Here is a 130,529-nt window from a genome sequence, read left to right as displayed (position 1 = left end):
CTGGCCCCTTCAAATCTGCCATCCTTAATCCCTCTTTGATAAACTCTTGAACACCACTCCCATCCTCGAAACAGCTATCCATTCCCAACATCCATTTTATGTAGAATCCCTAGAGTGTAGATAAAAGCCAGTCTGCTCACTAAGTCTGCACCAGCCGTCCAGACTAAGAGCCCCATCTTTATCCCCACGTTCCTACATTTACCATGACTAATGCAGCGAACCTGCACATCTTTGGGCACAGGAAGAATCTGCAACCGCCTTTTGGTCATTCAAGGCTGAAGTTGAACCTGGCTCCCAGGTGCTATGAGTCACAGTCATTCGGCATGGAAACAGACCCTTTGGTCCAAGCAGTCCGTGCCAACCATAATTCCAAACTAAACCAGTCCCACCTGCCTGCACTTGGCCTATATTCAAACATTTCTTATTCATGTGCTTTTAAATGTTGTAACTGTACCCACTTCCAATGGAAGTTAACTCCCCAGACAAGCTACTGTGTTTAAAAAAAAACACATTTCTTTTTTAAAAACTTGCTCCTCTTACCTTAAAAATATGCCCTCTCGTCTTGAAATCTCCCACCCATTCAACTTATCTATACCCTTCATGATTTTGTAAACCTCTATAAAGTCACCTCTCACCCTCCTGCACTCCAGCGAAAAAGTCCCAACCTATCCAGCATCTCCATATAACTCAAACCCTCCACTTCTGGCAACATCCTGGTAAATCTCTTCTGAACCCTCTCTATCTTAATAATATCCTTCCTGCAACAAGGTGATCAGAACTGGATACCGTACTCCGGAAGAGGCCTCACCAGTGTCCTGCAAAACTTTGCATAATGTCCTAACTCTTATACTCAAAAAGGTCTGAGCGACGAAAGCAAGCGTGCTAAATGCCTTAGCTTCCCATATGTGATGCAAACCTCAAAAGAATTATGTACCTTAGCCCCTAGGTTCTACAACACTACAGTAGTACTAATCGCTAACACTTCTTAAATATCTGTCCATTTTCCCAGAACTCAATATCTGAACCTCTCCAATTGTACAACTGAAGTAAACTCTTTTCATCCTTGAACTGGCTGCTGCCTTGGGCAAGTATAACCATGCCACTCCGCATCAATAATTCTCTGCTGTCACCCAGTTGGGTGTGGCTGCTCTCAGAGTCATGGAGGACTGCAGCACAGAAAAAGACCCTTCAGGAGCCAAAAAGCCAACTAACTACTTTAATCCCATTTTTCAGCAATGGAGCCATAAACTTGGCATCGCAAATGTACATCTAAATACTACTTCAATGTTATGAGGGTTCCTGCCTCTGCCAACCTTACAGGTGCAGATTCCCATCACCCTCTGGGTGAACAACCTCCTCACATACTCCCAAATCTCCCGCTCCTTATCGAAATCTATGCCCTGGCCACTGATTCCTCCATTAAGAGGAAATGTTTCTTCACTTATACATTTCAATTACATGCACTCTTTAGATCTCCTCTGCTGGTGAAGGGTTTCAGCCTAAGACGTTGACTTGCCTGCTCCTCTGATACTGTCTGACATGCTGTGCTTTTCCAGTCTCACACCTACAGACTCCTCTGTTCATCGTGTATTCTTTTAACTTGCTTTGATGCCCAAGTGCATTACCTCACATTTCTGGGTAAAATTCAATTTGCCACGCACCAGACTATCTGTATCTTCCTGTAATCTAAGGCTATCCTCCTCACTGGTTAGGTTCCCAACACTTTTCCTATCACCCACACACTTACTGATCAACCTTATTACGTTCAAGTCTAAATTGTCTATATAAACCTCAAACAACAAGTTTCCCAAGGCTGATCTCTGTGGAACTCCATTGGGCACAAGCTTCCAGTCACAAAAACACTCCTCCCTTTCTGCTCAGAGATCGTAGGATCTGCCAATGCTGGAGTCTGAGATAACAAGGTGTGGAGCTGGAGGAAAACAGCTGGCCAGGCAGCAAAGAAGCAGGAAAGCTGATGTTTCGGGTCTGCACTGTTCTTCAGCTTTCTACTTCTGCTTTCTGCCACTCTAGGAATTCTGGATCCAATCTGCTGCATCTCCTTGGATTCATAGCCTAAGACATTTGCTATCAGCCTTCCTTGGGAGACATTATCAAATCCATTATCCTCATCTACACACCTGGTTACATCTTTGAAAACTTCAATCAATTTGACCAGATGGGACGACTTCTAAGTAAAACTTGTCTTGATTAATCCCTGCCTCATCAGTGCAGATTCATTCTGAGAGACAGAACTGCTTCCAATAGACTTCCCATGGCTGAGATTAGATTGACTAGGCTATGATTTCCTGGTTCATCTGTCAGCACACCTATTCCCAGCAAGGAACTGAAAATTAATAGCAATGCCCCCATTATTGCATCCCCCTTTCCTCACTTAACACCTGGGATACATTTCATCCAGCCCCGGACATGTAACTAAGCCTGCCAGACTACTCAAAGTCCCTTCTGTCTATGCTAACCTCTAAATAGATCACACTCCTCTCTGACTTCTATACACACATCTTTCCCCTCACTTGTGAATACTGACACAATGTATTAATTTAGAACCCAATCTATGACCTCTGTGCACAAATTACCACTATGGTCCTTAATGGACCACCGTCTTTTCCTAGTTATCTTTTTATCCAGTACTTGTAAAATAGGTTAGAATTTTCCTTTATTTTACTCTTTCATGTCTGTTTTTGTTCTTCTGGTTTCCACTTGCACATTCTGGACTCCTGCAGGGCCTCTGTTTTGAGCCCTCTGTGTTTGCCATAAGTCTTCATTTTCTCTTTGTCCAATCCTGTATATCTTTTGAAATCCAAGGTTCACAGGACGTGTTGGTCCTAACTTGATTTTGTTTGCTCCCTCTTGGTTCAATTCTTCTCTGTCTAATTGTAGCTGGAGTCTCACCACCGAAGTCTTTACAGCTCCTGCTCATGTTTGCAAAGAACCCAGCCTTGAGCTACTTTTATGCCTCAAGAAGTTTGTCGCTGGGGAATGAAAACAAAGTCTTCAGTCTTCCCAATGTTTAATTGCAGGAAATTTCTGCTCATCCACCACTGGATATCAGGGAAACAAACTGATCATTGAGCAACAGTTGAGAGGTTGTGGTGGCGAGATGGAGCTGGGGTCTACCTGTGTACGTGAGACGACTGTTTTCATTTGACACTGCTGACAAGAAATAAGAGGCCAAATCTGGATCTCTTGGGCACCAGACAAAACTGTCGGAGCGAGGGAGAGAGACATTGCCGGTGAGATTTCGGCTCTGATTGGTCACACAAAAACGGAACCAAGAGAGAGCAGCCTCTGACCCAGCTGTCGCCCGTGGGGAGGCGTTGCATCAGAGTAGTGTGGTCATCCTTATACAAGGAAGACTGCAGTCAGGTTGACGGAGACAAATAGCATTTACCTCAGTCACAGTTAGACAGGCTGCCATTTATGATTTTATATGAGGAACAGCTCTCTCCAATGACCAAAAGTCGGAGTGGAAGGGTTCACGTATGGCATTCCAAGAAAGCTGCTCATGTACAATGTAGAAAAAGAGTGGTTGGAAACAGGGACACTATTTTGCAAGGACCGTGGGGTCGAGGGTTTGATTTTGAGGAAAATAAAGTGACGACAGGCTTGAAAGACAGGGAAACAGGGCCCGAAGAGGAGACGCACATATGGAACGAGCTGCCAGAGTAAGTGGTGGAGGCAGGCGCAATTACAACATTTAAAAGACATTTGGATGGGTATATGAATAGTAAGACCTTAGAGGAATAAGGCCTAAATGGGACAAATGCTGGCAAATGGGACTAGGTCAGATTAGGATGTCTGGTCATCACAGACCGAAAGGTCGGTTTCCACATTGTATGACTCAATATGTGTCAACAATGTGAGCAAATATGGAGATGTTGGGTGATCAGTCTTTGTTAAGAAAAGGATCAGTGGAGGGTCTCATGGAAAAATGACAATAGGAAAAGAGATTTGGGGATACGGCAGAGAACATAAAGCAAAATGCAGGTTCAGGACTCTTCAGAGGCAGTTTGGACTAGTGGAAAAACAGAAGCAGCTAATCGGTTTAGTGACAAAGGAAATTCTTGAACGAGCCAAATGTATTGGGCTGCAGATGTTGTGTCACCCTGTGAGGTGACATCACAGTGCGCCTCTGGTGAAGCATTGGTGTTAATGATATGCCTCAGTTTGCTGAGGCATTCGGTATTACCTCTGGTTCTTCAGTGGCTTGTATTCCGGGTTCAGTTCAATGTGGCAGTTGACAGAGTTCCTTTAGATTCCTCAGTAGCTGTTGCAGGGTGGCTGTTGGTTTGTGGGCTACCCTGACAGCTTGGGGTCTGAGTAGTCTTGCGGTCATCTCTGACATGTCCCTGATGTGCCTGGCCGTGTTGTATCTTCTTGTTATGGTCTGTAGTGGAGGTAACGGTGGATTGCACTTTTTGGGTATTCATTCCTTTTAAAAACTCCGTAGAGGTACTCTTGTTCTGCTTTGCACAATTCCAGGTTGCTAGAGTGTTGTGGCTCATTTGAATAATGTCCTGGTGCAGGTCCATTTATGAATGTTGGGATGGCTGCTGGTGTAATTAAGTATTGGTCCATACGTGTGGCTCTCTGTATAGCTAGTCTGGAGTTCCCGGTTGTTCTCATGTTCCACCATTACATCCAGGAAGGGTAGTCAGTTGTTGTTCTTGGCTTCTTTTGTGAGTTTTATTCTGGTGAGGATGTCGTTTTGTGTGTCACTGGGTTTCTTCTAGTCTTGTGCATTTGATAATCACGAAGGTGTCGTCTACATAGCAGAGCCAGAGTTGGGGTTGGATGGTGGGGAGCGCTGTCCGTTCTACCTTTGCACTACCGCTTCTGCCATCAGTCCTGATATTGGGGATCCCAGAGTGCCATTGATTTGTTAAAATACATGGCTGTTGAAGGTGAAGTGGGTTGTAAGGCACAGATCCAGCTGTTTCAGGGTGCTATCCTTGTTGATGCAGTCGATGTCATGAGGTGCCCCATTCATCCAGCAGTGTGGCAATTGTCTCTTCGGCTGGTCAATGTTTATGGAATTAAGTAGTGCTGTTACGGCAAAGGATATCATTATCTCATCCACTTCTACTCTGTGTCCTTGACGATGTTGACGAATTCTTGGGAGGAGGGGATGGAGTGGGTAGACAGACCACAAACAGGTCACAACACAGCCACAAAGCTACTCAGACCCCTAGCTATCAGGGTAGCCCACAAACCAACAACCACTGACAAGTGTAAAGGATCCCATTCCCACAACCATTAAAACTAATTTATTATACTAAAACACCAGGCAAGGACAGTGAGAAACATTACATAGGCCAAAACTGCAGAAAACTGGCAATAAGGATACACGAACACCAAATAGCCAGCAAGAGGCACATATCAATTCTCACTGGTCTCAACACACATGGACAAAGAAGGACACAAATTTGACTGGGACATCCAGGGAATTCCTCGAGGCCTGGCATTCCAATCAGAACACCATCAATAAACACACTGAACCGGATCCGATATACAAACCACTGAGAAACAGAACCAGAAGTAATGCCAACCACCCAAGCAAAGCGAGGCATCAAAACAACAAGCAGGACAGAACATCTACACCTTCACCAGAGGCACACTGCCGATGTTACCTAGCAGGGTGACGAAACATCTGCAATCAAACACACTGGCTTGGCCAACAAGTCTGCAACCTCATCCACAACCCAAGCTACACACCTTCTTTAGAGCGCCTTGAACATTTTGTTGGAGGTGAGGATGGGGAAAGACAGAAAAGGAGGAGAAAGAACCAACTCATTATTGATTAGACTTGTTAACAGTCAACACCCCACAATCTTAACACAGTTGATTCATTTCATTTTTATCTGGAATATTAATACTTATAACTGAGCTGGTTTATGAACATCAGCAGAAACAGACGCTGATGAACAAGGTTCAATCCTTTATTAACTGCAAAAGTCAGCCATTAACTGTGACTTTGCTGGTGTCTCAGCAGGTTGGATGAATGAGTGAAATTCTTCCCACACTCAGTGCAAATGAATGACCTTTTCCTGGTGTGAACTCACCGGTGTTTCGTCAGGCTAGTTGATTGTCTGAATCTAGTCCCACAGACAGAACATCTGAATGGTCTCTCATTGGTGTGAATGTGTCAATGGGACATCAGTTCCCAGGTCCTTTTAAAGCCCTTATCACAGTCTGAACATCTGAAAAGCCTCCGCTCATTGTGAACCTGCTGGTGTAGTCGTGGGTGAGATGACTGAATAAATCCCTTCCTACGTTCAGAGCAGGCAAATGTGAGCACCTCCCATCATGAGCTCTTTGGTGCACAGTGAGGTTGGACAAGCGCTTGAGGCAAGCCCCACAGTAATAGCAGCCGAACGGGTTCTCGTCAGTGTGAACACATTAATGGGACTTCATTTGCAAAGCACTTTTACAACACTTCCCACAATCTGGACATTTGAAAGGTTGATCGTCAGTGTGAACTCGGTGTCTCAGCAGGTTGGAGGAATCAATAAATCTCTTCCCACACTCAGAGCAAGTGTTCGGTCTTTCGTTGTTATGAACTTGCTGGTGCTTAGTCAGGCTGGACGATTGTCTGAAGCCAATCCCACAGCGGGAGCACCTGAACGGTCTCTCGTCAGTGTGAACACGTTGATGGCTCATCAATTCCCAGGTACTTTTAAAGCCCTTACCACAGTCTGGACATCGAAAAGGCCTCTCCCCACTGTGAACCCGCTGGTGTTGCAGGAGATGAGATGACCGAATGAATTCCTTCCCGCACTCGGAGCAGGTGAACGGCCTTTCCGCTGTGTGAACCCGCTGGTGCACGGTGAGATTGGATGAGTGCTTGAACCGGAGTCCCACAGTGAGAGCATTTGAATGGTCTCTCATCTGTGTGCACACATTGATGGGACATCACTTCCAGAGAACTTTTACAACACTTGCCACAATCCGGACATTTGAAAGGTTTCTCGTTAGTATGAGCTCGCCTGTGTCTCTGCAGGTTGGAGGAATTAACGAATTCCTTCCCACACTCTGAGCAATTGTACGGTCTTTCCCCACTGTGAACTCGCTGGTGCTTAGTAAGGCTAGACGATTGCCCGAATCCAGTCCCGCAGACAGGACACTTGAACGGTCTCTCACCAGTGTGAACACGTTGATGGGACATCAGTTTCCAAGTGCTTTTGCAGCCCTTACCACAGTCTGGACATTTAAAAGGCCTCTCCCCAGAGTGGACCTGCTGGTGTTGCCGCAGGTGAGACGACCGTGCGAACCCCTTCCCACACTCCGAGCAAATGAATGGCATCTCCCCGGTGTGAACCCGCTGGTGTACAATGAGGTTGGATGAGTGTTTGAACCCAGCCCCACAGTCAGAACATCGAAAAGGTCTCTCGTCAGTGTGGACGAGTTTATGGGAAATCAATTCCCCGGAACTTTTATAACACTTCCCACAATCTGGACATTTAAAAGGATTCTTGTCAGTGTGAACTCATCAGTGTGCATGCAACTCATTGGAGACGGCGAACCCTCTGCCACATTCAGAACAGTTGAATGGCTTCTCTCCAGTGTGAATGCGTTGATGTCTTTCCAACTGAGATGGGTAATTGAATTCCTTAGCACAATCTCCACATTTCCATGGTTTCACCCCATTCTGACTGCACTTATGCTTTGGCAAGCCAGATGATCGGCTGAATCCTCGCCTGCACACGGAGCCTGTGTACAGTTTCTCTTCACCGTGTGTGGTGCTATTTCTGTCCATGTTCACTATCCGATGGTATTGATCCCCATGTGATGTTGGTTTCAGCTTCCCAACTGCAATCCGTCCTTTCAAACACACACATACAAATTAAAGTTAAAACAGAACAAAAATTGAGTGAGAAGGAACCCACAGATCGTGAAGATTGAATAAGTTGTGGCACCAGCACTAGGAATAAATAATCACAAAAGCTGTCTGATTTGTATAGAAACCAGAGTGGTTTGCTGCTGTCCTTCAGTCTGCCCACCCAGTCTGGATCTAAATAACAAGCTACATGGTATGGGAGGAGGCAGAGAGAGAGAGAGAGAAAGAAAGAAAAGTGATCAAACTGAAAAAAGTGGTGAGGCCTGGGATGAATGGCAATGATTTAATGTAACAACAATTTATCCAGAACTTTGACAGATTTTCCCTAACTCTCAGCCACCTGGAATGACAGGGTAGCAAATATCTGTAAACACCAATCAGCTACAGGCTCCCCTATTGGTCACACACTGTTCTGACTTATCTGGCATTGAATAACGGATGAACAAAATCTCCTTTCAATTAAATGTTGGGAAAAATCAAGTAATTGTCTTCAGAACGTGACATAAACTGCACTCCCTCACCATTGGCTCCATGCATAACTGTGACGAAATATTTCACCCCTAGGCAAATTGCATCATCACCACCTATTTCCACCTCAGTAATGAGAACAGAAAATGCTAGAAATGCAAGTTAGGAAAACAAAGAGTGTAAATAAAGCATAGAACAGTACAGCAGAGGGGTGGGCCCATCAGCCCACAATGTTTTACAAAACATGGCACCGAATTAAATTAATCCCTTCCACCTGCCCTTAGTCCATATCTCTCCATTCCTTGCATATTTGTGAGCTTATCTAAAATTCCCCAAACACCCCTACTGAGTCTGCCTCCACCACCACCTCTGACCATTCTAAATACTCTGTAAAATCAACTTGTCCCTTGCATTTCCTTTGAATGCACCCCCTTCACCTTAAATGCATGCAGGATTTAGACATTTCAAATACTTAGATCGTGATTACATTTCATTAGAACTAAGGAAATAAAGAAATGATACAGGGTTTCTGCCAGTGGAAGAGGGAAGGCCTGCAATATGATGGAACCACCTCAGTGACATCTCATCACCTTTGCCTCAGGTGTTGTTGAGGCACTCAGCGACCACTGGACAGGAAAATTCTGAACCCTTCCTATCTGATCTCCTAATAAACTTCTAGATATTTAGATCATCCAAAGCTCAGCTGCGAATGTCTTTGTTCATGCCATGTTCCTTTTACTATCACCAGTTTGCTCCCTGATCTACAAAAGCTCTGGTTCATTGAGTCAGAGATATCGCAGCATAGAAAAAAAGCCCCTTCCTCAAGTCTGCACCAGTCAAAACAACCAGCTAACTATTCTAATTTTATTTTTGAGCATTTGAGCAATAGCCTTGAGTACCATGGCAATTGCACATTCAAACACTGAGTTTCAAATTCCCACCACACACTGGTTAAAAAAAAGTTCCTCACATCCCTCTAAACCAGCTGCCTTAAATTTAATCAGTGCATTTGATCATTGATCTCTCCACCAAGGGCAAGAGTTTCTCCTGTCTATCTATAGTCCTTGTTTAATACGTCTCAATCATGTTCCAGAGATCGTAGGAAATACAGATGCTGGAGAATCTAAGATAACAAGGTGGAGAGCTGGATGAACACAGCAGACGGTCTAGGCCCGAAACGTCAGCTTTCCTGCTTGGCGTGCTGTGTTCATCCAGCTCCACACCTTGTTATCTCAATCGTGTTACAACTCGGTAAACTCTGCTCCAGAGAAAACAAACAATCCCAATTAAACAAAACATAACGTCCTTATCTTCCAATCTCTCCATTGTCATGCCTTATCTGTATTTTGAAATCGTTTCTCCCAGAGAGAACAGACAACCAGTTTACTTCCCCATTCATTGACCGATGATAGATATGTCCTGATCAAGCCTATCACTCTTTCAGATCTTAATGTGATGTGTCTTTGGATTTTTTTTCTGGAAAACCTTCTTATTTAACAGCCCATTAAAAATGCTTACACTATAATCCCTGACTAACAGTCCAGGTTAGAAATTCGGAGCAGACAGTTCCCTTGGTTTGACTTTGCTGCGTGTAAATCCTCCGACACACGCGCTCTGCCCTCTACAAAGATGGCGACCGTGCACACATCCCGCAGAATATTACCCCAAAAAAGATGGTGGCACATGCCAGGCCGGCCGCCGTTTGCCTCTTTGGTACCAATGCTGAACCAGGAGTTTCTAATGCAGGCTGGTGGCCTACGTCTGGCACTTATGAAACCTTCCAGTCCACAGTGATTCCATATCTCTCCCGTTTTCTGCTATTTCTTCCTAATTACCGTCTCCTTCACTTCCCACACTCCACCAGGCTTCGATCGCAGTGGCACTGCGTCTGCGTAGGAATGTAGCCCGGATGTTTGATCACGCGCCGCCCCACCAGTACAACACCCGCAATCGTTCTGATTGGTTAGAGGCCATACCCCGCCCCATCCCCTGCTATTGGCTTGGAGCTGCCGTCAATCAGCGTTCCCCGCCCCATTGTGAGCTGAAGCATGCGCAGTGTTCTGGGTTTTTTTTGCTGCTTATCATCGAGGAATGAAGGTGTAAGTTAATGCTGAGGTCGGGAAGATATGTGTCCCAACCGTTTTCCTCCAATAGTTCTGAGCTCCTAGACACGGAATACAAGCTCCGGCAGGTTTCAGTTTCCAGTCTGAAAAAGACTGTGGTCATTGTAGTCTGAGGCTTTAAAATTTTTGGGAGAATCGAGAATATCACGCAATGTAAAGCAATAAGAACGTGCATTTATATGGATCATTTCACCTAGATAGACGATAGGAAAGGGTCAGAATTGGAGCAGGGCAGGGAGTTCAGAGGGTCACGGCCTCGAGGACCTTTCACAGAATTAGTGGCTGTTTCCATGGAGCTTCAAGTACAACTCTGAAAATAGGACGATGCAGGTCATGAGCACAGCCATGCAAGTGATGCATTAAACAGGATAACATTTACAGTTCTTCGTGGATTTACAACATGTAACTTATCTCCACCAAGCTGGTCCACAACAGTGGGAGCAACGATGTGAAGTGGGTCTATGATGGAGATGATGGAAAAAAGGAGACAGGGAAGTGGGACTTCAGCTCAAACAACTCTTCTCACCTTTTTAGCTCTCAACATCTAGATAGTACCCAACATGCCACATTGTCCTTCATTTACTGATTCTGCCCATGCACAGGTACAGAAGGAACAGTCTTTATCTGGATCCTCAGACAGAGTGGAGACTAAAAGCATCTAAGCAGTGAGACCAGGGATCTGAGCAGCTTGTCTCTATCTCCGTTAAACCACACAGGATGTATATTAGAAGGTCTGGCTAAAATCTGTAATTCGCAATGGTAAGCATGTGAGGATTTTGCTAAATATTATGTTTCGTTTTTAAAAGTATACATAAAATGGAATACTTCCACCTCTTGTACATGTTCATTTCACAAGGATTAGCTCACCATTTGACTGATTTACATGGAGCACCATTACCATTTGCCCATCATCTCTCATTTTAATCACTCCATCTTTCATGCCTTCAGTTGCTGCAACTGTTCACAATATTAGCTAATAACTTGGAGGAAGGAAGCAAATATACTATTGTCATAATTGCAGACAGCAAATAAAAAAGTGGAAAGGCAAGGTGCAAAAGAGATACAAACATTAATGACAGATATTGATTAAGTCAAAAAATCATAAAATCCCTACAGTACGGATAGATGCCATTCAGCCCATCAAGTCTGTTTTGATTCTCTGAAGAGCATCCCACCCAGACCCACCCCCACCTCCCCACCCTATTCCCGTGACCTCGCTATTACAATGGATAATCCACCTAACCTGCACATCCCTGAACATGATGGGGCAGTTTAGTACGGCCACTCCACCTAACCTACACATCTTTGGACTGTGAGAGCAAACTGGAACATCCAGAAGAATCCAACGCCATGGGGAGGACATGCAAATGCCACACAGTCAGTCACCCAAGACTGCGATCAATCCCGGGTCGCTGGGGCTGTGAGGCAGCAGTGCTAACCACTGATCCACTGTGCTGCCCTAAATCTTTGCAAATTTTCTGATGCAAAGTTTGTCGTGTAACCTAATCACGGTGGACATAAGAGTTTTGCAACTGACAGGAGACAGGTGGAATCTAAAATTTACACAATGTACATTTTGTTCAACATGAATTTGTAATTATGAACACAGGAATTATATTTGTCTATCCAATGGAGATTAAAGCTCTGGCAGCCAAGTAGAACACAAAATCTAGAATCCCAGGAACTGGGTAAGCATGAGTGGATAAAGTTCTGAGCACTATTATTAAGAAACGATGAATAACTTCATTGGCAAGTGTACATTCGTTCCAGAATTGACATTTTGATTTGATATAGTATAAACATATTTACTCAACATTCAACAACTTTATTAATGACCTATATTATGTCTACCAGGAAGGGATATCAAGATAGATCTTTGCTTTTTTAAAATGTGTCTAATCAATACAACTGCTGTTTCAAACACTGCTTTGCGGCCCACGTCATATAAATTGCACAGGTCCTTCAATGCAAGGCTCTGGGTATTACTTACTGCATTCTATATGCACAATTATTGACCAGACTTCTAAATCAAGTCCCTCATGTTGCACTGTCTGCAACAGAGAGCTGTGATATTTAAAGCCATCCCATGTTGCCATAATCTCCTTTGACATAATGACATTTTTCAGTTATCTCTTGTCATACCTGATTCCATTTCTGATTCAGTAGGCAAAAAGTTGGCAAATGGTATATAATGTGGGAAAACATGAAGTTGTTAACTTTGGAAGGGAGAACAAAAGAACAGAATATTATTTAAATGGAGAAAAGCTGCAACACAAAGAGACCTGGGGTACTTGTGCATAAAGCACAGAAAGTTAGCCGGGTGTGGTGGGGTTAGAGGGCAGTGTGGAGCGAACAAGGGAGTCACGGAGAGAGTGGTCTCTCCGGAAAGCAGACAGGGGTGGTGATGGAAAAAGGTCTTGGGTGGTGGGGTCGGATTGTAGATGGCGGAAGTGTCGGAGGATGATGCGTTGTAGGCGGAAGTGTCGGAGGATGATGCGTTGCACCTTCCCCTGCAACCGCAGGAAATGCTACACTTGCCCCCACACCTCCTCCCTCACCCCTATCCCAGGCCCCAAGATGACATTCCACATTAAGCAGAGGTTCACCTGCACATCTGCCAATGTGTTATACTGCATCCACTGTACCCGGTGTGGCTTCCTCTACATTGGGGAAACCAAGCGGAGGCTTGGAGACCGCTTTGCAGAACACCTCCGCTCAGTTCGCAACAAACTACTGCACCGCCCAGTCGCAAACCATTTCCACTCCCCCTCCCATTCTTTAGATGACATGTCCATCATGGGCCTCCTGCAGTGCCACAATGATGCCACCTGAAGGTTGCAGGAACAGCAACTCATATTCCGCCTGGGAACCCTGCAGCCTAATGGTATCAATGTGGACTTCACCAGTTTCAAAATCTCCCCTTCCCCAACTGCATCCCTAAACCAGCCCAGTTCGTCCCCTCCACCCACTGCATCCCAAAACCAGCCCAGCCTGTCTCTGCCTCCCTAACCTGTTCTTCCTCTCACCCATCCCTTCCTCCAACCCCAAGCCGCACCCCCATCTACCTACTAACCTCATCCCACCTCCTTGACCTGTCCGCCTTTCCTGGACTGACCTATCCCCTCCCTACCTCTCCACCTATCTTCTTTTCTCTCCATCTTCGGTCCACCTCCCCCTCTCTCCGTATTTATTCCAGAACCCTCACCCCATCCCCCTCTCTGATGAAGGGTCTAGGCCCGAAACGTCAGCTTTTGTGCTCCTGAGATGCTGCTTGGCCTGCTGTTTTCATCCAGCCTCACATTTTATTATCTTGGATTCTCCTGCATCTGCAGTTCCTATTATCTCAGGAATTTCTTCTCTGAGGGTTTGGAGTTCCTTGCCACAGTGAGGTATGGAGGCAGGGTCCTTGCACATGTTTAAAGTTGTGATAGATAAGATTTTTGAATAGCAGGGAAATCAAGGGTTCCACGGAAAAGACAAGAAAGTGGATGTAAAGAATGTCAGATAACCATGAGCCTGTTAAATGGTGCAGCAGGCTCAAGGGTCAGAACAGACTACTCTCTTTTGTACTTCTTATGGTCTTATAATTTTCTGCAGTTTTTCTAGTTCAGTGAGATGATTACTGAGTGAGTGAGTGAATGAGTCTCAATGTTAACTCAGATGGATACAGTTTGTATCATAGCGCAGATCTGACTACACAAAGTTGTTTAAGGCTTTGTGAAGAGCTGTTTTGTTGCAGTGGCAGGTACAGAAACCTGAATTTATATCTGGAGTTCTTGGAAAGATCAGGACTTTGGAGACGAAAAAGTGCTTGGAGATGCGACAGCAGTTTACAAAGATCGTGGGATCAAGGGTTGATCTATGTTGGAGTGTGTGATGATGACAGATTTGAAGGAGAAAGAGAGAGAAAACAGTTTAGGTGGAATCAGGTCATTGAGCAGAAGGTTGGTCCTGTCGACAAATTACCTCAGAGGGCATGAGGTGCAATGGGAGAGAACTAACTGAAGATGTGAGTTCAGGTCTTGGGCAAGGAAGAATTTTACAGCTGGTTTGTGCCAGTGAAAGGAAGGAAAGCAGCAGATTGTCTTAATCTCATTGACAATGGAAGCTCCATGAGTTCCTCACACTTGTTGTTGGATGTAAGTATGTAGGAAGTCCTTCAAAACAAACTGACGATCATTAGAGCTATTAAGATGATTCACCACATTGTGGGTTTAATGCAAAGCTAATTTTTACAAACTAAATTAGAACATTAACCACTGTACCTGGTTGGATTTAATTAACATCAGCAGAAACAGATTCCAAATGAACAAAGTGCAACAGGAAAATATAATCATTGTATTTACTTGTGAACTCGCTGATGTTTCCAAAGGTTAGATGATTGAGTAAATCCCTTCCCACACCGGGAGCAGGTAAATGGTCTCTCCCCAGTGTGAATTCGCTGGTGTTTAGTGAGTTGAGATGATTGCCTGAACCCAGTCCCACAGTGGGAACACCTGAATGGTCTCTCGTCAGTGTGAACACGTTGATGGGACATCAGTTCCCGGGAACTTTTATAACACTTCTCACAATCTGAGCATTTAAAAGGTCTCTCATCAGTGTGAACTAACTGGTGTCTCAGCAGGGTGGATGACTGAGTGAACCCCTTCCCACACTTGGAGCAGCTGAATGGCCTCTCTCCCGTGTGAATTGGCTGGTGCCTCAACAGGTCAGATGAATGGGTGAATCGTTTCCCACACTGCGAGCAGATGAATGGCTTCTCCCCAGTGTGAACACGTCGGTGTTGTAGGAGGTCACCAGTACTTTTAAAGCTTTTGTCACAGCAAGAACACTGAAATGGCCTGTTATCAGAGTGAACAAATTGATGTGAATTGAGGCTAGTTAAACAAGTGAAACCCTTCCCACACTCAGAACAGATGAATGGTCTCTCTCCAGTGTGAACTCGCTGGTGCTCAGTCAGCCTGGATGACTGAGTGAATCCTTTTCCACAGTAAGTGCAGCAGAAGGGCCTTTTTACTGTGTGAAATCGCTGATGAGCTAGTAAACCTCCTGCATTTTTAAAGCTCTTGTCACAATCAGAACATTTAAAGGGTCGTGTTTCAGTGTGAACCACTTGATGTGCAATGAGGTGAAATTCATTCTTGAATCTCTTTCCACATACAGAACAAGGGAATGGTCTCTCCCCAGTGTGACTCCGTCGATGAATTTCGAGCTTGGATGGGAATCTGAATCTCTTTCCACATTCCAAACATTTCCATGGTGCACATTTGCTTGTCTCTCTCCAGTTTGGATGAACCGTTGATGCTTCATCCATGCAGAAAGGAGTCTTATGGTTTCTCTCAGCTGTGAGCAGTGTGACACCTTTTTGTTCCACAGTCAGTGCACTGGAACACACACCTGCGTGTCTCAGTACTTTTTCAGCCGCACCAATATTTGAAATATTCTTCCAGATCCTTCCACAGTTCATTCACTGCAACACTCTTATTTGTGTGTCCGTGTCTCAGTGCTTTTGCAGCCACACCTGTGGACAGTTCAGACAAGTATTTCTCCATCCACATTCAAAGACTGTTGATGTTCAGGTCCTGATGAATCAAGCTCTTAACCTGATGTTTCCAGAGTTTCCTGTTTCCAAATCATTTCCAGCTAATCCCTGAAAAAGGGCGTGCAAGCGTCATATTCAACTCATGAAAGACTTTCAGAACAGACAAGTCTTGTTTTCACTCGAATACAAAATAAGCAACAGACATATTTCTAACTAAACCAGAATGTCATTCCCGGTGTCTCTGAGACACTCTGCTGACCACTTGCAACAAATGTCAATCATTCTGCTGAGGTCCACTTACTCCCACCACGGGACAAACGTGTGCAAAGACAAGACATGGAGATCCGCAGTCTGTTATTGCAGTAAAGTGGACTCAGCCATAATCTTATTGATAAACCAGGTAGACTCGATGAGCTCATTGGCCTAATCCAGCTCTTATTTCCTACGTTCAGCCACCGTGAACCCCTCACCCTCATCAGCCTTGATCATCTGAGCCCTACAAATTGCTCTTTGAACCAAAAGTCGATCCAAGAGAGCATCCTCCATCTTCCTCCCCTTCCACATTGCAGCGAGCTGCCAAAATGTACCTGAAAATGAACTGCACCTCTTTCAGTTACTACTCCTGGGGCTGCAGCCTTTCCCACTGCGTGCCGAACGGCCATGGGCCTCTGTGTTGCAGTACATCCGCTGCAGGCTCGGCATGCCGAAACTGCTGGAAAACCTAGCTCCCTGGGAAGTTCCAACCCCCAGGCACCATGGGCCCACCCCGTTAAACATCACTGTCAGGCAACGCGCATGCCGGACTGTGGCCTGGTCTCGAGGGAAAAAAACCCCGGGGCTGCAAACAGGAGACCCGACAGTTCCTGATCAAAAAGACTGAGGCCTTCCCTAGGCGTCTAGAAACCCTTCCTTTTCCCCAAACTACAGCTCCAAGTCTCTGTCTCCGCCGCCACGTCCTCACCGGCTGCATTTCGTCCCAAGGAGCGTCATTCCCCATAGCCCACCGATATTACGCATGCTCCGCGCCTGCGCTGTTGCTCGCCTGTGGTGGAGACAGGGGACTTTCACAACCCCAGGGGATGTTGGGTACGGCCTACCGTTCTACACTCTAAGGTTCTGTACAGCCACCTACAGATTCACACTGAGAGTGGAAGAGAGTCATCCTCGCCTGCCAGGGACAGCCATGATGATGAAACACCCCAAAAGATGAAAATGCTTTTGTCGTTGACGTCTGAAATGTAGGTGGTAGTCCGGGATTGGGGGGATTGGCAATCGGTAACATTGGGAACAAACGTTTACTGAGTCAAGCCCATTGGTGGGGACAATCTACGCGTGAAGCCAAAGGATACATGCAGAGTATTAAAAATAAGTACTTCACATCTGTCTTTACTCAGGAGGAGGAGGATATGATTACAGAATTTGAGAAGATAGAGTATGTAGTTCTTCAGCATATTGATATAAGAAGTGCAGAGCTACTGGAGGTTTTCATAGAGTCATCATAGATTCCATACAGCGTGGAAGCAGGCCATTCCACCTACTGACCCCCCAAAGAGCATACCACCCCCAACCAATTCCTGTAAACATGAATTTGCCAGTTAGCCTGCACATCCCTGGACTTGATGGGAAATTGAGCATGGCCAATCTTGCACATCTTTGGAGGAGAGTGGAGCACCCGGAGGAAAACCATGCAAAGAAGGGAAGAGTGTGTAAACTCCACACAGACAGGTGCCAGAGGATAGAAGTGAACCCGAATCCCTAGTACTGTGATGAGGCAGTACTGAGCCACCGTGCCACCCCTTGGTTTTGGTGAATGTAAAAGTGTACAAATCCCAGGCACTGTTGGAATCAAGGTAAGAAATTTTTGTGGCCATGGCCTTAAGTTTTAAATTGTACCTGGCCACAGGGTAGGTACCAGAGCACTGGAGGACAGCTAATATTTTCAACTTTACAAGAAGTGTGGTAGAGATAGCCCAGTGAGCCCAACATCAGAGAATAGTGAAGGAGAAAATTAATCTCCATTTAGAAAATCAAGGTTTGATCATGGAAGATCAGCTTGGCTTTGTCAGAAAGATGTTGTGTCCAATAATTTGATGGAATTTTCAGAGAACGTGAAATATTTGGTTGAAGGTAGAGCAGTTGATACAGTTTATGTGGATTTCAGTAAGCCCCTTGACAAGGTCTCACATGGGAAACTGAGAAAGAAAGGAAAAGGTCACTGGTTCCATAGTAACTGGTAGGTTGGATCCAAAATTGGCTCAGTGATGGGAGACAGTATAGTAGCAGAAGGCTGGTTGAGTGGAGTCTGGTGCACAATGGTGTACTGCAGGGGACAGTGCTGGGTCACTTATTGTTCGATGTTTGATATGATGTAGATGAGAATGTGGATTACACAAAGTTCGGTGGTTTGACAGTGAGGACGAATATGTTTGGTTACAGAGGATATAAATGGATTGGTCATTTTGTCAGATCAGTGGCAGATGGAATTCAACCCTATGAAGTGATCTACTTTGGAACAAGGAACCAGATAAGGAATACTCAATGAATGGCAAGACACCAGAAAGCTCAGATGAACGGAAGGCTGTTGGGGTGCTTGTTCACAGATCCCTGAAGATATAAGAACAGGTTAATAAGGTTGTTAAGAATGCATATGGAATGTTTGCCTTATTCAGTCATAGCATAGATTATAAGAGAAGGGAGGTCATGTTGAAGGTATATGGAACTTTGGTTAGTCACATCTGGACTACCAGATGCTATTCTTATCACCACATTATAGAAGAACGTGATTGCACTGGAGGGGTTGCAAAGGAGATTCACCAGGACAAGTGCTGGGATAGACATTTCAGCTATGAAGAGAGGCTGGACGAGCTCGATCAGCAGAGAAAGTTGAGGGAGGATCTGACAGAGGTGTACCAAAGTGATGTGGGGCATAGACAGGGTGAATACAATAAAGCTGAATGGAGCCTTAGTCAAATAATCAAAAACCGGGGCCATAACTTTAATGCCAAAGGCATGAGGTTTATAGGGGTTTGAGGAAAAGCATTCTCACCCAGAGGGTGGACAGGGTCTAGCATAGACTGCCTGGGAGAGTAAATGAAGCATGAAACATCACAACCTTAGATACAATTAAGTATTACAATTGAATAAAGGTAATTACAAAGACATGAGGGAGGAGCTGGCCAGAGTTGACTAAAGGGGAGGCTATGAGGGAAGACAATGGAGCAGCAATGGCAAGAGCTTCTGGGGGTATCTCAAGAGGCACAGCGGAAATTCACCCAAGGAAGAAGGGGCATACTAAGGGGAGGATGAGGCAACCATGGCTGACAAGGGAAATCTGGAGCAGCATAATAGAAAAAGAAAAAGCATGTAATGTGGTGAAGATTAGTGTGAATCTAGAGCGTTGAAAAGCCTTCAAAACCAGCAGAAGATAACTGAAAAAGCAAAAAAGGGTGAGGAGATGAAATATGACAGTAAGCTACCTAGTAATGTAAAAGAAGATTGCAAGAGGTTTTTTTTAAGGCCAGAGCTAGAAGATAAGAGAGAAGCAAGAGTGGATCTCTGGAAAATGAGGCTAGAGAAGTAGGAACAGGGAACAAAGAAATGGCAGAGGAACTGAATAGGTCTCTTGTATCAGTTTTCACTGTGGAAGAACATCAGCAGCATACCAGAACTTCACAAGAGTCGGGGGCAGAGGTGAATGTAGTGGCCATCACTAACGAGATTGTGCTGGGGAAGATGAGGTGAATACTTCATCCAAACCAGATGGATTACAGCCCGCAGTTCTGAAGGAGATAGCTGAGGAGATTGCAGAGGCATTGGTGGTGACCTTTCAAGAATCACTGGAGTCAGGACGGGTTCCAGAGGACTCAAAAATGGCTAATATAACATCCCTGTTTAAGGGAGAGGCAGAAGACAAGAAACTATAGGCTGGTTGACCTGACCTCAGTCATTGCTAAGATTTGATAGTCCATGATGAATGTCGAGATAGCAGAGCGCTTTGAATTGTATCGTAAAGTCAGGATCAGTCAGCACCATTTCATCAAGGGGATTTCATGTCTGATGTATCTGTTATGTTTCTTTTAGGAGAGAATTTGCAAGTTAGACAAAAGAGAGCAAATAGACGAGATCTATTTTGATTTCCAGAAGACCTTTGACAAGGGGCCATGCTAGAGAATTCTAAATAAAATGAGAACCCATCATGTTATGGACAAGGTACTGGCATGGATTGAGGATTGGCTGACTAACAGAATAGAGTCATGGAATAAACAAGTCCTTTGGCTCAAACTGGTCCATGCTGACCAGGGTGCCCACTCAACTAGTTCCAATTGCCTCATTTGGTCCACATCTCTCTAAACCCTTCTCATCCATGCACCTATCCAAATGTTTTTTATATGTTGCAATTGTACCTGCCTCAACTACTTTCTCTGGCAGCCCATTCCATAAATGCACCACTCTCTGTGTGAAGAAGTTGCTCCTCGCGTCCTTCTTAAATCTATCCCATCTCATCTTAAACCTATGCAATCTAGTTTTCAATTCCCCATCCCCTGGGAAAAAGACTATAAGCATTCATCCTATCTGTGCCCCTCATGATTTTATATAACTCAATAAGTCATCTCTCATTTTCCTGTGTTCCAAGGAATAAAGTCCATAAACTGGCCAAGCTCTTCCTGTAACTCAGGCCTCCTGGCAACCTCCTCATTAATCTTCTTTGCACACTTTCCAGTTTAACTATTCTTCCCTATAACAGAATTACCCAAAAATGTACACAATACTCCAAATGCAGCCTCACCATTGACTTATGCAACTGAAACATAATGTCCCAGCTCCTATACTCAATGCCCGGACCAATGAAGGCCAGGATGCTAAATGCCTTCTTCACCCTCCCCACTTGTGATGCCACTTTTGATGAACTATGTCCTCCTAGGTCCCACTGTTCCACAACACTCCTCAAGACCTTACCATTTACTTGGTTTGACTTTCCAAAATGCAACACCTCACACTTATCGGTATTAAATTGCACTTGCCAATCCTCAGCCCACTTCCCCAACTATTCAAGATGCCTCTGTAATTTTTGATAACCTTTACTATCACTAATACTTCCTGATGTTGTATCATCTGCAAACTTACTAATCACGCCTTGTACATTCACATCGAGATCATTTATGTAAATAATAAAGGTCTCAGCGCTGACATTTGTGGCACATACTAGTCTCACACCTCCAATCTGAGAAACAACCTTCAACTATTACCTTCTGCTTCCTACCACCGAGCCAATTTTGAATCCAATTAGCTGGTTAGAGAAGGTGGAGACAAGGGATAAATCAGTCTTTTTCAGGATAGTAGCCTGGTGTTCTGCAGGGGTCAATGTTGGAACCATAATTGTTCACGTTATAGATTAATAATCTAGATAAAGAAACTGATGGTATCATTGCTAAATTTGCAGATGAGGCAAAGAAAGGTGCAGAGACACGTAGCGTTGGGAAGTATGAGGTTATGCACTTTGGTGGGAAGAATAGAGGTGTGAGCAGTTTTCTAAATGGGGAAATCTGAAGCACAAACGGACTTGGAAGTCCTAATTCAAGGTTCTCTTAATGTTAACATGCAGGTTCTGTTGACAGTTATGAAAACAAATGCAAAGTTAGCATTCATTTCAGGGAGGCTAGAATACCAGAACAAGAATCCTCTGCTGAGGCTGTATAAGGCTTTGGTCAGACTGCATTTGGAATATTGTGAACAGTTTTGGGCCATATCTAAGGGAGGAAGTGCTGGCATTGGAGGAGTCCAAGGGAGACTTGTAAGAATGATCCCAAGGATGAAGTGCTTGTCATTTGAGGAGTGGTTGAGGAGGCTGAGACCTTGATGGAGTGTTGAAGGATGAGGGGGGAACCTCATTGAAACTTCCAAAATACTGTGAGGCCTGGAAAGGGTGGACGTGGAGAAGATGTTTCTACTAGTAAGAGAGACTAGAGCCAAGGGCAGAGGCTCCGGGTGAAGGGACGATCCATCAGAACCAAGATGAGGAGGAATTTCTTCAGCCAGAGCATGTTTAGTCTGTGGACATCATTGTCACAGAAGGCTGTGGAAGCCAACTCATTGAGTGTCTCTAAGGCAGAGATAGATAGCTGCTTAAAACCCAAAAGAACTGGATGCTGTAAATCAAAGTTGCTGGAAAGTTCAGTGGGTCCGGCAGCTTCTGTGAAGGAGAAAACAGCCACATCAGGAAGAAGCATCAAGAAGAAGAAACATCAAGAAGTTAGTTTCTTGATTAGTCAGGAGATCAAAGGTCATGGGGATGAGGCAGGAGAATGAGGTAGAGAAAAATATCAGCTATGATTGAAAGGTGGAGTAGGCCTAATGGGCCGAAGAACCTAATTCTGCTCTTACATTTTATGGTCTTCTAGTTGAGTACGTAAAATGTCATAATATTCAATGCTACGGACTTGGTGTTGAAAAATGGGAATAGTGTAGATGGTAGTACTTTTCTGTCAGTACAGCCTCGATGAGCTGAAGGGCCTCTTCTGTACAGTATGGTTCCATGAAACCCAAGTGCACAGACCATCCATTCCGCATCAGAAAAAAAAGGCAGTGGGTCTTCAGATAATTGTGAGCACACGAAGGAAAGACATTCAACCCACTGTGTCCACATTGGCCCTCCTGAGGTGCAATTCATACACTGGCACAACCCTAGCATTTCCCCCTCCCTCCAAACAGACTTGCACCTACAACTTGTTTGCTGCTGTAATCAGACTCCTTTTTCTTTGCGAAGTGTTATTTTCAAAAGTTCACAATGCATGCGTACATCTCGTCAGTTGTATTATCAATTAATATTTTGGAGAACATCTTCATTGTATGATGTTCAAGGTTCTGTTGGTATAGAATTACCAAATAACTCATTCAGCACCTAGGAGTTCACTTCCATTATCAAACAGCTTATTGAAATTACACCAAGTGGGAAAAGACCCTCTGAGAATGAAGAGAGTTCTTCATGGAACAAAGGCAAGAGATACATTTTTTAAATTTGATTCAGCCTGCCTTCAGCAATTATAGACCAATCATAATATAAATTACATGTGCTTCCAATCAAGCTGATCATATGACTGCTCGGCTAGAGATGGACAGGCTTGAGGTCAACCCATTACCTTCCATGGTCTCAGGATGGTTCCCAGACTTTCCCATCTCCCTTTCTTGGGCTTTTCACAATGGACACTGTATTCAAGCACATCTTTCCCGACATTTGTCAGCTGCACTGTGTTAACTGCCAATACATTGCATCCTTGCTTTTCACTTAAGGACTTTTAAATTCTGTTATACAGTTTACTAACCACATTACAGGACATACAAAAGGATATTAATTCTTACTAATTGTTATAAAATTTGCAGTATCACTTCCAATAAAGTTATGTAGTTACACCAAATGTTACAATTCTATAGCTAACAAGTTGTGAGCAGTTTCTTCCTCACCATGTTTAACAGACTTTCCTATGTTTATCCTTGGGTGTCCTACAATTTGTTCATTCAACCCATATTCCAGTGATTGGCAGTTTCTGTACCTGTGATTCAATTCTCCATGCAAAGGTCTGGGGGGCCACTTTTACTGCCTGAGACTGGGTCGCTCACATAATTCTTGTTTAAATCTTTCTCTCTAAAGCTTTGATTTAGTTTTTGTGAATCTGTAACTAGATCTATAACTAGTTCAGAAACTATATCTGTGATTATTTGAAGGACCTGAACTAAACATCTATTATTGTATCGGATTGATTGAATGATTAAAGATAGATTCACTAATTAAATGTATTGTGAAGTGTTCTTATCTGTATCTTATGCATAAACAACTATAGGGGCATATCCTGTTTCACTTCAGTTATTGTTGGTCTAACTTGTGCAGGTTATATTAAGCAAATATTTTCCCAAGCTCTCCAACTACTGTCACCCATATTCTGCTGTTTTAGCCACGTGTAGCCATCGGCTATTTTGGGCTGCTCGGTCAAGGGAAACCCTAGCAATTCCATATAAATGCAGTTCACTGTTGTTACCATCTCATGTCTTGTTTGATTTTCCTAACAGGTACAATATATGCACAAATTCCTATTACCTACATAAAAAAGTCCTTTGTATTTATGAAAACAAAGTGTGGAGCTGGATGAACACAGCAGGCCAAGCAGCATCTCAGGAGCACAAAAGCTGACGTTTTGGGCCTAGACTGATGAAGGGTCCTCACTTTGTTATCTTGGATTCTCCAGCATCTGCAGTTCCCATTATCTCCTTTGTATTTATATACACCAAAGTTGATGGTGTAGTGGACAGCAGAGAAGGTTACCTCAGAGCACAATGGGACCTTGAACAGATGGGCCAATGGGCCAGGGAGTGGCAGATGGAGATTAATTTAGATAAGTGCAAGGTGCTGCATTTTGATAAGGCAAATCAGGACAGGACATACATTTAATAGTAAGGTCCTGGGGCATGTTGCCAAACAAAGAGATCTCGGGGAGCCAGTTCACAGTTTCTTGAAAGCAGAGTTGCAAGTAGACAGGGCGGTGCAGGAGGCATTTAGCACACTTGCCTTTATTGGTCAGTGCAATGAGCTTTGGAGTTGGGGGGTCATGTTGCAACTGTACAGGGCATTGGTCAGGCCATTTTTGGAATACTTGCAATTCTGATCTCCCTGCAATAGGAAGAATGTAGTGAAACTTGAAAGGATTTAGAAAAGATTTACATGGATACTGCTAGAGTTGGAGGGTTTGTGCTACAGGAAGAGGCTGAATAGGCTAGTGCTATTTTCCCTGGAGCGTCAGAAGCTGAGGGGTGACCTTATTGAAAGGCTTTTCCCCAGGGTAGGGAGTCCAAAACTGGAGGGCTTAAATTTAGGGTGAGAGGGGCAAGATTTAAAAGGGTCCTAAACAGCAACATTTTCATACAGAGGGTGGTGCAATGAGATGCCAGAGGAGCTGGTGGATGTTAGTACAATTACAACATTTAAAAGCCATCTGGATGGATATATGAATGGTTTAAAGGGATATTAGCCAAATGCTGGCAAATGGGACTGGAGAATTTAGGATATCTGGTTAGCATGGATGAGCTGGACTGAAGGGTCTGTTTCTGTGCTGTACATCTCAAGACTAAATATTTTGATCCTCACACTGCAATGATTACTGTCACTTTTAGTCTGGAATCCCTTTGTTTCAAGGATAGATCCCAGTTGAACCACAGTTGCTGATTTGATGGCACATTTCCAGCATTCACCATTGTTCTTCCAACTCTAAACCCAACTGTAAAAAATGTCATTTTTCTTGGAGCTTTGAAACATGGAACTGACATGAACACATCTCTCACATAAAAAACAAACACCAAAACAGCATAGGAACAGGACCAGCTTCACAATCTCCCCTTCCCCCACCGCATCCCAAAACCAGTCCAGTTCGTCCCCTCCCCGCACTGCACCACACAACCAGCCCAGCTCTTCCCCTCCACCCACTGCATCCCAAAACCGGTCCAACCTGTCTCTGCCTCCCTAACCTGTTCTTCCTCTCACCCATCCCTTCCTCCCACCCCAAGCCGCACCCCCATCTACCTACTAACCTCATCCCACCTCCTTGACCTGTCCGTCTTCCCTGGACTGACCTATCCCCTCCCTCCCTCCCCACCTATACTCTCTCCACCTATCTTCTTTACTCTCCATCTTCGGTCCGCCTCCCCCTCTCTCCCTATTTATTCCAGTTCCCTCCCCCCATCCCCCTCTCTGATGAAGGGTCTAGGCCCGAAACGTCAGCTTTTGTGCTCCTGAGATGCTGCTGGGCCTGCTGTGTTCATCCAGCCTCACATTTTATTATCTAGGAACAGGACCCCTGGCCATCCAAGCCTGCGCTGATGCATTTTGCCCTTCGATACTAAAACTGTCTTCACTTACAGGATCCGTATTCCTCTATTCGCTTCCTATTCGTGTATTTGTCGAATGCTGTTATTGTGTCTGCTACCGTCACCTCCTCTGGAAATGCATTCCAGGTACTCGCCACCCTTTGCGTGAAAATAATGCCTCGCACATCTCTTTTAAACTTCCCCCTCACAGCTTGAACCTGTGTCCCCTAGAAATTGACCCTTACCCCAGGAAAAAGCCTCATACTTTCCACTCTATCCATGCCATTCACAATCTCATAAACTTCTTTCAGGTGCCCACCCTCCCCCCCCCCACAACTTCCTGCATTCCAGTGAAAACACATCGAGTCTATCCAACCTTTCTTCATGGCTAAAATCCTCCATACCAGGCAACATCCTGGTAAACCTTTTCGGTGCCCTCTCCAAAGCACCCACACCCTTCTGGTAGTGTGGTGACCAGACTGTATGCAATATTCCAAGTGTGGCCGAAATAAAGTTCTATAAAGGTGCTGCATAACTTATCCTTCTTTATACTCAATGCCCCTCCCAATGAAGCCAAGTATGCCTTGGATCTGTTTTACAACCTTATCAATTCACACTGCCACCTTCATTGACCTGTTGTCCTGCACTCCCAGATCCCTCTGCATATCAATACTCCAAAGCATTCTGACATTCACCACATAATTTCCACATGTATTTGACCCTTCAAAATGCATCATCTCACAGACTGCGGGATTCACTTACCATAGCCACATGTGGAGAATTGTGTCCAGTTCTGGTCGCCTCATTACAGGAAAGATGTGGAAGCATTGGAAAAGGTGCAGAGGAGATTTACCAGGATATTGCCTGGAATGGAGGGAAGGTCTTACAAAGAAAGGGTGAGAGAGCTAGAGCTTTTCTCTTTAGAATGACGAAGGATGAGAGGTGACTTAATAGAGGTGTACAAAATGATCAGAGGTGTAGATAGAGTGGACAGCCAGAGACGTTCTCCTAGGGTGGAAGTAGCTATTATGAGGGGGCATAGTTTTAAAGTGAGTGGAGGTAGATATAAGGGAGACATCAGAGGTAGGTTCTTTACTCAGAGAGCGGTCAGGGCATGGAATGCATTGCCGGAGAGAGAAGTGGAGTCGGCCTCATTAGGGGAATTTAAGCGGCTATAACATAGGCATACGGATGATAGTATAAGGTGGGGGTGGAGGTTAGATAGAATTTAGGATTAGGGTACAAGTACAGCACAACATAGTGGGCCGAAGGGCCTGTACTGTGCTGCACTGTTTTATGTTCTATGTTCCAGTCTTGGAACTTAAAAAAGAACAGCACCAACATCAAAAGCTAACTCCTACAGTAATTCAGTAACAGTTGGTTCCTCAGCAGGACAGAAGACTGAGTGAATATCGACCAAAACTTGGAACGGGTGAATGGCCTCTCTCCAGTGCATCTGCACAAATTAATACAGAGCTGGGATGGGTAACTGAAGCCTTTTGCATAATTCACACATTTCCACAGTCTTTCAAAGGTGCACCTCCCCTTGTGTCTATACAGGTTGGATGATCAGTTGAATTCTCATCCACGCAGGAAAAGCACGTGCAAAGTTTCTCAATATCATGATTGGTGTGACCTTCGTTCAGTCTGTGCAACTTTATAAACTTCTTCCCTGTCAGTTCACTGGAACATTCTCATTCAGTTCATGCAACTGGTTTAAGTTCTTTCTGCTGTCAGTTCACTGAGCACTCTCACCCGTGTGTGTCTTCGCGCTTTCCCAGTCACATTGATGTTTGGAATTTTTCCCTCAGACAAAATAGAGAAATGTTTCTCCTTCCATATTCAGAAGTTGGTGACCCTCGGATCCTGGTGAAAGGAATGCCTCTGTCAGATCTTGACATGATGTTTGGTTTGAGTTTCCTGATATTAACTCTCCACTTCTAATGACCTGGGAATGGAGATTACAAAATGCATCGGTATCTGCAAAGCAGAGAAATTAAAAGTAGACAATTTCAGTTTCTTTGCTGTTTCCTCCCAATCTCACATACTCAGCCAGCATGGGATCAATTGCTGCAGGTTTTGTTCCGCATTTCAATATCTTCTTGGGTGTCCTTAAAGCCCTGTACCCCGGCCACTGGTGATGCAGTGCTGCCTCACAGTGCCAGGGATCAGGGTTCCATTCCAGCCTCTGCGTGGAGTTTGCACATTCTCCCCATGTCAGTTTGGGTTTCCACCGAATGCTCCGGTTTCCTCCCACAGTCCAAAGCTGTGCAGGTTAAGTGGATTGGCATTGCTTAAGTTGCACCACAGTGTCAGTCATGGGAAATGTGCAGTTACTGAGATTGGATGGGTGGAATGCTCTTCAGAGGGTTGGTGCAGACTCGCTGGGCCGAACGGTCTTCATCCGCACTGCAGGGATTCTATGATTCTGTCACTTACTGGCCACGCTCCTCTGAAGAGAACTCACTTTGGGCCCAAATTCCGCACGTAACAAAAACAGAAAGTATGCAGAAACTCAGCAGGTATTGTGCATCCGTGCAGAGAAAAACACAGTTAACGTATTCAGTGCAGTGATCCTTCCAAAAACTGCAAGAATCCAACCGTGCCCTCCACACTACATGTTCTCCAGCTCACAATAGGAATGGGCCATTGACAGCAGCTAAGGACCATAAGGAAGAGGAGCGGGAGCGATAGCTGGTCTTTCATTCATTGGGGTGGGGGGGTGGAGGGGATGCTGAATAACCCACAAAGAAACCAGAAGTTGCTGGAAAAGCTCAGCAGGTCTGGCAGCATCTGTCAGAAGAAATCAGAGTTAATGTTTTGGGTCCGGCGACTCTTCCTCAAAACTGAAGATAGCTCGGTAAATGTGGGTTCTTATGTGGAAGACAGGGTAGAGTAGGAGGTAAGGAGTGAACAATAGGTGGGGATAGAGCCCAAAGAGAAAAAACAGTCGGAAGGGCAAAGGAGTGGATAATGATCTGGCTAGGAGGGTGAATAGCTGTTAATGGAGACTCTCAGTGGCTAACAATAGGTTGCATGTAATAGCAGACTATGTGATAGCAAGACCAGGTGTATGTTTGGGGGCAGTGCTAGAACATAGGAGAGTCCAAGCTCTAAGGTTATTGAAATAGATATTAAGTGCAGAAGGATGCAGGGTCCCCAGGCTGAAAATGAGGTGTTGCTGTTCCAGTTTAGGCCGAACTTCACTGGAGCATTGTAGCGAGCCTCGGTCGGAGATTTTTAGCCAGGGAACAGGGTGGTGTGTTAAAGTGGCAGGTGACTGGAAGTTCAAGGTCTCTTTTACGGGCAGAATGTGGGTGTGCTACAAAGCGGTCACCCAGTCTACGCTTCATTCCCCAGTGTAGGGGAGAACACACTGTGAACAGCAAATGCAGTAGAGTAGGTTGTGTGAGATGCGGGTAAAGCACTTCTTCACCTGAAAGGTATGTTTGGGCCCTTGGATACTGAGGAGGGAGGAGGTAAATTGGCAAGTGTTACGTCTTCAAAGATTGCAGGGGAAGGTGCTGTTGAGGGGGGAGTGGTGTTGGGAGTGAAGGAAGAGGAGATTGGGGTATCTTGGAGGGAACAGACCCTGCACAAGGCAGAGTAGGGAGGGGAAGGAATATGTGTCTGGTGGCATTGTGCTGGAGTTGCCGGAAATATTGACTAAATGATTTTCTGCGTGTGGATACTGGTGGGATGGTAGGTAAGGATGAAGGGAATTGCTGAATTATCCAGCCTGGTTGTAGAGTGGGGGGGGTGGGGTGCGGTGGCTGATCCTCCAGCCACTGGGAGTCAGTTCAGGTGGGGAATGGATGACTGAGCAGCCGAGACTGGTGTGTCAACCAGTAGGGGGTGGGGCTGGAGGTTTGAGTCACAATGACTGGTCCTCCAACCAATTCTTCTTCAATGTCTTGGGGATTCCCACCACTAACACCGTTTGTGGCACAGAGAGAGCCCTACACTTTGGGTGAAAAATCTTTTCCTAAATCCCATGCTAAAGTTTTGGCTCCTTACCTTAAAACTGTGCCCACTGGTTACTGAATCCTAGACATTCCTTCCTTTCTACCCTATCTCTGTAACTCATAACTATGTATACTTCAGGTTCCACTTTTGCCTTCTCTGCACTAAGGAAAACAACATAGAATCCTTACAGTGCAGGAAGAAGCCAGTCAGCCCATCAACTTTTAGAAATGGATCCCACCCAGACCTAACCACCCCTCACCCCACCCTGTACCTATCACCCCACATTTAGCCTAGCCAATCCACCTAATCCCACTCGTACATCTTTGGACTGTGGGAGGAAACCAGAGCAACTGGCGAAAACTCACGCAAGCACAGGGAGAATGTGCAAACTCCACACAGACAGGTACTCAAGACTGGAGTTGAACCCGACCTCCTGGTGCTGTGAGGCAGCAGCATTAATCACTGTTGTACCATACCAACACTTAGCAATGAAGGCCAAAGTTCCATTATCTTTCTTTTCTTTGAAGCACCATGCATTAAAATTCACTGTTTTTGGTCTCAAGGAACAAACAGTGGAGCAAACAACACATGGGGGAAGTTGTCCCACCCAAGGCTGGAATTGGAGTCAGATCCTTGGCATTGTGAGGCAGCAGTGCCAGCCACTGTGCCACCCTTGGTCTCTAGACATGACCCTATCTAGTTTCTCTTGAAAGCTGAACGACACTAACCCAAGCAACATCTTGGTAAATAGCTTCATCATTTCTTTCCTCCAGTACAATAACACCATCCCTATCCCAGAACTCCACACCACTCCAGCTGTGGCCTAATGTACTGAAAACACAGTGCTATTATAACCTCTTTGCGTTTGTTCTCAAGATCTCAACTAATAAAGGCAACTATCCCAAAAAGCCTTCATCTTTAACAAATTATGGAATTGGACACAACGGTACCTGTAATGCTCAGTATTTTCTGTAGTCCTACCATTCAATATTTACTCCTTCACTCCACCCAAAATGCAACATCTCGCATTATTTTAGGATTAAATTCCATTTGCCGCTCTTCAGCCCAGCATGACCAGCCTGTGAATACTGTCTTGTAGTCTAAGGCTATTTCTCATGCCACTGTTTTTTTGTGTCATCTGCAACTCCTACATTCATGTCTAGATCATTAATCTACAAAACAAACAGCAAAGGATCTAGCTCCGAAGCCTATGCTATATCACTGGATACAGGGTGTCAGTCACAAAAATAATCCTTGGACCATCACCCTCTGCTTCCTACCACTAAGCCAAATCTGGCTGCAAATTGCCCTCGATCCCATTGGCTCTCAGCTTGTTAACCAGCCCACCATGTGTGACTCTGTCAAGAGCTTTATTGAAGTCTATGTAGATGACATCAACTCACCTCATTTACACAACAAGTCATCTCCTTGAAAAATAAATTAATCTTTTTTTATCCCTCAATATTTTTCCCATAGATTTCCTATTCCAGATGTTAGAAGTACTGGCCATTAGCTTCCTGTTTATCCCTATTACCCTTCTTATATAATGCTAGCACATTAGCTGTGCTATAGTCTTCTGGCACCCTTTCTGTGGCCAGTGACAGTTTCAAAATTAATGTTAGACCTCTGCAATCTCCTCCCTTCTCTCCCACAGCAGCCCAGGATACATCTCATCTGAGTCATAGTCATTGAGTTGTACAGCATGGAAACAGACCCTTCAGTCCAACTTGTCCGTGCTGACCAGATATCCTAAATAAATCTAGTCCCATTTGCCAGCATTTAGCCTATATCCCTCTAAGCCTTTATTATTCATATACCTATTCAGCTGCCTTTTAAATGTTATAATTGTATTAAAGTCCACCAGTTCCTCTGGCAGCTCGTTCCATACATGCACCATCCTGTGTGTGAAAAAGTTGCTCCTTAGGTCCCTTTTAAATGTTTCTGTTGCACCTAAAACCTATGCATTCTCATTTTAGACTCCCCCGTCCTGGGGAAAAGACTGTGGCTTATTCCCCAATCCATGGCCCTCAGGATTTTGTCAGCCTCTGACACTCCAGTCTATTTAGCCGCTGCCTATAGTTCAAGCCCTCAAACCCTGACAACATCTTCATAAATCTTTTCTGATCCCTTTCAAGTTTAACAACATACTTCCTACAGCAGGGAGACAGAATTAAATGCAGTATTACAAAAACAATCCTTCACCCTACTCATTCATGCAGTCTTCAGCTCTCTGAAACAGCTAATTCTCCTTCTCGGTGCTAATTTTTCAAGCATAAGAGTCAGCTTACTTGATTTCTATCCCTATATCGTCCTCCTTTCCAGTGAATACAGATGCAAAGCGCTCACTTAAACTTTACTTGTGCTGTACCTGAATGGAGAATGCTTCAAGTTAGCACTGTGGTTCAGTCTACCTCACACCCAGCAGTGAAATCCAGTACAGCAATGAAAACAACATTGAATCCAGAGATTAAGGAAACCATTAGCCATTGTCAAGGATACCGTTCTGAGCATCCTGAACATGTTATGTACTGTCTGCTCAATATTTCAACCTGGGTCTTCTGGTGATGATTTCAACTTGATAGTCTAATCTTCCTGACTCACCCACTACTGGAAATAGATTTTTCATCACAAAATGCTCAACTCCCCCTACAGATCTTCAATGAAACTTAAGGAAAAGAGCTACAATTTCTCTCCTACTAACTAGAATCTATCTTCCCTGGGAACCGCTCAGCGAATCTGTGCTGTACCTCCCCTATAGCCTTGACATCCTTTACAGTGTGAGATCCCTCAAATCCTGACCCAATACAATGTAACCAATGATTAACAGGTTTAGATGACCTCTGTCCATTCATAGTCTGCACCCAAGCTTGAATTACATTATCTGTGTAACAAATTTATCAACATTCCCTCCCGCTGTTAAAGGTTTCTGTTTCTGAATTTCTTGTTTGCAGATGGTAACATGCCTGAGAGAGAGGTTAACTGTATATTATGGGAAAGGGAACTTTAGTCAGAGTCTGAAATACAAACAGGGACTTCCCTGCTGACAGGGCGCCATGGCAACACCAATAAAATATTCCATTAGATCAGCAGAAAATACAGTGTTTGTCTATTATTAACTGCAATATAAACTTAAAACACAGTAAGTGGGAGAATAGAATAGATTATAGCATGATACTTGTCGCTGCATTTGTGAATTTGTCAGAAATAACAACTAACAGAAGGCAAGGGAGTTCAATGCTTATGAGATCACAGATTCCCTACAGTGTGGAAGCCGGCTATTCAGTCCATCAAGTCCACACCAACCCTTTGAAGAGCATCCCATCCAAACCCAAACCCCGCCTACCCTATCCCTATAACCCTGCATTCCCATGGCCAATCCACCTAACTTGCACATCTTTGGACTGTGGAAGGAAACCAGAGCACCTCATGCAGACACAGGGAGAATGTGCAAATTCCACACAGACAGGCATAGAGTCAAAGAGATTTACAGCACGGAAACAGACCCTTCAGTCCAACTTGTCCATGCCAACCAGGCATCCTAAATAATTTGAGTCCCATTTGCCAGCATTTGGCCCCTGTCCCTGAAAAGCCTTCCTATTTACATACTCATCCATACCCATATAATATAAATTTTATAATTATGGGGAGCAATGGCCTAGTGGTATTATCACTGGACTGTTAATCCAAAGACCCAGAAACATTCTGGGGACCTGACTTGAATCTCGCCATGGTAGATGGTGGAATTAGAATTCAATAAAGTAAGGGTCGAATGATGACCATGAACCCATTGTCGATTGTTGGAAAAACCCATCTGGTTCACTCATGTCATTTAGGAAGGGAACTGCTGTCCGTACCTGGTCTGGCCCACATGTGACTACAGGCCCACAGCAATGTGATTTACTCTGAACAATTAGGGATGGGCGATAAAAGCCGCCCGGTCAGTGATGCCCTCATCATGTGAATGGAAAATAAAATTGTATCAGCCTGCACTACTTCCTCTGGCAGCTCATTCCATACACGCACTGCATTCTGCATGCAAACATTGCCCCTTATATCCCTTTTAATCTTTCCCCTCTCACCTTAAATCCATGCCCTCCAGTTTTGGACTCCCCCACTCTGGGAAAAGATCTTGTCTTTTTACCCTATCCATTCCCCTCATGATTTTATGAACCCCTATAAGGTCACCCCTAAGCCTCCAGTGCTGTTTCTGGAGCGAGTCTCCTCGAAGACCTGAAAATCTTGCACAGACCTTGCAGAAGCCCTGAAGCCATACTTGAGATCCCCCCCATCTGAACAGGAGATGACTTCTTATTTAAGTCATTTCTTCTTATTCCTATTGTACCTGAAAACAATGCCGGATTGTGGCAACAAAAACATTTCGCTGTATCTTCAAGATATATGTTACAATAAATAAATCATTCATTCATTCATCCATGTTCATTGGGGTCTGTTTCTGCAGCATTCTATTAATATCCAGAATAAGATTGGAGTAGATCAGCTTTGTGTTAATAAAACCCAAAAGAACAGCGGATGCTGTAAATCAGGAACAAAAACAGAAGTTGCTGGAAAAGCTCAGCAGGACTGCCAGCATCTATGAAGGTCAAAATAGAGTTGACATTTCGGGTCAGGTGGACCTTCCTCAGAACCGTGCTAGTACTGTGTGTGTGTGTGTGTGTGTGCGTGTGTGTGTGTCTGTGTGTGTGTGTGTGTGTGTGTGTGTCTGTGTGTGTAGAGTCTTTTAATATCGCTGGCATAAATTAATTTCTTTTGAACAGTTCCACTGACACACCTCCCATCTTCTCCATCCACACCTCCAAAAACATGTACAAGGAGCTCATGGGCCATCTTCGTCACAAACGTTGAGACAACTTGACCGGCTGCCTCTACCACTTCTCTCCCTTCCATCCATCCACTAAGCCAGTCTGTCCATAAATCTCCCCGCTATTGTAAACCTAAACTGGGATCTTTCTCCACATTCTCTCCATTGAGTTCTCAGGCCGTCAGTGTTCGCTTTCTCCACAAAACCTTTCCCTCTTCCCCTGGACCTATCATAACTAAACTGCTGAACACCCAACTTCTCCATATTGCTGCTTGTAGGGGGAAATATTGGGTATGGCATGGGTTAAGCCCAAGTCAATTTATTTGAGAAACAGTTAAGCAAGTATATTTGAAAGAATTGTGGGACTTAGCTTAAGATTTTTACGTATATAATTCATTTGTTCTATTTCAAGAAAGGTTTGCAGATGTGGCAGAGAACATACAGTAAGGCCAAAAGATAAAGGGGCAGAAATTAGGCCATTCGGCCCATTGAGTCTGCACTGCCATTCAATCATGGCTGATAAGTTTCTCAACCCCATTCTCCCACTTTCTCCCCGTAACCCTTGATCCCCTTGATAATCAGGAACCTATCTATCTCTGTCTTGAATGTACTCAATGACCTGCCCTACATAGCCTTCGGTGGCAATGAATTCCATAGATTTACCACTCTCTGGCTGGAGAAGTCTCTCCTTACCTCTGTTCTATAAGATCTTCCCTTTACTCTAAGGCCATGCCCTCAGGTCCATTCTCCCCTACCAATGGAAACATCTCATTGTCTACTCTGTCCAGGTTGTGCAGTCTTCTAGAAGTTTCAATTAGATCCCCCTGAACCTTCTAAACTCCATTGAGTATAGACCCACGGTCCTCAAATGTTCCTCACATGCTAAGCCTTTCATTAATGAGATCCTTCTTGTGAACCTCCTCTGGATCTACTCCAGGGCGAGTACATCCTTCTTGAATATGGGGCCTAAAATTGCTCACAATACTCTAAATGTGGTCTGACCAGTGCTTTATAAAGCCTCACAAGTACATCCCTGCTTTTAGTCTGGTCCTCTCAAAATAAATGCGAACATTGTATTTGCCTTTCTGCTGACTGACTCAACCTGCAAGTTTACCTTGAGAGAATCCTGGACTAGAACTCCCAATCCCCTTTGCACTTCAGATTTTTGAATTTTCTCCCCACGTAGAAAATAGTCTATCCCTCTATTCTTCCTATCAAAGTGCATCACCTCACACTTCTCCATGTTGTGTTCCATCTGCCACATCTTTGCCTATTCTAACCTGTCTAAACCCTTCTAGAGCCTCCTGCCTCCTCATTACTACCTGCTCCTCTACCTATCTTTGTGTCATCTGCAAACTTGGCCAGAATGCCTTCAGTTCCTTCATCTAGATCATTAATGCGTAAAGTGAGAAGTTGTGGTCCCAACATTGACAACTAATCGCTGGCTGCCACTCTGAGAAGGGCTCTTTTCCTGCCACCTCTGCTTTCTGACAGGCAGCCAATCTCCTTTCCATGCTCGCGCCTTGCCTCTAAGACCATGGGCCCGTATCTCACTCAGCAGCCTCCTGTGTAACACCTTGTTCAAGGCCTTCTGGAAGTCCGGGTAGATAACATCCATCGGCTCTCCATGGTCTGACCTGCTTGTTACCTCCTCAAAGATTTGTCAGGCATGACCTCCACTTGATGAAACCATAGTGACTTTGCCCTATTTTACCATGCACTTCCAAGAATTCAGAAATCTCAATCTTCACAATGGACTCTAAAATATAACCCACAACCAAGGTTAGGCTAATTGGCCTATAAATTCCCATCATTTGCTTTAGTCCCTTCTTAAACAGGGGGGGTAATGATTTTCCAATTCTCTGGGACTGTCCCTGAAAGAGTCCTGCAAAAGTGCAATGTGGCTTAACTAGCAATAACATTCACGTTTTTCTGATGCTGGAATGTTGTTGACCCCGAGCAAAAGTACCTTCAGCATAGCAACAGGCATTGCAATACTCTGAGAGTTGCTTCGGCTGTCGAAAGGATTTACAGCATCTTTGAGGAAAATAAGGAGAGATGTTGCATTAAAGTCAGTGACTTACCCTGTTGGAAAAATAAGGTGTTTGTCTAAAACAGAGCCGTTCCCCATATGTGAGAATTATACTGTTTATGTGATTGATTGATTTTATTGTCATGTGTGCCAAAATACAGTGAAAAGCTTTGTTTAAGAGCAGTACAGACAGATCACAGCAAGCAAAGGATGTACAGAACACAAAGACTTAGATGCATACAGGTTACATTATTTGAGGCTAGATTCCATCCAATGGTTTGATAATGGCTGGAAAGAAGCTGTTCCTGAACCTGCATGTGCGTGTTCAGGGTTCTGTACCTTCTGCCTGACAGAAAAGTTTGTTGGTGGTCAATTTCAGGGTGTGGTGGGTCTTTGATGCTGTGGGCTTCCGTGATGGTCTGGGCAGTGCACACAACCTTCTGTAGTTTCTTACTGTCCTAGACAGAGCACTTGCCGTACCAGGCCATTATGCACCCAGACAGTACGTTTTCATCGGTAAAAGTTGGTGAGGGACCTTACGGACATGCCAAATTTCCTGAGCCGCCTGAGGAAGAAGAGCTGCTGTTGTGCCTTCTTGACCAGGACATGTACATGGGAAGTCAGTTACCATCACTTGATCCTGTCAACCTCAGTTTCGCATGGGGGCATGTTCTCCTCCTTTCTTTCTGAAGTCGATACCAGTTTGTTAGTTTTGCTGAGAGACAGATTATTTTCATGGCACCACGTCACCAAGCCATCTATCTCCCTTCTAAATTTTGACTCGTTATCGTTAGATATCCATTCCACTACATTGGTGTCATCAGCGAATTTGTAGATGGTGTTAATTTGGAATTTGCCAACACAGTCATAGGTGTAGAGGAAGTACGTTAAGTGGCTGAGCATGCATCCTTGGTGGGGTTCCAGTATTGAGCATTATTGTGAAGGAGGTGCAGTTACCTATCGTCATTGATTGCAGCCTATGGGTCAGAAAGCTGAGGATCCAATTGCAGAGGGCGGAGCTGAGAATTACAACGTATAAATCTGAGATTTCTTGCTGAAGGTAAATCTTGATTTAGGAGTTTTCTCTGGAATGCTCTCTCAATATAATGGCAAAATAAATAATTGTTAACCGCTAGCCAAGCCTCCTAAGACAATATTTTACATTCTCAACAGTGATGTTACTCACAATGATTTCTTCTGCTATTGTCCATCTTGCCATCAATCCCACAACCACTACTTACCCTTGAAAAGCAACCCCTGGCTCCACCTTCCTTCCCATTCTAACTCCACCCTCTCTTTCCTCTCCTCCGACCTTATATCCGGTGTTCCCCAATGATCTATCCTTGGCTCCTCCCTTTTCAGATTTCAATGCTGTCCAAAAGTGAGGTGTTAGTTTTCACATAGAAAGACCACAAATATGTGCAGGATAAGGCCATTCAGGCTTTCGCCTCTGCATTACCATTCAACATGATCATGAGTGTCCCACTCTCACTTTCCTCTCTGTACGCATTGATCCCTTTATATGTAAGGGCCATGTTCAACTCCCTTTTCAATATTTCTAATGATCTGGTCCCAACAGATTTCTGTAGTAGAGAAATCCACTGGTTCACAACATTGAGTGAAGTAATTCTTCCTTATCTCAGTCCTGAATGCTCTACCCCCTATTCTTAGACTGTGACTCCCAGTTCAGGACTTCCCCTACATGTGGAACATTGTTCTCACATTGAGCCTCTACAGCCCCATTGGGATTTTATATGAGATCTACCACCACTACCCGACCATTCGGCAATAGCGAGAATGTCCTTCCTCAGACTAGCAGACTGAAACTGCATACAATTCTCAAGGTGTGGCTCACCAAGGCTCTGTATAACTGCAGCAAGACATCTCTACTCAAATACACAAATCCTCTCGCTATGAGGGCCAACATACCATTAGCTTTCCTCACCACCTGCTGCACCTGCATGCCAACCTTCAACAACTGCTCAGCCATGACACCCAGGTGTCATTGCTTCTCACCTTTTCCGAAACTGGCACCGCTCAGATAATAATTCCTGTTTTTGCCACCACGGTTGATAACCTCACATTATTCACAGTATGTTGCATTTGCCCATTCAGCTAGCCAGCCTCAGCCACCCTGCATCGCCTTAACATCCTCCTCACAGCACACCGTTCAAGCAAGCTTAGTGCAGATTTGAAGATATTGCATTCAATTCCTTCGTCCAAATCGTTAATGCGTATTGCGAACAGAGAGGTCCCAGCACCGAACCCTACGGTACTCCACACGTGCACTGAAACGCCCAGCTCTAGCTCACCGACAATAGGAATTGTAGATGCTGGAGAATCCGACATTACAAGGTGTAGAGCTTGGGTCTAGACACGAAACGTCAGCTTTCCTGTTCCTAAGATGCTGCTGGGCCCGCTGTGTTCATCCAGCTCTACACATTGTTAGCTCCAGTTCACCATCAGTTGGGACAGATTTGCATTGTACTCAGAGGGAGCCAGTACACCCACAACAGGCTGAATAGCCACCTGCTTCCCCCAGTAAGGTGAACACTGCGCCATTCAACGTGAATGAAACGAGCGGGCGGCACAGAGGGAGGCGACGTCATCACCACCGTTTGCACGCGAATGATTGACGGCATCTGCGGGCCAATAGCAGAGTGGAGGGTTGCCTCGGAGGCCGCGCATGTGCAGTTAGTCCTCCAATCAGTGTAACGAGGGGCGGCCCCCTAACCAAGCTTTTCGCCCAGGCACTAAGTGTGAGGTTGTGGAGAGAGGTAAGCAGGGGGGCGGGTCAGCGGACAGCAGGAGAAAAAGCGGAAACACTGCAGACAGGAGGCATCATAAACATATAATGTATTCCCAGATCGGAATTCGAAACAATAGCAATGCAAAGCCACATGCTCCCCTTCCTGCTGCCATCTTTGTTCGAGGCAATACACCGGCGCGGCCGCCATATTTATAGGGGGCATGAGGCAGCGCGGCGCATGCGCCGCACCGCATTGTTTGGATGAGAGGCAGAATGTTTGCATACAGCAAACCGAACGAAAAGAAAACTACTATTTTCTGAATTCCTGTCCTGGACTGGCATTGCTGTTTTTATTTTTCTGTAAACTTTTACAGCATATTAATGAGAAGGATTTGCAGAAGGGAAACGTCACGTCAGGATCAGACAGTTACTTGATTCATCAGAATTCGACAATCATTGGCTTTCATGGAAGGAAAAAAGTTGGTTCTGTCACTGTATAAGTAACATCATCAGTGCAGCCTCCAATGAAGCGATATTGTCCTACTCTGCTTGGTATTTATATGATCTGATCTGTTAAGTTGGGTTGTGTCATTTTTGGTTCTGTTCTGCATGGGTTTATGTATGGTGTCTAATTCCACATATTTGTGAATTGCATTATGGGTTGAATACCAGGCCTCTAGCAATTCCAGTGGGTGTCTGTCGTTGCCTTGAGCTATAATGGTCGCGTTGTCCCAGTTAAATTGAAGAACTAAGCCTCTAGGAATTCCCGTGCCTGTCTCTGTTTGGCCTGTCCTAGGATCCTGGTTTAGAGATAATGGGAACTGCTGATGCTGAATAATCTGACATAACATGGTGTAAAGCTGGATGAACAGAGCAGGCGAAGCAGCATCAGAGGAACATGAATTCCGATGTTTCGGGTCGAGACCCTTCTTCAGAAATGGGGGAGGAGAGGGGGATTCTGAAGTAAATAGGGAGAGAGGGGCAGGCAGATAGAAGATGGATGGAGGAGAAGATAGGTGGAGAAGAGACAGACAGGTCAAAGAGGCAGGGATGGAGCCAGTAAAGGTGAGTGTAGGTGGGAAGTTAGGGAGGAGATAAGTAGGTCCAGGGAGGACGGACAGGTCAAGGAGAAGGGATGAGGCTGGGCGGTAGGAGATGGAGGTGGGGCTTGAGGTGGGAAGAAAGACAGATTGGGGAGGTGGGTACGAGCTGGGCTGGTTTTGGGATGTGGTTGGGGGAGGGGAGATTTTCAAGCATGTGAAATCCACATTGACACCATTGGGCTGCAGAATTCTTAAGCAAAATATGAAGTGCTGTTCCAACAACCTTCGGGTGGCATCGTTGTGGCACTGCAGTAAGCCCCGGATGGACATGTTGTCCAAGGAGTGGGAGGGGAAGTTGAAATGGTTCGTGACTTGGAGGTGCAGTCGTTTGTCGCGAACTGAGCATAGGTGTTGTCCCAATCGAACTGGTGGTTCTCCTTATTCGTGTGAATGGAGATGAGTGAGTATTGGTCATGTCATTTTGTTGCTAGTTGATGTTCATGTACTCTTGTGGCTAATATTCTTCCTGTCTGTCCAATTTAGTGTTTGTCACAGTCCTCGCATGGAATTTTGTATATTACATTGGTCCTGTCCGCAGTGGGTTGGGGGTCTTTGGTCTGAGTTAGCAGTTGGCATAGGGTTAACGTGAGTTTGTGTTGTAGATATTTTTATTTTTATTTCTACTTAACTAATAATGAGACTTGACTCCAGCTCTTGTTCAAAGCAGTTTATTTTCTTACTTGATACCTAGGAAAGTGAGTGTTGATCTCCACCGACACCCAACTGACTCTACACAAAGTATAACAATCTCTTTTATGCCATTAACTTCAGAGCAGGGTGTTCCCGTGACATTTTGTGTTTGTTGATTCATTTGTTGTAAGTTTACAGAAAACAAACACAGCTCGAGATAACAGGAAAGCTATTTTACAGATACCTTAATAATTACTTTTTCAAGTAACCTTCAGCATGCAGCTAGCATGGGGAGTGATATACGGTTTGACTGAACTCTAGCTTATCAGTAACTAGGCCCCATGGGGCCATGGGGATACAAGGGACATCACTAATTCAGCCTAAAACCTTGGTATAGTGACAATATATCAAGAGAGCCTTCTCTAGCTCTAGCTAGGATAACATGCACATAGTGATAACACAGTCTGAGTAACCACCTCCCGACTTCTGCTAAGCTCATTAAAATCCCAAATGCTAAACTAATTAATTCTATATGCCATCAGTTTCTCTCATGGCTGCCTTTCCTGTCTTGGCCTAAATTTCCATCTACCCTTGTGATGTAAAATTTTTCTTCCACAGTTTGTGTGCTACTCTGTTGCCAAATGGTCTTAGCAGCCTTGTGGTTAGTTTGGATATGTTCTTGATGTATGGTAACATGACGGGTGTGTTAGGGCGTGCAGTACCTTCCAGTTGTTGTTCGTGTGACTGGCATCGTCAGATCCTTTGTCCTTAAATACTTGGGGAGGTACTGTTCTTTTTAGCGTAGCTTTGGGTTACCACAGTGTGTTGTCGCTCATTTAAATAGTGTTTTCTCGCAACTTCGTTTATGGGTGTTAGGGTGGTTACTGTTGAAATTCAGTGCTTGGTCAGTGTGTGTGGCTTTTCTGCATACCCTTGTTAGGAATTCCCCGTGAGCCCTGCGTTCTCCCATGACGTACAGGAATGGAATCTGTTTGTTCTTTTCCTCTTCCCTGGTGAATTTGATTTCGGTGAGAGTGTTGTTTATTACTTGGTGTGTCTCGTCTAGTTTGGTCCATTTGATGACGAAGGTGTCGTTCGTGTATCGGATCCGTACTTTGGGTTGGATCTGTGGACGGGGCTATGCTTTTGAGTCTCTGCATCACTGCTTCTGCTGTTAGTCTGGAAATGGGTGACCCTATGGGTTTCCCATTGATTTGTTCATAGCTTTTGGCCATGAAAGGTAAAATGGGTCATGGGGCATCGGTCCAGTAGTTTCAGCATGTTGTCTGTGGGGATGGTGTCACTTGGGTCTCTTTCTCTTAGTAGTGTCACTGCTGTTTCTCTTGCCAGTGGCATGTCAATCAATGTTAATAGGGCCGTAACGTCAAATGGGTGGTTTAAGGGGCAAGGATCACACACATCAGCCATGACCTCAGTATATGGTGGAAAAGGTTCAGGAGATGAAATGGCCAACATCCAGCACCATATAAACTTACAGGATTGAAGGAGGCCATTCAATCCTTTATGCTTGTGCTGTCACTTTGAAAGAACAATCATGTTTTGTCCCACACTCCCACTTCACAGGGAGTTAGGAATGCAGGATTTGAACATTACGATCTAAAACCAAACATCACAACAAGAACTGACCCAGACATTTGTTTCATGAGGATCTAATCAGAATTTGAATATGGAAGTCAAAGGCATCATTCACAGACGGAAGAATATGTACACATGTCCCATGTATGGATGAGATTTCAGTCAATCATTGCCCTGTCATTACACAAGTGCATACACTAAGCCGAGAAACCAGGGAAATGTGGGGACTGTGGAAAGGAACACCCTCTGGGCTGGAAACTTGCCTGTTTTTATGACAATCCAGCAGCTTTCATGGTCACTATGTTTCCTAACGCCAGCCTCAATCAATTTCAAGATTCATTCAGCTCAGTTCCATAAGCTGCCTTTGCATTTTTGTTCATTCCCTCTCACTGCCTTTTTTTGCTTTTACATCCAGTTCACAGGGTCTGGGAAGACTGAGAGATTTGCAGTTGGAAAATTCAAACCAAACATCGCATCAGGAACCGAAAGTACATTGTAACTCTTATTGTCTTTTGAACATGGAAGTTAAAAATACTGCTCACAGAGGGAGGAAACCATATATGTGTTTTGTTTGTGGGCAAAGCTTCAGCTGATTATGTTACCTGTCAGAACATAAGTGCAGTCAAACTGGGGAGAACCCTTGGAAATGTGAGGAATGTGGGAAGGGATTCATTTACCCATCAAAGCTGGAAGCTCACTGGCCCACTCACTGGGGAGAAGCCGGTCACCTGCTCTGAGTATGAGAAGGGATTTGCTCAGTCATTGACCCTGCAGACGCACCAGTGAGTTGACACTGGAGGGAAACTTTATAGATGCCCAGATTGTGGAAAATGCTTCAAAGGTTCTGGGGAACTGATATCTCATCAACGTGTTCACACTGATCAAAGACCCTTTAAATGTCCCGAGTGTGTGGGAACTGTTATAAAAGTTCGGGGAACCTGATGTCAGATCGGCACGTTCACACCGATGAGAGACCGTTCAGGTGTTCTCACTGTGGAACTGAGTTCAGGCGATCAACTCATCTCATTGTGCACCAGTGAGTTCACACAGGGGAGAAGCCATTCACCTGTTCTGTGTGTGGTAAGGGATTCTCTCAGTCGTCCCATCTGCTCACGCACCGGCAAGTACACTCTAGGAAGAAACTATTCATTTGCTCTTAGTATTTGAAAGAGTTTACTGGCTGCTCAACACTACTGAGTTTGCGCTGGAAAGAAACTGTCCAACTGGACTGAGAGTGGAAGAGGATTGATTTGTTCATCCCATCCAGTAAAATGCCACTGAATTCACAAGTAACTACAGTCTTTGCTGCTTGTCAAATCCAATAATGAACTGAATTAATGGCATCATAAAGGCAGTTGTGATCACTACATGTTTCAATTTTCAATCAGTACAGGGAAGAGAAGAGTGAATCTAAGACTGCTGTTTGAAACTTGAATAAATGCAATAACAAAGGATTGAAGACAGAGTTGTCTAAATTGCCCTGGCAAATGAAATTAAGATAGATCAGTAGACAAGCAGTGGCAGACATCTCAGGAGATAGAGTCATAGAGCTGTACAACATGGAAGCAGACCCTTTAGCCCAACTTGTCTACGCCGACCAGATATTCTAATTTAATCGAGTCCCATTTGTTAGCACTTGGCCCATACATCTCCTATTCTTCCTTCCTATTCATATGTCCATTGAGATATCTTTTAAATGTTGTAATGTTTACATGTTGTAACGGTAACAGACTCCACCGCTTCCTCTGGCAGCTCATTGCACACACACACCACCCTCTGTGTGAAAAAGTTACCCCTCAGGTCTCTTCTATATCTTTCCCCTCTCACCTTAAATCTGCGCCCTCTAGTTTTGGACTCCACTGCCCTGGGAAAAAGACCTTGGATATTCAACCTATCCGTGCCCCTCATGATTCTGTAAACCTCTTTAAGGTCACCCCTCAGTGTCTGACATTACAGGGAAAATAGCCCCAGCCTATCCAGCCGCTCCCTACAGCTCAAACCCTCCAACCCCAGCAACACTCTTGTAAACTTTTCTGAATCCTTTCATGTTTCACACCTTCCTTCCTATAGCAGGGAGACCAGAATTGAAGGCAGTATTCCAAAAGAGGCCTCACCAATGTCCTGTACAACCGCAAAGTGATCTCCCAATTGGCATACTCAAGACACTGACCAATACAGGCAAACATGCCAAATGCCTTCTTCATTATCCTGTCTACCTGCGACTCCACAATCAAGGAACTATGAAGCTGCACTCCAAGGTCTCGTTTGTTCAGCAACAGTCCCCAGGCCCTTACCATTCAGTGTACAAGTCCTGCTCTGATTTGCCTTTCCAAAATGCAGCACCTCACGTTTATGTCAACTTAACCCCACCTGCCACACCTTGGCCTAATGACCCATCTGATCCGGGTCCATTGTACTCTAGAGGTAACCTTCTTTGCTTTCTGCAGCACCACCAATTTTGATATCATCTGCAAACTTACGAACCATTCCTCCTATGTTCACTTTCAAATCATTTATATAAATAACAAAAAGCAGTGCACCCAGCACTGAACCTCGTGGAATTCCACTGGTCATAGGCCTGCAGGCTGAAAAGCAACCCTCCACTACCTCCCCACCTCCTACCTTCAAGCCAGTTCTGTATCCAAAAGCCTAGTTCTCCCTGTATTCTATGTAATCTAAGCATGAGGAATCTTTGACTTCAATACATTCATTAATGTTACAGTGCAGTTTAAAGGAGAATTTCCAGTAGAAGGAACCCCATCTGTGGTCAACGAAGGAAGTTAACATTTGTATCAAATCAAAGAACAACATACAGGGATGACACAGTGGCCAGCACTGCTGCCTCAAAGCACCAGGGACCAAGGTTCAATTTCACGCCTGGGCGATTGTCATGTGGAATTTGCATATTCCCCCTATCTCTGTGTGGGTCCTTTGGTTTTCTCTCATAGTCCAAAAATGTGCAGGTTAGGGTGGATTGGTCTTGCTAAATTTCCCGTAGTGTCCAGGGATGTGGATTAGCCACAAAAAATGCATGGTTATAGGGATAGAGTAGGTGGGTGGGTCGGCCTGGGTGGGATGCTATTGAGAGGATTGGTGTGGACTCAAGAAGCTGATTGGCCTGTTTGCACACTGTGGAGATTCTATAATTCTAATTCTTAAAAAAAGAAAACAGGTCAGAAGGCTGGAAAGAATTTTAAAGCCAGCAAAGAAAGACTGAAAACTATGAGGGTGAAATTAGATGTATGGGGGGGGAAAAAAGCCAGCTGTAAATTTATCAACTCAGCACAACAGCTTTTGCTTGTATTAGAAATAAAAAAGAGAAAGTAAAGTGAGCATTGGTCCTCTAAAAAGTAATATTGGATAACAAGGAAATTGCAGAAATGTTGAGCAGATCGTTTTGGGCTATCTGCACTGCAGAAAATAACTACTATGCCAAAAGTACCTATAACTCAAGCTGGGGGGAAGAGAGAGAGAGAGAGAGTCAAATAATTGGAACTTGCCTCCTAAGAGCACCTTGAGTGGTCCTGCACCACAAGAATGGTGTTGTTTCAAGAACACAGCTGAGCCCATCTTCAGGACCCCATCTTCTATGCTGTGATGAATAATCATCTAGACTCAAAACGTTAGCCTACTCTCTGTCCATGTATGCTACCTGACCCGCTGGGCAATGCAAAATTGCTTTTATACTCTATTAGTGCTGTTATTATGAACAACTGTGCAAGCATTTTTTGTTTACAGCCCATCTTCAGGATATTTAGTGACAGGCAATAAATTTTAGCCTTATTTGTGACAACCACATCCTGAGAGCAATGAAAGAGGTGCCTAAAACAATTACAATTAAGGGGACTAAAAACAATTTGAAATGAAAGACAGTGATAACAGGAACTGCAGATGCTGTAGAATCCAAGATAACAAAGTGTGGAGCTGGATGAACACAGCAGGCCAAGCAGCATCTCAGGAGCACAAAAGCTGACGTTTCAGGCCTAGACCCTTCATCAGAGAGGGGGATGGGAGAGGGAACTGGAATAAATAGGGCGAGAGGCGGAGGCGGACTGAAGATGGAGAGAAAAAAAGACAGGTAGAGAGGAGAGTATAGGTGAGGAGGTGGGCAGGGGATAGGTCAGTCCAGGGAAGACGGACAGGTCAAGGAGGCGGGATGAGGTTAGTAGGTAGGAAATAGAGGTGCGAGGAAGGGATGGGTGAGAGGAAGAACAGGTTAGGGAAGCGGAGACAGGCTGTGCTGGTTTTGGGATGCAGTGGGGGGAGGGGTCGAGCTGGGCTGGTTTTGTGATGCAGTGGGGGGCTGGTTTGGGGATGCAGCGGGGGAAGGGGAGATTTTGAAGCTTGTGAAGTCCACATTGATACCATTGGGCTGCAGGGTTCCCAAGTGGAATATGAGTTGCTGTTCTTGCAACCTTCGGATGGCATATTTGATTGACTACATGGGTGACTACTGATGGCAGTTGAAAGAGGAAAAAAGGGGGAAGAAAATTTGCAGTGATTTTGGTGGGAAAGTTGCACAGTTGTTCATAATAATAGCACTAATAGAGTATAAAAGCAATTTTGCATTGCCCATAATGTGCTTCTTTCGTAAATACTTAATAGCCTGCAAGACTGTAGTGGTTAGTAGTTTCAATAAAAACAAAGAAAAATGTCATGTTAATTTCATAGTGAGAAAGTCAGTCAGATAACTCTTCTGAATATAAAAGTAGAACAAATCCTAAAGAGCGCCCCCTCACGGTTGATGGATTGCATTGCCCATAATGGACTTTACTTGTAAATATCTAATTGGTTACACAGGAGTTTTACTAGTGGCACTTAATCATTTAGAAAAAAAAATGTCTCGTTTTGCTCAGTTGTGTGTGATAGCACCTCTGGGTAAACATAAAAAAGGCTCAAAAGAGAGTCTCTTGTTGCACGGTGGTAGTGATCCTAACTCTGATCCAAAGGTCCTGGGTTCAAGTCCCACCTGCTTCAGAGGTAAGTCATGATATATCTGAACAGAATAAAAATTTAAAAGACTTTTTAAAAAAAAATCAAAAATAAGAAAGGGTCTACACGCTACTGTCTTAAATGGCTATGATTGTAATTACATCGGCTCCAATTTCCCAAAATTCTCTAAAATACTGGAGAGGTGCTGTCAGATCGGAAAAAAAAAATCATGAATGTAAATCCTCTGTTCATGAAAAGAGGGAGACAGAAAGCAGGAAATCGGTCAGTCTAACATCTGTCAGAAGGAGCATGTTGGAACCTTTTATTCAGGATTTCAAAGCAGATCAGTTTGTGAATTGTGGTGCAATTTGTCAGAGATTACATGGTCTTGTGAAGGGGAAATAATGTTTGATTAGTATAGTAGAATGTTTTCAGGAAGTAATAAGTGACATTGACAAAAGGTGCCTGTTAATCCAGTGTATATGGGCAGAGGTGATCCTGAAAGTGTAGGGTATACAGACGAAAAGGATCCTGGAGGTGTGGTGCATATTCTGTGTTTTGTGGATTTTATAATTTAAACTCAAATCCAAATATTAATTTGTTCATGAGACTTTAACCAATGACAGAACTGGAGACTGTCTAGTGCAGTAACTCAGGAAACTTTGGTATTATAACCTAAGCAGTGACTTTACAGGCAAACTACAAGTCTTGCTTTCCAGTTCACCTTAGACTGCAGGTCCAAACTCGCTCTGTGCTTTGTCTACAGTGCCTTGAAAGCCTTCCACCCCCAACTGGAAGCAGGATAATCTCAAACTTCTTGTATATCTTGGTCATTTAAAGAACCTGTTTATCAAATCTTTCCATGCCACAACCCACAACATGATTAATTAGATCATTATATTCTGAGGCTGAGAGAGGCTTCTTGCTAATTGGTTGAAGGGTCACCTCCCAAAGGCACAAGACTGGTTTCTTTTATTTGACAGTTGGGACCATCTTCATTTAGCTTTGTTACTGTCACTTCATTAACGGTAAGTTTGAGATATTCTTTAACTCTTTATTAAAAGAAACAGGCAGATAATCAGGACCCAGTGATCTATATCCTTAAGTTGATGTCTCAGTCCTCGCTAATTCGGCAAAGTTCTCATCAAGTCAGACACTTCCTTATTACTTGATAATAAAATGTGAGGCTGGATGAACACAGCAGGCCAAGCAGCATCTCAGGAGCACAAAAGCTGACGTTTCGGGCCTAGACCCTTCATCAGACCATTTGACCAACTCAGGCAGTGACCATCAGCTGTTAACAACTGCAGTGTAAACTTGACAAGAGCTGGGAACTGACATTCTAAATGTAGAAGGTACAATTAATTTCATCAATTCTCACTGAATTCATTTCCAAACCTTGATTTATTGATTTAGTTTTTTTAAACAAATAGCATCATGGGAAATTTTGAGGTTTTTTTTTTCTAAACCGACACAAAATGGAAAAGCCACCATTAGGACTTGCTCAAGCTTTGATATTCAGTGTTGTTCTCAGCGCTGAAGTTGGAGTTTACAGCCATCTCTGAACTTCTCTTATAATGTGTGTCCGAAGATGGCGGAAATGGCCAACAGATGCCATGTCTTCCACCTCCAGCAAGATGCCACCACCAGACACATATTCTCCTCCCCTCCCTTGTCCGCCTTCCACAGGGACCATTCCCTCTGGGACACCCTGGTCCACACTTCCTTCACCCTCAACACCTGCCCACAGCCCTATGGCACCTTCCCCTGTAACTGGCAAAGGTGCAACACCTGCACATTTACCTCCTCCCTCCCCACTATCCAAGGGCCCAAACATACCTTCCAAGTGAAGCAACACTTCACCTGCACTTCTAAGAATCTAGTCTACCACATTCACTGCTCACAATGTGGTCTCCTCTCCGTTGGGGAAACGAAGCGTCGACTTGGCGACCGCTTTGCAGGACATCTACGTTCTGCTCATAAAAAAAGACCCTGAACTACCCCATTGCCTGCCACTTCAATGCACCACTCTGCTCCCTGGCCAACATCTCTGGCTTGCTGCAGTCTTCCAATGAAGCCCAATGCAAGCTGGGGGAACAATAACTCATTTTCCACTTGGGGACCCTACAGCCCTCCGGACTCAATATTGAGTCCAATAATTTTAAGCCCTAAACTCTCCCATGTCCCAGCCCCCACACACCAGGCTTTGTTACCAGATAGCCTGCCGTTACACACCCTCTGTTGTTAGTCACTAACAGTCTCCATTGACAACTATTCACCCTCCCAGCCTGATCGTTCGCAACTCCTTTGTCTGTCCAACTGTCTTTCTCTCTCTTTGGGCTCTATTTTATCATTTACTCCCTGCCCCAACCACCTCCCTATTTTCTGCATATAAACTGACGTTTTCCCAGCCACTATCAATTCTCAGGAAGGGTCACTGGACCCGAAATGTTAACTCTATTTTCTCCTGCGCAGATGCTGCCAGACCTGCTGAGCTTTTCCAGCAACTTTGTTTTTGCTCCTGATTTACAGCATCAGCAATTCTCTTGGTTTTTATTCAACTTCTATGGCCTTAGGATTATCAAAAGGTTCGTGTCCTTACTCACACCATCTCCCTTTCTACGTCATCACCACAATTGACCTGAGATGCTGCTGGGCCTGCTGTGTTCATCCAGCCTCACATTTTATTATCAGAGATAATGGGAACTGCAGATGCTGGAGATTCCAAGATAATAAAATGTGAGGCTGGACGAACACAGCAGGCCAAGCAGCATCTCAGGAGCACAAAAGCTGACGTTTCGGGCCTAGACCCTTCATCCTCTTCAGGTTAGGCATCCCTGGAAGAGGCTTCGCAGTGAGGTTAGGGTCTAGGCCCGAAACGTCAGCTTTTGTGCTCCTGAGATGCTGCTTGGCCTGCTGTGTTCGTCCAGCCTCACATTTTATTATCACATTTTATTATCTTGGATTCTCCAGCATCTGCAGTTCCCATTATCTCTCACACACCACAATTGACCTGTTAGGGTCACGGTTCAACAACAGCTCGGTTTGTAAGGTCGCATCATTGTTTTCCAATTCCTCTGTGGTCTTGCCTTCTCCGTCTCCATAAGTTCAAAACTGTTGATCAACAAACAGAAGCTTAATCCTCCCACATTCAAAGGTGGATGATGTTCATATCCTGATTAACTGAGTGCCTGTCAGATATTTCCGCTCCGGAATACTTTTCGTTTAAATATCTTGCAAAAAGGAGTTTTTAAGTGTCAATTTTAGAAATTCGGAAGAGACAAACAATCCTCGTTCGTTTGAGTTTACTGTGTGTCAATCTTGCCGGTCACCATTTAGCTACACATGCGCTTTGCTACGCCTTGACCCCATGAAATATGGCCGCACATTCATTCCGCGGATCCCCCAACAAAGATGGCGGTCAGGCCCGCAAACGTCTTCCCGTTTACTTCAAATGCAGTGGGGGTAGTTTCTGAAGATTTGACTCTGAAACCATATGCATGGTGCTTTACGAAACCTCCAACACAGGACTCCATTTTTTTCCACGGCTGTCTGCTGTTTCACCTCTTTTACCGATGCGCACGTCTCACGCCATCTTCACGCAGAGCCACGCCTCCAGCCCCGCCCTTCCTTCACTCTGATTTGTTGTAGGGCCAGGGGTGTGGCCGGGCCACCCGCGCCCACCCACTTCCTATTGGTCCCATGATACCGTCAATCAACTAAGTCCTGTTGTGGTCTAGTTATTTCGCAGTAAGGTCCCTAGTTTTATGAATGGAGTGTACCGGCAAGAATATTCCACTGAACCCTCGAGAGACCAACTCTCATTTAATCCAGGGTAGGGAAGACAGACTCTGCAAACAGACGGTGCAGAATGGATAAGAACAAAGTCTCTCTCCCAGCAATTCCATCCTGCAAATAATAGAGCTGCTACCCAAAATAAAAGAAAGAACTGAGGATGCTGGAGTCTGAAACAAAAACAGAAATTGCTGGCGAAACCTAGGTGTGGCAGCATCTGTGGAGTGAGTAAGAATACAGTTAAAGTTTGAAGTCCAGTGACTCTTCATCAGAACTGCTAACCCATCTTTACCACTTAATCTGCTTCAATTCATCTATGTCAGAGCAATACAATTGTTCTTCAATTTGTATTTAATCATATTTATCAGATCTTTACTTGGAATCATTAGATGATTTTGTCCTCCATGAGCTTGACAATGGAGGATCAGAAAGTTTTCACTTTTCTCTATTGATCTCATTCAGAGGCTTCAAAAGTTGGGAGTCAGAGATGTTTTACAGCATGCAAAGAGGCCCTTCAGCCCGTCAATACTGCACCATTAAGAGAGATAACAGAACACTTGTGTGCCAAAGTTCAGTGACATCTGATTATTTAGAGAGCATATGAGACACATTGCTCAGATAATGACTGCCACTTTGACCCTGTAGCTACAAATGTATCAATAAGAATGGAATCAAGATGGGGCAGACCCACCCAGCTGAAAAGCCATAGAAGGGGATCATATACTTACTGAAATATTCTACCACTTCCTGTTTTCTCTTCTGAGTTCCAGAGCCTGCAGCTTTTAGCTTTAATACAAAACTGGTCCCTGTGATAGTGGCCATGTCAACACTGTCATGAAAACTCATCTGTCTCACTAATTGTCTTTCAGAGAAGGGATCTGTTGTCCTGGCATACATGTGACTCCAAAATCATAGTGATGTGGTTGATCCCTAAGTCTAAAATAGTGGAACAAGCTGATTTGTTCAAAGTCAGTTAGGGTTGCACAATAAATGCTGACATTCTCAGTGACACCCACATCCCTGATAGAATAATGTAAACAACGGGTTCATTTGATGGATGATGGTACTTGTCTTGTACTGGGCAATTACAAAGCTGCAGTCAGAACTGGGCAGCACAGTGGTTAGCATTGTTGCCCCACAGTGCCAGGGACCTGGGTTTGATTTTCAGCCTGTGGCGACTGTCTGTGTGGCGTTTGCATATTCTCCTCGTGTCTCCAGCCAAGTGTTCCAGTTTCATCCCACAATTCGAAGATGTGCAGGGTAGGGTTGGATTGGCCATTCTAAGTGCAGGGTCACAGGGATAGGGTAAAGAGCTGGGTTTAGATGGGGATCACTTCAGACAGTTGGCGTTGACTCAATGGGCCAAACGGCCTCTTGCCGCAGTGTAGGGTTTCTAGGATTTGAAAATGAAACAGAACATCGAGCCTTGTTATTTTGTGCAAACCTCGAACAGGGAGGTTTTATTCCCAAGCTCTGATTTCCGCAAAGCTCAATGCAAACCTGAATCAGCCAGTGAATGCTGGCTGATGTCTCACCTCTTAAAGGGATCTATCCCAACATAACATACACCAATTGTAATAATCAACCATAATCTTAAAGGAGAGCAGGACAAGGCTTGAAAAGACAGAACACTTATTCATGGGAAAATCAGGTGATGCACTAAATACTTGGAGTAGGGTGGAAGGAGCAGGATGTAGGTGTCATGGACAAAACGAACCCCAAGAGATTGAAGGGAGGTGAGAGATAAGCTAAACTCAAGTTTTAGATCGAATTCAAGGAAGCGCACTCCGAGAATAGTCCAGTGGAAGGATGGGAAGCAGCAGAGGCAGAAAATCAGATTATTCCAATCTTGACGAACGTTCCATGAGTTCCTCACATTTATTGTTGGATGTAACAATGGAGGGAATAGAACAGGGTGAGTCCTTCACAAGGAATGTGTTAAACATAATCAGAGGATTCAACACAGTCTATATTAACACAAAACTGATTTATTTAAATTTTATCTGGAATACTAACACCTACAACTAGGCTGGGGTTTAACCAACATCAGCACATACAGACCCCAGTGGACATGGTGCAAGCCTGGATGTGATAATCATTGTTGCTATTTGTGAATTCGCTTATGCCCAAGAAGGTGGGATGACCGAGTGAATCCCTTCCCACACTCAGAGCAGGTGAATGGCCTCTCCCCGGTGTGAACTCGTTGGTGAACTGTGAGTTGAGACGAGTGCTTGAAACCAGTGCCGCAATGTGAGCATCTGAATGGCCTCTCATTTGTGTGAACACGTTGATGGGACATCAGTTCCCCCGAGCTTTTATAGCCCTTCCCACAGTCTAGGCATTGAAAAGGTCTCTCGTCAGTATGAACGCGCCGGTGTCTCAGTAAGTTGGATGACTGAGTGAATCCCTTGCCGCACTCGGGGCAGGTGAACAGCCTCTCCCCAGTGTGAAGGCGCTGGTGTATCAGGAGGGTGGATGACTGAGTGAATCTCTTCCCACACTCAGAGCAAGTGAAGGGCCTCTCCCCAGTGTGAATGGTCTGGTGTCTCAGCAGGATGGATAATCGAGTGAATTCCTTTCCACACTCAGAGCAAGGGAATGGTCTCTCTCCAGTATGAACTCGCTGGTGCCTCAGCAGGGTGGACGACTGAGTGAATCCCTTGCCACACTCAGAGCAAGTGAAGGGCCTTTCCCCAGTGTGACTGCGCCGGTGAGTTTCCAGCTCAGAAGGGGATTTGAATCCTTTTCCACAGTCCCCACATTTCCACGGTTTTTCCACCATGTCACTGCGCTGATGTCTTGACAGGCCAGATGATCGGCTGAAGCCTCTTCCACACACAGAACAGACATACGGTTTTTCCCCACTGTGAACAGTGCTTTCTCCTTCCATGTTCAAAATCCAATGATATTAACATTAAGATATACTGGCTGACACCATCAGATCCTGATGTGATGTTTCATTCAAGTTTCCCAATTCAAATCTTCTTGTCCTAATATCCTCTGTCTTTGATTCGAAACACAAACAAATAAAGTAAGAGGACCCCCTTGAGAAACACAAAGGCAGACTCTGACACTGAGCTGAATTGATTTTGTAATTTATGGGGCTGACATGCAGAAAAGTGAACATGAAAGCAGCTGAATTCTCATAAAAACACAACTGGCTCTCTAATGTCCAAGCTGTCTGGACCTACCAAATGAAGCAGAAGGAGAGAGGGAGGGAGAGGCAAGAGAAGCATTTTATATATTTACAACTCAAATAAAACTTTAAGAGAATCTCTCAAATCCTGAACTTCCAGCCCCTAAAAGGAGGTAGCAGGTGTATTTGAACATACCTCCAAGTTCCCTCTGTCACACAGCATCCTAATTTGTCTGAAATTCAGTATTGGATGAACAGAAACTTCCTCCATTTAAATATTGGGAAGACTGAAGCCATTGTCTTTAATCCTCACTACAAACTCCACTCCATTGCCACTGACTCAATCCCTCTGCCTGGTAATTGTCTGAGACTAAACCAGACTGTTCACAATCAAAATGAAACATTTCACCCCAAAACGAGTTTCCAACTACATATCCCCATCATCACCAAGAATGCCTATTTGCACCTCAGTAACATCACTGACTCCACCCTAGTTTCAGCTCATTTTCTGCTGTAACTCCCATCCATTCCTTTGTTATTTCCAAACTAAACTGTCCTAACTACCTCCAAGTTAGCTTCCCACATTGAACATCCCTGCAATCTTCAGATCATCCAAAAGTCATGTGCTTATTGTCAACAACTCTTGTTCACCTATCACCCATGTGCTCACTGGCCTACAAATGCTTCCACTTGTAAAAACAGTAAAATTCTAAAACTAATTAACACAACATATGGAACCTCTTCTAGCAGTACACTGAAACTCTAGATTGAAAATGAATTTGTAAAAATGCACACCCCTGAAATACTTTCACTAGTTACCATTTGAAAACTTCCTTCTGAAGCCTGCAGCTAGAAGGGTTTCAGAAGCAATGGAGTCAGAGGAAAAACCTCAGTTGAGGAAATCCTCGAGACTGGGTAAAGTCAGTATGTAATCATCACAGTGTGATTACATCACACACAGGAACACAGAGTGGTCAGAGGAGATTTACCAGGCTGATTCCTAAAAAGGAGATTGAGGTGGACAAGAACTACAAGAGGTTTAAATAAGGTAGAGAATTTTTTTTTTACCAATAGCTGATCTTCTGTAGAGCAGGGACTGATTGATGTTTTGAAGTGAGACACAGGGGAGATGTCATGCTTAGAACATTTTCACACAGTGACTGGCAACTACCTGCAATTTGCTGCAAGGTGTGAGGAAATGGGGATTGATTTCAAAAAGAAATTTAATATGCAGTTTAGGGAAATAAACACTCAAGGATACATGGTTCGAGCAGGGAACGTGATTGGATTGATTTGGAGAGTTGCATGTATCCAATGGTCAAATGGCCCAACTGTCCAAAACAGGCAATCATACTTTGTAATCTAATCTATGAAGGATAGACATCATTCAGGTCGAACTGTGTTACAATCCTTCCGAGGCCATTAATTCCTTCTGAAGGTTTATCACACAGAGCTGAACACATTTCTCTAGGTGTGCTCTAACCAGGATTTGTTGTATTTCCCTGCATTCAATCTGGTACCTGAAATCTTTTCCCACGGACAAGCGGACAAACCTTTCCCCTCCACATTCAGAGGCGGATGACATTCAAGTCCTGCTGGATCGAGCCACTCTGTTAAATCGTGATGGGGTGTTTGGTCTCTCAATCCTTGACTTGCAGAACCCTGCAGGTTTACAAAATTCCTCATCGTCAATCCAAAATAGAAAATTAGGGAGAGACAAAGATTTCTCTTGGCTCCTGGTTGTTGCACGTAACTGCACCCCTCCTTACCTTCCGTAAAGCAAGTTAACGCGTGCGCACTGCCGATATTTGCCCCCTACAAACATGTCGACCGCGCAAGCGTCCTGATGCCCTACTGCCCCCAATAAAGTTGGCGGCGGAGACCCGGGGCCTGAGCAAAAGGAAAAAATCAGTAATGTCGCCATTCGCTGCGAGGGGGTAACTGATCCTGTCTCAATTCTGTGTCGGTAACCTTCGCGTCGGCTTTATGAAAACTTTCTTGCCCACCTCGCTGCCACTATTTCTTCCTCCGCCACCTACTCTATTGTTTTTTTAAAAAAGTCGCCATTTCCTCACCACTGCGTCCAGCTCCAATCACTGTCTGACTCTACGCATGCTCCAGGCCTAACGCGACACTGCGCATGCCTCCAGGCCCGAGCAGGGTTCAAATCTCATTTTCCGCCCCCTGCGAATGCTGGGTAAAAGCTTCACCATTGAATTGATTGCAACGGGACAGAAAATTATGACTTTTGTTCCAAACGACTGTAGCCCGACAATCAAGACCTGACACTAGTCAATCCAATGACAGAACACCCAATGTGCACGAGATCTCCACCACGGTTCTACCCCGTTGGATGTGAATTCACTAGAGTCAGAGCAGGAGAAGTGAATAAGCCAAAAGAAGCAAAATAAACAAATTGTTGGAGAAACTCAGCAAGTTTGGCAGCATGTGTGAAGATAATAGAGTTAAAGTTTCAAGTCCAATGACATTACTTTGAAACTGTTAACTCTTCACAGATGCTGCCAGACCTACTGTCCAGCTTCTGCAATTTTTTGATTAGTATTGAACAAGTGATTTAAGTTTCATGCTCAGAGCATCCAAACTTCATCTTGACAGTAGGAATGAGCTAACTGTGGACCAGATTCTTGGATCTTTTAAAAAGTCTCCAAATGTATATGCTCTAACCTGAAAATTAAAAAAAACTATAAATTCCAGAATAGTCAGCAGATCTGCCAATGTCTGAGAGGGGAAAACGTTTTTCATTACAAATCTTTACCATGTGACTTTACAAACCCTATTATCAATCCTCAACTACAACTCATTATCTTGACTATTTCCAACTTCTTCAGTCTTAAATCTGCTTCTTAATATTGCTTCTTTATTGGCAGAGGGATTGAGTTTAAGAGCCATGAGGTCATGTTGCAGCTGTACAAAACTCTGGTGCGGCCGCACTTGGAGTATTGCATACAGTTCTGGTCGCTGCATTATAGGAAGGATGTGGAAGTATTGGAAAGGGTGCAGAGGAGATTTACCAGGATGTTGCCTGGTATGGAGGGATGGTCTTATGAGGAAAGGTTGAGGGATTTGAGGCTGTTTTTGTTAGAAGGTTAAGAGGTGACTTAATAGAGGCATACAAGATGATCAGAGGATCAGATAGGGTGGACAGTGAGAGCCTTTTTCCTCAGATGGTGATGGCTAGCACGAGGGGACATAGCTTTAAATTAAGGGGTGATAGATATAGGACAGATGTCAGAGGTAGATTCTTTACTCAGAGAGTAGCGAGGGCATGGAAAGTCCTGCCTGCAACAGTAGTAGACTCGCCAACTTTAAGGGCATTTAAATGGTCATTGGATAAACATATGGATGATAATGGAATAGTGTAGGTTAGATGGGCTTCAGATTGGTTTCAACAGGTCAGCGTAACATTGAGGGCCGAAGGGCCTGTGCTGTGCTGTGATGTTCTATGTTCTTAAAAGTACAACATACTTGAGTAATAACTTTTAATCTCATCCATCCCCAGACGGAAACATTTTCCACATCTCTATCCTGCAAACCTTTTTGGTGGAAATGTTGGATACCAGACTCTGTGGCTGTTGAGTAAATCCAGTTGATTTTTGAGTCTTCACCTGTGACTTTGTTTCAAATCTCTCCACAGACAAAAAGAAAAATTCTGGATGGATGCTAGAAGAATAGTTTTCCTCCTGTCAGACACGAGAACTAGCGACACAATTTAAACGTAAGAAGTCTTCTATTCAAAATGGAGATTATTTATCATTTTTCCTTTAGAGGGTCATGAATATTCAGAAAACTTTTCCTGGACAGTGGTGACAGCACAGTCATTTTTTTTTAAACAGCAGAGGTGGAAGAACCCATACACAAGGGTATTTTTAAAAAAAACTATTCAGTCTACTGTGTATGTGTGGTCAAAAAGCTTTCTATTTTAATTCTACCTCCTAGCACCAAGTCTGTCATGTGGCAGGTTATGGTGCAAATCCAGTTACCTTTTCAACACTTCGCAGTGAGGTTAAAATTATATCAGAGATAATGGGGACTGCAGATGCTGGAGAATCCGAGATAACAAAGTGTGGAGCTGGCCAAGCAGCATCTGAGGAACCGAAAAGCTTACGTTTCGGGCCTGGACCCTTCATCAGGAAAGGGTCCAGGCCCGAAACGTAAGCTTTTGTGATCCTAAGATGCTGCTTGGCCTGCTGTGTTCATCCAGCACCACACTCTGTTACCTTTTCAAGACATTGTTTTTTAACCTCCACTGCCAAATTCTGCAGTGAATTCCAAACATCCGCCATCCTCAAGGTGGGAAGGTTCTTCCCTGTATCATACCCTGCAAACCATTAATATATATCAGGAATATGAGGGGCCTGAAAAGTAACCCCATGTGGAAATCCACTGTGTACCTTCCAGCAATCCAATTCCAACTATTCTTGGCTACACTATTTACTGATATCTATGTCAATTCTGTGTTTATGTTGCTACTTCTCCTTTCATTCCACTAGTTGTAAAATTTGCCTACCAGATAGTTTAGTGGCATGTTCTCATTTTCCAGTCCACATTCCAACACATAAACATACACAGACACTGTCTTACATCCCCCTGAGGTCCTACACTTTCGCCCTCAGTGTTCACAATGTTTCTCAACTTCACAGAACATTCAAGTTTTGAAGGCTGCATTTTCTGACACTGTCGAGCATGGATACCTGTGCATTACCAGTAGGCCTGTGGACAGATGGGTAGGCAGAAGAATATTGCTGGTAAGGGAGAGGTCAACCGGGGTTGGAGGACACTCAGTCCAATTAATCTCTCCCCACTCCTACAAACCTTACCTCCTACAATGCTTTAAGGCCTACTCCTGTTTGTAACTTCTGTGCATTTGGTTGACTCTGAAATTGGAATCCTGAACTTAAATAAGGGAAACTGTGATTATTTGGAATGAGCTGGTTGCAATGAAGTGGGGACATCACGTGAATCAGCATAGGCAACGGCAAACATTTAATGACTTCCTGGAGGAACTGCAACAATTGTTCAGTCCCGTCTGTCACAAAAGTAGAACAAGAAAGGTGTCCCAACCAGGGCTAACAGTGAAAATTAGGGACAGGAGTAGAACTAAGAAAGGGGCATACAGGGTTGATTATTTTGAGAATGGGGGTGGGTGGGGAAGAATTGAGAACCAGAGAAAGATTTTGGGGAAACAAAAAAAGGCTGTGAAAGTTGGAAGAATGTTTCCAATGACTGGGTAGTCCAGAATCATGGGGTCAAAGTCTAAGAATATAAGGTTTGCCGTTTAGGACTGTGATGGGCAGAAAGTTCTTGATCCAGAGACTGGTGAGCTTGTCGAATTCTCTGCCACAGCAGTTGGTTGAGGCTAAAACATTGAATGTTTTAAGTAAGAGATATATAGTTCTGGAGGGCTTAAGGGATCAAGGGGTATGGGACAAAAGCAAGAAAAAGGTTCTGAGTTCAATGATCAGTTGTGATCACATCAAAAGGTTTCTCTGCAGTGTGAAAGTGATGCTGTTAAGCGAGTCAGGAATTCAACAATCCCATACAGTTTTTTGACTTTTATTGAGCCCAATACTTGGGCGGGCATTTAACAACACTGGCAGCACAAGTCTGTGAGCATTTTGGTTCAGTCCTGGACGTGATTGACTGTAAAACCCAGTTACCGTAGCTGATTGTGAACTCGCTGGTGTGTCAGTAGGTTGGATGACCGAGTGAATCTCTTTCCACACTCGGAGCAGGTGAACGGTCTCTCCCCAGTGTGAACTCGCTGGTGTGTCAGCAGGCTGGATGAATCAGTAAATCCTTTTCCACACACATTGCAGGTGAACGGCCTCTCCCCTGTGTGTGTGCGCTGGTGTATTTGCAAGTTGTATGACTGAATGAATCCCTTCCCACACTCTGAGCAGGTGAACGGCCTCTCCCCAGTGTGAACCCGCTTGTGTCTCAGCAGGGCAGATGAATCAGCGAATCCCTTCCCACACTCTATGCAGGTGAATGGCTTCTCCCCGGTGTGAACTCGCTGGTGGGTCAGCAGGTTAGATAACTGAGTGAATCCCTTCCCGCACACGGAGCAGTTGAACGGCCTCTCCCCCGTATGAACGCGCTGGTGGGCCAGCAGGGTAGATGATCGAGTGAATCCTTCCCCACAGTTGGAGCAAGTGAAAGTCCTCTCCCCGGTGTGAGTACGCCGGTGTCTCAGGAGGGCAGATGAATCAGCAAATCCTTTTTCACACTCGGGGCAAGTGAAGGGCTTCTCCCCAGTGTGAGTACGCCGATGAGTTTCCAGCTTCGACGGGGAAATGAACCCCTTCCCACAGTCCCTACATTTCCACGGTTTCTGCACACCATGACTACGCTTGTGTCTCGACAGAGCAGATGATTGTGTGAAGCCTCGCCCACACACTGGGCACATGAACAACTTCTCCCCGCTGCAAACAGTGCTGTGTCCTTCCATGTTCAAAATCGAACGACATTCAGGTTACAAAACGTTGGAAGAATGTGTCAGATCCTGGTGTAACATTCAGTTTGCACTCTTTCTGACTGCAAATCCTGTACAAATTGCTTAAAACAGGGGGGGGAAAAAAAGAAGGGATGAGAGAGTATCCACAAAAACCAAAGGCAGACACAAAGGTGAAATGCGGCTGAGTAAATCTGATCATTTGTGGGGCCAATGCTTAGGAAAAGAACTGACCACAAACGCTGCTTGGATGTCCTAACTGCCAATCAAGTTATTCCAGTCCACCAGAAGAACAAAGCTGCCAACGAGTCTGGGTGACTCAAGACTCGGGGCTCAGTAGAAGCAGAGAGAGAAAGAGGGGATGGTGGTGGTGGTCACAGAGGTAGAGGTGAAGGAGAGAGATTTTACAAATGGCTGCATTTGCTGCAAATATCACCGCTAGATGAGGAAATGAGTGCACAGTCAAAAACACAATGCTGTATCACTGCCAAGCGAAAGGCACAGCAGTTGTCAGTCTCAAAGATATGTTCAGACTGGTGCAAGGGACACAGGAACAAAGTGTATTCATTCAGGAAATAATTTAAAAACAAACAGAATGTTATCATTCATTTCATGCAAGTTTTGAGCTCAAGAATAATGACGTCTTACAATATGATTAGGCAGCTGTCTGCACAGTTTTTGCTTTAATATAAGACAGGATCCTCCTCCAATAATGGTAGGGGGAACATTCTTAGAAATGCTCATTCTGTACACTTGAAACATCCCTTGTTTGATTTCAGCTTTAATTCAGAGGTGGTGCTGTGCGCAGTGACTTTGGGCCTGACAGTCTGTCAATGTTTCTGTGCTGCGGTCAGGAACTCTTCTCTTCTTCGGCAAGTTCCTCAGGATTGAAGGGCTACAAACCTACACGCCACCATATGCAGACCCACATCAAGGCAGGTTGTGAAGTGGAGCAGGCTGACATCAGATGTGAACTCAGACTGGCAATAGAAGTCCCATTGTAGCTAACTGACATCACAGGGATGCCATCTGCATACATATAGGCTTTGAGTTCCATCTTTCATGTTAGGAACAGACATCCATTGTAGAAATGAAAGACGAGGAGAAAGCAGTTTGTGACTTGGTCATATAAAACAAAGAACTGCTGATGCTGGAGATCTGAAACAAAAACTGAAATTGCTGAAGGAACTCTGCAGGTCTGGTGGCATCTGTGGGAAGAAAGCAGCATTAACGTTTTGAGCCAGTGACTCTTCATCAGAACTGTTAGTAGCTGGGAAAAGCTGGTGTTTACATTAGCTGAAGGGTGGGTGGTGGGAAAGTGGGGCTGAGCAAATAGGTGGAGACATAGCCCAGAGAAAGAGAGACAGAGACAGAGACACAGAGAGGGTTAAAAGAAAGAGGTAGATAAACAAGGAGGAGATAGCTTATAACAGGCTAGGACAGAAGAAAAACTGGATAAGAGATAATAAAAGCTAAGAGTGAGAAATTGAGTTCGCTGTGCTGAATGCACATATAATGTGACAATGGCCCTGGGAACACATAGAAATGGGTTGTCATAACATGACTAGGTATGGGGTTGGTTTTAAAAGAAATAGAAGGATGAAATCAGGCTCTAAAGTTATTGAACTGGATGTTGAGTCCGAGAAGCTGCAGGGTGCCCAAGTGGAAAATGAGATGCTGCTCTTTCAGCTTGCTCATTGGAACACTGCAGCAGTCCTGCAGCAGGCATGTTGGTGCAGGAACAGTGGTGTGCTGAAGTGGCAGGTAACTGGAAGCTCAGGATCATTTTTGCAGGCAGACACTGGGTGTGTGAGAAGTTGAGAATGAAGGAGAAGTGAATCAGCATCCTGGAGGAAACAGACAAGGGAGGGAATGGAAAAAGTGCTTGGTCTTGGCTTACAATTGTTTGAATGTGGAGCCTGATGGGGTGGTCAGCAAGGACCAGAGGGACCCAATCGTTGTTGTGGGAGGGAACAGGTGAAAGCAGAAGTAGGAGAAATGGGTCGAACATGGCTAAGGGCCCTGTCAACCATTGTTGAGGAAAAACCTCAGGTGGAGGAAAAAGGTGTAAATTTCTGAGGCGCCTCTGCACAATGTGGCAATATCCGTGTAGATGATGCAGAGAAAGTGGGTGAATGGGATGGAGTCCTCGAAAGAAGCAGAGCGTGAGGGTGTATAGTCCAGGTAACTGCGGGTATCAGTGGGTTTACAGAGGTAATCGGTGGCCATTGTATCCCCAGAAATGGGAACAGAGATATCAAGGAGGGGGAAGGAGGAGTCAGAGATAGACCAGGTGAAGATGAGAGCATGATAGAAATCTTAAGAGAAATAATATTTTTTCCCAAATCCAAACAGAAGGAGGAAGTAGCACCGATGATGCCACTAACATACTGGAGAAACAGCCACTTTTCTTTTTCTTTATTCATCCACAGGAAGAGGGCATCGGTAGCTAGGCAGCATTTCTTGCCCAGCCCTAATTGCCCAGGTGGTGAAGAGTCAACCACATTGCTGTGGGTCTGGAGTCACATGTAGGCCAGACAGGTAAGGATGGCAGTTTCCTTCCTGTTAGGGCATTCGTGTACCAGATGGGATTTTCCCAATAATCGACAATGGATTCATGGTCATCATTATATTCTTAATTCCAGATATTTATTGTATTCAAATTCCACCATCTGCCATGCAGGATTCGAACCCAGGTCCCCAGAACATTATCCGGGACTCTGGATTAACAGTCCAGTGTTAATACCACTAGGCCGTCGCCTCCCGCCTAGGAAGGAACCAAGTGAGTTTGGAATAAGGATTGTTCCACACATTCTATAAAGAGATAGGCACAACCTGGGCCCACACTGTACCCATGGCCACCCCTTCGACCTGAAGAAAGTTGGAAAGGACTTAGGTGATTTGGTCAAATGTGGGTTAAAGAAAGCTAACATGGATTTGTTACAAGCAAACCAAATTGAACTTGAAGTTCTTGTTTGGAGAGGGTTGATGACATTAATGGTATTGTCGTACATAGACTTGCTACATTTACATAGTGGCACAGAAGAGACAAGCGGGCAAAGGTTAGAGACCATGCAAGTAACATGACAGCAGATACATGGATACGCATAGGCCAGGAGACCAGGAACAGAGTCGTCATTAATGATTGCTTTGGGCAGAGGAAGGTTTCTATTGGAGTTCCACAAGTGTTTGTGTGAGGACCCATCTTTATCCGATATATATTAATGACATGGACCAGGGTATGCAGAGCACTACTTCAGTAATTTATGGACAATGATTCAGTCTGGATTGCTGTGTAAAGCTGGAATTGATGGGCTTAATGGACTTGTTCTATGTCATAATGAATGTTTGATGCCTTATACCTTGCCTCATAATTCAACTCCTGGAGTCCAGGTATCATTCAAATAAATCTTATCTGTGCTTCGTCTAAGACCATTACAGTCTGCACCTCCTCAGGTGCGGTGCCCAGAACTGAGCACACACTCCAGGTGTGATTTAGACACAATTTTAAACAATAACTCGGCGTCTATTCAATCACATGCAGACCAGAAAACGTCTCAGCTCACAAAGAACAGACAAACCTTTTTCCCCTCCACGGTAAAAGGCCGAAGATATTCAGGTTCTGGCCAACCGAGTTACTTTGACTTCTGCTCTGACATTTTGTGGTCAGACGATCAGATCTTGATGGGGTGAAGCCTTTGAGTTTGCCGGCTACAAATCATTCTCGTTTAATATCCTGCAAAGGGAGTTAACGAAAAAGCGATTCTGTTAATGCAGAACAGGAATCCAAAAAGAGGCGTACATTTCTCTCGGTTTGAGTTTGCTGTGTGTAAATCCTCCTCCTCTCCCCGCACCTCGCCCCCTATAAAGATGGCGGCCCGAGCACGACCCACAGAACATGACCCCGACAAAGATGGCGGGGCAACCGGAGCCTGCTACTGCTGCCGCCGCCGCCTCAGGCCCACGGACGCCTGCCGCAATCGCGGGGCTGGCCGTTTACTAATTGGAATACGGGAATGTACAGCGGGCATTCACGAAAGTGCTCAGTCCGCACTGTCATCATCTCGTTTCCCGCTCTTACTTCTTTTCTTTTTTTAAAACCATCGTTTTCCGCTGCCGCGTTCGGCCAGGCGTCAGTCACTCGGGTACTGCGCGTGCGCGGAGACACAGTTCCGGAGGGGCTGCGGTCACGTGATCCGAACTAGACCCCGCCCATCGCTCGCATGGATTGGTTGGAGATTCAGCTTGTCCTGCTCCATGGAGCAATAGGGGACAGGACAGGTTTGGTGTATGACTGTGAAGGATGGGGGTAGGAGCTTAAAATGGGATGAAGGAAGGAAGAATATGATGGGAGACAAACTTTTCTTTGCAGTGACAGTTAAGGTATGGAGAGCATTGGGTGATAGGATAGAAACAATGAGCAGGGACATGGGAAATCAGCAGTGGGAAATTGTCACTAGGGATCGAACAGATGGGCTGAATGTCCATTTTCCACGTCATCATAATCCTGTGAAGCTGCATGGGCTGTTCCAGATCGAGTCTAAGAATAATAGGCTTACGGGAAGGGAAATTTCTTCACATAGTGAGTAGTGGAATTCTCTGCCACCAAAAGCGACTCGATCTAAAACACTGAATGTTTTCAAAAAGGAATTTAGATTTAATTGTTTGGGTGAAATCGTACGGGAGAAAGTGGGAACAGGGCACTGAGTTGGGTGATCAGCCATGATCACGTTGAATAGCGGAACTCGAACGGCTGAATGGTTTGCTGCTGGCGTTTTATTTGTATCAACAGCCTACTGAGGCAGAAGGAAAACAAAGTAAGAAAATTCTGCTCGTTAGATCTCACCTCCTTATGGGACCCCTGCCCCATGTGTCCAAAGCAAACTCAACAGAGACAAACAAAAACTGAAACTGCCGGAAAAACACAACGGGTCTGGCAGCATTTGTGGAGAGAAAAGATGGTGCTGGACCTGATGAGTTTCTCCAGCAATATCTGTTTTTGCATGTTCAGATCCCCAGCATGTGCAGTTCTTGTTTAATCAAATCCAGAAAAATTATTTAGCACTTTTTGACTCTCTCTCCTGTACTGACTGACAGTGATTGCTTTTGCACATCGGATGTTACAAAAGTATTCACAGACAGGAAACTCAAATCAAACACCACATCAGATCAAATCAACTATTCATCAGACTTGCGATATCAGCAGCTTTTTGGTCTAAATATTTCGTTCCAGGTACTTGCTGCTCACTGCATACATTTTATTTTATTTTCACCTGCAATCTGTCATCTGACAAGTTCTTTCTAAGTTATCTACCTCTTTCAATAGCACTTCTATCTCTCCTCAATCATCTTTGCTGAAGGAGGTCAGTCTCAGATTCTCCAACCTTGCGTCTCTCCCAGCATCTACAAAGCACACCTCAGGAGTATGATGAAGTACTCTCCATTTAACCGAACTGGTGCAGCTTCCAATAATACAGTAATTCTACCCAGGCTCCAAACCCATGACATCTATCGCTGGGATCGACAAAGGTAGCATGAGAGTATCATCACCTGTAAGGTTCCTTCCAAGTCACATGCTATTCTGAACTGCACCTGTGTCATTGCTGTTCCTTTACCATCACAGCGCCGAAATCCTGGAACTCGCTTCCTACCAGAACAATGGATTATGAGCAATGCTGCAATGCCTTGAACAAATTATGAAAAACTTGCTTGTTAAAATTCCTTATACCTTGAAGATTCTGGCAAATCTCCTCTCCATCCTCAGGGACCTTCCCATCCCTAATAGTGCATGTTGATCACTGGTTTCCACGGACACAAATGCTCCATGTTCCCGCGTGTGATGCTGCCATGCTCCCAGGGAATTACTTCAACTGAGAATTTTCTCTGACTTCAGCCTTAGATGAAAGGGGGGTGATTTTTAAGAAGAAATTCAGAGCAGTTGTAGTCAGCTGAATAGCCACCATAATATTTGGTACACGCACCATAATATTTGTGAATCCCTCAATTCACTCATGGGATGTGGGCATTGCTGGCTGGGCTAACATTTATCACCCATCCATAGGTACCCCTGAGGAAGGGGTGTAGAGCTACCTTCTACTGCTGCAGTCCATGTGCTGTAGGTAAATACTATTCAGGAAGTTTTCCAGGATTTTCACCCAGTGAACTGAAGGAATTTCGATATGTTTCCTGGTCAGGGTGGTGAGGGGCTTGTAGGGGAACTTGCAGGTGTTTATGTTCCCATGTGCCTGTTGCCTTTGACCTTCAAGATGAAAGTGGTTGTGAATTTGGAAAGTGATGACTTTGAAGACTCAGGGTTTAAAGTCTGACTCCCTACCTCCTCCAGGAGTCAGCAATGCGTTGGCTGGTTCTGTCAAAGGAGCCTTGGTGAATTTCGGCAGTGTATCTGGCAGACAGTACATACTGTTGCTGCTCAGCTCTGTTGGTGGAGCAGGGAGATGTTTGTGGATGTGATGCCAATCAAGCATTCTGCTTTGTCATGCATTATGCCAAGCTTCTTGACGGTTGTTGAAGCTGCACTCATCCAGGCGAGTGGGGAGTACTCCATCACACACCTGACTTATAGATGTGGACAGGGTTTTGGTGGGGTCAGGTGGTGAGTTCATAGGATCATAGAATCCATACAGTGTGGAACAGGCCATTCAGCCCAACAGGTCCACCCCCCCCCATTCTGTAACCCTACATTTCCCATGGCTAAACCACCTAACCCACACATCCCTGGACACTGTGGGTAATTTAACATCGTCAATCCACCTCGTCTGCACATCTCTGTTGCTCACTAGGATTCCTAGCTTCTGACCTGCTCTTGTACCCACAAGTGATATGACAGTTTCAGTTTCTGGTCAATAGTATCTCCCAGCAAGTTGAGAGTGGGGGGAAATTCAGTGATGGTGACACTTTTGAATGTCAAGGGATTATGCTTAGATTCTCTATTGTTGAGAGAATCTTACTGTTATCTGAGAGACTTCCCATAAGCTCAGGAGCTGATGTGACTCCTTTACTGTAGATCTAATCCATTCTTATTGCTCCATTTTACCTCTGCCCTTCTGCATCACCTCTCTGCCACTGTCTAACTTCTTCTGTCAATAATAGTAGGCTTAGTCAGGTATGACATTTAACTGTTACTTCGCCCAATTGTGTCTAAAAGACTTTTCATAGCTGACCATCCCCTGACCCACGCGTTGTTGACTTACTGTCTTCCCACAGGATCATTCAGTCAGGAAATGTTTCTCCTGTGCTACAGTCAATTTCCCTTCCACTTCAAGTTTATACTGACCATCACATTCTGCACCATCTTTATTCATTCTGCACACCATGAAACATTCATTTTGTTTCACAGATACCAGTAGAAATTTGCCAATTCCCAGTCGCCAAGGCATGTCAGACCTTTTGGAACCGCCGCAGTCCATAGCAAAGGTGTTCCCATAATGATGTCAGGTAAACAGTTATTCACCTACCAGCAAAGAGGTGGTGACATATGTATAAATCAACAACAACTTGTATTTATGAGACCTTTTGTAGAATAGAAAATTCCACAGTGATCCACAGAAATTTTATAAATTAACATTTGACATGGTGCCACAAATGGAGATGTTAGGATCTGGGGCAAAAAAACTGAGACCAAGACAGGGTTTCAAGGATTGCTGTAAATGAGGTCGAGAGGCAGAGTGTTTGAGGGAGTAAGTTCTGGAGTTGGCATCCTTGGAACTGAGAAACAGAAGGTTTGAGCTATAAAAATAATTTGAGTAGACTGGGACTTTTTCACTGGAGCATAGGAGGTTGAGGGGTGACCTTACAGAGATTTGTAAAATCATGACAGGAATAAATTGCTGGGGTCTTTTTGCTGGGAAGAGGGAGTCCAAAACTAGAGGATATTATTTTAAATGGTAAGAGGAAAAAGTTTTAAAAAGGAAACTAAGGGCAATGCTTTGCATAGAGCGCAGTTCATGCGTGGAGTGAATTGCCAGAGGAAGTGGTGGATGCAGCTACCGTTACAACATTAAAAAGACATTTGGATAAGTACATGAATAGAAAAGGCTTGGAGAGGTATGCACCACATGCAGGCAAGTGGGACTAGTTTAGTTTAGGAGCATGGCCAGCATAGACTGGTTGGACCGAAGGGTCTGTTTCCATACCGTCTAACTCTATAGCTCTATCTATGACGCTACAATATGGTTAGAAATGGTGAAATAATTAAAATCCACAATGTTCAGGAGGACAGAAAAAGAGAAACCCAAGATATGAGGGTTGTGACACTAAACAATGCCGAGCGAGGGAGGACTGAAAGGCTGGAGGAGATTAGAGTTTGGTTGGAGTTTGAAAATCAGGGATGAGCATTTAAAAATGTTGGTGACTATTAAGCTTAAACTGAACAGTGGGCAGAGCTGGGGTCAGTCGCATGGAAAATTATAAAAGCAAGGGCAAAGGAGAAAGTAGGATTGATAGTCAGCAATGGGGCTAAATGTTACCAGAAAACAAAAGGAAGCGACAGAATGTGCAAACGTCATATTGTACCAAGTATAGGGAAACTCAATAACAGAAAAAACCCAAATGTTTTATATCTGAAAACGAAGCATTTGTAATGAGGTAGTCCACTGATGGCGCAAATAGAGTTAAATCGAGGTCACAATGACTTTAAATAGTGGGGGAGAGAGGGTGGGAAGCCATGGTGCTCAAGAGGGGTTATTAAAGTTTTTGTAACAGGTGATAGGGCAGGGTATGGAAGGGGTCAGGAAACATCCGCTGTGCCTGAGGTTTAAGGGGACATCTATGAGAGGGGGGTTGGTCAATGCAGAGCTGAAGCATCGTACTTGAATGCATGCAATATACAAAACAGGATAAGTGAGCTTGTAGCACAGACTGAAATTGGCAGGTCCAACTGGCAAAGAAATGGGTGCAAGGGGATCAGGTGTGAGAACTAAATATCTGAGGTTGTGCATCCGACTGAAAGGACAGGCAGGCAAGCAGAGGGGGAGGGTTGCCTTGTTAATAAGAAACTAAATTAAATCAACAGCAAGAAGCAATAACCTTGGAAGGTGTCGAATCTGAGAGGAACCACAAAGGATCCTGATTGGAGTTATATACAGGCCTCGAAGCAGTAGTCAGGATGTGGGCAGAAAATAATTCAAGAGATAGAAAAGGCATGTAAGGAAGGCACGATTACAGTAATCATGGGGGATTTCAATATGCAGGTGGACTGGGAATAGAAAGTTGGTAGCAGACACCAAGAAAAGGAATTTCTGGAATGTCTACAAGATGGTTTTTGGGAGTAGCTGGTGTTAGAACCCACTCGGGAAAAGCAACAGTGACATGTAATGAGCAGACTTGATTAGGGAGCTTAAGGTGAAGGAAACCCTAGGGGTCAATTACCATGATTTGAGAGAATTCACCCTTGCAGTTTGTGGGGGAGAAGCTGGAATCAGATGCAACGGTATCACATTTGCGTAAAGGAGCCCACAAAGACATGAGGGAGGAGCTGGCCAGCACTGATTGAAAGGGGGAAAGATGGTAGAGCAGCAATGGCAGGGGTTTCTGGAGAAATTGGGAGACGTAGCAGAAATTCATTCCAAGGAACAATAACGCTCCACAAACAGTTGGGAATACAGGATCTGGTGAGAGGAAGGAACAGAAGGAAATCAGTGTCAGGAGGAAAATAGCGTGGGGTAAATAGATGATATTAAAGGCTCTTAAATTTCCAAAATGTGATAATCTACATCCCAGAGCACTTAAAGTACAGGCCCTAGAAATAGTGGATGAGCTTTTAAGAATCCAGAGACACTGTAACTTCCTGTGAATTGGCATGTAGCTGACGTAACACCACAATAAAGAAGGTAGAGAGAAAATGGGGAGGTATGGATTGGCTACCCTGACATCATGAGTGCCGAAAACAGAGTCCATTATAAACAATTCAAAAGCAGACAATTTGGATAGCAGTGATAACAAAGTGTGGAGCTGGATGAACGCAGCAGGCCAAGCAGCATCTCAGGAGCACAAAAGCTGACGTTTCGGGCCTAGACCCTTCATCAGAAAAGGGGGACGGGGAGAGGGTTCTGGAATAAATAGGGAGACGGGGGAGGTGGACCGAAGATGGATAGAGGAGAAGATAAGTGGAGAGGAGAGTATAGGTGGGGAGGGGATAGGTCAGTCTGGGGAGGACGGACAGGTCAAGGAGGTGGGATGAGGTTAGTAAGTAGGAAATGGGGGTGCAGCTTGAGGTGGGAGGAAGGGATGGGTGAGAGGAAGAACAGGTTAGGGAGGCAGGGATAAGCTGGGCTGGTTTTGGGATGCAGTGGGTGGAGGGGATGAGCTGGGCTGGTTTGGGGATGCAGTGGGGGGAGGGGAGATTTTGAAGCTTGTGAAGTCCACATTGATACCACTGGGCTGCAGGGTTCCCAAGCGGAATATGAGTTGCTGTTCCTGCAACCGTCGGGTGGCATCATTGTGGCACTGCAGGAGGCCCATGATGGACATGTCGTCTAAGGAATGGGAGGAGAAGTTAAAATGGTTCGCGACTGGGAGGTGCAGTTGTTTATTGCAAGCCAAGCGTTTGGATAGCAGTGACAGGATTGGATGTTAGCATGTATTTACGAAGGGAAATTAAGCTTGACAAACATACAGAAATTTTTCAAGGTCATAGTTGGTAAGAAGGGTACGGTGGATGTAATGTACCTGGACTTTCAGAAGGGTTTTGTTGTGATCCCATAAGAGATTAGCATGTAAAACTAAAGCACGTAGGATTCGGTACTGACACAGAGGACTGCTCGGCAGGCAGGAAACAGAGTCTTTCCAAGTGGCAACCATTGAGTGGGGTATCACAAGCATCAGTGCTTGGACTCTAACTATTCGTAAAGATATTAATGATTAAGATGAGGGAACTAAATGTCATATCTCCACATTTGCAGGCGATACAAAGCTAATTGGGAGAATAAACTGTGAGGAGGCTACAGAAATGCTATGGTGTAATATGGACAAGTTGAGTGAGTAGTCAAATGCATGACTAAGTATAATGTGGATAAATGCGAGGTTATCCATTATAGTCACAAAAACAGGAAGGCAGATTATTATCTGAATAGTGATTGTTTTGGGAAGTTGGGAGGTGCATGAGACTTGGGTGTCCTTGTACACCAATCACTGAAGGTAAGCATGCAGGTACAGCACGCAGTGAAGGTGGTAAATGGTATATTGGCCTTTGTAATAAGAGGATTCAAGGATAGGACCAGGGATGTCTTGCTGCCATTGTACAGGGTCTTGGTGAGACCACAGCTGAAATACTGAATGCGGTTTTGGTCTTTTTATCGGAGGGAAGATGTTCCAATTCTGAGGGAGTGCAGCAAAGATTTACCGGACTAATGGCAGGACTGGTGTACGAACAGAGACTGGATCAGTTAGGACTATATTAATTGGAGGTTAGAAGAAACAGAAGTGGGGTGGTTCTCATAGAAACCTATTAGCTTCTCACAGGACAAGGCAGGATAAAAACGAAGATGTTCCCAAAGATGGAGGATTCAAGAACGGGGGCCAGAAGGATACAGGGTTGGCTGTTTAGGATTGAGATGAGCAGAAATTTCTTCACCCAGAGTGCAAACCTGTCGAATTTTCTGCTGCAGAAATCAAATGAGCTAAAACATTGAATGTTTTCAAGAAGACAGATATAGTTATTAGGACTGAAGTGATTAACCGACGTGGGATGAGAGCAGGAAGAGGGCACTGATCAGCCGTGGTCACATCAGATGGTGGAGAAGGCTCAAAGGGCCAAATAGTTTTCTCAGTGTGAACATGAGTTGAGTCAGGAATCCTACAAATCCATTTTTGACTTTTATTGGCCCCGGTACAAGAGCTGGAGTTTAATCAACATCAGAAGTGGACCAAGTCCATGAGTCATTGCTGGACACGTTTAACATCAAAATCCGATCACAGTATCTGATTGTGAACTTGCTGGTGTGTCAGCAGGTAAGATGAACGAGTGAATCTCCTTCCACACTCAGAGCAGGTGAACGGTCTCTCCCCAGTGTGTACTCGCTGGTGTGTCAGCAGGCTGGACGAACGAGTGAATCTCTTCCCACACTCTGAGCAAATGTACGGTCTCTCCCCAGTGTGGACTCGCTGGTGTGTCAGCAGGCTGGATGAATCAGTAAATCCTTTTCCACACACAGTGCAGATGAACGGCCTCTCCCCCGTGTGGTTGCGCTGGTGTATCTGCAGCTTGTACGACTGAATGAACCCCTTCCCACACTCAGAGCAGGTGAACGGCCTTTCGCTGGTGTGAACCCGCTTGTGTCTCAGCAGGGCAGATGAATCAGTGAACCCCTTGCCACACTCTGTGCAGGTGAATGGCCTCTCCCCAGTGTGAACACGCTGGTGGGTTAGCAGGTAAGATGATCGAATGAATCTCTTCCCACACTCGGAGCAGGTGAACGGCCTCTCCCCGGTGTGAACTCGCTGGTGGATCAGTAGGCTGGATGAATCACTAAATCCTTTATCACACACAATGCAGGTGAATGGCCTCTCCCCAGTGTGAGAGCGCCGGTGTACCTGCAGGTTGGTTGACTGAATGAATCTCTTCCCACATTCGGCGCAGGTGAACGGCCTCTCCCCAGTGTGGACCCGCTTGTGTCTCAGCAGGGCAGATGAATCAGCAAATCCCTTCCCGCACTCAGTGCAGGTGAATGGCCTCTCCCCGGTGTGAACTCGCTGGTGGGTCAGCAGGTTAGATAATTGAGTGAATTCCTTCCTGCACACAGAGCAGGCGAATGGCCTCTCCCCTGTGTGAACCCTTTGGTGGGCCAGCAGGGTAGACGAGCGAGTGAATCGCTCCCCACAGTTGGAGCATGTGAAAGTTTTCTCCCCAGTGTGAGTACGCCGATGAGTTTCTAGCTTAGATGGGGAAATAAACCCCTTCCCACAGTCCCTACATTTCCACGGTTTCTGCACGCTATGATTGCAGTTGTGTCTCGACAGAGCAGATGATTGTGCGAAACCTCGCCCACACACTGGACACATGAACAATTTCTCCCTGCTGCAAACGGTGCTGTCTCCTTCCATGTTCTGGTTCTGAGAGGTTGGAAGAATGTGTCAGATCCTGATGTAATATTTGGTTTGCAGTTTCTAAATTGGTTAAAACAGGAACAAAAAAAAATTGGGATGAGAGAGTATACATTAAAAGCATAAAAGCAGGCACAAAGGTGAAATGGAGTTGAATAAATCTGATCATTTATGGTCATTTAAGGGGCCAACGCTTGTGAAAAGGAGTGACCACAAATGCTGCTAGGATGTCTTAACTACCAAACAAGTCACTAGCATCCACAGAAGAGCAATACGGCGAACCAGTCTGGGCTGATACTGGGGCAGCAGAGTGGCTCAGTGGTTAGCACTGCAGCCTCACAGCGCCAGGGACCCAGGTTCGATTCCAGCCTCAGGGCAACTGTCTGTGTGGAGTTTGCACATTCTCCCCGTGTTTGTGTGGGTTTCCTCCGGGTGCTCCGGTTTCCTCCCACAGTCTAAAGATGTCCAGGCTAGGTGGATTGGCCATGCTAAATTGCCCATAGTGTTCAGGGGTGTGTGGGTTATATGGGGGATGGGTCTGCGTGGGATGCTTCAAGGGGCAGTGTGGACTTGTTGGGCCGAAGGGCCTGTTTCCACACTGTAGGGAATCTAATTTAATCTAATCTAATCTGAAACTCGGGCCTCTGTGAAAGCAGAGAGAGAAACAGGGGTTGGTGGTAGTCATAGAGATAGAGGTGCAGGTGAGAGATTTTATGAATGGCTGCATTTACAGCCAATATCACATTGAAATGAGTGCACAGATGAAAACGCAATGTAGTGTCACTGTCAAGCCAAGGCACAGCGGTTGTCTGTCACTGGTACAAGGGACACAGGAACATACCACGTGCATTCAGCGAACAATTCAACAGCCGGAAAACCTGTTATCATCCATTTTATGCAAGGTTGAGTTCAAGAGTAATGAAGTCTTACAATCCGATTACAGTCAGACAAAGTCTGGCGCATGCAACAGTCTGCATGTTTTTTTGGTCTCAAACTGAGTCAGGATGCTGCTCCCTAAATGGTGTGAGGAGAATATTCTTAGAACTTGCTCCGTACACTTGACAAACCTGTTTGATCTCATTTGTTAAGTCCCTCAGGATTCAGGATGACTTCCGGTGAGGAAGTGACAGGTGCACCACCACATGCACCACCAGGACAGGTTGTGAAATAGAGCAGATGTATGCTAATACAGACTGGTAATTGTAGACAAGTTGAAGCTGACTGAACACACATCTTTCACATCTGTCTTGCTAATGGTCTTTATGAAAAAGGATCCGTTGTCCTGGCCTACACATGACTCCAAAATCACAATGATGTGGTTGATTCTTAATTCTAGATGACCTATTTCTGTCCAAACATTTCCTATTCGTGTACTTATCTAAATGTCTTTTAAATGTTGTAACTGTACCCATGTCCATCATTTCCACCAGAAGTTCATTCCAAATACACATCTTTTTAAAACCATTCTCCTGTCACCTTAAAAATATGCTCCCAGTCTTGAAGTCCTAGGGAAAAGACCCCTGCCATTCATTTTATCTACACCCGTCATTATTTTATAAATGTTTGTAAAGTCACCTCTCAACCTCTCACACTCAATGGAAAAAGTCCAAGCCTATCCAGCCTCTCCTTATAACTCAAGCCCTCCATTCCTGGCAACATCCTGGTAAGTCTCTCCACTTTAATTATATCCTTTCTGTAACAGGGGTACCAGACCTGGAAACAGTACTCCAGAAGAGGCCTCATCAATGTCCTGTACAATCTCAACATGAACTCCAAATCCTATACTGAAAAAGTCTGAGCAATGAAGGCGAGAATGCTAAATCTAATGCAAATTTCAAACAATTATGTACCTGAACCCCTAGGCCTCTGTTTGACAAGATTGCCCAAGGCCCTACTTTTAATTGTATAAATTTTGTCTTTGTTTGTTTTACCAAAAATGCAAAATGTCCCATTATCTGCATTAACCTGCCTCTGCCATTCCTCTCCTACTAGCCCAGTTGGTTAAGATCCTGTTGTTGTTTTCAATAACCATCTTCACTGTCCACTATACCACCAACCTTGGTGTAATCCACAAACTTATTAAACATGTTTTCTATATTCTGATCTAAATCGTTTATATAGGTGAACAAAGAGTGGACCCGCATCTATCCCTGCAGAACACCTCTGGTCAGAGGTCTCCAGTCCAAAAAAACAACCCTCCACCACCATGCTCTCTCTCCTGCTGTTAAGCCAATTTTATATCAAATGGGCAAGCTTAACTCTGAATCCCATGTGATATAACTTTACTAATTAATCTACCATGCAGAACCTTGTCCCATCCACCATCAGTTCAGAAGAGGGGTCACCAAACCTGAAATGTTAACTCTGTTTTTTCCTTCACAGATGCAGCCAGACCTGCTGAGCTTTTCCAGCAACTTTGTTCTTGTTTCTGATTTACAGCATCCACAGATCATTCAGTTTTTACCTTGTCAATGCTTTAATAAAGTCCAAGCATACAACATCGACCACTCTGCTTTTGTCAATTGTCTTAGTTTTTTTGAGGAAATAACTGAGTCTGCTTGGCCTGCTCTGTTCATCCACCTCTACACCTGGTTATCTCAAGTTTATGAGACAGGATTTCCCTCACACAAAACCATACTGACTACCCCTAATCCTTTATTGTGTCTCCAAATGCATACAGATCGTATCTTCAAGAATCACTTACCTACCACTGAAGTCTGAAAGAAAGCAAGCTCGACATGCGCCCTTCAGCACCTCGCACCCGATAAACATGGCGTCCGAGGCAACGTCCCGGGGAACATTGCCCCTATCAAAGATGGCGGCGACAACCGGACTTTTTACCATAGGACACCAACGGACGTTTCCCTGTTTGTCTCAAACACGGCACTGGGACTTTCTAATTTTAAATCTGGGAGCGTACCCCGGGTGTTTGTTAAATCTTTCAGCCAACCCGACCGTTGTTTGATTTCCTCTCCTTATTATTCCTGCACCATCTACCATCGAATTCTGCTCTGGCACTACGCCAGTATACCTCCGCTGCAGCCACGCCCCCGCCTTCACTCCGATTGGATGGAGGGCCAGAACCGCCCCCCGACACCCTTTCGGGCACGACCAGCCGGCCACGGCCGCCGGGAGCATGCGCAGTCCCGGCTCGGCGAGCCGTGATTTGTGTGGCGCATGCGCAGCCGCCATTTTCCTGCAGCCGCTGCCGACTGGACGGAGGCCCGAAAGGCTGCGGTAACCAGCCCGAGTCAGTGCGGGGCGCGGATCGTAATCTTCCGGTCCACCAGCAACCCCCCCACCCGTTCCCGTTCGCATCACAGGGAGCGTGGGCTCACGGGCTCCCTTCCCGTTTCAGACCTCGGGATGGGGAGGAGAGGTTGTCGGGGGGAACGGGTGTGATTGGGAGGGGTTTCGGCGAGATGGGGAGAAGGCGGGGTCTGGATGTCAAAGCTGCGGGGGGGGGGGGGGGGGGGTGATGCTGTCAGGGCGAGGGGGGGCCGGCGGGGCGGGCAGGGGGAATGGTGAGGTCGGGAGGGCCACCTGGGGACCAGGCAGAGCAGAGTGGAAGATGGGAGGGAGGGATGGTGCATCTCTCAGGCACATTCATACCTGCTGTGTTAAAGATACTATTTGCAATGACTAGGAGAAGATTGCTGCCCAGGAAACTGTGTGAATCCTGTGTATCGGGCGCCGAAATGATTTGCAAGGATGGCTCCAGAAATGAGATACTTCGGTTGTGAGGATAAATTGAAGAATTGGACCTCTGAAAAGAAGGGGGAACTGAGAAGAGACTTGAATTCTTCAGAATCACGAACACGCCATGGGAACAGCTTTTTGCCTGTTCGTTTAAAAAAAATGTGATGTGCGAAAGATGCAAGGGAGGCGGGAGGTACTTGTTAGGTTTTGGAATGCATTGCCTGGAAATGTGTGAAGGCAGTTTCGATTGAAGTATTCAAGAGGGCATTGATGATTGTTTGAATGGAAAACGTGGGAGATTGTCACTAGGAAGTAGAACGGATGTGGACATGATTGACCAAATGGCCATTTTCTGCACTGTAACAATTGTGTCAAGTTGCATGGGCCTTGCAAACCCAGGAGTCACAATCTAACCATCCTGCTAGGGCACCTAAGATTGAGATGTGAAATTTTTTTGCACAGTGTGTGGTGATCCTGTGGAATTCTGTCACAGAAAAGGGGCTAAAGGAAATGGGAAGAAAGTGGGAATCGTACAAGAGTTGGATGAGCATGTGTGGCTATGCTGGTCAGGAGGACGGAATGTTAATTTCTATCCTGGACTGGCTGATGGATTTTGGAAACTCCTTTGACAGGCAATCAGACTGGGAGAAATTACAAACAGCAAACTCAAACCAAGAGACACACAAAAACACAAACTTCTGTAGAAACTCAGCAGGTACAGCAGTATGTGGAGAGAAAACATGCTGTCCCTGCTGAGTTTCTTCCAGAAATTTGTTTTTGCTTGCTTTATATCTCCTCCAGCCACAGCTCTTGTTTTATGAAACCAAAACAAATATTTAAGCATTACTTATTTTTCTATCCTGGACTGACTGAAGGAGTTTTTTATGCTACACTTACAGGATGTTACAAAAGGATTTGCAAACGGGAACCTTGAATCAAGCATCACACAACCAAATCAACTAATCGTCAGCACTGCAGTGTGGGAGGCTTTTTGCTCGAAATGTCTGGTTCCAGGTAATTACCACTCACTGCATAAAATTTCTTCTTTGAATCTCCTCCAATAATCTGTCCCATAGTCCTTTTACCATGAGCTAATCGGTCACTTCTTCTTTCTACGTTATTTGAACACTTTCAGCAGCACTTCGATCAAATCTCCCCTCAATATCCTTTGCAAAGAGAAAAGCCTTTTCTCCAACCTTCTGACTCCCCAGTGCCTGCCCAGCATTTACAAAGCGCAGCTCAGACATGTGATGAGGTACTCTCCATTTAACTGAATGGGTGCAGGTCTCAACATAGTGTTTTAGAAAATAGATACCATCCAGGGTCAGGCAGTTTGTTTGAATTTTTCTTTTCATCTGGCATCCACTGATGCAGTGTGGCGGTAGGGTGTACCGTCCACAAGGTGCACTGCAGTAACTTGCCCCCGCTCCAAACCTATGATTTCTACTACTGAGAACGACAAAAGTGCAAGAGAATCATCATCTCACACGCAGTCTTGACTCTCACCTGTTTCACAGCCGTTCCTTCACTGTCACAGCCAAAATCGTGGAATTCGCTGCCAGTACAACAGATGTACCTACCGTCCAAAGAATGCAGCAGTTTGAGAAGGAAATTATGGATGAGCATCAAATGTTAGTACAGCCAGTGATGGCTCCATACGATGAACGAAAAATGAAATCTCCTCAACCTTGCAACTAAAGTTCCTCATCCCTTGAACAAGTCCGCTAAATCTCCTCTGCATCCTCCCATCTTTTATAATGCACGTTGATCTCTGGTGTGCAAAGACACAGGTGCCCTGTGTTCCCTTGTGTGTTGTTATGCTCCCAGGGGATTCCTTCAGCTGAAATTTTTCTGACTGGCTTAGATGGAAGATGAGTGATTATTTTTGTCAAAAATTCAGAGCAGCTGTATCAGCTGAAGATCAACCTTCTGCACCATAATGTTTATCTGATTGTCTCCCGTCACTCATAGGATGTGGGTGTTGTATAGTCACACAGCACAGAAAAAGAACCTTTCCTCCAACTTGTCTGTGCTGACCAGGTATCCCAAACTGATCTAGTCGGCCCACGTCCCTTAAAACCTTTCCTATCCACGTACCTGTCCAAATGTTGTAATTGCACCCACCTCTTCCACTTCCTTTGGCAGCTTGTTCTATATATGGAGCACCAGTGGTGAGTAAAGGTTGTTCCTCTGTTCCTTTTCAAACTTTTCCCCTTTTCACCTCATACACTCCCCTCCGCTGCGAAAAGGCCTTGGCTATTCACCTTATGTATGCCCCTCATGATTTTATAAACTTCTGTAAGTTGCCCCTCAGCCTCCTATGCTCCAAGGGAAAAAAAAGTTGCAGTCTAACCAGCCCCTCCTTATAATTCAAATCGTCCAGTCTTGGTAACATCCCTATAAATCCTTTTTGCACCCTTTCCAGTTTAATAACATCCTGTCTATGTCAGGGTGACCAGAATTGTACGCAGAATTCCAAATGTGTCCTTAACAATGTCTTGTATTACTGTGACATGATGTCCTAACTCACGTACTGAATGCTCTGGCAGATGACGTCAAATATGCCAAACACCATCACCACCCTGTCTGTGATGCCACTTTGAAGGAACTGTACGCCTGCGCTCCTAGGTCTCTGTTTGACAACATTTCCCAGGGCCCCACCATTAACTATGTAAATCCTGCTTATAGCTTTTAAACTACTTGAAACTAATAGAATTACGGTCACTGGTCCAAAAGTACTTTGCTTAGGCTGGAGTCAGTTGGCTTGCATTATTTTCCAAGAGGATGTCAAGTTTTGCCCCTTCTCTTGTAGGGCCATCTATATGTTTCTGCCTGGCCTAGCATAGTTGCCCTTGGTGGTTGGGAGCTGCCTTCATGAACTGCTGCAGTGTGTGTGCGCTGTAAGTTGACCTACAATGCCGTTCAGGAGGCTTTTCCCAGGTTTTGACTCCGTGATGCTGAAGGAACATTGGTATTTTTCCAGGTTGGGACGGTGAGCGCCTTGGAGGGTAATTTGTGAATGTTTAGGTTCCCATGTGTCTGCTGCCTTTGACTTTCAAGTTGTGAATTTGGAAAATGGTGTGTGTGAAGGCTCCAACCCGGGGTCTATCAGGACCTGGGGATGCAGTTGAGAGGCACTGTCTCAGATGTCTTGGTGAATTTTTGCAGTGTTTCTTGCAGATGATACACACTGTCACTCCTGAGCAGTGGCAGTGGAGTTTGTGGATGTGATGCCAATTAAGCATACTGCCTCGTCCTGCACAGTGTCAAGCTTCTTGAGGGTTGTTGGAGCTGCACTTTTCCGGGCAAGTGGGCAGTATTCCATAACACCTCTGGCTTGCGCCTTGTAGATGTGGACAGACTTTAGGGAGTCGGTGAGACCCTCACTGCAGGATTTCTAACGTCTGACCTGCTCCTTTACCCACTTCTAGGGCTTATTCGTCTCTGGTCAATGGTAACCCCCAGCAAGTTGAGAGTGAGAATTCAAATGTTAACATTGAATATCAAGGGATGATGTTTAAAATCTGTACTGTTGAGACAATCTTGCTGTTTTAAGTGTTTCCATGGTTCTGCTGCTGAGGTGGCTCCTTTACTGTTAGACCATAAGACATAGGAGTGGAAGTAAAGCCATTCAGCCCATCAAGTCCACTCCGCCATTTAAATCATGGCTGATGGGCATTTCCACTCCACTTCCCTGCACTCTCCCCGTAGCCCTTGATTCCTTCTGAGATCAAGAATTTGTCGATCTCTGCATTGAAGGCATCCAACGTCCCGGCCTCCACTGCACTCCATGGCAATGAATTCCACAAGCCTACCACACTCTGGCTGAAGAAATGTCGTCTCATTTCAGTTTTAAATTTACCCCCTCTAATTTTAAGGCTGTGCCCACGGGTCCTAATCTCCCCGCCTAACGGAAACAACTTCCTAGCATCCACCCTTTCTAAGCCATACATTATCCTGTAAGTTTCTAGTAGATCTCCCCTCAACCTTCTAAACTCTAATGAGTACAATCCCAGGATCCTTAGCTGTTCATCATACGTTAAACCTACCATTCCAGGGATCATCCGTGTGAATCTCCGCTGGACACGCTGCAGGGCTAGTATGTCCTTCCTGAGGTGTGGGGCCCAAAATTGGACACAGTATTTTAAATGGGGCCTAACTAGAGCTTTATAAAGCCTCAGAAGCACATCGCTGCTTTTATATTCCAACCCTCTTGAGATAAACGACAACTTTACATTCGCTTTCTTAATCACGGACTCTACCTGCAAGTTAACATTTAGAGAATCCTGGATCAACACTCCCAGATCCCTTTGTACTTCTGCTTTACGAATTTTCTCACCGTTTAAAAAATAGTCCATGCCTGTATTCTTTTTTCCAAAGTGCAAAACCTCACATTTTCTCACATTGAATTTCATCAGCCATTTCCTGGACCACTCTCCTAAACCGTCTAAATCTTTCTGCAGCTTCCCCACCTCCTCAGTACTACCTGCCTGTCCACCTATCTTCGTATCATTGGCAAACTTCGCCAGAATGCCCCCATTCCCTTTATCCAGATCATTAATATCCAAGGTGAACAGCTGTGGCTCCAACACTGAACCCTGCGGGACATTGTTGATCTAATACGTGGCCATCCATTGCATTGTTTTAGTTCTGCCCTCTTTAATCACCTATCTGCCATTGTCTTGACTTTCCCTGTCAATATTAGTTTTAGTCAGGCCCGTGTTTAGCTATTTGCCCAACTGTGCCCAAAAGACTTTCCAATGCCAGTCAACCACTGAACATCATTGTTGAGTAACTAGCTTTATCTTCCCACAGAATTTTTCACAGTCAGGATTTGTTTTTCTGCACTAGACCCTGTTCCTCTTTCACTTCTAAGCCCATAATAGCCACATTCTTCTTCATTTCTTTTATTCCCAATAATTCGTTCTGCACATCATGAAATTGTTTCACAGATGACAGTTGCATGTTGGCGGAGTGGTTAGTACTGCTGCCTCACAGACTCGGGAGTCCAGCTTCATCTCCACCCTCGCATGACTGTTGGTGTGGAGTTTGCACCTTCTACCTAAGCCTGCTTGCTTTCCTCCCACAGTCCAAAGATGTATAGATTAAGTGGATTGGCCAAGGTAATTGCCTGTAGTGTCCAGGGATGTGCAGGCTAGGTGGATTAGCCATGGGCAATGCAGGGTTAGAAGGACAGTGTAGGAGGGTTAGTATGGACCTGATAGGCCAAATGCACTTCTGATGTTATAAATTTCAAAAGATACCTGCAGAAATTGCCAATCCACGGTGGTCTTTGGAAGAGGTAACATTTATGACTTCCTTGAACTGTTGGGTCTGTGTGAAGGTATTGCCATGGTGCTGTTAAATAGAGTTACAAGTTCATCACCCAGCGATGATGAAGCAATGACATGTCTGAGGTGTTAACAACAACAATTTGTTCTTTAATCGCAGCATTCATAGAACGGAATATTCCAACGTATTTCATAGAAATATTACAGAGCAATGTTTGACACAGTGCCCTAAATGGAGATATCAGGGCCGTTGAAAAAGGTGAGACAAAGACAGGGATTTCATAGAGGTTGAGAGGCCGAGTGTTTCACGGAGATAGCAAGAACTGCAGATATTGGAGTCGGAGTCGATATGGTGTGGAGCTGGAGGAACATCAGAGGATATGTTGCTGTACTCCTCCAGTTCTACGCTGTATCAGGACAAATTTCAGAGTTGTTGACCTCACCAACCAAAGATATAGCCACCAATGGTGGAGCAGTTAAAATGTGTAATATTCAGGAGGGCAGAAAGAGAGAAACACAGATATGGGTGTTGAGGAGATTAGAGATAGGGAGGACTGTAAGGCTGGTGGAGAGTAGAGATGGGTAGGAATTTGAAAATTAGGGATGAGAATTTAAACATTTCACTGATTCTTAAGATGGAGCCTTTGTGGGTGAGTGAGCACAAGGTGATTGGTGTGAGTCAGTGTGAGGGCACTAGAGCTCTGGATGGCCTTGAGGTTACAGGAAGGTTTAATGTGGGAGGCTGGCTGGGAGTCTGTTGGATAGTTAATCTTGAGGTAACAAAAGAAAGAATGAGACCTTCAGCAGCAATCAGCTGAGACTAGGTTGGATGTGGGTGTTGTTACTGAGGTGGAAATAGGCAGTCTTGATGAAATTTGGGATGTGAGTGGAAGCTCATCGAGGGGTAAAATATTTCAACGTGGTTGTCAACAGTCTAGTTCAACAGCTGGTTGGGGGAGTGGTGGTGGGGGAAGAGGGAGGGAGGGCGGGAGGTTGGTTGGTTCATAGCAGGGACTAAAGGCATTGGCTATGTTCTTCTCAAATTTTAGTTAATGGAATTCTGCTCATCCATTCTTGGATTTCAGATGAGTCAGGGTGGACTATGACTGGGAGGTGATGGAATTTACATATACCTAGTCCTTTTTGAGGTACTGGAGTTTGAGGGCTTGGGAGAATCAATCAACCTTGTAGTTGGATAGTAGATAATATAAAATCTGCCTGTCACACTTGCTCACTTCCCAGTCATTTTTTTGTCAGTGCTCGACAAGTGACTGATTCCCTTCCCTGGAAGACAGTTAGTGAACTGGTTGGCCTTTTGTGACAATCCAGGAGCTGTTCCTGACCTTGCAAGTTACCATTTCTGTTCAGCTTCAGTTTCACAACTTGCCTTTATGTTTTTCTAGATTGTCTCATGCTCCCTGTTTTTCTTCTGTTCTAAATCAATTTCACAGGGTGTTAGAAGGATAGAATTAGCAATCGGGAAGCTAAAAGCAAGCGTCACGTCAGGATCTGCTGAAGTTCCCCAATTTATCGTGACTTGGACCTCGATGGATATTGAACATGGAGGGCAAAAGTACTGTTGACAGTGAGGAGAAACTGTTCATGTGTTCTGTGTGTGATCAAGGCTTTAGCCGATCATCTGACCTGTTTGAACATAAATGCAGTTACAGTAGGGAGAAACAGTGTAGGGATTGTGAGATTGGATTTAGATCCCAGTCTGAGCTGGAAAGTCATCGACGTAGTCATGTTGGGGAGGGGCTGTTAATCTGTTCCAAGTGTGGAAAGGGATTCACTTCCTCTTCCACCTTGCAGACACATCAATGTGCTCACACTGATGAGGGACCATTTAAATGTCCAGACTGCAGCAAATGCTTCGTGAGTTCTTGGGATCTGATTTTCCACCAAAGTGTTCACGCTGATGAGAGACCATTTGGGTGTTCTCATTGTGGGGCTGACTTCAAGTCGTCATCTGACCTCGCTGCACACGAGTTAGTTCACACTGGGGAGAGGCCATTCAGCTGTTCAGAGTGTGGGAAGGGATTCACACGAACGTCTCATCTACTGAGACACCAGCGAGTTCACACTGGCCAGAAACCATTCACTTGCTCCCAGTGCGGGAAGGGATTTGCCCAGTCGTCCCACCTGCTGAGACACCAGCGGGTTCACACCGGGGAGAGACCGTTCACCTGCTCTGATTGTGGGAAGAGATTCGCTCAGTCATCCACCCTGCTCGCACACCAAAGACTTCACACTGGGGAGAGGCCGTTCGTCTGCTCATTGTGTGGGAAGGGATTCGCTCAGTCATCCAAGCTGTTGATACACCAGCGGCTTCACACTGATGAGAGACCATTTCAGTGCCCAGACTGTGGAAAGTGCTACAAAAGTTCTGGGGAACTGATGTCCCACCAGCTTGTTCACACTGACGAGAGACCGTTCAGGTGCTCTCACTGTGGCACTGGATTCAAACGATCATCTGACCTCACAGTACATCAGCGAGTTCACACTGGGGAGAGGCCGTTCACCTGCTCAGACTGCGGGAAGGATTTCACTTCCTCATCCACTCTGGTGATACACCAGCGAATTCACACCGGGGAGAGACCATTCATGTGTTCTGAGTGCGGGAGGGGATTCACTGAGTTAGCCAGCCTAGTGAAACATCGGAGTACTCACACTGGTGAGAAGCCGTTCATCTGCACTGAGTGTGGGAAGGGATTCAGTCGGTCATCTACTCTGGTGATTCACCGGCGGGTTCACACTGGGGAAAGGCCTTACACATGCTCAGAGTGTGGTATGACATTCACTCAGTTATGCAGTCTGTTGAGACACCAGCGGGTTCACACTGGGGAGAGGCCATTCATCTGCTCAGATTGTGGGAAGGGATTCACTCGGTCATCTGCCCTGCTGAAACATCAGAAAAGTCATAAGTAAACTGTAGTCTATGGATTTTGCTGTTAATCACATCCAGGCCTGTGTCACGTTCACTTGGATACGTTTCTGTTGATGTTGGTAAACTCCAGTGCATTTAAAGGGGTTAATATCATGGATAAAGGTTGAATAAAGTAACTTAGTTCTAAATTCACACTATGTTGTCTTTTTTAATATCCTTGATTATCTTTGGATCCCTGGTGAAGTGTTTTTCCTTCTCCTTGCCTCCTCCATCCAAATTTTCAACAACTGTAATGATGTCATATAGCTGCTTTGTCACTAAGCAATCGGATCACTTTCTTCCCTCTCTCCTGCTCACCCACTGGGAAGAACTGTCTCTTTAAAGTTTACTCCATTTGTGAGACTGCCTGTCATATTTTTTTTTCTCTTTTCTCCCCGTCTCACTTTGTGCCTCTGAGCAGTTCCGCTGATTACTCCTCGCCCCAGCATCCAAAAGGAGGCACCAGATGTCCTTTCTGGCTGAGGTTTGTGATTCCCTCAGATAATTGCAGCTGTCGTTCCTGAGTTAATCCATTTCGGTAACACACGTTGTAATGCTTGCTGTAGCCTCCACTCGCCTGCCTAGATTCACAAACACAGAGGCCCAGTTTCCTGCGGGAGTTTGTCTCGACTCACGTTCTCTGTGAGGCAGACTCTCCAGCGATGAGCGAGCTTTGGGATCAGCCAACTACTTCATTCACGCCCGTGTTACAATAAAAGCCAATTCTAATTCATTCCTTGGAGGACCAACCTCACCAGCTCGGTCTTCCAGACCCGCCCCCCCCTTACGTATTGGTTCGGAGCTGCTTGTCAATCAGCCGGCCCGATTGTGAATTGGAGTATGCGCAGTCTGACCTGAAGGCTAGTTTCGTAAAGCGCAGGCGTAGTCACCATCTTTCTCCGGGCCATCGGTGTTCGTTCCGTTGTGTCTCAGATCCTCAAACGGTGAGAATCAGGCGGATCGGAGGGAGCAATAAACCGAGCAGTGGATGCGTGCAGAGGCTTTGCACAGACTTTGTGGTCAGCGTCAAAGGCCAAATGAGATCCTCCCTGTCCCCGTTGGCAACAAAATGGACGATCGGCCCAGACTCCTGGCAGTCACAGACGGCCGCCATCTTTATTAGGGTCACTGAGCCACAGGTGTCCGCCATCTTTGTAGGGTGAGGGGCAAGGTTTTGTATGACTGGGAGGAGTTTGTTTAGAATGCAGAGAAAACCCTTAGCCTTTCACAACCAGTGTCTTGTTGATGAGGCAGAGCAGTGGCACAGAAGGGAAGAAAAGAAAGAAAACAAAATCCTGCTGTCTGTAACCCACTGCCTCTCGGACATCTGGCACACGTGTCCAAAGATCTGCAGCTCTATTTAGCCTCATGAAGGACCCAGTGCATCAGCTCACGACCCTGAGCCAATGTCATCCTCGAAGTGGGGGATGGGGACCACGATGAGGGACTATGTGCAGTGTTCCTGGGCTGACGCTGATATGCTTTCTAAACGTCTTTTACAGATATTATAAGAAGATTTACAGTCAAGAAACTGAAACCAGACAACTCATTAAAATTTGACAGTGCCCTTTGATTCAACAGTATGTGAGATGTTATTGGCATCTGAATGTAAGCATTGAGATCCAAGTCATTACTGCTTACTACGTTGCATTTTTGCCTCAAATCCTACATACGGGTTTATTTTTTGCTGTAACCTTAAGTCTGTTTGCTCCCTGTGATTCTTTTATGATGGCCTGATGAGAAGATCATTTCCCATTAGAGGTTTTCTAAACCCAACATAAAACGGACACCTCACTGAAATCTCCCATACACCACAATCTCTGTAGCCACATTTTGCAACTAAAATTCCTTATTCCTCAAACCATTCTGGTAGAGCTCCTCTGCCCTATCACTCTCAGGCACCCTCCCATCCTTCACAATGTGTGTTGATCTCTGGTTTGTATAGACCCAGATGCTGTGTGTTCCTTTGTGGGATGTCATCCTGCGGTGACAATTGCATGGTGACATCACCCATTGCCGCCCCCAACCCCTCAAATGAGAATTTTCTCTGACTCAAGTGCTCCTGATATCTTTTGACATGCTAGCTTTTGCAGGAGTTTTTGAAATGGAAACCAATCAAATTGTTTTTGAGCTTTCAATGACAATTTCTGTGTTTTTGTGCAGTGTTTTGTCATGTCAGAGAGTTTGAGTCTCTGGGACTGGGGTAGCTCTTCTCCTGTGGATCTGAATCCATGTCCATCCATTGCTTTGTCTCACCAATCACCTCTCTGTCAATGTCTAACTTCCTCTGGCTCTAATAATGTGTATTTTTGGCCACATTTAGTATTCTGCTGTTCCTTCTGCTGAATATGTAAAAAGCCACCATTGCCTATCCCCTGATTATGTGTGACAAGCTTACCAGCTTTATTTTCCTACATTGTCTTTCACAGTTAGGACTTGTTGTTTGTGGATTATTGGCCAACTTACTTCTGCTTCTGAGCTTCTACTGACCATCAAATTCTGCACAATTTTTGTCCCCTGTAGTTCATTCTTCACAGCCTAAAATGTGAGCCCCTTTTCTCTTTCCACAGAAGCTCCCTGAACTGCTGAATCCTTCCAGTATTTGGTTGTATAATTTCAGATTTCTACCAGCTGCAGTATTTTTGCTATTATTTATGACAGGTGTTAGTCTTAGAACCAAGGTGTTCAACACAGATGGAGCAAATAAGGGCTCTTTTGTAGTAGAAGGGTGAAGTTGCTGGATTTTTGACGACTTTGCAATGCAGCCAGAGCCAACAGTTTTCAGACTGAAGTTGTCAAATGAGCTCAATTCTAAGACGGAGAATCAGGTTGGTAAGCATACGTTGCTCTTAGAATGCTCCTCTTATCAGAAGAGTTTCTTTGTAGATGTTTTTAATTTATCTCATAAAGATATTTTATTCTTGTCATTTTAGTGTGTCTTGCAATTTTGAGCTTTTCTGTTGTTTTCTGTTACCTCGAAGATGCTCACAGCTCTGAGATTGTTGTGGTTGTTTTATTATGGATCAGAATCCATGTCCATCCATGCTGAGTTTCACCTCTGCCCTCTTTGATTACCTCTCTGCCATTGTCTAACTTCCTGTGTGAATAATAATGGTTTAAGCCAGGTTTGGTATTTAGCTTGTACTTTGCCGAACCATGTCTAAAAGAGGTTCCACTGCTGACCATCTCTGACGACACGCAATTGACTTACCAGCTTTATCTTCCCATGGAATCTTTCACTGTAAAAAAAATTGTTTATCCATCCCTGTAATCTAATTCTCTTCCACTTCTAAGCTTATATTAACCATCAAATTTTGCACTATTTTTAAGTTCTGATAATTCATTTTGCACATCTTGAAATATCAACACTGATTCCCTCTCCACAGATATGAGCCAATATTGCCAATCCCCAGTTGCGTGTGGTGAGGATGATTTTTGACCTTCTTGAACCGCTGCAGTCCATATGATGAATGTGCTCCCACAGCAAGGTAAGGAGTTACAGGTTATCCACCCATCGATGATGGAACAGCATATATATTTTTGTATTTGCAACCTGCATTAATTTAAAAAATAAGGCATTTTGTGGAAATGTCATGAAACAGCATTTCAGAATCATACATGTATGGAGATTTTTGGGAAGGAGACTTATTGGTTATTGAAAGAGGTCAGTTGTAAGGATTACCTCAGAGGAGAACATGAGGTTTGGGAAGATATTCCAGAATGTCAGGTTTACAAAACCGAGAGAAGAGCGGCAAATGTGGAACAATTAAAATTAGGAGTACCCAGAACACCAGATCTATCTTGGAGAGTTGTGAGGCCTGATGACAATGTGGAAGTAGGGAGAGGCCATCAAGGGATTTGGATATCAGAATGAGAATATCTAATTTTTGGAACTTGTTAGCCAAGAGGATTTGCAGGCCAGTGAGCAGACATGAATGAACAAAACTTGGTGGAAGTAGGCACACAGGTAACAAAGTTTTGGATGACTTCAAGATTCCAAGGGAATTTGAATGTGGGAGGGTGGTCAGGAGTGTTTCAAGATAGTTAAATCTAGAGGTAACAAACGAATGGATGAGAGTTTCAGCAGTAGGTGAGCTGAGACTAGGGTGGAATCGGGTGATGTTATTGAGGTGAAAATAGGTGGTCTTCGTGATGACAGGAATGTGTGCTTGGAAGCTCATCTTAGGGTGATATATTTCACGTTGATTGTGGACAGTTGGCAGAGATTGGAATTGAGTTGGTGGTGATGGAGCAGAGGTAAGAGCAAGGAATCAAAGCCATGACCTCAGTTTTCCCAGTACTTAGATGAACATTCGGACACCAGTTGAGTTTTTATGATGACCAACAATATTTGTAGTCAACCCCCTCAAATCACTAAATCCATTCAGGTCAATTTCACCAAGTGCCTTTGTGTTTTTGTGGGCTTTCTCACTCCAGTTTTTTTCTGAATCAACTTTACTAAATAGGTTGTTAGAAAGGGAAGATTGTCAGTCGGGGAAGTCAAACCATCATGACGTCGGGATCCAATATCATTCGGACTCTGAACATGGAAAGAGAAAGCACCATTCACAGTTTGGAGAAACCATACACGTGTCCTGTGTGCAAGCGACGTTTCAGCCGATCTTGTGACCTATCGAGACACAGGCGGTGTCACACCGGGGAGAAACGGTGGGAATGTAGAGACTGTGGGAAGGGATTCCGATCCCCATCTGAACTGGAAAGGCATCGGCGCATTCACACTGGAGAGAGACCATTCACCTGCTGTGAGTGTGGGAAAGGTTTCAACAATTCGTCTAACCTACTGAATCACCAGCGGGTTCACACTGATGAGAGACCTTTTAAATGTCCTGACTGTGGAAAGTGCTACAAAAGTCCTGGGGACCTGATGTCCCATCAACTTGTTCACACTGAGGAGAGACCGTTCAGGTGCTCTCACTGTGGGACTAGGTTCAAGCGTTCATCTGAATTTAGTGTCCACCAGCGCACTCACACTGGGGAAAGACCATTCACTTGTACTGAGTGTGGGAAGGGATTCACTCGGTCATCCCACCTACTAACACACCGACAAGTTCACAGTGACGAGAGAGCATTCAGATGCCAGGAGTGCAAGAAGTGCTACAAAAGTTCTCGGGAACTGATGTCCCACCAACGTGTTCACACAGACGAGCGACCTTTCAAGTGCTCCCACTGCGGACTTGCATTTAGACAATCATCTCAACTCTCTGTACACCAGCGAGTTCACACTGGGGAGAGACCATTCACTTGCGCTGAGTGTGGGAAGGGATTCACTCAATCGTCCCACCTACTGAGACACAAACGAATTCACAAGTAATTACAATAATTGGATTTTGCTGTGAATTACATCCAGGACTGAACCTTGTTCATTGGGGTCTATTTCTGTTGATGTCAATTATTTCAAACCCCGTTATACATGTTAATATTTTGGATAAAAGTCAATTTTTTGTTAAACACACCATGCAGAGTCATTTTAATAGCTTTAAAACAAGTTAGTTACTTTAGAAGGGCTATCCCTCTCCCCGTCTTCTCCACCCTTACTTGAGGAGCTCATAGAGCTTCTTTGTCACTGAGACTGAGACTGTCTAATCAGCTACCTCTGCTGTATCCCTCCCTTCCAACAAATTTTACATTCTCTGTCTTTCTCTCCTTAAATCCCAGTCCTGTATGATTCTTGTATCCACATTTAATTTGATGATTCGTTGCTGACATCAAATTTCATGAGAAACTCAATTTTGTTGTATATTGCTGTGGCAGACTATAGGAAATGGGATGTAGTATAGTAAGAAGGTGCCAAGATCAAGTGGCTGGAAGTTTAACTCCAGGAGTTGCTTCAGGTACAATTTTGATCCCATTACCTGAGGAGGGATGTAGATGAATTGAAGGCAGTTCAGAGGAGGTCTACTGATTCACTTAATTGATTCCAGACCGGAGGGGTTTGTCTTGTGAAGTGAGATTGAGCAGTTTAAGCATGTACTCTCATAGTTTAGAATAATGAGAGGAGATCAATTTGACATATAAATGATGCTCAAGCAGATTGATAACTCAACATGGACAGGATGTTTCCTCTGTCTGGCTATCTAGAATGAGAGCTCATAGTTTTAAGTAGGGGGTAGCAGATTTAAAACAGACATGAGGTGAAATTACTTTTCTCAATGGGTCGAGAATCTGTGGAATTCACTCCCTCAGAGTGCAGTGGATGCTAGACATTGAGTAAATTTAAGGAGGTGATAGACAGGTTTTTAATTAGTGATGGGTTGAAAGATTATGGAGATCAGGCGGGAAAGGGGAATTGAACCCAAGGTGAGATCAGCCAGAATCATATTAAATGGAGGTGCCGGCTTGAGGCAGCAAACTGTCTGCTCATGCTCCAAGTTCTTATGTTGTCAGGTTTTCTCAAGTCTACTGCAGCTGTAAGATTTTGTAAAATGAAACTGTTTGTGAAAGCTCATACACCCATACCAAGAGCAACAGCCTTGTGATAAGAGGAAAACAGGACAAGTATAAAATACACAGAACATCATGTGATTAATTGAACTGAGTATTTTTCACATGAACTGTGTCTGGGCACAGGGAGGGGCTCATAAAAGAATCTTTCAAGAAAGTGCTGTGCCCCGGAGAGAAACCAGAAACTATGATTTCTTCTCTTTCAAAATCCCAAAACATATTCTCATTGCAATGATAAAACTGGGGAGAACATGGGCTATTAATGGACCAATGGTGTGTTTCTACAAATTGCCTGTTTTGTGGATAGTTTTTAAGGATGCCTTAAAGGAGTGGTGATTTTAATGAATCTGTTTTAACATGTTATGACATCTCTCAGGGGAAAGTGTTTTTCTCTGGCCACAAATACTGCACCACAAGTCTTTTCAAGTTTCATTGATACCAGGATTTAATTGTCTTCCACATTATTAACTGTATTCTGAGTTTGGAATAAATGCAACAATTAATCATTTCATTGTGTTTTTGAGCAACCTACTATCGATTTAAAGATTTAATGAATTGTACTACCAAGTATTACCAATTGTAAATTATTAAATGCTTTTGTGACTCCTGACACAAATCTTAAAATCAAAGTTTTGATCACTGAGTTTTTGAATATAATTGACCAGTGAGCATTATTTAGATGGAGAAAAATTGCCCATCTGCGACACACAGGGAATTGCGGATACTTGTGCACACAATGCAAGGCTAGCGCCTGGGTGCAGCAAGTAATCAGCAAACCTAATCGAATATTGGCCCTTATTTCAATGGTGTTGGGGTATAATGGTATGGACGTCTTACTGCCACTGTACAAGGTACTATGAGACCATATCTGGAGTACTGTGGGCAATTTTGATCCCCTTATTGAAGGAAAGATATCATTTCATGGAGGTAGTTCAGAGAATGTTCACTGCAAACATCCCTGGGATGGAAAGATTGTCTTGTGAGCAAAAGCTAAACAGGTTGGGGCTCTACTTGCTGAAATTTAGAAGAATGAGAGGTGATCTCATTGAAACATACAGGATTCTTAAGGGGCTTGACAGGTCAAATACTGAGAGGATGTTTCCCCTCATGGGAGAGTACAGGACCTGACGACATAATCAAGAAATAACGACTGCCAATTTAAGACTGAGATGAGATGGAGTTTCTACTTCCAGATGGCTGAGTGTCTTTGGAACTCCTTGTCACAGAAAGCTGTGCAGGCAAATGCCTTGTAAATATTTAACACTCAGATGGATAGATTCTTGATCAGTAGGGGAATCAAGAGTTATAGGGAAAACTCAGGACAGTGAATATGAGGAATGTTAGGGCAGGCTTGAGGAGCCAAATGGCCTTCTCATGTTCCTATTTATTATTGGCTTTTCTAATGGTCTTACACGAGGAAAATAGTTCACATTAATTCTTTAAACTTGATTCAGGAAACCCTCTGCATATGTACCATAGGCAATTATGAGATTAGTTCTCAATCATGGTCTGTGGATTTTTATTTTGCACTTTAACATCATCAACCTTCCCAAACACTTTCTAACCTTTCTGCCTTTATTGAAACTAGTGACATTTCCTTTCTGCTCAACTATTGCTTTTTTAGCTCTTGAATTTTTTTGTGCATTGTTTCAATGTGTCCCCACATTCCAGTAACAAGTGTTGAGATGCTTGTATCAGCCGTGTAGGGTTTTCTGTGTTTAAAGCCACAAAGATCAAGGTTTCTCCTCAGAATTAACTGAAAATGCTGTTACCAATGCTGCACATCTTCAGCCAATGAGAGAGATCTGGGTTCAGCCTAGACTCCTGTTGATCAGAGTACAAGCTGCTCCTGCTCCATCCTGTCTTTGTATTCACCTGGAGCTGCTGTTATTCACAGAGGCCCTCAGGGAGCAGGAGCATGCACTGTGTGGAAGCTGTAGCAGAACTGAGACGATTATATCAACTACCCCATCTGAAATTATAAATTGTAATAAAAGAAAAGTATTGCAGATGATCAGGACCTAATATAAAACAAAGTGCTGGAGAATTTCAGCAAGTCTGGCAGCATCCATGGAGAGAGAATTCACTTCTAACTCACTTCATTGGAAGGTGTAGTCTCAGAAGAAAGGGATACCATTTTAAGACTGAGATAAGGAATTTCTTCTCTCAGAGGATTGGAGCTCCTTGCCACAGAAAGACATGGAGACAGATTCTTTGTGTATGTTTAAGGCTGAAATAGATCCTTGATCAGTAGGGGGAATCTAGGGGATTTTTTTAATTTTTCAACAGAATGCTAGACAGCATTTATTGCCCATCTCTAATTGCCCAGAGGGCAGTTCAGCGTCTGAAATCACATGTAGGCCAGACCAGGTAAGGGTAGTAGTTTCCTTCCCTAAAGGACATTAATGAACCAGATGGGTTCTTACAACATTCAACAATGGGTTCATGATTGTCATTGGATGCTTAATTCCAGATTTTTTTAAAATTGAATTCAAATTCCACCTTCTTCCATGGTGGGAATTTGAACCGCATCCCCAGAACATTATCTGGGTCTCTGGATTAACAATCCAGCGATAATACCACTTGGCCATCACCTCCTCTGTAAATGGTAGGAAAGTGTACGTGAAGAATGTTGGATCAGTCACGATTCGATTGAATGATGAAACGAATCGATTGGCCGAACGGCTAAATCCTATTCCTTTATTACAGTACAGTACTTACAACGGTAATAGAATTAGAAACCAAAGGTGTAATCCAATGGTGCGGCCTGTACCCAGCAGGCCCTGCGGCGGTGAAAGTCCACTATCCACAACAGGAGAGCTAGACACATGCGCAGTATAGCACGCTCGCACGGGTGTCGTCTGAGACGGCGGTGGGGTAAGATACCGCCGCAGTGAGAGGCGACAGACGAGCGGGAAAGAGGGTGAGATTCTGCAGTAATACCGCTAGTTCTGAATTAAAATCTCCACGAGCCTTGTCCTACAACTCCAGGGCCCTTCCCGGTCCCATGAGGGGGTGATACGTTGCTTAGGTTGGAGTTTGCGCGTGAGGTTGAGGTGATTGATGTCACGACGGCATTTGGAGATGAAGAGGTCCCAGGAGCCCTTGGGGTGGTGTCCAGGAGGAAGGGGCGTGTTGGCAGTGGGAGAAGGCGACAGTAGAGGGAGGGTTTCAGATAATAACCATTAAAGAAAAACATCGACGACAAAAACCATCGACGGGTTGCATCTGAACTGGAAGGGGACCAATGTCCTGGGTGGAAGGTTTGCTCGAGTAGTTCGAGAGGGTTTAAACTAGTATGGCAGGGGGGTCGGAACCTGAGCTGTATACCAGAGGTGAGAGTTGATGCAGGTGAGGCAGTAGCAAGAGGTAGACCAGCTAGTGGGAAGGATTTTCCTGGGAAGGAACCAAGGGATTGGTTAAAGTGTGTTTGCTTTAATGCAAGGAGTATCAGGACTAAAAGTGATGAACTTAGAGCATGGATCAGTACCTGGTGCTATGATGTTGTAGCCATAACAGAGACATGGGTTTCTCATGGGCAGGAATGGTTGCTGGATCTTCCAGGGTTTAGAACATTTAAAAAGAATAGGGAGGGGGAAAAAGAGGAGGGGGTGTAGCACTACTAATCAGAGAGGGTATCACAGCTACAGAAGCTTCCTTTGTCGAGGAAGATCTGCCTACCGAGTCAGTGTGGGTGGAAATTAGGAACAGCAAGGGAGTAGTCACCTCGTTAGGGGTTTACTACAGGCCCCCCAATAGCAGCAGGGAGATTGAAGAAAGCATAGGTCGACAGATTTTGGAAAAGTGTGGACGCAGTAGGGTCGTCGTAATGGGTGACTTTAACTTTCCTAATATTGGTTGGAACCTCCTTCGAGCAGAAGATTTGAATGGAGCTGTTTTTGTAAGGTGTGTTCAGGAGGGTTTCCTAACGCAGTACGTTGACAGGCCGACGAGGGGAGAGGCCATTCTAGACTTGGTGCTCGGAAACGAGCCGGGGCAGGTATCAAATCTTGTGGTGGGAGAGCATTTTGGTGATAGTGACCATAACTGCCTCACATTCTACATAGCTATGGAGAAGGAGAGGATTAGGCAAAATGGGAGGATATTTAATTGGGGAAGAGGAAACTATGATGCGATTAGACATGAGTTAGGAAGCATGGACTGGGAGCAGTTGTTCCATAGTAGGGGAACTATAGACATGTGGAGACTGTTTAAGGAACAGTTGTTGGGGGTGATGAGTAAATATGTCCCTCTGAGACAGGCAAGAAGGGGTAAGATAAAGGAACCTTGGATGACGAGAGCGGTGGAGCTTCTTGTGAAAAGGAAGAAGGTAGCTTACATAAGGTGGAGGAAGCTAGGGTCAAGTTCAGCTAGAGAGGATTACATGCAGGCAAGGAAGGAGCTCAAAAATGGTCTGAGGAGAGCCAGGAGGGGGCACGAGAAAGGCTTGGCAGAAGGAATCCGGGAAAACACAAAGGCATTTTACACTTACGTGAGGAATAAGAGAATGATCAAAGAAAGAGTAGGGCCGATCAGGGATAGCATAGGGAACTTGTGTGTGGAGCCTGAGGAGGTAGGGGAAGCCCTAAATGAGTTTTTTGCTTCTGTCTTTACGAAAGAAACGAACTTTGTAGTGAATGAAACCTTTGAAGAGCAGGTGTGCATGCTGGAATGGATAGAGATAGAGGAAGCTGATGTGCTGAAAATTTTGTCAAACATTAAGATTGACAAGTCGCCAGGCCCGGACCAGATTTGTCCTCGGCTGCTTTGGGAAGCGAGAAATGCAATTGCTTCGCCACTTGCGAAGATCTTTGCATCCTCGCTCTCCACTGGAGTCGTACCTGAGGACTGGAGAGAGGCAAATGTAATTCCTCTCTTCAAGAAAGGAAATAGGGAAATCCCCGGCAATTATAGACCAGTAAGTCTCACGTCTGTCGTCTGCAAGGTGTTAGAAAGGATTCTGAGGGATAAGATTTATGACTATCTGGAAGAGCATGGCTTGATCAAATACAGTCAACACGGCTTTGTGAGGGGTAGGTCATGCCTTACAAACCTTATCGAGTTTTTTGAGGATGTGACTAGAAAAGTTGATGAGGGTCGAGCTGTGGATGTGGTGTATATGGACTTCAGTAAGGCATTTGATAAGGTTCCCCATGGTAGGCTCATTCAGAAGGTCAGGAGGAATGGGATACAGGGGAACTTAGCTGCTTGGATACAGAATTGGCTGGCCAACAGAAGACAGCGAGTGGTAGTAGAAGGAAAATATTCTGCCTGGAAGTCAGTGGTGAGTGGGGTTCCACAGGGCTCTGTCCTTGGGCCTCTACTGTTTGTAATTTTTATTAATGACTTGGATGAGGGGATTGAAGGATGGGTCAGCAAGTTTGCAGACGACACAAAGGTCGGAGGTTTCGTTGACAGTGTAGAGGGCTGTTGTAGGCTGCAGCGGGACATTGACAGGATGCAGAGATGGGCTGAGAGGTGGCAGATGGAGTTCAACCTGGATAAATGCGAGGTGATGCATTTTGGAAGGTCGAATTTGAAAGCTGAGTACAGGATTAAGGATAGGATTCTTGGCAGTGTGGAGGAACAGAGGGATCTTGGTGTGCAGATACATAGATCCCTTAAAATGGCCACCCAAGTGGACAGGGTTGTTAAGAAAGCATATGGTGTTTTGGCTTTCATTAACAGGGGGATTGAGTTTAAGAGTCGTGAGATCTTGTTGCAGCTCTATAAAACTTTGGTTAGACCGCACTTGGAATACTGCGTCCAGTTCTGGGTGCCCTATTATAGGAAAGATGTGGATGCTTTGGAGAGGGTTCAGAGGAGGTTTACCAGGATGCTGCCTGGACTGGAGGGCTTATCTTATGAAGAGAGGTTGACTGAGCTGGGTCTCTTTTCATTGGAGAAAAGGAGGAGGAGAGGGGACCTAATTGAGGTATACAAGATAATGAGAGGCATAGATAGAGTTGATAGCCAGAGACTATTTCCCAGGGCAGAAATGGCTAGCACGAGGGGTCATAGTTTTAAGCTGGTTGGTGGAAAGTATAGAGGGGATGTCAGAGGCAGGTTCTTTACGCAGAGAGTTGTGAGAGCATGGAATGCGTTGCCAGCAGCAGTTGTGGAAGCAAGGTCATTGGGGTCATTTAAGAGACTGCTGGACATGTATATGGTCACAGAAATTTGAGGGTGCATACATGAGGATCAATGGTCGGCACAACATTGTGGGCTGAAGGGCCTGTTCTGTGCTGTACTGTTCTATGTTCTATGTTCTAAAGCTGGAAATCATAGCCAAGCAATTAAATATGTTAACAGTTTATCTCAATGGCACAGCACATACACTCAACATCCTGCAGTTGAGGCAAGTACCTTGCATTTGTTCAACACTGAAAATCCTCCATGTGTCATTCAGTAAAGTTAACCAGAATTTGATAAATCCAAACTCAGCTGAAAGCTAGCACGCAAAATGTGACCCAAAATCTGGGCATGACTTTGGTCTTGTGTTACGGGTAGTGCCAATGCCTTTGTACCAGAGCTCTGGATTCGATTCCCATCCCTGAGCCTGAAGTTCTGGATTCGAGTCCTGCCAGTCGCAGAGGTGTGTCAGAACAGGTTGATGAGCAAATTTACAGGAGTGTGATGTTGCACATTCAGGGGCTAGCGCAGTGTGGTGGTAGTGTCTCCACCTTTGGGCCCAAAGGTCCAGATACAAATCCCACAAATGTGTTTCATAAAATGTCTGAACAAGTTGGTTAAATTTTTTCGAGAATTGTGACTTGATCGAGAAGGAAGCGGTATCAGAGTTGAATTTCAGAATTTAGTCCCGGGATAACAGAAAGCACAGCCATTCGTGCTGATTGGAGTAAAATGTGCACCTTCTATATGTTTATAAAATCATATAAAATCAAGCATGGAAAGGGTGAATAGTCAGGGTCTTTTTCCCAGAGTATGGGGAGTCAAACATTAGTAGGCACAGGTTAAAGGTGAGAGGGGAAAGATTTAAAAAAAAATGAATGAACTGCCAGATGAAATGCTGGAGGCTTGTGAAAACACCATTTTAAAGACATCTGGATGGGGATATACTTTGAAAGGGTTCGGGGAATGTAGGCCAAATGCTGGAAAATGGGACTAGATTAATTTCAGATACTTGGTCAGCATGGACATGTTGGGCTAAAGTATTTGTTCCCATACTGTACATCTTTATGATTCATTCATTCAATTGATCAAGATCTCTTTGTAATCTTGCATAAACTTCCCTGTCCACGGTTCAAATAATCTCAGTGTCATCTGTAAACTTGGTAACCATGCCTTCTATAATTTTCACCTAAATCATTTTTAAAAAATGAAAAGCAAAAATAAATCCAGCACCGATCCCTGTGGATCACTGCTAATCACAGGCTTCCAGTCTGAAGAACAATCCTCCATGACCGCACACACACAGTACAAGTGAGTGATCTTTCCCACAACACTGGAGCAGAAAAGGATTTGGGGGTGGGGCAGTAGTTTGCAAGGTCATGCCAATCAGATTTCCTAGAAGAATCTGGTCCCATTTGCCAGCGTTTTGCCCATATCCCTTTAAACCCTTCTGAAGGGGGCCAAGGCACATTTAGGGCTTGGGGTTAGGACATTGTCAGGGCTTCGAGAGGGGAGAACTTGTTATCCTCTGCTGAAGATTGCAAAACCAAATAGAGTGTTTAACAGTGTTAAACAGCCTTGCACAATCTGTGGGCTGCAGCACCAGATAGAAGCTGTTGCAAAGGTTGTTGGAGAGCATGTGTCTCTGTGTGGCCTTATTCTAATCTCTGAATGATGATAAGAAGCTGCAGGGCTTTGGGCTGGAGTTTTTGTTACTGTAATATTAGTATGTCGAACGCAAGTACTAGAATTGAAAATGTTAATACAAATAATGTAAACACTGCAGTAACCGAAATAGCACAAATGTATTAAATAGCATAAATACAGCAAAAGAGTCAGTAAGGGATATATGTGTGAATCTATATGTATATATTTTTCAACTAAAGGGAAAGGGGAGAAAATGGGAGAAGGGACTCAAGTGCCTGGATAATAATATAATATCTTCTCCTTCTGGAAAACAGGAGGTGTACCTGATTGGCTGTATTTTGCCACAGTATGAACAATGGAGGGTACAAGAGATCAGGGATTGTCTGACTAGATTAGAGAAGGCCTGGCCGTCCTGTGAGATTGTGTCATGCTCTCTCCCTGCTGTAATCAATTGTCGCTTGAATTAAAGTTACAGACTTGGCCAAGTGCTCTCTCACTTTATTTGTGTGACTACCTGAAGTCCTTCTCCTACACTTTCCTGTCCATGTACCCATCCAGATGCCTTTTAAATGTTGTAATCGTACCAGCCTCTACCATTTCCTCTGGCAGCTCATTGTTTCATGCACCACCCTGCTGTGTGAACAAGTTTCCCCTTGGGTCCCTTTTAATTCTTACCCCTCTCACCTTACACCTATGGCCTCCAGTTTTGGACTCTGTTACCCTGGGAAGTAGAGCTTAATTATTCAATCAATCTATCTATGCTCCTCACAATTTTATACACCTCTATAAAGGTCACCCCAACATAGCCCCAGCCTTTACAGTCTCTCCCAGTAGCCCAAACCCTCCAACCCTAGCCACATCCTTGTAAATCTTTTCTGAATCCTCTCAAGTTTCAAATCATCCTTCCTACAGCAGTTTGTTTATTGAGAAGGTTTGAAGAGTAGGACAATACCTAAAGAGAGCCAAGTGTTCACAATATCAGCAGATAAGGGGGAAGTCAAGCAATCAAAAATTTTACTTACAGTCGGGTTGATGAAGCAGGAGGAGAGTCTCTCAGACAGAATTGGCTCAGAAGGGAAATTAGATTAGATTAGATTCCCTACAGTGTGCAAACAGGCCCTTCGACCCAACAAGTCCACACCGCCCCATGGAGCATCCCACCCAGACCCATCCCCCTATAACCCACAAACACCCCTGAACACTACGGGCAATTTAGCAAGGCCGATCCACCTAGCCTGCACATCTTTGGACTGTGGGAGGAAACCGGAGCACCCGGAGGAAACCCACGCAGACACGGGGAAGAGTGTACAAACTCCACACAAACAGTTGCCCAAAGCTGGAATTGAACCCAGGTCCCTGGTCCTGTGAGACTGCAGTGCTAACCACTGAGCCACCGTGCCGCTGTAGAAGGGAGAGAAACTAAAGACAATTGCGGGTTTATGGCTTAGGCAAGGGGTATCTTCAGAGACAGTGGAAACAGCTGATCAGATTGTGACAAAGATTGAGACAGAGAAGCTCCACAAGCTGTTCACACTTTCAATGGAGGTGAGGATGGGGGGGAACAGGGACTGTTGCTCAGAGAAGAAAAAAAACTAGCTTGTGCTAGAGGTATTATGACTCAAAACACTTTTTGGTTAACAGAAAGCTGATTTATTTGACTTTTATCCATAATGTCCACAACCATAAGTGAGGTGGAGGTTATTAATCAACATAAACACCCCAATCAACACAGTTCAGTCCTGAATGTGACTAATAGGAAAATCCAATCACTGTAGTTACTTGTGAACTGATTGATGTCTCAGCAGCTTGGATGACAGACTGAATCACTTTGTTCAGAGCAGATGATTGGTTGCTTCCCCAGCATGAATTCGCTGGTGTTCATTGAGGTCAGACGATCGCTTGAACCCAGTTCCACAGTGAGAGCACCTGAATGGTCTCTCGTCAGTGTGAATGCGTTGATGGGACATTAGTTCCCCAGGACTTTTAAAGCATTTCCCACAGTCTGGGCATTGAAAAGGTCTGCTGTCGGTATGAACACGTTGATGGGTCATCAGTTCCCCAGAACTTTTAAAACACTTGCTGCATTCTGGACACTCAAAAGGTCTCTTGTCAGTGTGAACGCGCTGGTGTATGAGCAGGTGGGATGACTGAGCGAATCCTTTCCCACACTCAGAGCAAGTAAATGGCCTCTCCCCAGTGTGAACTCGCTGGTGTACGATAAGGTCAGATGATCGTCTGAACCCAGTCCCACAGTGAGAGCACTTGAACGGTCTTTCGTCAGTGTGAACACGTTGATGGGACATCAGATCCCCAGGGCTTTTAAAACACTTCCCACAGTCCGGACAGTTAAAAGGTTTCTCATCAGTGTGAACCCGCTGGTGTTTCAGCAGGTCAGATGATTGAGTGAAGCCCTTCCCACACTCAGAGCAGCTGAATGGTCTCTCCCCAGTGTGAATTCGCTGGTGTACGGTGCGTTGAGACGAGTGTTTGAACCCTGTCCCACAGTGAGAACACTTAAACGGTCTCTCGTCCGTGTGAACACGTTGATGGGACATCAGTTCCCCGGAGCTTTTATAACATTTATCGCAATCGGGGCATTTAAAAGGTGTCTCTCCTGTGTGAACTCGCTGGTGTGTCAATAGGTGGGATGACGTAGTGAATCCCTTCCCACACTCAGAACAGCTGAAGGGTCTCTCCCCCGTGTGAACTCGCTGGTGTATCAGCAGACTGTGTAAGTGAGCCAATCGTTTCCCACATTGCGAGCAAGTGAACAGCTTCTCCCCAGTGTGAGTGCGCCAATGAATTTCCAGCTCAGATGGATAATTGAATCCCTTCCCACAGTCTGTACATTTCCATGGCTTCTCTCCGTTGTGACTGCGCTGATGCCTTTTCAGCTGGGATGGGTAATCAAATCCCTTCCCACAGTTCCCACACTTCCACAGTTTTACCCCAGTCTGACCACATTTGTGTCTTGACAGGTCAGATGGTCGGCTGAAGCCTCGCCCACAAGCAGAACAGATGTACGGTTTCTCCCCGTTGTGAATGGTGCTTTCTCCTTCCATGTCCAAAACCCAGTGATATTCAGGTTACAATGGGTTGTGTAAATCCATCAGATCCACTGTGATGTTTGGTCGCAGTTTCCCAAATGGAAATGGCTCCTTTAAATACCCTGCAACATTAATTTAAAAAACAATTAAAAAATGAGTGAAGGAGATCATATGAAAATTGAACGGCAGGTTGTGAAATTGAAGTATGGTTGTTTGTGGAACTGTCACCATGAAACTGTTGGATTGTCCTAAAACCACAACTGGTTAACTGAGGAAAGGGAATCTGCCACTCCACCTGGGCGTACACAAAACCCTGTTCTTACTGGATAAGGGACAGAGAAGGAAGGATAAAAACAGGTGGTGAAGCAGAGGGATTGTATATATTTATAACTCAACCAATATTTCGACAGAATCTTCCAAATCTTCAACTTTCCCACCGAGAAGGACCAGGGTAGCAGCATGAACACTACCACCTTCAAATCACACAATATCCTGACCTGCCTGACACCTATTGGTGAACAGAGGTGTTCTCCATTTAAATATTGGGAAGGCTGAAGCCATTATCTTCAGTCTGTACTACAGTTTCTACTCCTTCCCCACCTTCTCCATCATTCTTGTTGGTAACTGAGACTGAACCAGAATGTTCGCAGCCAGGGTGAAATTGAGTCATACAGCACAGAACAGACCCTTTAGTCCAACCAGTCCATGCCAACCATAATCCAAAACTAAACTAGTCCCAACTGGCTGTGCTTGACCCATACCCCCCCAGACAAATCTTATGACAGTGAGAGTCTTTTTCCTTGGATGTGATGGCTAGCACGAGGAGACATAGCTTTAAATTGAGGGATGATAGATATAGGACATATGTCAGAGGTAGGTTCTTTACTCAGAGAGTAGTAAGGGTGTGGAATGCCCTGCCTGCAACAGTAGTAGACTCGCCAAGTTTAAGGGCATTTAAATGGTCTTTGGATAAACATATGGATGATAATGGAATAGCGTAGGATAGATGGGCTTCAGCTTGGTTTCACAGGTCAGCACAACATTGAGGGCTGAAGGGCCTGTACTGCGCTGTAATGTTCTATGTTATATTAATGTTCTTATCTAAATGTCTTTTAAACATTATAACTGTAACTATGTGCAACACTTCCTCTGGAAGTTCATTCCATACTTGAATCCACATGCTGTGTAAAAACTTGCCACTCATATCTTTTTCAAATCTTTATCCTCTCAACTTAAAAATATGGTCTTCAAACACCCATTCAGGTTTCAACTCAAGACGAGCTTCAAACCAGATATTCCCATCATCGCCAAGACTGCATATTTCCACCTCAGTAAAAAGAACATAAATCGCTGGAAATCCTCAGCAGGTGAGGAAGCAAAAAAAGTAAATGTTTCATCATCAAAATAAAAGAAATATCAAACAGTTTGAAGAAGCAAAATGGGTTTGTAGGGTTGGTGATTTTCTTTTTATTCATGCATGAGAAGTGGTTATTGCTGGCTGGCCACTATTTAATACCCATCCCTAGTTGCCCTTGATTTGGGCAGCACGGTGTCTCAGTGCTGACTTACAGTGCCAGGGACTCAGGCTCGATTCCGACCTCGGGTGACTGTATGGAGTTTGCACATGTTCCCTGTGTCTACATAGGTTTCCTCTGGTTTCCTCCCACTCTGCAAAAGATGTACAGATTAGGTGGATTGGCCATGCTCAATTGCCCATAGCATTCAGGGGTGTTTGGGTTAGACAAGGAAATGCAGGAGTATTGGGCCTGGGTGGGAGGGACGGTGTGGACCTGTTGGGCCAAATGGCCTGTTTCATCTATGATGATTCTATGATAAGGTGGTCATCCAAAACTCGGCCTGTGTCCTCACTCAGACCATGTTCTTTCACTATCACAATTCTGCCCACTGACCTACTCCGCAATACCTCAATTTGCATTCACATCCTTGTTTTCCAATTCTTCTACTGTCTCGGCTTATCTATTTCCATAAGTTCAAAATTGTTTCCCACAAATAGAACAACACGTTTTTCCTTCCACATTCAAAGGCCAATGGTATTCAGGCCCCAAAGAATCTAGTGACTCCTTCAGATCTTAATTTGATGTTGCCTTTGAGATTCTAAGCTGCAAATTCATAGAAGTGCAATTCTTCCTGTTTAATATCCCGGAAAAGAAGTGTACTCAACAATCCCTCACTGCTGATCCACGACAGGCAGACATTCAGACGATACCAACACTTCCTTTCGTTTGAGTTTGTTCTGTGCAAATACTCCCATCCCCTGGTAAAAGAAGGAGGTGCATTTGCCCCCATTTGCACCTTGCCCCTATAAACATGGCGGTCACACATGCACCTAACGCAATGTTGTCCCAATAAAGATGGCGGCCGTAACTAGGCCTGCCACTACCTGAGGCCTGCAGCCTTTCCCTGTTTGAAAGGGAAAATAATTATCGAAAGTTCCTAAGTCACATTCAGAGACCTACACGGGATGTTTACGAAACCTCCCAGTCCACACTGGTTCCATTTCCCATGCCCCCGCCTTACCATTTCCCACTGCAGCTCCAGCACTCGTCAAGACTTCAATCACATCGGCACTACGACTGCGCAGGGGCCACTCGGGGGTGACGGCGCATGTGTCTCCACTTGGCCCCGCCCTTCAGTGTCCGATTGGCTTGGGAACTGGAGGTCGAGTCCCGCCCCTCACGCAGCCAACCGTTGGAGGACCAGCCGCAAAACACGTTGTCCTCTGTCCCCGCCCCCTCACTCCCATTGGGTGAAAGACGATCCCCGCCCTCCTCCCACCCACCCATGTCTGGACGTCCAGCAGCTCACTCACTGCCCTCCAGCCCCGCCCCTCATTCACTCTCATTGGGTGGAGAACCAGCCACACACGGTCCTCTAGCCCCGCCCCTCAACACTCATTGGGTGGAGGACCAGCCACACACGGTCCTCCAGCCCCGCCCCCCCCATTCCGGCAGATGAGTTGGAGAACCAGAGATAACAGTGTGGAGCTGCAGCAATACGGCAGCCAGGCAGCATCAGAGGAGCAGGAAAGTTGACGTCTTGAGGAATTCAGAAAAAAGGGCCCCGACCCGAAACGTCACCTTTTCTGCCCCGCTGTGGTCCTCTAGCTCCACACTGTGCCATCTCTGACTCCAGCATCTGTCGTTCTTACTATCTCTGAGATGGATGGAGGAACAGCAGCTCACACACAGCCCTCGGGCTCCGCCCCTTCCCTTCAATGGGTCTTCAGCTCGATTCATTCTGCGGAGATAAAACAAAGAACCGAGGATGCTGGATATCTGAAACAAAAACAGATATTGCTGGAGAAAGTCCGGCAACATCTGTGGAGAGAAAGGAAGTTAATGTTTCCAGTCGAGGGAACCTTCTTCAGAACTAATGGTAGCTAAGAAAAAGTTGAAGTGTGGAAACTGGCCCTTCGGCCCAACAAGTCCACACCGACCCTCAGAGCATCCGATCCAGACGCATCCCCCTAATAACTCACCTAATCTACACGTCCCTGAACACTACGGGCAATTTGGCATGGCCAATCCTCCTACTCTGCACAACTTTGGATTGTGGGAGGAAACGGCTGAAAACATTCGAGTGGGGTTAATGCATAAGGACTGAGAGGGACAGAAGCAAGGATGGAGACGAGAGAGAGAGAGAGAACTGCACTTAGGGAGACAAAGTGACAGATGATAGAATGCCAGAAAGAAAACGTCATGTTCTATAGTCAACCTTTCTGTTTCAGGCCTATTGACATGCTTCAGGGAGGCTCAGCACAAGCCGGAGGATCAGCGTCTCATTTTCCACTTGGCGACCCTTCAGCCTTCGGGACTCCATATTGAATTCTATCATTTTACATCCACACAAACCCTATTCTGAGGAAGGGTCACTCGACCCAAAACGTTAACTCTGATTTCTCTCCACAGATGCTGCCAGGTCTGCTGAACTTTTCCAGCAATTTCTGCTTTTGTTTCTGATTTACAGCATCAGCAGTTCTTTCAGTTTCTATAATTTTACAGCCTGAACAACTTCTTCTATGTTCTTGACCCGTTCCAAGCCCCCAGGCCCTATCATGATGTGGGCTGATTTCAGCACAGCCAATCCATTTTCACATGGTCCGCATGATCAGCTTTTCCTTCTCCCTGGCATACTATTATCCATGTCTTCCTAACTGTTCTTGCTCTCTCACAGCTCCATTTCCACATATGCGCTGAGTCCTCCTCTCCATCCAGGTAAAGTTGCTAAAGTATTACCAGAATTGGAGCTGCTCTCTCATTAGAGAGAGACAACAGATGGTTGTTTACCCTGAGGGTCTTTGGTGAATTACAGTCTTTCACAGTAATCTCAGCCAGTGTGGGAATTGAACCCATGATGTCAGCTCCAATCTGCACTGCAAACCAGCTGTCTAGCAACTGACCCCTTTCATGCGTAACTTAAAGGCAAAAATGTTTACAGAAGAAATTCCACAGTCAAAAGTACGAGTGGCAAGCTGGAGTGAGGTAGGTGGTAGATTGGAAATGGTCAGAATGGGAGTAGCAGGGTCGTGCTCGGATTGCCTTAGAGTTGCAGGTGGTTCAGGAGACTATCAGTCATGGTCAGGGAGGCTGCCTTCGTGGAACTTCAAGCACAGCTCTGAAATAGGACCATGCAGGAGATGTCTGCTGCCTTGAACAGGATGGCAGATACTGTATCTATGGATTTACAACATGACACTGATCTCCACTAGTGTGGGAGCAATAATGTGACACTGCTTCCAGGACACAGTTGATGGAAAAATGAGATGGGGAATGGGAAGTCCACTTAAAACTCTCCTATTTCTCACCATTTTCAATCCCCAAGCAGTATGGGACACAGTGTTTCCATTTCCTCACCTTGTCCCCACTAGCTGGGCCTGCCCCTGTATTACTGAAGGAAGTCCTTTACTGTGATACTCCGGGACTCTGAAAGCCAGAGAGTGGAGACCAAAAGCATCTGAATAGCAAGTCTCTACCTCTGCTGAATCTCACAGAATGCACCAGGTAGAACTGGCAGTAAGGGTGAAGCCAACAAATACGAATTCACTAAAAGCTGAGCGTATGAAGATTTGAGAAAATTTTGCTTTTATTTTGTTAATAGCTACACGTAAAATGCAAGCAGTGGACCCACTTCCAGCTCTTGTCCAATCCCAAAGGCCAGTTCATACCTTGACTGGTTTCAATCTGTAGGAATATTAGGACACGAACAAAAGGAAACATACCATTGATTACTTGAAGCAAAACATAGAAAATAGGAATGGAATAGAAACGGCCATGTGGCCTTTTGAGCCTGCTGTGCCATTTAAAATGATCATTGCTGATCATGGTACTCGATACTCTATCTCATTCATTAGAAGGTACTAAGGCTTCCTAGTATTTTCTAAACCCACAACCTTTACCATAAAGAAACACAGAAACAGCAGATACATGGGAACACCACCCTCTGCAGTCCGCCTCCAAGCCACGCACCATCCTAACTTAGAAACATATCGTTGTTCCTTCATTGTCACTGGGTCAAAATCCTGGAATTCCTTCCCTAACAGTGTTGCAGGTGCAGCACCTGGACTGCAGCCACTCAAGAAGGCAGCTCACCACCATGTTCTCAAGGGACAACTAGGGACAAGGCAATAAGTGTTAGCCCAGCCATTGAATTACATGCCTCACAAGTGAATGAGATAGGGTATAGAATACCACGATCAGCCAGTAATGTCTGCTGCCAAATCTATTCCTGCTGGAAAAGGAGAGCAAAATCCCTGAATCAGGCTGAATGTCAAGCCAGACTTGGGGCCACTGGGTGGATGAGCGGTCGAAGGAATGTTCAGTGGAGGGAGGGAGAGCGGAAGCAGGATGACGGTTGGTTCCAGTGGAGGGAAGCTTTCATTCCGAGGGAGTACAACCAGAAATGGTGATGTTCTTTTCCTACTCCCAACTTCTTTATTTCTATAATACTTTGTGGCTTCAAGGAGGTACTAAAGCTCATGTGGATAAAAGGATCAAGGGAAATGGGGGAGGACAGGATTACGGTCTCGAGCTCAATGATCAGCCATGAGTATAGTGAACAGTGGAGCGGGCTAGAGGAATCAAATGGAATTGCCAAAGTTTATTGATGATACGTAGGTGCCCTAGAGGATGTGGTGGCAAGCTCCCTTCTTAAACCTGTGTTGTCCTTGATGTGTGGGGATACCCACACTGCTATTAAGCTCGTAGAATAGAATCCCTACAGTGTGGAAACAGGCCCTTCGGCCCAACCCAATCCCCTACTTCTCCCATGTCTAACCCACCTAACCCACACATCCCTGAACACTATGGGCAATTTAGCACAGCCAATCCACCCACCCTGCACCTCAGTGGACTGTGTGCTAACCACCGAGCCACTGTGCCACCCATTTTTGCTCACAGGTGTTTTGACTTTATAAACAATGAAGGAACAGCAATACAGTCCATATCAATACAGAGGCTGGATGAGGCGCAATCCTAGAGGTGGTGTTCCTACTTATCCGTTGCTCTTGTCCTCCTAGAAGATACAGGTCACACGTTTTGGAAGTGCTCACAAAGGTGGTGAGTGACCGGTCGTAGATGGTACAAGTTGGAACCTCCGCATGAAATGAGGGAATATTACAGGTGGTGATTGCTCCAGCTATCCAGGTGAGCGTCTCACTGAGAACCATTCTCCTGCCTTCTTCCCATCACCCTGTACACAAAACAGCCTCATTCTGTTGTGAATGCCTACGGTGAAGTTCCCATTTTGGGGAATCAATCAAGAGCTCTGCTTTGGTTTGGATTGGGATAACTTTCTGGAATGTGATTCGTGCCGTTCTCACCCAGGTTAACTGAAAAACTTTCAACCAGACTCCTGGCTTGTGCCTCACAGGTGGCAGACAGGCTGTGGGGAAGAGGGGAAGGCGAGTTACTCCCCAGAGAATACCTTCTCTTAGAGCTGCAGTATTCAAGTGGCTCATGCAATTCAATTTATGATCAGTGAGGGGCCGAGGATTTTCACAGTGGTGGAGTCAGTGACAGAAATGCCAACAAGAGACGGTCATTTCCCGACAGTCTAATGTCACTTTCCAGTTGTCAGCACCAGAGTGAACCTAGTCCACGGCTCACTTCACACGTGCGCAGGTTCTTTTAGTATTTGAGGTGTCAGGAATGGTGGTGAACATCGCACAATCATCAAACAATTGCTCTTACGACAGAGAAAAGGCCTTGCCCAGCTATCTGAAGAAACAGCCCTGAGGAACTCCTGCAATGATTGGGATAGCTCGAACCTATGGAAGTACTTTTACTTGGATTCCCGCTGACTTCAGTTTTGCTCCTTAAACATCAAGGGCAGTAACTCTCACCTCATCTCTTACGTTTAGCACTTTTATCAAGGCTACAGTGAGCTCAGGTCTGGAGTGGCCCTGGTAGAACTCAAAACGAACACGCTATTGCTGTGGAAATGCTGTTTGATGGCACTTTCAATGACACTTTCCATCAGTTTACTCATGACTAATGACACAGTAACTGACTAGCTGAGATTAGTCCTGCTTTTTGTACGGACAGGACGCAGCAGGAGGGAGGCAATGCATAGTGATAATGGTCACGAGTACTCAAGTCTGTGGCTATTTCTCTGGGGACTCAGAATGGATTCAGACTTCAAAACAGTAAAATCTGGAACTATAAAAAGTCTACTGACAACCATGAAATAAGTCCACATTGTTATAAAAACCCAACTGGTTCACAAATGTTCTTCAGGGAAGTAAATTTGCCGATCTAGCCTGGCTTTGATGTGACCTGCAGAAAGGGGATTAACTGTGAAATGGCTAAGCAGGTCACTCAGTTGCACATAACCATTAAAAAGTAGTGTATTGTTGGAAAACTGCACTATAGCTGGACTGGAACAGTTTGTCTAAGAATGCAGCAGACTCAAACTGACAGGATTTCTAACCTGGACTGACCACAATTACTCTTGGAAGCTGCTTTAACAGAAGTTATGAACAGATTGCAAGTTTTAAGACTCCTCTGCTTTCACCACATGACAATAAGCATGTGATTTAATTCCTCCCCCCTTTTAAATAACAGCAGCATATTCCCAGCACCCTCTGATAATTCAGTAAAGAATAAACATTTCATCCAAGTAGCAACTACCCAAATATAAGAACAACTGAAGGATACCAGTTGAAAAATGTCTTTTGCTTTTAAGAAGGGGTCCAAAGCTGGAGTTCTTGGAATTTCTTTGCAAGGTGATTAATTGTTTAGCTCGACGTCCAGAAGTTGTAGACAGTTTCTTCTTGAAAATTCCTTCAAGCATTGCCTGAAGAATATTGCTGCAATGCAATTTCTACTTTGCTGTCTTGAGTGAAAGAAAAGTTGATAAACTTGTGTTCATGCTCTCTGCAAGTTATGAATGCTTTCAACAGGTTTAAGTCTTCACTGTTACAGCCCAGGGTACGGGATTTTGATGTCATCAGTGGGTATATGGCATGAAGCAACCTGGACCCCATAGCTGACAGAAATTTAATTTTTTCCCCCGAGTTAAAAATCATCAGGTTCTGCAGTTATGTAACCAAGCCTCCTTGGTCGGGATTGAGTGAACTGTTAACATGGAGGTGAAGTCATCATTACAGGATAGAGGTAATGCGCAATTGTTGTGTTCAGGGATTCTTGGAGCCAACATTTCTCCACAATAGTTTAAAAACTCCATCCCATCAGGAGGTGTGAGCTGCCCATTTTCAGCCGACGTGGCTTGCTGAAGCAGCTTCTGAAAGGTTACTCCGAAGATAATTACTTGATTTTAGTGGCAACATCTGCTGGGTTGCTTAATGTGCTTTGAAAGAAAAATTAAATGTACGCATATACAAGATGTAAAAGCCATTCAGCCCATTGAGACTGCACCACCATTTAACGATACCACAGCTACCTCCATCAGCAGTATACCTTTCCTTAGATAAGGGAGGCAACGGCTTAGTAGGCTATTAACCCAGGGACCCGGACAATGTTCTGTGGATCTGGGTACAAAACGGTAAATGGTGAAATTTGACTTCAATAAAAAAAAACTAGAAATAAGGGTCTAAAGAATGGCATGACAGCATTGTTGAAACCAAAAAAAAAATCACCAATGTCCTTTATTTTGTCATCCTTACCTGGTCTGGCCTACATGTGACTCCAGGCCTACATGTGACTCCAGACCCACAGCAACGTGGTTGACTCTTAACTGCCCTCTGGACAATTAAGGGTGGGCTGTTTTAGCAAAACCTTCCCTGCCTTTCATACTCCATTCCCTTTGAAATAAAGGGAAACATTTGCCTCCTCTATTACCTGCTGAACTTGAATGCTAGCTTTTTCTGATTCATGGGCGAGGACTCCCAAGTCCCTCTGTTCTGTAGCCTTTCAGTTTGTGACAGCATTTTTACATCAGGAGATGAGGGTCTCTCACGGCAAAGTAGTAGTGTCCCCATCTCTGAGCCAGAAGGCCTGGGTTCAAAAGGTATGTCAAAACATCTCTGAACAGGTTTATTCAGAAAATATCTGCATTAAGAGAAGCAATGGTCCTGACATCAAAATTGGAGATGTAGTGGACAGTGAAGGAGGTTCCACAGAGTACAACGGGACCTTGATCAGATGGGTCAATGGGCCAAGGAAGGCAGGTGGAATTTAATTTCGACAAGTGTGAGGTGCTGCATTTTGGAAAGGCAAATCAGGGTAGGACTTGTACACTGAATGGTAAGGTCCTGGGGAGTGTTGCTGAACAGAGACACCTTGGAGTGTAAATTCATGTTTCCTTGAAAGTGGAGTGGCTGGTAGACAGGGCAGTGACGATGGTGTTTGGTACACTTGCCTTTATTGGTCAGTGTATTGAACATAGGAGTTGGGAGGTCATGTTGCAGTCGTACAGGAAATTGATTAGACCATATTGGGAACAGTGCATTCGATTGCTGCTATCGGGAGGGTGTCTGAAACTTGAAGGGTTCAGAAAGGATTTACATAGATGTTGCGAGGGGTGGAGGGTTTGATCTATAGGGAGAGGCTGGGGCTATTATCTCTGGAGTGTTGGAGGCTAAGGGGCAACCTCACTGAAGTTTATAAAATCATGAGGGGCATGGAGAAGGTGAACAGTCAAGGTCTTTTAGAAGTTTAATAACAGACAGCAAAGGTTTAAGGAGAGAGGGGCAAGATTTAAAAGGGACCTAAGGGGCATCTTTTTCTCAGAGGGTGGTGCGTGTATGGAACGAGCTGCCAGAGGAGGCAGTAAAGTCCGGTACAGTTACAACATTTGAAAGACACCTGGATGGGGAGATGGATGGGAAGGGTTTAGTGGGACATGGGCCAAATGGGACCAGATTAATTTAGGCCATCTGGTCGGCATGGATGAGTTGGATCAAATGGTCCGTTTCCGCTCTAAGACTCTCTAACTATACGACAAACTTTATCACAAGTCTCTTTAGTCTGTAGTCCAGACAAGTCTGCATTCCCCTTGTTAGTGCCCCTTTTCAAAGAGTAAGCTCCAATTTTCTTCATAAGTCTGATGTTTGACACGTCACATACACCACAGCAAAAGCACTACCCTCTTCAACTCACTCTGTCAACCTGATAAAAAGACACCTGCAAGTTAGTTGAACACAACTTTCTCACAATGAATTAATGCTAATCCTCCCCAACTAACCAACAATTCCCAAATACTACTGTTACTTTTGTCCCAAATTGTTGTTTCTACAAAGTTAAGCTAGCTGGCCTATGGTTGCTGCACTCCAACACACTTTGAGGCATCGTTTCTGCAGCGCTCCAGTCCTCTGGTGTGTGCACCGAGTGTAAAGAGGATTGAACATTTATGGCCACAGCCTCCACTCTCACCTCCATCAGTGTTCTTGGAAACATTCTGTCTGATCCCAGTGTATTATTAACTTTAAAGACCTATCCAATACCCTTTTCCTTCTCAATTACATCCCTTCCACCATTTGAAATAGCAAAGGAAAATCCATTTCACTTGTGAACCCGCTGGTGTCTCAGCAGGTGGGACGAACAAGTGAAGCCCTTCCCACACTTAGAGCAGGTGAACGGCCGCTCCCCGGTGTGAACCCGCTGGTGTATCAGAAGGTTGTACGACTGGGTGAAGCCCTTCCCACACTCTGAGCAGGTGAACGGCCTCTCCCCGCTGTGGAGTCTCTGGTGTGCGTCGAGTTGAGAGGAGTGCTTGAAGCGAATCCCGCAGGGAGAGCACATGAATGGGGTCCGCTCGGTGTGAACCCGCTGGTGCGTCAGCAAGTTGAACGAGGAAGTGAACCCTTTCCCGCACATGGAGCAGATGAAGGGCTTCTCCCCGGTGTGAACCCGCTGGTGGGCCAGCAGGCTGGATGACTGAGTGAAGCCCTTCCCGCACTGGGAGCACGTGAATGGTCTCTCCCCGGTGTGGACGCGCTGGTGAACAGTCAGGTCAGACGAAGTTCTGAACCCAGAACCGCAGAGGGCGCACCTGAATGGTCTCTCGTCTGTGTGAACACGCTGGTGGCGCATCAGTTCTCCGGAGCTTTTGTAGCACTTTGCACAGTCCGGGCACTGGAAAGGTCTTTCGTCGGTGTGAACACGCTGGTGTCTCAGCAAGTCAGATGGCAGGGCGAATCTCTTGTCGCAGACGGAGCAGGGGAATGGCCTCTCCCCGGTGTGAGTGCGCCGATGAGCTTCCAGCTTCGACGGGGAAATGAATCCCTTCCCACAGTCCTCACACTTCCATGGCTTGCCCCCGTTGTGATTCCATTTGTGTTCAGACAGGCCGGATGATCGGCTGAAGCCTTGTCCACACACAGAACACGTGTACGGTCTCTCCCCACTATTCACAGTGCTTTCCCCTTCCATTCTCAAAATCTGGTAATATGCAGGCCTCGATAAACTCAACGTCTCTGTCAGGTGCCAATGTGCTGTTCGGCTTGGGTCTCCTCCAACTGTGAATCCTTCCCGTCTAATATTCTGTGAAGTGTTTAAAACAGGGGAGGGGGGGGGAAAAAAAAAAGAGGAGTGAGCAAAAACCCACAAAAACACAGGCAGGTTGTGAAACTGAGCTGAAGGAATCTGCTAAAATGTGGAGCCAACACCAGGAAAGGGTGAGAGAAAATCCCAACTGGTTCAATAATATCCATCAGGAGAGGGAACTTGCCACCCAGACTGAACCTACACAAGACTCTTGACTTGACGAGAGAGACAGCACGAGTGGTGGGCAAGGATGATCGTGATAGAGATGGAATAAATTATCGCGGATGCTGGAATCAACCACTGCCGTACATCACCACGGTTCAGGCAGCATCCGTGGTGAGAGAGCAAGCTAACATTTTGAGTCTAGATACTCTTCAGAGCTGAAGTGTGGAGGGGCCAGCATTTATGCTATAGTTGGGAGTGGTGGTGGCGGAGACGAATGCAGATTGCTGGGGTTGGGGGGGGCGAAAAGATGTTGATAGTTCAGATTAAATGATTGGAGTGTGTGAATGGCAGAATGTTGCTTAACTTAAACCCACTGGAGCGGGGGGGGGGGGAGAAGGGGAGTTGGTTCACAATTTGCAGGTATTTAACTCAACAGTAGGTCCAGAAGACTGTAAAGAGAGGAGCATTGCTCCTCCAGTTTGAGCTGCGATGCTCCTCCAGTTTCAGCTGCAATTCTCTGGAACCACTGCAGCACACAAGCAAGATGCTGTGTTAAAATGATCGACTATAGGAAAAAATCGGGATCATGCTTGCACACAGACCGGAGGTGTTCTGTAAAAGGTGTTCTTTTCCTCCTCAGCACTCTACGTCCCACCACCTCCCCCACCCCAACTACAGCATAAATGCTGTCCCCTTCACCCTTCACTTTCGCTCTGTGAAGAGTCATGCAAGAAATTATAGCTTGCTCGGTCTCCATGGAATGCTGCCTGACCAGCAGTTACTTCCAGTAAGAATAGAGAAGGATTTTATCTATGAGCAAACCAACTGCAACGTTGACGGAATCTCCCAAACTCAACCTCCACCACCTGGAAGAACCAGACTCTCAAGTGTAGATGAACTTTAACACCCTCCAATACACCCCCTGTCCCAACTTGCCTGCCATTCAGTACTAGACGAACAGAAATTTACTCTGTTTAAAATATCGGGAATACTGAAGCCACTCTTCAACAAATTACGTTCTCTTGCCACTAACTCCATCCTCCTTCCTGGGAGGTGTCTGGAGATTGAACCAGACTGTTTGCAAGTATGGGAAAACATTTCAAGTCATGATGAGCTTCCAACCACATATCCCCATCACCAACAAGACTGCCTATTTGCATCTCAGCAATCTCGGCTGACTACATCCTCTTCTGAAGCTCATCCTTTCTTTTGTTATCTCAAGAATTAACTACCCTAACACACTCCAGGTCAGGCAAAACTCTTGGCTTACTCACACCACGTCTTGTTCACCCATCAGCCCTGTGCTCAGCGACCTTGAAGGTTCCCACTTGAAAGCAGAAAAATTTTAAAACTCTCATTCTTGATTTCTTTTGCAGCTGTGATCATCTCTGCATGTTCCTCATGCCACAAAACCTTCAAGATCTTTACAACTCATTTAGTTTCAGCCTCTAATTTGTTTATTAAATTTCTTCACTATAGAACATAGAACATTACAGAGCAATACAGGCCCTGCAGCCCTTGATGTTGTGCCGACCTGTGAAACCGATCTGAAGCCCATCTAACCTACACTATTCCATTATCATCCATATGTTTATCCAATTACCATTTAAATGCCCTTAAACTTGACGAGTCTACTACTGTTGCAGGCAGAACATTTCACGCCCTTACTACTCTCTGAGTAAACAACCTACCTCTGACATCTGTCCTATATCTATCACCCCTCAATTTAAAGCTATGTCCCCTCATGCTAGCCATCTTCATCCGAAGAAAAAGGCTCTCACTGTCCACCCTATCTAACCCTCTGATCATCTTGTATGTCTCTATTAGGTCACCACTTAACCTTCTTAGCTCTAAACGAAAACAGACTCAAGTCCCTCAGCCTTTCCTCATAAGACCTTTCCCCCCATATCAGGCAACATCCTGGTAAATCTCCTCTGCACCCTTTCCAATGCTTCCACATCCTCCCTACAATGTGGCAACCAGAACTGTACGCATTAGTCCAAGTGCGGCTGCACCAGAGTTTTGTGCAGCTGCAACATGACCTCATGGCTCCAAAACTCAATCCCTGTTCCAATAAAACCTAACACACTGAACGCCTTCTTAACAGCCCTGTCAACCTGGGTGGCAACTTTCAGGGATCTATGTACATGGACACCAACGTCGCTCTGCTCATCCACACTACCAAGAATCTTACCATTAGCCCAGTACTTTGCCTTCCGGTTACTCCTACTAAAGTGCATCACCTCACACTTTTCCGCATTAAACTCCATTTTCCACCTCTCAGCCCAGCTCCGCAGCTTATCTATGTCCCTCTGTAACCTGCAACATCCTTCCGCACTATCCACAACTCCACCGACCTCAGTGTCGTCTGCAAATTTACTAGCCCATCCTTCTACGCCCTCATCCAGGTCATTTATAAAAATGACAAACAGCAGTGGACCCAACACCGATCCTTGCGGTACACCACTAGTAACTGGTCTCCAGGATGAACATTTCCCATCAACCACCAACCTCTGTCCTCTTTCAACTAGCCAATTTTTGATCCAAACCGCTAAATCACCCTCAATCCCATGACTCCGTATTTTATGCAATAGCCTACTGTGGAGAACCTTATCAAACACTTTACTAAAATCCATATACACCATATCAACCGCTTTACCCTCACCCACCTGTTCGGTCACCTTCTCAAAGAACTCAATAAGGTTTGTGAGGCACGACCTAACCTTCACAAACCACGTTGACTATCCCTAATCAAATTATTAAACTATGGATTAAACGACAGATGGCTGTTTCTTCTGGAATTCCCAACCAATAATCTTTAGCTTCTTTTTCCTCATTTCAGATACTCCTTAAAACCCAATCATTGGGCAAAGATTTTATCTAATGTTATTATAGTAATTCAGTGTCAAATATTCCTCTATCACATTTCTGTGAGATTCCCTGGGACATTATATTAAATTGAAAACATGATAAAAATATGCAATTGCTGATTTGGACACATATCATCGATCCTTCACTATCACTGGATGAATGATCTGTAACACCTTACCTAACAACACTGTGGGAGCACCTTCGCCACACAACTACAGCAGTTCAAGAAGGTCGATGATCATCTCTCCAGGCACCTGGGAGTTGGCGAAATTTACTGGTGTCTGTGAGAGAGAAACGGAATTCAAACAAGAGGGAGTACAGGAAAAAGTGTAGAGAAACGGACTCCCACACTGGAAAAAGAATTCTTGACTCTGGAAGATATTGAGGGAACATAAAACTAACAAGTCAGCAGCACGGGATCAGCAGCTGAGCAGCTCTAGAAATTTCAATTGGACAAGGTCTGAGAAATTACCAGTAAAATACTAAACAGACTTAAAATGCCCCCAAGATTATCGATGGAAGAAGGTAAACGACGACGGAGAGGTGATCAGGGAGGGCAGAGGCGAAACAGAACTGTGGTTAGGGGTTAATTTCCGAACATTCTACAAGCCGGATGCTGCCAGAAGCTTGTTTGATGGATCCTAATCCTTAAAAGCAGGACTCCCTACAGTCGGCCCCAAACCCAATTTGCAGTCCCGACCTCTGAGGCTGCAATAGCTGAAATAAAGCTCCATACAAGTTGAGAGCACTTCCCCTCCACTAAATATATGCGGTACAACAGGAGCTCTTGACCAGCCTGAAGCCACTCCTTTGGCTTAGTGTTTGACCAGCTCCAAACTTCTTTCCCAGTAAATATACTCATCAACCACCTCCGTCAGAGTAGGGCAGAAATCCATCAGAGACAAGAGTTTCTCATGGTTTGAGTTTTCTGCATGTAAGTCCCCATCCAAACCCATAACAAAGGAAGGTTACACGCGAGCCCAACGCACAGTTGCCCCCTATAACTATGGTGGCCACGCATACGTCTTATGCTCTACCGCCCCTAAGAAAGATGGCGGCAGGAACCACGGCCTTGTCGCCGCCTGATGCCCGCAGCCATTCTGCCGTTTGCTGCAAACGCGGGATCGGGGCTTCCCATTCCAGGTCTGACGACTGACACCGGGTTTTTGTAAAATCTCTTATTCCACGCTCGCTCCGTTTCTCACCCACTGCGACTCCCCATTTGCTCACTCCTGCAGCTCGCCAACTCGGCCAAGATTCAGTTGCAACGACACTACGCCTGCGCAGATGTTCCCGTCGGGGTGGAGACGCGTCTTACACTGTAGCCCCGCCCTCTATTCGCTCCGATTGGTTGGTTGACTAACCCGCCCACTCGCACCCTCCAATACAGCCAGCCTTCCGCGTATTGGTCTGAAACCGCCGTCAATCATCTGGATACCTTTGCGAGCAGGAGCATGCGTAATGTTCTTTTTTTTTGCGGCTGTTCATCACCTCCAGCAGTGAAGCTGTGAATTAATCCTGAGGTGGATTAGAAATGTGTCTCAGCGATGGTTTAGAGCACGGAATACAAGCTCATTTACAATGTGGAGATGCCTGGCCTGGTTTGGAGGTGTGGAGCTGGAGGAACATGCCAGGCCAGGCATCTGCAGTTCTTACTAGAGATAATGGGAACTGCAGATGCTGGAGATTCCAAGATAATAAAATGTGAAGCTGGATGAACACAGCAGGCCCAGCAGCATCTCAGGAGCACAAAAGCTGACGTTTCGGGCCTAGATCCTTCATCAGAGAGGGGGATGGGGAGAGGGAACTGGAATAAATAGGGAGAGAGGGGGAGGCGGACCGAAGATGGAGAGTAAAGAAGATAGGTGGAGAGAGTGTAGGTGGGGAGGTAGGGAGGGGATAGGTCAGTCCAGGGAAGACGGACAGGTCAAGGAGGTGGGATGAGGTTAGTAGGTAGCTGGGGGTGCGGCTTGGGGTGGGAGGAAGGGATGGGTGAGAGGAAGAACCGGTTAGGGAGGCAGTTCTTACTATCTCATTTACGAATGGGTTTGGACTCAGTAAAACGGGGAATGTTGCAAACGTGCTGTCAAATCAGAGATTGGGACCAAACTGGGATCTGTTCCTCACCGAGAGTGAAACGACAGATTTACCTTTCCAATCCTGCAAATGCCTGGTCATTGTAGTCTGAGGATTTATAATGTTTATGTGACAATCCTGATTCTCCCGATGTAAAGCAATAGCAACAACTTGCATTTTTATGGAACGTTTCACGTGCTAAAATCTACCTCTCCTGCCTCCTACCACGTGCCTCACAAACATTTAGAAGCCAAAGTAACTTAAAGGAGAAGAGAGTGACGCAAATGCCCCATCATCAGAATTATGGGTGGGCACGGTGGCTGTGTCACAACCTCAGGGACCTGGCTTTGATCCCATCCTCCCCATTTGCTCATTCTCCCCATGTTTGCATAGGGCTTCCTCAAGGTGTTTCGGTATCTCCTACTATCCAAATATGTGCAGTGTAGGTGAATTGGCCCATAGTTCTCAGGGATGGATAATGCAGGGTTACAAGGATTGGGTAGGGGGTATGGTTCTGGGTGGGAAGCTTTTCGGAGGAGGTTCAATGGGCTGAATGGTCCACTCCCACACTGTAGGGATTTTATGTTTCTTTGATAATTGGAGATTGGTACAAGACAGGAAAGGGCCAACACTGGAGGAGTGCAGAGAGGGATCCAAAGTCTGTAGTGCTGGAGGAGATTCCAGAAATTGGCTGCCTTGAAGCCAGTAATTGTCTCTATGGAATCAAGTGCTGTTGTATTGACTACAACCATGTGGGAAATATCCACTGCCTGAAACAGGATGTGGTCTTACAACACTTTACTAATCACCTAAGTGGCCTATAGCAGAATGGAACAATAATATCCCATCCTTGGATGACAGTGTGGAGTTTAACAATAACATGATGCTGGGCCAGGAGAGAAATGGTGCAAACAAGAAACAGAGAAGTGGAAATTCCGTTCTAAGATCTTCCACTTCTTACTGCCTAACATTGGGGAGATAAAACACAGACTGGGTGACCACTTTGCATAACATCTGATAGAAATGTGGAGGTTGTTTAGAGAGCAGTTGCTACAGGTACTGGATAGGTTTGTCCCACTGAGGCAAGGAAAGGATGGTAAGGTGAAGGAACATTGGATGACAAGACATGTGGAACACCTAGTCAAGAGGAAGAAGGAAGCTTTTGTAAGGCTGAGGAAGCAAGGATCGGACAGGGCTACAAGGTGGCCAGGAAGGAACCGAAGAATGGACTTAGGAGACCTAGCAGTGGCTATGAGAATATCTTCGCAGGTAGGATGAAGGAAAACCCCAAAGCTTTCCATACTTATGTGAGGAACAAGAGGATGTCCACAGAGTGAGGGTAGGGCCAATCAGGGACAGTGGAGGGAACTTTTGTGCGGGAGTCGGAGGAGGTTGGGGGAGGTCCGTAATGAATACTTTGCTTCGGTATTCACCTGTGAAAGGGACCTTGACGTTTTTGAGGACAGCATGAAACAGGCAGATATGCTTGAACGGGTTGATGTTAGGAAGGAGGATGTGCTAGAGATTTTGAAAAACATGAGGATAGATAGGTCCCCTGGGCCAGACGGGATATGCCCAAGGTTGCTGCTGGATGTGAGGGAACAAATTGTTGCCCCATTGGCAAAGATCTTTGCGTCCTCCATGTCCACTGGAGTAGTACCAGAAGATTGGAGGATGACTAATGTCATTCCCTTGTTCTAGAAAGGGAATAGGGATAATCCTGGAAATTACAGACTGGTCAGTCTTACTTCCGTGGTGAGCAAATTATTGGAGAGGATTCTGAGAGATAGTATTTATGATTATTTAGAAAAGCACAATTTGATTAGAAATAGTCAGCATGGCTTTGTGTGGGGCAGATCATGCCTCACTAGCCTTATTGAATTCATTGAGGATGTGACAGAACACACCAATGAAGGTAGAGCAGTGGATGTGGTGTTTATAGATTTTAGCAAGGCATTCAATAGACAATAGGTGCAGGAGTAGGCCATTCGGCCCTTCGAGCCAGCACCACCATTCATTATGATCATGGCTGATCATCCACAATCAGTATCCTGTTCCTGCCTTATCCCCATAACCCTTGATTCCACTATCTTTAAGAGCTCTATCTATCTCTTTCTTGAAACTATCCAGAGAGTTGGCCTCCACTGCCTTCTGGGGCAGAGCATTCCATATATCCATCACTCTCTGGGTGAAGAAGTTTCTCCTTAACTCTGTTCTAAATGGCCTACCCCTTATTTTTAAATGGTGTCCTCTGGTTCTGGACTCCCCCATCAACGGAAACATGCTTCCTGCCTCCAGAGTGTCCAATCCTTTAATTATCTTATACGTCACAATCAGATCCCCTCTTATCCTCCTAAACTCAAGTGTATACAAGCCCATGGCCTCTTCTGTACTGTAGATTCGACATTCCAAAGTTCAGATTTGGGCCTTGAGCATGGTCTCCGAGGCTCACATACATGCAGCTTGATATCCTTTACCCACAATTATACTGACGTGGTTGTTGTAATTCAAGCGAGACCTGATCACCATGCAAGTGAGTCTATATAAATGTAATTTGAACAGACAGAGCGGGATCTGATCAGTGAATGAGTGCGAGTCTGTATCAGATAGACATGGCTGGTGTCACAGTTCAACTCGATCTGGTCACTGCTGAGTGATGCTATAAAAATGTAACTGAGGCACAACTTGTGTCACGGTTCAGTGGGACCTGAACACAGAGAGAGTGAGTGGCTCTGTACAAATGTAACTCAAGTAGACAAAGCTTTTGTCATAGTTCAGCGAGATTTGGTCACATGATGTCATTCGCAGCTTCGTGGGTTGATGTGGTGGAATAGCTGAATTCAGATGTACAATTCTGGGAAAGTTTGCTCAGACTTGGGAGGTGGCAATGTTATCAGGGACTTTAGAGATGGGTCAGTAGTTTGCACAGACATTGGGATGAAGTGTTTGTTCACGGTGGAGTGGGTGATGATGGCAGATTCGAAGTGGCGGTGAGAGAGAGGGAGGTGGGACGGGGAAGAGAGAGACAGAGAAAGCAAGAAGGAGAGAGACAGACACAAATGTTTAGTGGGAATCGATTTGAGTAATCAGGAGGTTGGTCCTGTGGACAAAAGGTGGGAGATGGGAGGGAACCAACCAAAGATGGAGTTTCAGGTCCCAGGCAAGAACTGTCAGGGTTCTGAGGAACTGTCACTCAACTGGAAATGTTAAATCTGATTTCTCTCCGTGGATGCTGAGCTTTTCTAACAATTTCTGGGTTTTTTTTCCCTCGAAGGACGGTTTGGCCTAGTGAAGGGGAGCTAAGCAGCAGACAGCTGATCAGATCGTGATGACAAGGTGTGGAGCTGAATGAACACAGAAGGCCAAGCAGCATCTGAGGAGCAGGATTGTCTCTACCTTAGCGACAAAAAGCTCTGTGAGATCCTCACACTTGTTGCTGATGTGAGAATGGAAGAGACAGAGACCAACTTCAAAACAAACTTACAAAAAGATTCAATCACATTGTGTGTTTAATAAAAAGCCATTTTATTTGACCTAATCCAGATTTCTCACCCCATAACTGGGCTGGAGGGTATTCACATCAGCAGAATGTAGAATTAGTAGGGCAGCTAACATTTCATGATTGACTTCTGTCACACAATTAAATTACATTATTCTGCTTAAGTATAGGCAATACAGATCTTGATCCTATAACATCAGGAGACCTTGTTTACCTTCATTTGACACGGAAGTGTACGGTAAAATTGCAAACAAAGTGAAAATGATAACCTGTTTGAGACACAGTAGAAACTGCATATGCTGGAGAATCTGACATAACAAGGTGTAGCGCTGGATGAACACAGCAGGCTAAGCAGCATCAGAGGAGCAGGAAAGCTGACATTTCGGGCCTAGAGTCTTCTTCAGAAATCATTTCTGAAGAAGAGTCTAGGCCCGAAGCATCAGCTTTTCTGCTCCTCTGATGCTGCTTGGCCTGCTGTGTTCATCCAGCTCTACACCTTGTTACCTGAAAATGATAACCTAATGTTTTAGAGCTATCAGTGTTTAGGATGAGGAGCCTCTGTTTAGCTTATGACTGGTTATATGCAGATTTCAAAAGGTGAATAAGACATAAATAGTAAAATCCTTCCTTGTTAGTCTTTATAAAGAAATTATAACTACAGCAACATCCTTGTGCTGATGTGTTTTAGTTTGTTTTAAATAAATCTAATTTTGTAGCAATGTGTTTAATTTTCCAAATGTATGATACTTCAGATTTTAACAACTTCTTGAAATTGGTATTTTCCATTTGAGTGCATTGTGGTCTTCTGTAATGGTTTTGCCTTTAAAGTAGAAAAGGTGACAAACTGTTTTCAAGATTTAAACACAGCAGAAACAAAAACTAAAAAAAAGGACAATAACTGACTAAGAGAAAAACAAATGGTCAATGATGAGCAAGTGTCTGATTTAATGAGAACTTCACAAAATAACCAAGAATTGAGACATGAGCTCAAAGATATCAATCTTTGGGTTCTCACTGCAAATGCCTCCCTATTCTTTAACATATAGGTAAGGAAGATTTCAAACAATCCCCTCATATTAAAGTCATAAAGTGACAATAACTAAACATAACAAAGGGAATGAACCCAAGAATAATTGACAAATACCAAAGAACAAATGGTAGTGACTAACAGCAAAATATAATCACTGTAGTTACTTGTGAACTCGCTGATGTTTCTGCAGATTAGATGACTGAGCAAATCCCTTTCCGCAGTCAGAACAAGTGAACGGCCTCTCCCCACTGTGAATTCTCTGGTGTGCAGTGAGTTGAGACAATCTCCTGAACCCAGTCCCACACTGGGAGCACCGGTAAGGTCTTTCGTCAGTGTGAACACGTTGATGGGACACCAGTTCCCGAGAACTTTTATAGCACTTCTCGCAGGCTGGACATTTAAAAGGCCTTTCATCAGTGTGAACTAACTGGTGTCTCAGCAGGGTAGATGACTGAGCAAATCCCTTTCCGCACACAGCACAGGTGAATGGCCTCTCTCCACTGTGAACGGGCTGGTGCCTCAGTAGGTGGGATGAGTGTGCGAATCCTTTCCCACATTCTGAGCAGGTGAATGGCCGCTCCCCAGTGTGAACTCGCTGATGCTGAAGCAGATCACCAGTACTTTTAAAGCATTTCTCACAGCAAGAACACTGAAATGGTTTCTTATCGGTGTGGACAAATTGGTGTGAATTTAGGCTGGTTAAACAAGTGAAGCCCTTCCCACACTTGGAGCAGGTGAACGGTCTCTCCCCAGTGTGAACTCGCTGGTGCTCAGTTAGCCTGGAAGACCGAGTAAATCCCTTCCCACAGTAAGTGCAGCTGAAGGGCCTCTCTTCAGTGTGAAATCGCTGGTGAGCCAACAGACCCCCTGCGTTCTTAAAGCTCTTCTCACAATCAGCACATTTGAAAGGTCGTGTTTCAGTGTGAACCACTTGATGCGCAATAAGGTGAGATTCATTCATGAATCCCTTCCCACAAACAGAGCATGGGAATGGTCTTTCCCCGGTGTGACTGCGTCGATGAATTTCAAGCTTGGATGGGAATTTGAACCTCTTGTCACAAAACCCACATTTCCACGGTTTCTCCGTGGTGCTGCTGTCCTTATGTGTCTCCAGGTTTGACGAGCAGTTGCAGTGTTGTCTGCATGCACAGCAAATGTATAGTCACCTCCTGTTGTGAATGGTTATGAGAGTTTTTATCTGTCTGTGTAACTGGTTAATGCTCTTTCCATAGTCAGCTCACTGGAAAACACTGATTTTGTTGTGTGTGAGTGTATCTCTCACTGACTTTCCAGTCACACAGATCTTTGAAAATCTTTTTTCACAGACAAAGTAGACCAATATTATTCCTTCCACATTCAAAATATTTAGGTCCTGACGAATTGAGTGACTGTCAATTCTTGATATAAAATTTGCTTTGAGTTTCCCATTTGCAAATCACCTTCTAATCTCCTGTAAAAGGAGTTGACAGCATCAGTATCATAATCAGTCCAGGAAAGAAACCCAGATCGGATTTTTCTAGTTTTAATGGAGTAACCTTTCCACCCGTTCACCCAAACATAGGCTCCAGTCAAACAAAAAGAAGTCAAAAATAAGAAGTAGACCAAAGGAGAGGGAACATTCCAAAGTAAACTGGAAAGTTATTCCCAGTATCTCTGAGATTCCTAGTGGATGTGAAAGGTGTCAAGTTACCAGTAGAGATCACACTCTCAACAGGATCATCTGGGAACAGACGAGACCATGGAAGAGATGCTGGCAACCTGTTGTTGAAGGGCAGGCAGATCATACTGTACAATGGGTAAGCAGGCTTGATGGACTGATCCCATTCCATAACTTCAGCCTATTTAATATTCTTAACCTCAGGGGCTCTACTCATCCCAGATCATGTATATTACTGTCTTAACTAATCACAGAACAAGCAGAGAATCCTCCTCCAAGTTACTCACCAGTTCCATACCGGACAACTGCATATGGGGCTGAGGTGTGACCAGATGTTGAATGCGGGTGGTTGCACAGGGACCGCAGCCTTTCCCACTGAACGGCCCAGGGGACTTACCCGCTGCAGCAGAAGTATACCTGAAGCTGCAGGGGGTGGTTAAAAACACCATTTCCCAGGAAGCGGAGATAATGGGAACTGCAGATGCTGGAGAATTCCAAGATAAAATGTGAGGCTGGATGAACACAGCAGGCCAAGCAGCATCTCAGGAAGACAAAAGCTGATGTTTCGGGCCTAGACCCTTCATCAGAGAGGGGGATGGGGTGAGGGAACTGGAATAAATAGGGAGAGAGGGGGAGGCGGACCGAAGATGGAGAGAAAAGAAGATAGGTGGAGAGGAGAGTATAGGTGGGGAGGTAGGGAGGAGATAGGTCAGTCCAGGGAAGACGGACAGGTCAAGGAGGTGGGATGAGGTTAGTAGGTAGATGGGGGTGCAGCTTGGGGTGGGAGGAAGGGATGGGTGAGAGGAAGAACCGGTTAGGGAGGCAGAGACAGGTTGGACTGGTTTTGGGATGCAGTGGGTGGGGGGGAAGAGCTGGGCTGGTTGTGTGGTGCAGTGGGGGGAGGGGATGAACTGGGCTGGTTTAGGGATGCAGTGGGGGAAGGGGAGATTTTGAAACTGGTGAAGTCCACATTGATACCATTAGGCTGCAGGGTTCCCAGGCGGAATATGAGTTGCTGTTCCTGCAACCTTCGGGTGGCATCATTGTGGTAGTGCAGGAGGCCCATGATGGACAAGTCATCAAGAGAATGGGAGGGGGAGTGGAAATGGTTTGCGACTGGGAGGTGCAGTTGTTTGTTGATTTCCCAGGACGCTCCGCGTCAAGGGCACGCCGGAGGCCCCGCCCAGGCCATTTATGACGCCACTAGTATAGTCTGCGCATGCTTCCAGCGGGCTAAAAATGGCGGCCGTGAACTGAGGCCTCGTCTCGGCGGGGGGCGGGGGGAAAGACCCCGGTCGCCAAAAAGGGGACCTGAAAGTCCCTAGTCGAGACTAAGGCCTTCCATAGGCTTTCAGAAACTCTGCCCATGCACTCCGAACCATCGCAACGCCGGGCCCCATCGCCCCCAACACGCTCTCACCCGGCTGCAGATCCCCGCAGCACTGCCTCTCCCCGTCGCCATCGCTGACACTACGCATGCTCTACACACAACGGGTGGTACAGCGCCACCGTCAGGTATTGAGGGGACGTTCACAACCGCTGGGAAAAGTGCAGTAAATGTCCCGCCTCCGGTGGAAGTCAGAAGCCCCACGACACCAGGTCGTAATCCACCAGGTTTATTTGCAATTTCACGGGCTTTTCCAGCGCAGCTCCTTTCTCAGGGTGCAGTGAGAGATAGGAGCACACACAGACCCAGAGTTCATAGAACATTACAGCACAGTACAGGCCCTTCGGCCCTCGACGTTGTGCCGACCTGTCATACCGATCTCAAGCCCATCTAACCTACACTATTCCATGTACGTCCATATGCTTATCCAATGACGACTTAAATGTACCTAAAGTTGGCGAATCTACTACCGTTGCGGGCAAAGCGTTCCATTCCCTTACTACTCTCTGAGTAAAGAACCTACCTCTGACATCTGTCCTATATCTTTCACCCCTCAATTTAAAGCTATGCCCCCTCGTGCTTGCCGTCACCATCCTAGGAAAAAGGTTCTCATATCCACCCTATCTAACCCTCTGATTATTTTATATGTCTCAATTAAGTCACCTCTCAACCTTCTTCTCTCTAATGAAAACAACCTCAAGTCCCTCAGCCTTTCCTTGTAAGACCTTCCCTCCATACCAGGCAACATCCTAGTAAATCTCCTCTGCACCCTTTCCAAAGCTTCCACATCCTTCTTATAACACGGTGACCAGAACTGTACACAATACTCCAGATGCGGCTGCACCAGAGTCTTGTACAGCTGCAGCATAACCTCTTGGTTCCAGAACTTGATCCCTCTATTAATAAAAGCTAAAACACTGTATGCCTTCTTAACAGCCCTGTCAACCTGGGTGGCAACTTTCAAGGATCTGTGTACATGGACACCGAGATCTCTTTGCTTATCTACACTACTAAGAATCTTACCATTAGTCCAGTACTTTGCCTTCCGGTTCCTTCTACCAAAGTGCATCACCTCACACTTGTCTGCATTAAACTCCATTTGCCACCTTTCAGCCCAGCTCTGCAGCTTATCTATGTCTCTCTGCAACCTACAGCATCCTTCGTCACTGTCCACAACTCCACCGACCTTAGTGTCGTCTGCAAATTTACTAGCTCATCCTTCTACGCTGTCTTCATGGGTATGGAACTTGGCTATCAGTATTTGCTCGGCGATTCTGCATTGCTGTTATTCTTGAGCTCAAGCTTGGAGGACGCTTAGCCGAAGATGAGAGGCTGAGTGCTTTTGATGGCTGGTGTTCCCTTATGGGGAGGGAACATTCCTGTTTGGTGATTGTCACGCAGTGCCCATTCATCCATTATCTTAGCGTCTACATGGTTTTACCAATATACCATGTCTCAGGGTATCCTTGGAAGCAGGGTATGAATAGATAACTTTGGTCGAGTCACGAGTATCTGCCGTGTACGTGGGAGTACCTTAATTAATTTGTACAGTTTTGAAATCAGCATGCGATTCCAGTCATTTAGTTTGTTCTCCAGCACCACCTTATTTTTAGAAGTTTTTGTAATTATCCTTCTGGCTCATTTAATTGGATTATAGGTCATCCGTTTGCTGGTTATTCCCCTGTTGACACTTCACTCACCCCAAGATTGTTGTTTCTGTATTCCTTTTAGAGCTGTGTTTTTTTGGTAATCATTTCTTAATACCACTTGAATATTACTGTTAAACATTCACATTTTGTCAAAGCTTTTGTCTTGCAAGAAATACCAATGTAAAAAAGATTATTTTGTGTTAGAAGGGAATGCTTCTCTTCCTATAGTAATGTATAGTACAGTACACCACATTTCTCCACATCAATTTCATCCACCACCTATCTGCCCACTTCATCAACTTGCCTTTGTCCTATTGATTTTCTACATTATACTCCTGAGTTTACACTGTTTTGAAGATTTGTAATGTCCCTAACTTTTGCAAATTATACCTGTACACCACTGTCTGTTAATATATGAAACTGAAAGAACTGCAGATGCTGTAAATCAGAAGTTGCTGGAAAAGCTTAACAGCATGTGAAAAAAAATCAGATTAATCTTTTGGGTCTGGTGACTCTTCCTCAGAACAAATATATATCTGGTAAAGAAATGGTCTCAATAGGGCCCTCTGGAAATTCAACCGAAAAAGCATCCAAGAAACATGACTAATTCATATCATCCAGCCAATTTTGCATCTATATTGCTGTTGTCCCCTTCATTCAATGAGCCCTAACTTCACTCAAAGGTTTCCCATGTGGCACTGTATCATATGCCATTTTAAAGTCCATGTACACCAAAATAGCATTATTGCCCTGATCAACTCTTTCAGATAGCTGTTCAATAATTCCAGTAAGTTAGATAACACGACTTTCCCTTAAGAGATTAGTATTATCACTCCTTAAATAACGATTTTCCATATGACTATTTATCTTGCCCCAAATTATTCTTTCTCAAAGCTCACAAA

At 45.0% G+C, this 130,529-nt stretch overlaps 7 protein-coding genes across 15 annotated transcripts; 2 read left to right on the top strand and 5 right to left on the bottom strand.

Moving 5' to 3' along the window:
- Nucleotides 1-5,886: 5,886 nt before the first annotated feature.
- LOC125448874 (gastrula zinc finger protein XlCGF7.1-like) lies at nt 5,887-10,205 on the bottom strand. 2 transcript variants are annotated; one of them, XM_059641793.1, is made up of 2 exons: nt 9,987-10,205; nt 5,887-7,839 (listed from the first exon to the last, which is right to left on the bottom strand). In XM_059641793.1, the coding sequence occupies exon 2, from the start codon at nt 7,319-7,321 to the stop codon at nt 6,704-6,706; it is 618 nt and encodes a 205-aa protein (XP_059497776.1). In that variant the 5' UTR covers nt 7,322-7,839; nt 9,987-10,205; the 3' UTR covers nt 5,887-6,703. The 2 variants fall into 2 exon arrangements, with proteins under 2 accessions (XP_059497776.1, XP_059497777.1); XM_059641794.1 differs by having other exon boundaries at nt 10,159-10,202.
- Nucleotides 10,206-14,634: 4,429 nt separating this feature from the next.
- Nucleotides 14,635-17,006, bottom strand: LOC125449061 (gastrula zinc finger protein XlCGF8.2DB-like). Of its 2 annotated transcripts, none has more exons than XM_048524665.1 (2): nt 16,950-17,006; nt 14,635-16,096 (listed from the first exon to the last, which is right to left on the bottom strand). In XM_048524665.1, the coding sequence occupies exon 2, from the start codon at nt 15,911-15,913 to the stop codon at nt 14,789-14,791; it is 1,125 nt and encodes a 374-aa protein (XP_048380622.1). In that variant the 5' UTR covers nt 15,914-16,096; nt 16,950-17,006; the 3' UTR covers nt 14,635-14,788. The 2 variants fall into 2 exon arrangements, with proteins under 2 accessions (XP_048380622.1, XP_048380623.1); XM_048524666.1 differs by having other exon boundaries at nt 16,576-16,982.
- Nucleotides 17,007-53,368: 36,362 nt separating this feature from the next.
- Nucleotides 53,369-65,254, bottom strand: LOC125449082 (zinc finger protein 420-like). 2 transcript variants are annotated; one of them, XM_048524702.1, is made up of 4 exons: nt 65,149-65,254; nt 64,649-64,803; nt 60,274-61,171; nt 53,369-54,323 (listed from the first exon to the last, which is right to left on the bottom strand). In XM_048524702.1, exons 3-4 carry the CDS (start codon nt 61,062-61,064, stop codon nt 53,564-53,566), a joined length of 1,551 nt encoding a protein of 516 aa, XP_048380659.1. In that variant the 5' UTR covers nt 61,065-61,171; nt 64,649-64,803; nt 65,149-65,254; the 3' UTR covers nt 53,369-53,563. The 2 variants fall into 2 exon arrangements, 1 of the variants encoding a protein (XP_048380659.1); XR_009443154.1 differs by lacking the exons at nt 53,369-54,323; nt 60,274-61,171 and adding an exon at nt 61,187-62,275.
- Nucleotides 65,255-72,886: 7,632 nt separating this feature from the next.
- Nucleotides 72,887-119,526, bottom strand: LOC125448875 (zinc finger protein 850-like). Its single transcript, XM_059641833.1, has 14 exons — nt 118,508-119,526; nt 114,314-115,290; nt 110,169-110,230; nt 107,638-107,765; nt 102,119-103,369; nt 99,009-99,084; nt 95,278-95,435; nt 90,549-90,672; nt 88,671-88,853; nt 85,303-85,426; nt 79,332-79,401; nt 77,047-77,471; nt 76,831-76,932; nt 72,887-74,157 (listed from the first exon to the last, which is right to left on the bottom strand). The coding sequence occupies exons 2-14, from the start codon at nt 115,177-115,179 to the stop codon at nt 72,996-72,998; spliced, it is 4,731 nt and encodes a 1,576-aa protein (XP_059497816.1). The 5' UTR covers nt 115,180-115,290; nt 118,508-119,526; the 3' UTR covers nt 72,887-72,995.
- On the top strand, nt 77,261-86,195 carry LOC125449059 (zinc finger protein OZF-like). Its single transcript, XM_048524663.1, has 3 exons — nt 77,261-77,363; nt 78,725-78,839; nt 84,568-86,195. The coding sequence occupies exon 3, from the start codon at nt 84,677-84,679 to the stop codon at nt 86,042-86,044; it is 1,368 nt and encodes a 455-aa protein (XP_048380620.1). The 5' UTR covers nt 77,261-77,363; nt 78,725-78,839; nt 84,568-84,676; the 3' UTR covers nt 86,045-86,195.
- On the top strand, nt 86,417-93,059 carry LOC125449075 (gastrula zinc finger protein XlCGF7.1-like). Of its 4 annotated transcripts, none has more exons than XM_059641781.1 (4): nt 86,417-86,526; nt 87,545-87,650; nt 89,429-89,530; nt 90,509-93,059. In XM_059641781.1, exon 4 carries the CDS (start codon nt 90,553-90,555, stop codon nt 91,372-91,374), a length of 822 nt encoding a protein of 273 aa, XP_059497764.1. In that variant the 5' UTR covers nt 86,417-86,526; nt 87,545-87,650; nt 89,429-89,530; nt 90,509-90,552; the 3' UTR covers nt 91,375-93,059. The 4 variants fall into 4 exon arrangements, with proteins under 4 accessions (XP_059497764.1, XP_048380650.1, XP_048380651.1 ...); XM_048524693.1 differs by lacking the exon at nt 86,417-86,526 and adding an exon at nt 86,897-86,986; XM_059641780.1 differs by lacking the exon at nt 86,417-86,526 and adding an exon at nt 86,994-87,181.
- A 4,844-nt stretch (nt 119,527-124,370) lies between the features above and the next one.
- Nucleotides 124,371-128,083, bottom strand: LOC125449083 (gastrula zinc finger protein XlCGF71.1-like). Of its 3 annotated transcripts, none has more exons than XM_059641783.1 (2): nt 128,012-128,083; nt 124,371-126,384 (listed from the first exon to the last, which is right to left on the bottom strand). In XM_059641783.1, exon 2 carries the CDS (start codon nt 125,893-125,895, stop codon nt 125,095-125,097), a length of 801 nt encoding a protein of 266 aa, XP_059497766.1. In that variant the 5' UTR covers nt 125,896-126,384; nt 128,012-128,083; the 3' UTR covers nt 124,371-125,094. The 3 variants fall into 3 exon arrangements, with proteins under 3 accessions (XP_059497766.1, XP_059497767.1, XP_059497768.1); XM_059641784.1 differs by lacking the exon at nt 128,012-128,083 and adding an exon at nt 126,879-127,458; XM_059641785.1 differs by lacking the exon at nt 128,012-128,083 and adding an exon at nt 126,879-127,458 and having other exon boundaries at nt 124,371-126,103.
- Between the last annotated feature and the right edge of the window lie 2,446 nt (nt 128,084-130,529).

This window comes from Stegostoma tigrinum, chromosome 43 (assembly GCF_030684315.1).
Source record: "Stegostoma tigrinum isolate sSteTig4 chromosome 43, sSteTig4.hap1, whole genome shotgun sequence".
NCBI classification, from domain to species: Eukaryota; Metazoa; Chordata; class Chondrichthyes; order Orectolobiformes; family Stegostomatidae; genus Stegostoma; species Stegostoma tigrinum.
Note: the sequence above shows the minus strand (reverse complement) of the source record. Positions and strands in the feature narration are given on the sequence as shown.

What these genes read in the sequence shown, in the direction of transcription:
- LOC125449075 (XM_059641781.1), top strand. Translation starts at nt 90,553, where the DNA reads ATGACGTCGGGATCCAATATCATTCGGACTCTGAACATGGAAAGAGAA.
- LOC125449059 (XM_048524663.1), top strand. Translation starts at nt 84,677, where the DNA reads ATGGAGGGCAAAAGTACTGTTGACAGTGAGGAGAAACTGTTCATGTGT.
- LOC125448875 (XM_059641833.1), bottom strand. Translation starts at nt 115,179, where the DNA reads ATGGAAGGGGAAAGCACTGTGAATAGTGGGGAGAGACCGTACACGTGT. An exon ending in ATTCACCAAAGACCCTCAGG is followed by an intron (nt 103,370 to 107,637) that starts GTAAACAACCAT and finishes AACCCATTGTAA; the next exon opens with CCTGAATATCACTGGGTTTT. An exon ending in TGGATCCCGACGTCATGATG is followed by an intron (nt 88,854 to 90,548) that starts GTTTGACTTCCC and finishes TCTCCGTCTTAG; the next exon opens with AATTGAGCTCATTTGACAAC.
- LOC125449083 (XM_059641783.1), bottom strand. Translation starts at nt 125,895, where the DNA reads ATGAATGAATCTCACCTTATTGCGCATCAAGTGGTTCACACTGAAACA.
- LOC125448874 (XM_059641793.1), bottom strand. Translation starts at nt 7,321, where the DNA reads ATGCCATTCATTTGCTCGGAGTGTGGGAAGGGGTTCGCACGGTCGTCT.
- LOC125449082 (XM_048524702.1), bottom strand. Translation starts at nt 61,064, where the DNA reads ATGGAAGGACACAGCACTGTTTGCAGCGGGGAGAAGTTGTTCATGTGC. An exon ending in CGAGTTCACAATCAGCTACG is followed by an intron (nt 54,324 to 60,273) that starts GTAACTGGGTTT and finishes CACTGTTCACAG; the next exon opens with TGGGGAAAAACCGTATGTCT.
- LOC125449061 (XM_048524665.1), bottom strand. Translation starts at nt 15,913, where the DNA reads ATGAACTGTGGAAGGATCTGGAAGAATATTTCAAATATTGGTGCGGCT.